This window comes from Cucurbita pepo, chromosome LG01 (genome assembly GCF_002806865.2).
Source record: "Cucurbita pepo subsp. pepo cultivar mu-cu-16 chromosome LG01, ASM280686v2, whole genome shotgun sequence".
In the NCBI taxonomy this organism is placed as follows: Eukaryota; Viridiplantae; Streptophyta; class Magnoliopsida; order Cucurbitales; family Cucurbitaceae; genus Cucurbita; species Cucurbita pepo.
This window is the reverse complement of record NC_036638.1, coordinates 7,559,226-7,697,653: the sequence shown is the minus strand read 5'-3', so window position 1 is coordinate 7,697,653 and position 138,428 is coordinate 7,559,226. Positions and strand designations below refer to the sequence as shown.

The 138,428-nt window shown below is 34.1% G+C and overlaps 21 protein-coding genes, 1 long non-coding RNA gene and 4 other non-coding genes across 38 annotated transcripts in view; 11 read left to right on the top strand and 15 right to left on the bottom strand.

Annotated features, from left to right (window-relative positions):
- LOC111788598 (R3H domain-containing protein 2-like) overlaps positions 1–3,598 on the bottom strand; it is an 8,292-nt gene extending 4,694 nt beyond the window's left edge. For all 4 annotated transcript variants that reach the window (XM_023669000.1, XM_023669018.1, XM_023668994.1 and 1 more), the window contains exons 1-4: positions 3,033–3,598; positions 1,737–2,451; positions 930–1,293; positions 190–581 (exon numbers count right to left, since the gene is read on the bottom strand). In XM_023669000.1, the coding sequence (XP_023524768.1) occupies positions 531–581; positions 930–1,293; positions 1,737–2,451; positions 3,033–3,324 (1,422 nt within the window). In that variant the 5' untranslated portion in view covers positions 3,325–3,598 and the 3' untranslated portion in view covers positions 190–530. The remainder of the gene's footprint in view (positions 1–189; positions 582–929; positions 1,294–1,736; positions 2,452–3,032) is intronic.
- A 1,847-nt stretch (positions 3,599–5,445) lies between these two features.
- LOC111788625 (copper transport protein ATX1-like) lies at positions 5,446–7,823 on the top strand. The gene is made up of 3 exons (XM_023669030.1): positions 5,446–5,588; positions 6,537–6,612; positions 7,408–7,823. The coding sequence occupies exons 1-3, from the start codon at positions 5,580–5,582 to the stop codon at positions 7,569–7,571; spliced, it is 249 nt and encodes an 82-aa protein (XP_023524798.1). The 5' UTR covers positions 5,446–5,579; the 3' UTR covers positions 7,572–7,823.
- A 1,294-nt stretch (positions 7,824–9,117) lies between these two features.
- Positions 9,118–10,683, top strand: LOC111795356 (60S acidic ribosomal protein P2-1-like). Its single transcript, XM_023677725.1, has 3 exons — positions 9,118–9,312; positions 9,997–10,226; positions 10,486–10,683. Exons 1-3 carry the CDS (start codon positions 9,225–9,227, stop codon positions 10,510–10,512), a joined length of 345 nt encoding a protein of 114 aa, XP_023533493.1. The 5' UTR covers positions 9,118–9,224; the 3' UTR covers positions 10,513–10,683.
- A 434-nt stretch (positions 10,684–11,117) lies between these two features.
- On the bottom strand, positions 11,118–15,274 carry LOC111795340 (neutral/alkaline invertase 3, chloroplastic-like). The gene is made up of 7 exons (XM_023677699.1): positions 15,011–15,274; positions 13,552–14,342; positions 13,273–13,438; positions 12,971–13,182; positions 12,262–12,755; positions 12,123–12,171; positions 11,118–11,799 (listed from the first exon to the last, which is right to left on the bottom strand). Exons 2-7 carry the CDS (start codon positions 14,233–14,235, stop codon positions 11,473–11,475), a joined length of 1,932 nt encoding a protein of 643 aa, XP_023533467.1. The 5' UTR covers positions 14,236–14,342; positions 15,011–15,274; the 3' UTR covers positions 11,118–11,472.
- Positions 15,275–17,397: 2,123 nt separating this feature from the next.
- On the bottom strand, positions 17,398–22,478 carry LOC111795350 (cell division control protein 2 homolog A-like). The gene is made up of 9 exons (XM_023677711.1): positions 22,313–22,478; positions 21,859–21,907; positions 21,567–21,751; positions 20,814–20,934; positions 20,121–20,294; positions 18,924–19,087; positions 18,247–18,334; positions 18,097–18,150; positions 17,398–17,726 (listed from the first exon to the last, which is right to left on the bottom strand). Exons 2-9 carry the CDS (start codon positions 21,865–21,867, stop codon positions 17,637–17,639), a joined length of 885 nt encoding a protein of 294 aa, XP_023533479.1. The 5' UTR covers positions 21,868–21,907; positions 22,313–22,478; the 3' UTR covers positions 17,398–17,636.
- Positions 22,479–25,337: 2,859 nt separating this feature from the next.
- Positions 25,338–27,352, bottom strand: LOC111808432 (beta-D-glucosyl crocetin beta-1,6-glucosyltransferase-like). The gene is made up of 2 exons (XM_023694400.1): positions 26,675–27,352; positions 25,338–26,024 (listed from the first exon to the last, which is right to left on the bottom strand). Exons 1-2 carry the CDS (start codon positions 27,350–27,352, stop codon positions 25,338–25,340), a joined length of 1,365 nt encoding a protein of 454 aa, XP_023550168.1.
- A 418-nt stretch (positions 27,353–27,770) lies between these two features.
- On the top strand, positions 27,771–27,844 carry TRNAT-AGU. The gene has a single exon. It is a non-coding gene; the product is annotated as a tRNA-Thr (tRNA).
- A 657-nt stretch (positions 27,845–28,501) lies between these two features.
- LOC111805839 (cytochrome P450 77A3-like) lies at positions 28,502–30,200 on the bottom strand. Its single transcript, XM_023691089.1, has one exon. The coding sequence runs from the start codon at positions 30,129–30,131 to the stop codon at positions 28,608–28,610; it is 1,524 nt and encodes a 507-aa protein (XP_023546857.1). The 5' UTR covers positions 30,132–30,200; the 3' UTR covers positions 28,502–28,607.
- Positions 30,201–32,304: 2,104 nt separating this feature from the next.
- Positions 32,305–34,392, bottom strand: LOC111807638 (trihelix transcription factor PTL-like). Its single transcript, XM_023693444.1, has 2 exons — positions 33,850–34,392; positions 32,305–33,058 (listed from the first exon to the last, which is right to left on the bottom strand). The coding sequence occupies exons 1-2, from the start codon at positions 34,305–34,307 to the stop codon at positions 32,422–32,424; spliced, it is 1,095 nt and encodes a 364-aa protein (XP_023549212.1). The 5' UTR covers positions 34,308–34,392; the 3' UTR covers positions 32,305–32,421.
- A 3,321-nt stretch (positions 34,393–37,713) lies between these two features.
- On the top strand, positions 37,714–38,526 carry LOC111807677. The gene has a single exon (XM_023693504.1). It carries the CDS (start codon positions 37,801–37,803, stop codon positions 38,293–38,295), a length of 495 nt encoding a protein of 164 aa, XP_023549272.1. The 5' UTR covers positions 37,714–37,800; the 3' UTR covers positions 38,296–38,526.
- Positions 38,527–42,021: 3,495 nt separating this feature from the next.
- LOC111781605 lies at positions 42,022–52,939 on the top strand. Its single transcript, XR_002813005.1, has 6 exons — positions 42,022–42,352; positions 47,277–47,317; positions 50,843–50,991; positions 51,770–51,923; positions 52,021–52,314; positions 52,857–52,939. It is a non-coding gene; the product is annotated as an uncharacterized LOC111781605 (long non-coding RNA).
- LOC111781585 (transcriptional activator DEMETER-like) lies at positions 47,572–61,744 on the bottom strand. Of its 3 annotated transcripts, XM_023662271.1 has the most exons (21): positions 61,560–61,744; positions 61,010–61,119; positions 60,103–60,290; positions 57,520–59,634; positions 57,105–57,440; positions 56,039–56,129; positions 54,540–55,941; positions 54,357–54,436; positions 54,176–54,260; positions 53,997–54,088; positions 53,856–53,924; positions 53,708–53,744; positions 53,522–53,604; positions 52,800–53,216; positions 52,417–52,453; positions 52,273–52,330; positions 51,945–52,084; positions 51,788–51,853; positions 51,042–51,156; positions 50,896–50,934; positions 47,572–47,958 (listed from the first exon to the last, which is right to left on the bottom strand). In XM_023662271.1, exons 3-21 carry the CDS (start codon positions 60,224–60,226, stop codon positions 47,843–47,845), a joined length of 5,502 nt encoding a protein of 1,833 aa, XP_023518039.1. In that variant the 5' UTR covers positions 60,227–60,290; positions 61,010–61,119; positions 61,560–61,744; the 3' UTR covers positions 47,572–47,842. The 3 variants fall into 3 exon arrangements, with proteins under 3 accessions (XP_023518039.1, XP_023518047.1, XP_023518053.1); XM_023662279.1 differs by lacking the exon at positions 61,010–61,119; XM_023662285.1 differs by lacking the exons at positions 47,572–47,958; positions 50,896–50,934; positions 51,042–51,156; ... (2 more) ...; positions 52,273–52,330; positions 52,417–52,453 and having other exon boundaries at positions 53,046–53,221.
- A 9,084-nt stretch (positions 61,745–70,828) lies between these two features.
- LOC111809315 (GABA transporter 1-like) lies at positions 70,829–74,471 on the top strand. 2 transcript variants are annotated; one of them, XM_023695759.1, is made up of 7 exons: positions 70,831–71,018; positions 71,571–71,801; positions 72,520–72,617; positions 72,727–72,913; positions 72,995–73,125; positions 73,556–73,783; positions 73,905–74,471. In XM_023695759.1, exons 1-7 carry the CDS (start codon positions 70,898–70,900, stop codon positions 74,283–74,285), a joined length of 1,377 nt encoding a protein of 458 aa, XP_023551527.1. In that variant the 5' UTR covers positions 70,831–70,897; the 3' UTR covers positions 74,286–74,471. The 2 variants fall into 2 exon arrangements, with proteins under 2 accessions (XP_023551535.1, XP_023551527.1); XM_023695767.1 differs by lacking the exon at positions 71,571–71,801 and having other exon boundaries at positions 70,829–71,018.
- Positions 74,472–75,973: 1,502 nt separating this feature from the next.
- Positions 75,974–79,477, top strand: LOC111809332 (GABA transporter 1-like). Its single transcript, XM_023695778.1, has 7 exons — positions 75,974–76,168; positions 76,763–76,993; positions 77,078–77,175; positions 77,337–77,523; positions 77,605–77,735; positions 77,892–78,119; positions 79,029–79,477. Exons 1-7 carry the CDS (start codon positions 76,048–76,050, stop codon positions 79,407–79,409), a joined length of 1,377 nt encoding a protein of 458 aa, XP_023551546.1. The 5' UTR covers positions 75,974–76,047; the 3' UTR covers positions 79,410–79,477.
- A 500-nt stretch (positions 79,478–79,977) lies between these two features.
- TRNAR-UCU lies at positions 79,978–80,050 on the bottom strand. The gene has a single exon. It is a non-coding gene; the product is annotated as a tRNA-Arg (tRNA).
- An 81-nt stretch (positions 80,051–80,131) lies between these two features.
- Positions 80,132–80,204, bottom strand: TRNAR-UCU. The gene has a single exon. It is a non-coding gene; the product is annotated as a tRNA-Arg (tRNA).
- A 79-nt stretch (positions 80,205–80,283) lies between these two features.
- Positions 80,284–80,356, bottom strand: TRNAR-UCU. Its single transcript has one exon. It is a non-coding gene; the product is annotated as a tRNA-Arg (tRNA).
- Positions 80,357–81,855: 1,499 nt separating this feature from the next.
- LOC111811149 lies at positions 81,856–82,686 on the top strand. The gene is made up of 2 exons (XM_023697898.1): positions 81,856–82,142; positions 82,450–82,686. Exons 1-2 carry the CDS (start codon positions 81,873–81,875, stop codon positions 82,528–82,530), a joined length of 351 nt encoding a protein of 116 aa, XP_023553666.1. The 5' UTR covers positions 81,856–81,872; the 3' UTR covers positions 82,531–82,686.
- Positions 82,687–82,867: 181 nt separating this feature from the next.
- LOC111786659 (mitochondrial arginine transporter BAC2) lies at positions 82,868–86,993 on the bottom strand. Of its 2 annotated transcripts, XM_023666924.1 has the most exons (7): positions 86,839–86,993; positions 85,908–86,075; positions 85,741–85,825; positions 84,863–84,958; positions 84,121–84,640; positions 83,434–83,569; positions 82,868–83,189 (listed from the first exon to the last, which is right to left on the bottom strand). In XM_023666924.1, exons 2-7 carry the CDS (start codon positions 86,031–86,033, stop codon positions 82,998–83,000), a joined length of 1,155 nt encoding a protein of 384 aa, XP_023522692.1. In that variant the 5' UTR covers positions 86,034–86,075; positions 86,839–86,993; the 3' UTR covers positions 82,868–82,997. The 2 variants fall into 2 exon arrangements, with proteins under 2 accessions (XP_023522692.1, XP_023522755.1); XM_023666987.1 differs by lacking the exons at positions 85,741–85,825; positions 85,908–86,075; positions 86,839–86,993 and adding an exon at positions 85,038–85,172 and having other exon boundaries at positions 84,863–84,965.
- A 1,317-nt stretch (positions 86,994–88,310) lies between these two features.
- On the bottom strand, positions 88,311–93,013 carry LOC111805909 (3-phosphoinositide-dependent protein kinase 1-like). Its single transcript, XM_023691204.1, has 11 exons — positions 92,427–93,013; positions 91,412–91,592; positions 91,203–91,255; positions 90,818–90,919; positions 90,629–90,737; positions 90,461–90,539; positions 89,570–89,735; positions 89,326–89,460; positions 89,069–89,235; positions 88,719–88,941; positions 88,311–88,622 (listed from the first exon to the last, which is right to left on the bottom strand). The coding sequence occupies exons 1-11, from the start codon at positions 92,595–92,597 to the stop codon at positions 88,539–88,541; spliced, it is 1,470 nt and encodes a 489-aa protein (XP_023546972.1). The 5' UTR covers positions 92,598–93,013; the 3' UTR covers positions 88,311–88,538.
- A 1,105-nt stretch (positions 93,014–94,118) lies between these two features.
- LOC111800374 (glycosyltransferase family protein 64 protein C5-like) lies at positions 94,119–99,530 on the bottom strand. The gene is made up of 4 exons (XM_023684036.1): positions 98,818–99,530; positions 98,469–98,591; positions 96,526–96,693; positions 94,119–96,296 (listed from the first exon to the last, which is right to left on the bottom strand). The coding sequence occupies exons 1-4, from the start codon at positions 99,187–99,189 to the stop codon at positions 94,614–94,616; spliced, it is 2,346 nt and encodes a 781-aa protein (XP_023539804.1). The 5' UTR covers positions 99,190–99,530; the 3' UTR covers positions 94,119–94,613.
- Positions 99,531–103,358: 3,828 nt separating this feature from the next.
- On the top strand, positions 103,359–110,146 carry LOC111777875 (phosphoglucan phosphatase DSP4, amyloplastic-like). Its single transcript, XM_023657608.1, has 14 exons — positions 103,359–103,573; positions 103,676–103,745; positions 103,847–103,891; positions 104,377–104,494; positions 104,808–104,884; positions 104,971–105,047; positions 105,222–105,302; positions 105,999–106,131; positions 107,253–107,312; positions 107,994–108,050; positions 108,208–108,303; positions 109,359–109,418; positions 109,571–109,678; positions 109,775–110,146. The coding sequence occupies exons 1-14, from the start codon at positions 103,548–103,550 to the stop codon at positions 109,907–109,909; spliced, it is 1,143 nt and encodes a 380-aa protein (XP_023513376.1). The 5' UTR covers positions 103,359–103,547; the 3' UTR covers positions 109,910–110,146.
- Positions 110,147–110,770: 624 nt separating this feature from the next.
- On the bottom strand, positions 110,771–120,146 carry LOC111809035. Of its 3 annotated transcripts, none has more exons than XM_023695366.1 (15): positions 119,607–120,146; positions 118,297–118,383; positions 117,989–118,089; positions 117,784–117,834; positions 117,021–117,192; positions 116,554–116,871; positions 114,676–114,879; positions 114,094–114,597; positions 113,797–114,003; positions 113,209–113,397; positions 112,644–112,813; positions 112,038–112,193; positions 111,805–111,886; positions 111,068–111,501; positions 110,771–110,972 (listed from the first exon to the last, which is right to left on the bottom strand). In XM_023695366.1, the coding sequence occupies exons 1-14, from the start codon at positions 120,057–120,059 to the stop codon at positions 111,103–111,105; spliced, it is 3,093 nt and encodes a 1,030-aa protein (XP_023551134.1). In that variant the 5' UTR covers positions 120,060–120,146; the 3' UTR covers positions 110,771–110,972; positions 111,068–111,102. The 3 variants fall into 3 exon arrangements, with proteins under 3 accessions (XP_023551134.1, XP_023551126.1, XP_023551142.1); XM_023695358.1 differs by having other exon boundaries at positions 110,771–110,969; XM_023695374.1 differs by having other exon boundaries at positions 110,771–110,966.
- Positions 120,147–126,817: 6,671 nt separating this feature from the next.
- LOC111793625 (cyclin-dependent protein kinase inhibitor SMR1-like) lies at positions 126,818–127,474 on the top strand. Its single transcript, XM_023675591.1, has one exon. The coding sequence runs from the start codon at positions 126,921–126,923 to the stop codon at positions 127,311–127,313; it is 393 nt and encodes a 130-aa protein (XP_023531359.1). The 5' UTR covers positions 126,818–126,920; the 3' UTR covers positions 127,314–127,474.
- Positions 127,475–132,260: 4,786 nt separating this feature from the next.
- Positions 132,261–133,697, top strand: LOC111793616 (non-symbiotic hemoglobin 2). The gene is made up of 4 exons (XM_023675578.1): positions 132,261–132,417; positions 132,512–132,626; positions 133,083–133,199; positions 133,387–133,697. Exons 1-4 carry the CDS (start codon positions 132,323–132,325, stop codon positions 133,513–133,515), a joined length of 456 nt encoding a protein of 151 aa, XP_023531346.1. The 5' UTR covers positions 132,261–132,322; the 3' UTR covers positions 133,516–133,697.
- A 135-nt stretch (positions 133,698–133,832) lies between these two features.
- LOC111793592 overlaps positions 133,833–138,428 on the bottom strand; it is a 4,998-nt gene continuing 402 nt past the window's right edge. Inside the window, exons 2-8 of one of the 4 annotated variants that reach the window (XM_023675555.1) lie at positions 136,899–138,335; positions 136,456–136,574; positions 135,551–136,159; positions 135,155–135,467; positions 134,518–134,686; positions 134,335–134,437; positions 133,833–134,207 (exon numbers count right to left, since the gene is read on the bottom strand). In XM_023675555.1, coding sequence (XP_023531323.1) covers positions 134,090–134,207; positions 134,335–134,437; positions 134,518–134,686; positions 135,155–135,467; positions 135,551–136,159; positions 136,456–136,574; positions 136,899–138,056 — 2,589 coding nt within the window. In that variant the 5' untranslated portion in view covers positions 138,057–138,335 and the 3' untranslated portion in view covers positions 133,833–134,089. The remainder of the gene's footprint in view (positions 134,208–134,334; positions 134,438–134,517; positions 134,687–135,154; positions 135,468–135,550; positions 136,160–136,455; positions 136,575–136,898; positions 138,336–138,428) is intronic. The other 3 variants (XM_023675548.1, XM_023675569.1, XM_023675563.1) reach the window with 3 other exon arrangements.

The window sequence follows — 138,428 nt, the reverse complement described above, 5'->3', positions numbered from 1 at the left end:
AGAAAATGACAATTCTTTGTTAATGCTTACAACTATATGCACAGACAAAAAGCCAACAAATATTACAGAATGACACTTTTTTTACCCCCGTTCTCATTTTATCACGTTTCTTTTAAGTTCAACTTAGAGAGAGTGAGCGGGTTGGGTAGGCAGGGTGGTAGTTAATATAACGTTAAAAGAATCCCATACCTTCGTCCAAGATCTTGCAGGAACATTCCCAGCAGATTGTTGATTCTTCTATTTAACTTTTCATCATTATCAGTGGCAAGAGCAACCTGAACAGCTCAGCCTACTAGCGCAAATTCCAAAGCAATGAGTTTCTTCATCAACCATAAGAGATGCAAGAAGCTCCCAGGAAACTGATGGTGGGAAGAAGCATATCAAGTCCCAGAAAATGTAAATCCTTCTTCTATGCCCACATCAGTTCTTTATGCCTGCCCCCTGCCATTTCAAGTAAATAAATGTGCACTGAAAAGCCCACGATATATTTTAACTACCAGATGGCAGGGAGCAGGCATGGCCCATGCCCCTCACCGGGGCCGTGCTAAACCAAAACCTGCATCTGGTTGCTGTTGGTATTGCTGCAAAATCATAAGATCAGGATCAAAATGGTGTGTGAGTGAAAAAGAACACACTCTGCTACATTGTCTTTAAGTACGCACAAAAGGAAACTTTGCTCGACTAAGTTTCTCTTTAGTTTCCTTTTGTGCGTACTTAAAGACAAACTGCCCTTTTTAGACTTATAACTGCAATCACTTGCAAGAAGATTCGTAGAGTTATACGTCCAGTGGGGTGGTCACTTACAAGCGGTAGGATAGCTACTGATGAAATATCACCAGCACAAATATCCAAGAAAGAGAAGAGCTTTGGAATAAAAAGTTTGTTGCACCAAAAATTCAAATTCAATAAAACAGATGAAAAGTCCAAACCTGTGTAAAAGGTTGATAAGTTTGTTCATGAGGATGGATAAAATGCATTCCAGACTGCTGACCGGGATACTGAGAGGAATGCAGATATACACCAGAAGATGAATGCGCATCGACATTTGGATTAAAAGGTCTAACCATTGCTTCTCGATGACCATACCCCAAACCTGCAGGAGATGATTGGGCATTCCATGGCCCAGGTACGTGGGAAGAGAGTGGTCTAGGCTGACATTCTGAAACAGCCTGTCTATGAGCAGAGCCAAGTTGTGGAAATTCAGTGTTGTAGTTCACTGCAGGAGCATACATGGGCTGCACGGTGTATGGGCCGCCACTGAAGCCAAACCCAGGGTCGAATCTCTGCATATACCTGAAGAAGGATTTTACAACCAGAAATTTGGCTAAATTACTATCCCAACAATAAAAGTCAGGATGCACCTCTGATGTTAAAATTTCTAAATAGGAAAGTCACGCTTGTCAATTAACAGCTTGTTACTTCATCGTCTAGCAGTTGATTCATGACTTGAAAATACCTTACTTTGTGTATCATAAAAAGTTATGTTCTGTAATAAATGTTTGCACACGATTAATCCTCAAAAAAAATTTAGAGAACCCTAACTGTCACCAATTAATAATAAAATGTATTTAATTCAAATTGTTTATCTCAAAAGAAACACGGTAAAGAGGTCAAGAGAGAATAAATGGGAAGCTTTAGATCTATTCAAAAACCTGGTCATCCATCTCCTACCAAAAGAAGCAGACAATTGAAAAAAATTAAGATCAGGCCAAGAAAAAAATGATTGCATTCCGTACCTATCATAGCTCCTGTCATAATCAGGATCCTTGATATCGATCTCACGATCTCTAAAAATGGCTACCCTACTATTTGGTTTGTGCACCTGCCTTATAGGAAGCTCCTTGTCAGTCCTACTTCTACTTATTCTACTGCTACTCGTAGAACAGTCAATCAAGCCCCTACTAAAATTTGCATCAGGAACTCCTGAAATCATCTTCTCCTCAACCTTTGCAGCACCCAAGGAACCACGATAACTATCCTGTAGTCTAGGATCGGCATCTACTTTCACACCTGCATGACTACCTGAATTACTGCTGCAATTGAATATGCGAGCACGAGCTTTATTATACTCCTCCTTCCTTTCTTCCACACTTTTGGAGCCACTTGTTTTCGATGAATTGGCACTGGCATCTTTAGCTACTTGAGACCGTTTCTGTGGCCTCTGTTTGATAGCAACCTTCATGGTACTATTTTCCTCCGTTGGAAGATTTACGGGAATATCTGCAAGGCGGATAGCTGGAAGACGGCATTCAGAAGTCTTACTAACAATAATTTTGGAACCAGATCCATCAGGTAAACCATTGTCCAATAGAACCATGGACTGCAGTGAATAATGTTGGGCAACCCGATGGGCAGCTAGCCGTAAATATGAAGTAGGCAACTGCTGGAACTCTAGTTGTTGTCGAGCAGGATCCCGGATAAATTTCTCAACATCTTGCTCCATGCGCAAAACTAAAGCAATGATAAATATTCAATATCATCCGTCAAGGGGTATAAATCGTAAACACCATGTTTTCAACAATATAAACAGTGCCCATAAATTATGAGTAACAAAACTGACTCCACTTTGATTTGATAGAGATGGAGTATAATTATAAATGGAATTGGAAAGCGCAGACCAACCAGAGGAATGAAATTCATCTAAATCTAAGAGCCTTTCCCAAAACCATTTTCCTTTAAATAGCCCCCTTGTCTTTCTGCTCATTGTCACCCCAGATGAAAGCTTATAGTGCATTAAGCCACAAAATCTATCCCTTTTATCAAAGCACCCAAGATATTCCAGCTCAATGAAGCAGCTACCTGGCCATAGATTTTCTGACATTAAATTACTTAATTCTATATGTGGCTTGAAACCATTTTAGATTCCTAATTTAACTTGTCATAGTTGGTCTTTGACACTAAAACACATTCTATTTTTCTTTCTAAGCATAGGTTCCACAGTATTGATTTTCCACAAAATTCGAGATGGCCGTATCCTGCAACTTTTCACCGAAAGCAATCCATAATACAGGAAAGCTAAATAAACGACTTACTTGATAGACGCTCCCGAGGGTTATGCAAAGCCTCGAGAAGGAACTGATCAACCTGATTGACAACATCCTCGGGAACCCTCTCGATGGTAGAAGAAACCGAGGAGGGAAGAGAGGGAAATGAAGCGGATGAAAAATGAGAAGCTGGAGCAGCATCGTCAAAAGAGTTATCCAATGATTTGGAATTCTTCGTAGGAGACGAAGAGGGGAGCATCAATCGGCTCATGGCCTCGTCCAAATTCGCGACCTCCCATGACTCCGGTGCTCCGAGATCCTCAACCGCAGAGCCCTCCATGGGGAGACGAAAGAGGAGAACACTAAAGTCCTGCCACAAAGTGAGTCATGAAATATCAGAGAATAAAGGCCCCCAAACAGGAGATCGAGGTAGCAGGCGAATTTCGGGATCGGAATTGCATTTAGAGATTAGGGTTTCGACTTTCGACCACCGTGACGGAGGCGGAAGAAGAAAAATCAGAAGAGAGTGTAGAGAGAATTTGGCGACGGGTACGATTCGCTTTGATGATGAAAAGGTTGAATGGTTTCAGACCATGTCAAAGGTTGCGTGCCTGCGACGCGCACGATATCCTCTCGCATCTTTTTTTATTTGTTTGTGTGTGCGAACTGCGCGAAGTCTCAAGTGTTGGGCCTCATGGATCCAATATTCAGAAGGGTTGGCCTTAGGGGCTTCATTATATGTTCCCCTTGAAAAAGTTATCAAAATTATTCAATTAATAGATAATAAATATAAACACCCTCCGTGTCAAACGGGTTACCACCTCGCCAGTGTCTGATTCTGATATCATTTGCAACAGTCCAAGCTCACTGTTACCGCCTAGTGTCTACTTCTTATACTATTTGTAATCATCTAAGTTTACTGTTACCTTCCAGTGTCGGACTCTAATACCATAGGTAACAATTCAAATTATGCTCTCAAATATATGTTCACCTAATTATACGTTTGTTCCGGTGATTGATGGTTACATATAGGGACCGGACTAATTACAATAGAATAGACTAGAGAAAGAAAATCAAATCATCAAGTTTTTTTTTTTTTTTTTTTTTTTTTTTTTTTTTTTTTTTTTTTTTTTTTNTTTTTTTTTTTTTTTTTTTTTTTTTTTTTTGTAATTGTTATTTTAGCTATCACATTGGTTTCATTCGCCATAACATTAAAGTAAATAGGGTCCCATGCCAAAGAAAAAATATTAATTAATGATTGATTAAGTTTCCACCTAAAAGTCTCCCTTCTTTCTGAATTTTGATTACTAAATTTATAATTATCTAAATAATTTAAAACTAGTTTAATATATTTATTTAATTTATTATAACAAATAGAAAACATACAATAAATTGAAATGTAAATAAATTTTGAGATATTTACCATCGTCTCAACGGTCGATAACTCGTAGCGTGACGGTCGATAACTCATTTCCACGCTACTACTATTGAACCAAATAGAATATAAAACCACATGTTGTTCAATCTGTAAATCGAAGGAATGCATTGAACCATGTAATATATTTGACTTTAATATATATATATATATATATATATATATATATTNTGACATCCCTCCGGCATGACAAAACTTCTACGATGAAATAAACAAATTATTTGAAATATTTTGAAGTTAAATCTAATTATTATTATTTATTATAAATTTTCTAATTATTTATTCACGTATTCACATGAGTCGCACGAAAAACTAAAAACACATTGAAAGGAAGGACTAAATATTTAAACATTCCATCTATTATTAAATTTTTAAGTTATTGTGTGTTTGATTATATATGTTTTAAAATATTTATGGAGGATTAAAAAAAGATTCCTTATTAATTTTTTTGGGTAGAGTTTGGTAAAGAATTTAAAGTGGAGAGGAAAGGTAAATTTAAATTTTTTTTGAGAGTCAAAGTGGTTTGGTAAATTTCCACCTTTGTCTTGTTGAATTAAAATTAATATAAATTATAATATTATTATTTTTAAAATAATCTATTTTGATAAAATATTATAATTTTAATTAGGTCGATGATTTTTGAATTGTGAAAAGAAACAAAGAAAATCAATGATTTTTACAAAATTTTAAATTTATAATATAATTAAATTTTGCTTTTATTAAATGACGTGGAAAAGAATTGTGTTAGAGAGTATACCCAAGTATAATTAAAAAAAAATTGTACCAGAGTTGAGTTTTAATTATACTTGTGGCAATAAATTTCAAAATTAATACTCTTTAAAAATTGGTTAAAATAATAATAATAATTATTATTAATATAAAATAATAAAAGTCATGGACATGGTTGGGCGGATATCATTATTATTGGAGGATGTGAAATGACGAAAGGGCCCTTGATTGGTAGTTTAAATCGGAAAGTTATCCTGTTAGGAATCGGCCTTTTATAATTATTATAAATTTCGGTTGACCCGACCCATTAGACAGAGTCTATTAAAGCCCCGTGAAAGCCCGGCAAAACCCAGTAGCGCAGAGATCGGCGAGGGCGAATTTTCGATTGCATTTTCGTTCGTTTCTCTTCTGAATTTCTGTAATCTGTAACGATGTCTCAGGTACGCTACGAATCTATGGGTTATTTGTTCGTGTATCCGATTGTTGAAGATTCATTTCCATTTTTCATCCTTATCTTTTGTTTTTGTTTTTCTCTCTCCGTTTCTCGTATGATTTGGAGATCGAAGATACGCAAGCTTTTTCTTTTTGAAATTCAAATCTGCAGCTCGGAGGACGAATCGTTTGTTTCGATTGAATTATAAGGATTTTTTTTGAAAATTTTTCAATCGATAACTTATCGGATGTTTTTATGCGCAAAAAGAAATCGTAAAAGCCACAGTGATGAAAAAACTGCTCGCGCGAGTGTTGATATCTTGCATAAATTGTACTTATTTCGCGATTCGGACTTGCACATGCTCAAGTCTTCTAGCATTTTGACTTTTTTCTTTTCATCTACTTCCCTGAGGATTTATGCATTTGGTTTTTCATTTAATGTGAATCTGACACGAGTGAGGGAAATCACTGTAACCGAGCCAATGAGATCTACTTCTGAGAGAGCTCCATAGAAGTATTTCGTTAGTATCGCATATTGATTTATTGGTTAGCAATTGGTCAATCAATCACAAAGGAAGCTTTACGTTGATCATATATTGATAATTTGTTTGGCCATTGATGAATGTTTTCCCGATTAACCAAATTAGAACGTTCTGCTCTATTTTGTGCGTTTTTTTTTTTAATTTTTAATCTATGTTAATTTTGGAAGCTGGAGTTGTTGAAAAACAGGGAGAATATTTATGGATATAACTCATGGATACAAGTCCCATTAGATAGACTTGGATGAGTAAATTTCTGTTTTGGAATTGGATAAAAGACCGTTGATATTAAGTACTCTTGTCCTGTTAAGTGCTAACTATTTCTTGGTATCAGGCAGTCCGTATTCCACTCTTCTCTTCTAGCTGAGTTCTTCGATCCCTATTAATAAACACAGTTTGGAATTTGTTTTTGTGCAGACTACTGTCCTCAAGGTTGCTATGTCATGTCAGGGCTGTGTTGGAGCCGTCAAAAGGGTCTTGGGGAAACTGGAAGGTTTGTTATTCCTTTGCTAAATTTTAGTTGTCTCATGATGTGCTGTGCTCTTGTTTGATGTGTAATCTATGTATTGAAGCATGAGGGTCGAGTTTTGGAGTTCGATATTGCATGTTTCAACATTTTGTACTCTGTAGAACGGTAACAAGTTCTGGATTAAGAGTAATACTTAGCTGCAAAATTGGCTGTAACCATTTTTCTTGTAATCCAGTCCAGCCATAGTGGAAAAAATAAGCTTAAAAAAAAATCAAATTTGCTAGAACGTTCTCCCGCAACAATCAGAGTTTGACTTAGACAAGTTCATGATATTCAGAGCGAAGGGACATTGCTTACAACTCAAAAGGACGGTGAAATATGTTAGTTTACTTGCTTACTTGTTAGAGTCAGGCTTATTCTACTGTATCTCCCCCAGAAAACCCTCGATCTCCAAGCCCCTTGTATAGGTTGGGCAAGTTTGGATGCCCCTACTCCCAACAAGCCACAAGATTGGGATGCAAGAAAAGATTGCAGCCACAACTAGCAGCTAAGGCATTACTCTTTCACTAATATATAGACTTTTGAACGCGTAAACCACTTTTGCATATTGGGAAATGCTGGACATAATATGCTTGATGACCATGCGTCAACTTTTAAAGTGAATACTTGAATGATGCTTGGTGGGTATTAAATCTATCAATATTCCGAAATCGAGTACCCTTTAGTCTAATCTCATAAACCTTTGTTATTACCAATTCAATATGAACCCTCTGAACAAATAACTAGTTCCTACTCAAAGTGCTTGGCTACCATGTTCAGGTGTCGAAACATTTGACATCGACATAGATGCACAAAAGGTGACTGTGAAAGGCAATGTGAGTCGCGATGTAGTTTTCCAAACCGTTTCGAAAACTGGGAAGAAGACTGCCTACTGGGAAGACGACGCCCCAGCAGCATCTGCTCAGACTGTGGCTGCTGCTTAAAATTTACTCCATGGAAATTTGCTGTTCATTGCGTAAGGTCTTTGCTTCCTGAAGCTAATAATGTTGTAATAGTACGTGAACTTGGCAATTTAGTCTTGTAATATTTTTATTGGAGCGTCTTTTGCATGACCTTCTACCTTAAAACTTATCTTTATTCTACAGATACGTTTTTGTTTTGCCCCAATTGTTTGTTCATTTTGACCTTTGCTTTTGAGATGATTGATGATTTAATGAAGAATGCCTTCCATGGCTTCTTGTTGTTGAATTCTTTGGTTTGTTGATTGTTTATGAGCAATTCTAGCAAGGAGGCTCGCCTGACTTGCACGTGCTTCAACGATGTATTTACCTATTTGAAAATGAGGTAATTAGGAATGAGACAGCCTGGGATGAGGTGACTTTCGATTTGCGTTATATTTGTATATACCACGTTACACAAACTCGTGCCTAAAAGTCTACCATGTATTTCATGTCACAATTGCACTTTCTCAAGATGTTTGCAAACAATCGTGCAACATTCACCCTCACTACTAAGTGAGTCATCAATTCAAATTCGACGACGTATACTCAAACATTTGGTCCCATTTTGAGAAGAAGGATTACAAACTGAGGTAGAGAGATTTTCAGAAAAGACTTGGATAAACTAGAAAAAATTGATGACTAGTGGTATTCCCTTAGTACATTATGAAGTATCATCTTATCGTACGTTACAAGACATTTCAAGTCTACCGAGCGTAGACATGATTTTACCGAAAATTCATACCCCTAAAAAAATACAATAAAAAAACTATGCATCATGAAAACAATGAAAGAAAGTGATAAAGTAGTACAATATGATGGATTTGACATGCAACACACCTCGAACTAACAGGACTATGACATTTTGCATTCTTGTTCGAGATTTAGGGATATCAATTAGAATTTGAGACAAATTTTAGACAAATTCAAATATTGGTATCTAAGAGGACTTTTGAGTTCCATAAATTTAATTAAAATTATATATAATTTAAATTGAGGATGACTATTGAAATGAATTTTAAGTGATTATAAAAGCATTTAAAATATTTAGAATTGATTCCAAATAAATTTTAAAATTGAAAATTTACATTTAAAAAAAAATAAATAAATAAAATAATAATAATAATAATAATATTACTTTTCATTGACAACAATTTTTTCAACCTTAGTTTTTCATATCTATAAATTAGACATCGAAATAAGAGATTAATTTATATTTTTGTATTACATCATACAAAAAAATATTTATTAAAAAAAAAATGTCATTGATGTTAATATAAATACTAAACATTTTAACTTATTTAAAAAATATAAAAATATTTAAAATTTTGCCATAAATTTCTCTCTTTCAGAAAATTAAAAGATTAAAACAAAAATATATAGACGAGGGTGGAAGTAATGGGTTGGGCTTGATGGGCTACTTAAATTAGGCCCAGATTCAATCCTGTCGGCCCAAAACATTGATAGTTGCGCAATCTTCTCGCCCAGGTGCTTCCAAATTCTCGAAACTGAAAGAATTAGAAACCCTACCTCTCTCGCCGCTATATAACATAATTTGAAGCCATCGACTTCATTTACGGAACCCTAACTGAACTCTCTCATTTTCCTTCTCCTGATTCCGATTGGCTCCTGCTAAGGATGAAAATCGTAGCTGCTTATTTGCTCGCCGTTTTGGGAGGCAATGCCAGCCCTTCTGCTAAGGATTTGAAGGATATTCTTGGATCTGGTAAAATCCGCATCTCGCTCTTTCCCCGCTTGTTTATTTTTTCGATTCATCGTTAAGGTTTGAAGGAATTTTTGGTTCGATTTTAGATTTATAGGATTGTTTTGTTATTTAGGTTATTGTTCTTTGATTTGCTTCGTTTCAATTCTTATGTCAAGCTATGGAGTTTCGCTTTTGATGGTTTGCGGTAGCTATTGTAGTTTGTTCTCTCTTCTTTTGAGCTGTTCGGCTTCAAATTTTATTAAATGATTATCGTTTTTTTTTGGAGTTAATACGTATTTGATTACTGATTGTCTTCATTATTGTCGTGCTTTAGCGTGCTTTCTTGTAATAATCAATTCATGCTTGAGAAACAATAGGAAGAATGGCTGTTATCTGTGGCTGGATATGATTATATTCTAATTATATGTAATTTGTATCTATCCTACATTTTCTCGATTGTCTAAGAGAATAGAGCAATTATACTGAAGACTGATTCTTAGGTTTAATTTGATATCCTTTTAATTGTTGTTATTTGGAACGCTCTCATTTTCGATGCTTTTTTCTGTTTTGAATCTGCAATTCTTTTCTTCTAATGCAATGTTATGTGTATGAATTCATTTATCGCATTTGCTTTGGATATTGAATTACATGAAAGATTAATATTTCGAATGGTCTCATAATTCTCTTTCCGGAACCATTTTGCAGTTGGAGCGGAAGTTGATGAGGACAAAATCGAGCTTCTGATGTCTAGTGTTAAGGGTAAGGATATTACAGAGCTCATTGCATCCGGAAGAGAAAAGCTAGCATCTGTTCCTTCTGGTGGAGGTGCCGCTGTGGCAGTTGCCGCTGCTGGAGGTGGTGGCGGTGCGGCTGCCCCTGCTGCTGCAGAGTCAAAGAAAGAAGAGAAGGTTGAAGAGAAGGAGGAATCAGACGATGTAAGTTTGTTAAATCTTTATGAAAATGTTGCTTGGAATTGCATGTTAACAGTCGAAATTCTCACATTATTATTAACCAATGAAAGCAATAATCTGACGAAAATATATTCGAGGAAATGCTTAGAGATTCCCCACCTTATGAAACGTTAAATGTTTGCCTGTAAGGCCGAAAAACCTCACAGAACAAACATCTATTCTTTAATTCACCATCTTTATAGTTCATGTAATTTCTTCTAACTCCCTGTTCACTGTTTTGCAGGATATGGGCTTCAGTCTTTTCGATTAAGTATAATGACAAAGTCGAATGTTGTTCAGAGATTCTTCAAGATTTTAGATTGGAATTTTTGTTTTTCACAATGTAGTCTTTTTCCAACATTATCCCTGTGTTATGATGAGCTGAATGTCGAATTTCTTTTCAGTTTATAAATTTAGTCTTAATTTTTTGGATGCTTTAAAACGCCTTTGCTATTATATCGATCACAAGGAATTGCTGCTGCTATGGCATGAATTCGAAAAATTGGAGGCCATTGTGAATTCTCTGTTGCAGTTCCCTCTCCAACAACTAAAGATCATTTTCACAATTAATCAAAAGAAGATTGATACACTTCGGGTGGTGGGGTGTCTTCTCGAGTTCTTTTGGTTCTTCACAAGGAGAAACAGGAAGGACTAATGGTGGATGATGCCAAAATAAAGGGTAAATTTTCTACCCTATCTTTAGCTAATAAATCCTAAGCTCTAAAATAAATCAATTAACTACCCTTATCTTTAGGTTTACTAGTCGTAGATACCATTTAAAATGTCAAAATCTCTGATGGGTTTGGTTCTTTATTTCTTCACGAACTTAGAAAATTGGTCCTTGGTCAAGTCATCTTACTTGACCTATTCAAACAATTGATACACCATACAAGATTTATTTTAATTATTGATATAAATTTACATTATGGTTCTACAGATTCCACCCACAAGGAGGGATATAACAAAGCATCGTTAGTCGGACAAAGTTAAATATGTGTATCTATAATATATATGTGAATAAGGCTGCATAAACTCGACTTACCCACTCAATAAATGGTAGCTAACAAATACGCCACAACTGCCTATATGAAGTATCCAATTTCAATACGTTTAGAGCATAAATTTGGGGAGTAGCAGCCAGCCAGCCAACCCCTTGGCTCCCAACTCCAGATGCACCCACTTCAAAGTAGTGGCTTAATATATAACACCAAGCTTTGTTCTGGGCAACAACCTAAACTATGTAAGTCGGATTTGAGCTTTTCTGACCGCGCTTTCTTTTCGGGCTGGCACTGATCATACAAGAGAAGGCATTGACAAGATCCGAGTCCTCTTCAGTTGTTAACATCTTCGCCTTACTCGGCTCGGCAAGCAGGAGCTTGCTCACGAGGTATCCTGCAATTGACCATGTTTGATATAGGCGTGCTTGTTTTCCAATGAACCGTCCTTTCCTCGTGTCGTAATATTCAGGCCACTTGTCTTTAGCCAGACGACGTTCGGCAATCTCAATGGCTCTTGCTGCAATTTCTGGTCTGTTCATCTTTATGCATGCAACTGTGAGCTGAGAAGGGTAAGATCACACACTTCAACATTGTATTTGACATAAATGTATCCATATTATATATGCTTTTGTTGTCAAGGAGAGTTTCAAATAGAGGAATACAAAATTTGTGCCAAAGCTTGAATAGATTGTTTAACAAAATGATTGTTATAGAGAACAAAGCGAACTACCCATATAGAAACTGATAACGTGCTTCTAAACCTCAAATTCTAATGGAATTTTGCTTGTATTTAAGGGTCTAAAGTATTGTTTAATTACCTCACCAAGAACAACACTTCCATATAAAGCATAATGGTAAGATCAGAAATTCGAGAGTAACATACCTGCCACAACAATGTCGGCCACGAACCTGCATTGTGGTACGACCACGGCCTGCATTAACAGAAATCAATATCGATATCAAGAAAACAGGGACAAATTTTTCGTTAATGAGTATCAAAAGTATCAAGTCGAGTAAATTACGTGTTCTTGGGATCACTGCCGGTGATAATCTGCCATTCCTGACCTTCAAGAGCAGGGTAACAAATCTTGAATGGCATGTCTGCAACTAAATCCCCCCATTTGGATTCAATGAGATCCAAAATGGCGTGAGACTGGCTTGTTGTAGTAAGACTACTTACTACGGACCACAAATTTCCCAGAGAAAAGAATCGGAAATCCATGTGAGCTGGTTGCAAATTTCCAATTAGATAACCTCCTTTATCAGGCATCCATTCCACCAACCACGAAGGAATTTGATCTGGGTAGATGTTGAATTTGTTGACTGCATCGTATGAATACTCTTCTGTCTTGTAACGATAAATCTCATTTAGTTTTCTCAAATCAACCCAATAATACTCTCTGATATGAAACGAAAGAGCCACCAAACGATTGTTCAGCGCACGGATAAGATCGGCTGATCCGTCCTCAGGAGTAAGCATCTCTCGTGCACAAAGTAATGCTGAATAAAAAAGTGCCTACATAGGAGGAAAAAATAATAAATCTTTACACTTCTACCATGTAATTTATAGAACACAAACCATGCTACAGATTTATGATCAGTGAAACAAAATCTAAGGCGCATAAAGTAAAAACATCGATTTCATTTGAAAGCTTTTAGAATGCCATGGCAACCATTGAATACATTAAGCAATTAAAAGTGAGAGAGCTGAAGAACTTGGTAGATTCTTACTTGGATTTCAAGAGGGTGGCCATGAATTCCCATACGGCGATCTATCATACAAGGACCATCAGTTACCAATAGAGTAGGGAACATATCAAAGCCATCGGCAAGACACAGCTTCAAGATCATTTTGATCCCAGTTTGGACATCAATTCTCTCTTGAACTGAGGAATCGCCCGAGCATTTTCCATATGCGCGCAATAAAATTATCCACCACAATCCTAATAGAGAGACAGGTGAGTGACCGTTCCGATATAGAAATACAATGGATAAACTTTTCTTCTAAAGGAAATACATGACGGTCAATGTACCTGAATCGACAGGTGCAACACGGCCAATTGCTGCCTCCCCAAAGTCGGGATCCAAAACCTCTTCTGTTGCTGAGTCATCACCATCTAGAGGAACGGTTCGGACCTTGAAACTAGCAGGCATCAATCCTTGACCAGGACTGTGACAGTCCATAGTTTTCTCCCAACTCTATGAAATAACAAATTGCAAGCATTAATCAGAGAAGTAAAAACAATGGAAGGTAACTAAACACGACCTTCATGAGCTAACTGATTGATGAATATATGTACATTTTAGATTACCTGCAACTGAAGCGTGTGGAGGATAAAATTTCGAACGATATCGTACTCTCCCTTCAATAAAAAAGCTATACCAGAAGGTATGAAATCACGTATAAAGACTTGATCATAATTCAGTAAATTAGAGCTAGTCGGGTCCCTTGCAGCAATCGTTCCAATCGGACTGCCACAGTAATAAACAATGGACTCCCGAAGCAAGTCCCACGCCTCATCCTCGATGGACTCAATACTAATCTTATGAAAGGAATCTCCAACTGCTCCATTTGTGCCACTAGAAATTGAACTCTTGGTTTCCTGTTTTGCAAACTGATCATCTTGAAACTCCAAAGCACTTGATCCATTTGGTATGCTGTTGATTGGATGCAGCGTCTCTGTACTGTCCACGAACCACGATCCATTTCCACCTTCTGGAGTCGTACCACCTGCACTTTCTGCTTGTTGGCATCTACAACTATATAACAGACGACGACTACATCTCGTTTTCCCACCAAAGCCTGTCTCTATCCCTCGTAATAGCCTACTCGAACATTTTGACGAATGCCTATTTCTCAGGATCCTTTTCTTCACAAATTTCACTTGCGATTTAAACGAAAATGTGGAGTCGAAATTGTTCGAATGCGGATTTGAACATACTGCACGAGGTATGACTCCTGAAAAGATTTGCAGAGCTGCTTCAGATGCACCCATCTGCGACCAAATTACAGACCCCAAATAATCTGATCTAAATTAAAGTTCGCCCAATGCCGATGTTGGGCTATCAGTTTTTCAGCTTCACTCGACGAACACAAATATATCTGCACATAGAGAGATTGAGCAGATTCATGATTCAATAGAAACATACCAAAGTTTAGATTACAGGACAAATAGAACTCCAAACGACTGAATCGATCTCATCCTAGAAAGCTTATCGTAACATAGCATATATTTCTTTAACTTCCTGCTCCAAGAATAAGGAAAATAGCTGAGCTAATACGAAAACTTAGGGTTAGAAAGTCTAAACGCAACACATCGAACGATTTTTCACTTCCACCGAATCCTAAAACCTATTTATATGAAAAAAAATGCCAACAGGAAACCTGAACTTTTATTCTTGCTTCCTTCGATAAGGTTAGCTAATATCTAGTAAACGATTCACAATCCGTCGATGAAATACCGAGTCTATAATCTGTATACTAAACAAACCACAGCATCTTCGGCAATGGAGATTAGATTCGAACAGCGAGCGAAAGCAAGACAAGAAATGCTATGAACACGGAAAGAATACAAGAATCAAATACAATAACCTCGAAAGTTCTATTATAATCGCCTAAAATTTCTAAACAGAAATCATAGAATTAATCTAATGTAAATTCAAATTCGGCAAACTAGTTAGAAGAAAGTTACGGAACTTCGGAGCCAGATTCGGTGAGTTGCGCAGAGAGTTAATTGAGCAAAATCATCGAAGACAGAAGTAGCAACTCACCGAGTTTTACGATGAAATAACTTTCTCCGCTCAGAGAGGAAAATGATTGCAAATACGAGCAGTTTTCCGGAGCATTCGTGAAAGAAGAAGAAGAAGAAGAAGAAGAAGAAGAACACGAATACGATCAGTGATTCACAATCTTAACCCCACCAAATATAAAACATGTTTTCCAAATCCGTCAAGTGGACGGAAGAAGCAAAAATCTTCCAGTATTCTTACGGAAACTTTTTTCTCCTCTCTCCTTGTCCACAACTCCCATGATTTTTCATTTCCAACGCCCTGATTTTTAGAATAATTTTTTCCTTCAATTTCAAGAAAAAACAATAAAAATACAGCTGATAGACCAACAACAATGGCTTTGCTTTCTGCTTGACTCTAATACCATGTTAGGAATCACAGACCTCCACAATGGTATGATATTGTCTATTTTGAGCATAAACTCTCGTGACTTTGTTTTGGGCTTCCCAAAAGTTCTCACCAATAGAGAGAGTATAGAGAGAGTATTCTTTGATTATAAACTTTTGATCAATTCGTTTGAAATTTGAACAAAAAAAAAAAAAATTGAATGCCAAATTTCACCATAAAAAGATTCTATTTTATTTTATGTTCATAAAAATATAGATCCATTAGTTCAAATATTTCTCCCTTAGGACCTACCGACCGCCTCTAATGAGGCACCTATGATTGCTATTAAGATAGTCCCAATACTTCCATTTTTATCATCTAAAGGTGGACCTCGCTATTCATACCGGTGAATTTCGATATAATGTGCTTAAGGACGAGGTGGGTATTGAGACTATTATTCGTGACCAAAATAGAGAAACTATGATGGCGATGGAGCATTACCACTCCATGATTGGATATGTTGAGCTTGCTACCATGCCACTAAGTAAAGAGCTCATCCCCTCTGAGGCCTTTGGTTTGATAAAATCCATGAGTAAAGATCGACTATGTCGGTAGGTGACCAAAATCTGGCTCGAAAATTATCTAGTACAAGTAACTCTTATCCTACTTTACAATTCTTTTCATCACTAACGTTCTTGTTTGTTTTAAGTTTTCTAGGCTTACAAAAGTCAAAATATTTCTCTAAAGGTTAAAAACAAAGAAGAAAAACCATTTGCCAACTTTTTTGCATCGAATTTAATGTATAATTGAGATTTGAACTCTAATTTTAAGGTAAAAAGTATTAATACATGTCAATTATCATTAAAATTAAAGAACACTTATACATGCAAAATGATCCTATGATCCTGTGACTTACCAATCAAGTAAAAATCAACCATTTTGAGTAGTGTCAGTTGGCGTAGACTTGTGTCATTCACCATCCAAAGATAGCATAAACTTATATGAAACCAATAGTTTGTTGGATGTATTTGCTTTACAAACTATAAAACCACATATGAACATATAGCAAGCACATATTCGCACAAAATCATAATTTTTCACTTCCTAAATCTTAAACTTAATATAATAATTTTAATATAATAATTTTGAGACAAATATCAGGAAGAAAGAAATCATTGAATCAATGATTAGATTGAAAAAAATCTCATTATTGAGTATTATAATGTCCTTTTATGAGAATATTAAAATATTGCTAAGTAAAATTAACGGTTGGAGTACAAAATAAAAGAAGGGAAATATGATTCTAACATCAAGTTTGATGTAATTAAAATTTTAGGTTGACCATAATTGACCATTAGTTATGGTTCAACCAAAAATAATTGCATTTGTTTCAAATCATAACAAATTTTACATTTTTATAGAATTATGATGGTTAGTTTTGCGTACCAAATACTCACACATGGCCGAAGCTTTACCACTTATTGCCAACAAAAAGGCTGTACAGAAGTTTGACCGCAGGCTTATCCAATTACTCCCCCCTGCACCCTACGCCCCTCAGTTTCACCTGAGGAACACTTTTTTTTAACTAATTCTATCAACACAATCATCTTTCTAATAAGAGTCGGCTTGAAATGACTTACGTAACACCATCAAGTATGCATATTTTCAAAAGACGAGAAATAAAATAAAACACAATCGAATGACTCTAAACCTCTCATGCATAAACACTCATCCAATAATCAAAAGAATTTTGCGTGGATAACACTTAAAAGAATCGAATTCTGCAAAGCCATAACTCATTAAAAGCTGGAAATTCAACCATACAAGCAAAGAAACAGATTGCAAAGCCCTTATAGTCCTCAAGTCTGGAGGCAAAGATTGAAATAAATATGGTTTTCAAACACAGCTTATCCATTCCAGGGGTAAAACTTTGGGTAAAGGATAGCTAGGAGGGTTACAAGCAGAATCAAGAATTCTCACATATATGCGTGTATTTATATATATATATATATATATTGGCGCCAAGAAATGAAAGAGAGAAGTATGGTTGGGAAAGCCAATGTTCTGTTGAAAGCCAAATTAACAAAACCTGATCTAAGTTTCAAGAATCAGAAGGGAAAGAAAATGATAAAATCACTAATAAGCAGACAGCACACTCATTATATATTTATATATTTTTTTCCTTTTTTTTTTTTTTTTAAATCACGCAATTAAAACCCATAAAAGGCTACACAATAGAGGAGCTATATAGACACTCTCCTTAGGAGGATTGGAAGAAGAATCAGGGAACAAACCCAACATCTTTGAAGTATTCATGCTCAAGGGCACTCCTGGCGGTGACTCTTTTGGTGGGATCCAAGCACAGCATTTTCTGGAACATGATGTCAACTATTTCAACTCCGAGATATAGCAAATATCTTAACTATTACATGCAATTAGTTTTTATAGATTATAATCTCCTGGGTAGAAACCAAGAATTGCTCATTTCTAATAGAAATAATGTGAAGTAAAAGACATGAAAGGCTCATAAGAAGAAAGGGAAATAAAAACGAGAATTAGTTGGCCAAACATATCAAAGTGGGAGGGCCGGGTGAAGCAAAGAAAGCATTGATTCCTAACACTTGTTGATCCATATCACGTGACATCATCATAAATGAAGATTTAAACGAGAAGGAAATGAAACAAAAAACAATTTGGTATTACCAACTTTTTCAGACTCCAATGAAAAATGATATACTTACAGAGAGAAGATCAATGCCAGCGGCTTCAAGATTAGGAACTACAGAAGCCAAGTCCTGTGCAAGTAGAGAATGCGTGAAGTCAAGCTTGTAACCAAGGAATATAGCAAACCGGACAGGGAAATTGGTATGGAATTCAATTCAATCACTCACCTTTGGAGGCCACTTGGGGAAAGCAGATTTAAAATCAGGCAAAGATGTAACACCAGGCCACGTATCTTCATTTGGAGTTCCCAGAACTCTTTGTATCCCCATACAAAGAGGTTTGTTGAAAGCATGAATATGTTAGTATAGACAGACATAGACATGGAAGAGAAACATGGCTTTATGTGCTACCCTAATCATACTATTGAAAACAACTCCGAACCCAATCAGTCCACTTTTAGGGCCGAACTCCACCAATTTGAATTTATAGAAACATATACTTATATACTATCCATCATTGCACAAACATATAAAGCCGCAGCAGCCAGATGAACCGGGTTTTGTTGCCTTTATTTTTTCACATTCTTAAATCCATCTCCCTCCGAGGAAAAGGGAAATCAATAGAAAAGAAAAGAAAGGAAAATCCAGCCGCCAAGAAAATAGGGGGAAACTCCTCCTCCAGTGGACTAGAGAGATTTCATTGGAAAACCACCAACCCCTATTAAACTCATAGAATATATAAGTCCTGCATAGGTGATTACCATGGAGAGATTTCGGTGGACTCCCTATTGTGAGACCAACAAAATAGCAGGCTAATGTATAATCAATCTAAATTTGGGAAGTTAACTGAACTAAATCTTCGCAAGGAGTAGAGGACAGGACAGATGCACAATAAAGCTACTTACCTAAATATCTTAAACAGTTCATCAATCTCAGAGTCTCCAGGGAATAATGGCCGCTGGTTAACCATCTCAGCAAATATACAACCCACTGACCACACATCCACAGGGGTGGAGTAATGTCGGGAACCAAGTAATATTTCTGGTGCTCTGTACCAAAGGGTCACCACCTAGATAGATCCTCCAATTATTATCAACTTAAGAACACAACAATATAATAGGATGATACATCAAAGAAAAATGTCGTAGACAAATTGAATTATTAGAATACTTTATAAAAAGAAAATAATAAAATTTGGGGCCTAAACTAACAGAACTATAGATGCATTCAAAAAAGGGAAACATACATTTTCCAAGTCTTAGTAGAGTTTGGTGTCAGGAAGAAAGTCCACAACCTATTTGGGAACATTCTACTTTCAGCAACTGCAAAGAAACCTATTGAGGTTTTTCTTTCGACTTCTTTTTGGGAGGGTAAGAAAATCAACAGCTTTATTTTGCCATTAAATTCTTTTAACCAGGTAATCCTCATTTTCTCACTAACAAGATGATGAAAAGCGAAACAAACTAAAGCATCAAAATGCTCAATGTGACATAGTCACAGGCGAGAATCTGAACCCCGGAGATCATGGCCTCAAGCACACATGCAATTCTCTTTCAAATATGGAAAAATATCTGAATCCAATTAGGTTTTTTAGCTTCTTTAAATTTTACGCTATGACGCCCATCACTCTTGATCAAAAGCTCACTTAACAACTTTTTAAAAAATTTAGATTATGGTATGGCGTTTTCATTCTTCTGGTTAATACATAGGCAGAGAATGTTGCTTCATGATTCGAAGGTTTTCTTCTATAGATGTCTGAAGCCAAAGCTAATCACTTCTGCCAATGTTGTCATCAGATGGAAAATTAGCCCTAGAAACTTACCTAGCCAGTTTCCATATGGCTCCCGCCTACATCCATTTAATGAAATTCTCCTCATTAATTATGATTATCTGAAAGTACAACCAACTGCACATCATATTAGTGCTCCAAATTATGTTTCCAGTACATTTTTCTGAAATAAATCACATCACAATGTCTACATTTGAGCGAAAGTCAGAAAAGGGAGCCAAGGATACAAATTCAATATTCCATTAAGCAATCATGGAATAGAATAAAATCGCAATATAAAAATTGATAAGATAATCATCCAGTGTTTTCATACCTCATGCGTGAATGTTCTAACAGGAATACCAAATGCTCTTGCCAGTCCAAAGTCAGCAAGCTTCAGGGCATTGGTACGACGATCTATCAGTAGATTTTGGGGTTTTAGATCTCGATGAAGAACTCTATGTGAATGACAATATGCAATGCCACGAAGAATTTGGTAAAGAAACATCTGCATGAGATAAGTGGAACAAAATTCTTCATTAGAGACCCTTACTGCACCATTATATTTGTTAAACCAAGAGTTAGAACAAGATCAAAGGAAAATCTCAGGAAATGAAAGACGGAAACAAAATAAAGCTGAAGAAATAAGCATCATGCTGAATTGGTACGAAAAAAAATATAACATCAAACCTATTCATAATATCAGTTAGAAAAGAGAGGGTATTGCAGATATTAAAATGGAATAACATGATCAACCTTGACATAGTTTTAAGTTGCTTGAAAACCATGAAAATACACATAGTTTTTCCAAGTAACTTTCTTTAATGATTAAGAAATCCTCAAAACTAGGATGTTAGACAAGATGTGCACCTCGTGGAAAATTAAAATATGATTTTCTACATTGAATTACTTATTATATCAATTAACCAACCCACCCTCTAATGTTAAAATATATATGAAAAATAACAAGCAATATTAATTAACATAGAGCGCAAGTAATTACAAATGAAAATAAGCAGCCACTCACTTTCACTTGGCGTGGATCCTTTGCAAATTCAGGAGAGGAGTCCATATGCTTCTTCAAATCCAAATCCAGATACTCAAAAACAAGATACAGGCGCTTCTCACTGTGCACTACATCTTGCAACCTATTGACAGTAAACCAATTGAAGACAACCTTGTTACACATATATAAAGGCATCATAGATGGAAATGATTCAGTTCAAAGGTCGAATTGATTATACACAGTAACCAGAAGGCAGAGTGCAAGTGCAACTTTCACCAGTGTGATAGACCAGAGAAAAGGTACATCATGCCCATATTTATTAGTCTGATTGCAAACTATTGAAGAAAACGTAATAAGTCGTATGCATAGTTTTAATTACATATATCTCAGGATTAACTACATGATAGCAATAACGGAAGAAATGTTGCCTTTGATATATTATATCTCAACCTCCCATAATAAATAAGTTACATATAGTTCACCCCATCTCCGCAAATTGAACATGCAGTTTCTACATTACGCTCCCAATCGAAGCTAAAACTAACAGTGGCAGATGGCATTTTATTGCAACGTTGTCTTTCAACACAACAGTTTTCCAATAAAAAGAAAGGCTGCTTTAAAACTAAAACTAAATTGAAAAAAAAAAAAAAAAAACCTCATACATTGAGTAGATTGAAGAAGTATGTTATTACTTGCCCTTAAGATTGGAGTAGGGAAAAAATTAGACAACCGTTATGAGTTGAATGGGGGTAGATAATTAACAATGATACGTACCTTACAATGTTGCCATGCTGCATTTCCTTCAACAGTGAAATTTCACGAATGGCTGTGCTTGGCACTCCCTCATCTTCCTGCTCCAAGCGGATCTTCTTCAGAGCAATAGTCTCATTTGTGACGCGATCGCGTGCTTTGTAAACCACACCATAAGTTCCTTCTCCAATCTTCTCAACTTTCTCATACTACGAAGCCAAACACATCGCGAATAAGAGGAACGATATTGCGGAATGAAAAAGGGATAACGAATCAGAAAAACAAGCATTTCAACATCCAAAAAATCATCGCCAACCTGCTCCATCGATTCTAAGAACAGTGTCGAAGTTCTCAAAGCTTAAATCCTACAAACACCATGACAAAGGACGATGTAGATTTAGTGCAATACAGACCATAAAACATATAAATAATAAAATGGTGATAAGAAAGCGGGAACACCACTGAGAAGGCGCAGAAAACAGATTCGCACAGTTCAAGGACTGGATCCGCATAGAAATGGAGTCAACTCAGTCATAGTAGACTCGGTTGAACTCACTTGGACCACATTGGAAGTAAGCATTTCGAAAACGAAGTTTAACATCGGAATTTCTCCAATCAACCATTCATTTTCACTTCATTCCTATATCATCTTTCATTTCTTGGAATTCCAATGGCCGATGGATGAAAAGGCGATGTACAGCAAAAGAATCTACGAACCAAATTTAAAAAGGAATAACAAAAACAGATTGAATGAAAAGCATGAAACAAACCTGCTTGAATCAAAGCCGAACCCGTGGGAAGCGGGGACGGTGTCGAAGCGAAGCGAGGAACTGTAAAAATGGCGCCGCAGACGAAAAAAGAAGAGGAGGATGAAGAGGAGGAGGGGAAGGAAGGAGAATGGGTATCTATGTAATTTCACCTTGGCTGAGCTTTTTTTTTTTATCGTCTACGATTAATTTTCGATATTGAATTGTAATGCTTTCATGGTTTCAAATATTATAAATAAAATAAATTTCTATTTTGGTTGTTGTTTAACTAAAGAATTATAAAATAATTTATAATTTTTTTCAAAGACAAAATCTAGTTTATTTCTTATAACTTGAAATTTATAGTATATTAGCTATTTTTATTGATGGCAAGGGTATATTTGTAATTAAGGGGAAGACTTAATATTATAGTTTTAAATATATGAAAATTTTGACCTAGGACTCTTGAATCGGGGTTGTCCACAATGGTATGATATGGAACATGACTCTCCACAATGGTATGATATTGTCCACTTATAAACCCATGATCATTTCCTAAATTAGCCGATGTGGGACTTCCATCATCCAACACCTTTCCTAGAACAAAGTGCGTCGAGGCTCGACTCCTTTGGAATGTTAGTCAAAAACTCATTTCAATGGAGTTAGTATTCTTCACTTATAAACTCATAATCATTCTCTAAATTAGCCGATGTGGGACTTCCATCATCCAACACCTCGTATCCCTTGGGTTGAGGCATGCATTTAGCATACCTCGCATAACAAAGTATGAGCCGATGGTTGACCTCAAGAGAATATGTCCCAATGGTCGATAAACACATGTACGAGTCAAGGTGCTTCATTGGGTGTTTTTCTCATTGCATAAAGTGGGTCAGCTTGCTCAATCAAAGCCTTTGAGTTGAACCTTTTATCCACCGTAAGCTTTTAAATTGACATTCCAACATGTATTTTTAGTCTCTTCCCTACTTCGAGTATGTTTTCTCTTAATCAAACTTGACAATAATGCCTTCGACCCATAAATTAATGGTTAAGCGTTGACCTCGGCCTCGACTCGGGCACTTGGGTATTGTTTGGACAATGAATTGTAATCGGTTGAATCTACTTTGTGTTGTTATGTGATTTTGTCATTGGTTTTTGCATACTTTCGTATCGAGGGTTAATTTCTCATTAGGTTTCGAATCATGGAAATTTCTCACACCCACTTCTTTTTACACAATGTACTCGTTCATACCAAAAATTAATTTTTACCCACTCTTAGGTTATGGAGATCTAATTTGTGCATGCCCTCCACCATCATGACCGATCATATATTAGGTCATATGAGCTAAATCCTAGTCCATCGCACTAACTCGTGTCTCTAGCACTACAGTTTCTCTTTGGCAACCCTTACACTTGAGATCGAGGATGATTTTTTCTCTTCCTGTAAGTTGATCAGCGAGTTCTACTTATCTAATACTTCAAGTAGACAAGCCAAACTCCGATCCATTCCACTCACCTTCTTTTCCAAGGCTTCAATTTATTCGTCAAGCCGACCTCCTTTCAGCCAAAGTCGGAAGTTTGGTTGGAGTCATCCTCGTATAGGTTCATGTTAGTCATTTTTTGAGAATTTATTGTGTGGGTCTCGAGCATAAGGATGTGTTTATATGGAGAGTCTAATCAAAGACATCTAAATAGAGATTTGAGGGTCGGACTGAGTTGTCCCTCAAATCTATTAGATCAAGACATGCATTTAACATAACCGAATTCAAACCTATGAAATTTGATCTTTACTCCAAATTTTGATCTTCTCTATACCTATTTAAGTCATGGAGTGTAATTAAAGCTTAGATTTGTTTAATCTCAATTAAACAATTTAGCAAAAGCTTAAAATAAAAACTAAAATAAATATAAGAGTTTTAATTTTTAGAATAACAAATAAGATATGATAAACCTTTTAAGCACCCAAAAAAAATATATTTATTTATATATCAAATTCAAATAAAATTTATAATTTAATAAATTATTTAAATTAAAAACATTATATTAAAAGGAGCTGCAACAGGTGCAGCCTCAGCCAACCAGAGAAGCAGCTTCCATTCAACTCGTGTCTCGTGGTCTGAATAATGCTCGAGAGTCGAGGTGGTGGGCTGGACCAGATAGTGCGGACCAGATAGTGCCAGATCAGCCCAGACCAGAAATGATAGTGCCAGATCAGCCCAGATTTTAGCCTGTTAGGCCCACTTTTTTCAGCTTTCTTGGTCGCTTTGATGTCGAGGGAATTTTCGCAGGTTTTCTATTTTCTATTATTTATTAAATTTTAAAATAAATAATAATAATAATAAAGTCCTTTGATGTCGAGGGAATTTTCGCAGGTTTTAAATTTTAAAATAAATAATAATAATAATAAAATAACGTAATAAATAATAATAATATAAAATAGAGTAAGTCAAGTGAACAACTAATGTTTGACTTCAGTAAATTTATTTTTGACATTTATCTTTTTTTTTTTTAGACTATTTATATATATATATATATATATATATATTAGCAAATTAAACATATTTATTTGATTAAATTATAAATTTAATTTTTATCTATTTAATAAATTTTAAAATTTACAATTTTTATACTGTATACTAACATGAATTTAAAATTTCGCATACAATAAATCATTTATCCATATCATATTAATATTTCACGTAATAAATTATTTATCCATGTCATATTAATATTATTAATATTTCACGTCAAATTTTAAATTTCGCGTCCAAGAAATCATTTATCCATATCATATTAATATTTCACGTATTATATTAATTTAAATTTATAAGATTATTAACTCAATTTCATATAATATTAGCTTTTTATTAAAAAAAAAAATTAATAGGCATTCCAAATTTATTAACACAAAACCGAATATTTAAAAAAAAAAAAAAACCATCAATTTAAATTCATAGATTTATTAGATATCTATTATTATTGACTATATATAAATTCTTATTATTGACTATATATAAATTCGAGATATAGTTATATTGTGTCAGCTTCGTTATCATTCTTGAATCTCGACCCACCTTTCCTTAATCGGTTCGGAGAGGCTATAAAATTCACGAACCACTACATCAACAATCCCTCCTTCCCTCTTCCTCAAAGCCTCACCAATCTCCCTCGCTTTCCCTCTCAAAGCCTCACCAATCTCCTCAAACACCACTTCTTTAATAGCCTTCGCCACTCCTTCTCTCTTAACATTCCCTTCATCGTCCCTTTCGGCCTCCACGCACACACCAGCCAAGTTAGCCACCTTGGCGTGCCAAGGCTGGTCGAGTTGCATCGGTAAGGCCACAATGGGCACCCCGAACATCACGCTCTCGACCACAGAGTTCCACCCGCAATGGCACACGAACGCACCAACGCTCGAATGGTTTAGTATTTCCAACTGCGGCGCCCATCCCTCCATGATCAGCCCTCTGTCTCCTACTCGCTTCATATAGCCTTCCGGTAACGCCTCTTCGATTGTGAGGCTCTCACCCTTTGGAAACCTTATGACCCATATGAAATTCACGTGGCTTTGCTCTAGACCGTGGGCTAGCTCTTCCCTGTCTTGGTTCGTCAGGTAGTACTCGCTTCCAAACGAAACGTAGACCGTCGATTTTGGGCTCTTCTTGTCGAGCCATTTGAGAATTTCGGGTTTCTCGCCGTTTGGCTTGATTTGTGGAACCATTGGAGCAATTGGAAGAATCTGTAAAGGAGATATGAATCGGAAGATGTTAAGGATCGTTGGAAGAGAGTCCATATTGACTAACTTAGAAAATAATTATAGATTTATAAGTAAATAATATAACTTCAATCGCGAATAAGAGCTTATGCTCAAAATGGATAACATCATACATTGTATAGAGCTGTAATTCCTAACATGTTATCAAACCCATACTTTTTAACTTAATTCAGTCAATAATTTTAAGGATTATTGGAGTGAGTCGTATCTTGGTTAATTTAATGGAAAATTATGGGTTTATAAGAAATACTATTTCCATTGTGATGAGCCTTTTGGGAAGCCAAAAGTAAAGCAAAGAGAGCTTAGGCTTGGAGGGGACAATATCATACTATTTTTGAGAGTCGCCTAACAAATAGAGTTCCTAGAAGGTGTAGTCAAAAGTGACTGTGTAGAACAAATGATCTATTTTGTTCGAGGACTTCCGTTGAATCTTGATTAAGAGGAGGTTGTTTAAGGGTTCCATAGGCCTTATAGAGGCCTCCGGCTCTCAAATCTATGAGATTAAAATCATGTTTTAACTTAATCATGTCAATAGAGTCCTCCAAAGTGTAGTTAGAAGTGACTCGAACAAATTAGTCCAATCTCAATTAGGAAGCAAAAGAGAATGAACGAACCTTTTTGTTGAAGGAGGAAGCAAGAAAGTCGATATATTTCCCTTCAAATTCGGGGGAAGTATTAACTAAAACCACATCGGAAGACATTCTCAAACACTTGAAAACCCGCAAGGCCCAATCTCGGCCCACTTCATCAGAAACCTTCCGTCCCCTCTTCGAGCTCCAATGCCCACTAAAATCGATCTCCGGAAATGGAAATTCCCGACCGGAGTTACAAAACGCGTGCACCAAACGCGTGAGAACCGCCACGCCAGTGACTACAAAGTTAACCACGGGAACATTCCTCGCCGCCGCCGCCTGAACCGCCCAGGGCTGGAACAAGTCGGAAACGAGAAGGTCTGGCTCGAGCCGGTCCAAGAGTAGCTCGAAATCTTTGGCCGCCATGTCGAAGGCCTTCATTAAAGTGGGCTCGAGGTGCAAGGGGATGCCTTTGGTGGTGTGCATGTGGGGGGGCAGGTCGGGGAGGGATGGGAGGTGGAGTTCGACGAGTTCAATAGAGTGGGTTCGGGCGAGGTTTGGGTCTATGGCTTGGAGGTTTACATGGGTGGAACATACGTAAATCTGGAAGATGGTTCGGTGTTTTGCGAGCCTTTTGGCTAGCTCGAAGAATGGGGTTATGTGACCGTGGGCTAGCCACGGGAGCATGAGGATTTTGATGGCTTGTTTCTGGGCGGCCATGGCGGTTTTGGATGTGGAATGGCTGCGGGTCTCTTAAACTCGCCCTTGAAAATAACCAAAACGTGGAAAACGTGGCGCTTTTGTAAGCTTGATTTATAGTTGCACGTGTTTTGTGCTTTCTTTTTTTTCTCCCTATTTTTAGGAGCATTTTTTTAGTTTAGATATTATTCAGGTTTGAATATTTTTAATGGTTAAGATTTTAAAGTAAATAAAAGAATACTCGGGTCCTATTATGGGTATTTATCAATCATAATTAAATTTATGAAAAAAAATTAATATAATTTTTTTTTTTTTTTTGTAAAATTGATATCTCGATATTTTAAACTTCAATTATAAACAAAATTAGTAGCAAATTTTTAAGAAGATTTAAAGAATTTCTATTTATAATATATTTTATTAGTACTTCCAAGTCAAACAGGCTCTCGTAGCTCAGTTGGTTAGAGCACCCGTTTAGTAAGCGGGAGGTCTTGAGTTCGACTCTCAACGAGAGCATTTGTTCTCCTCTGAGTACATTTTTGCGCTTTAAAATATTAATTCCCTGTTTTGAACTCTTGCTTTCTTTTATCAAATCCTAAATTACATAGTAGAAACAAAAAATAATTTTAATAATTGAAACTACGAATTTTAGAATTTTATACACAAGCTTATGAATTAATTGGGTAAATGTATGTATTGATAAATTTTAGTGAGACACCTTCTTCATTTCCTAAAATTAATTTGATCATTTAGTGAATAATTCTCAATATAAATACTATTTAATTATAGCACACCTACTCAACACCCATTTCAGGGAACTATTCACGTGACCATACTTTATTAAAAATCCATAAAATTAACACATTTATTGAAGATCATTAATCTAGTCTCCTTTTCTGTTGGGTTTGATGTGCTCATTTAATTAAAACCTTACATTAATTTTATCATTATTTTATTTATATTCTTTTTGAAATAATATGAAATATGAAAATTAAGTTGCATATGATATTGACCAAATTAATAAGGTGCATTTATTTTTTATAGGTTAATCCTATAAACTTCAAGGTTAAAAGTGTTTTACATGGAATAATCATCGTAAAATTTACCTCTTCTGATAAGATGGGGCTCGGAAATGAACTAAGGTGGATAATTAAATTCTTATATATATATATATATATATTTTTTATGTCAGTTATAATAAGATATTGTAAAATATTTTTTAAAAATAAGATAATTTTTTTTTCTTATAGAGAGATTTACGAGGAAGCCCGGTTTGAGTTTAAACCCTGGGTTTAATGGTAGCCCGAAGAGGATTCTTCATGACGACGGTGAACTCCATCTTCCATGAAAAGTCGACGGAGCTCGCCGCCGGATAGGCGGTCCATTCAAACTCCTGAAGCATTCTAGCAAGCATTAAGTGAATGTGGACGGTGCCCATTCCCAACCCCGGGCAGATCCGCCGCCCTACGCCGAACGGCATCATTCTGACGCCAGTGACGCCGGTTATATCAGCTTCTTCCTCGCCGGAGGAAAATCTTTCCGGTTCGAACTTCTCCGGATTCTTCCACAGCTTCGGATCCTTTCCGATGGCCGGTAAGAAGAATTCCACGTTGGTGTCCTTTGGGATGTCGTATCCTCCCAGTTTCGCCGGCGCCGTCACGGAGTGCGTCAGAGTAAAGAACGTCGGAGGATGTTTCCGCAGCACTTCTTTCACTACCGATTGTAAATAAACCATTTTCTCTAAATCATTTTCTTCAACTTTTTTCTCACCAACCGTCGCTCTAATTTCTTCTAGAACCTTCCTCTGGACTCCCGGATTCTCTATCAATTCCGCCATCCCCCACTCTATCGCCGTCGCCGTCGTGTCGGTTCCGCCGTTCAAAAACTCCGAACAGAGTGTCACCAATTCCTCATCCGTCGCCGCTGCTCTGCCTCCGTTGGAATCGAATTTCAAATCGAAAAGCGTGTCGAGGTATGAAAACGACGTCGCAGCGCCATCGGACGCCGGATTTTCCAGCGCTCGCCGCCGCCGATTAATTAACCCAACGACGAATTTAACTTGTTGTTTTCGAACGAAATTCGCTCGATTTTTTTCTTTTGAAAAAAACGGGGTTAAAATCGGGAGATAATCGTCGATTCTTGGCTCGAGAGTAATCAATACGGATTTGAGAATCTCGTCCATTTTCACCACCGCTTCTTCTTCCATTTCGATTCCGAAACACATTGTTAACAGAATACAAAACACCGCAAAACGCGCGTTTTTCGACACCAAAACGACGCCGTTATTAGCCTCTGCTTCGTCTCGTAACCGTTTCATGAATTTTTCCATTGCCTTTTCCCTCACTCCACGAAACTCCTTTACCTTGCCGGGACTGAGCATATTCTCCACCATGTTGCGGCGGAGGGACCGCCATATAGGGCCGTAAACCGCCGCATTGACGGAAAATTTGTTGCTGCTGAATATTGTCCGGGTAGGATTTTCTCTGGGCCGGTCAGCAAAAACTGCCCCCTTTTTAATTAGAGCCTCGTGAACGAGGTTCGAATCGCTAAGTACAACCATTGTTCTCGTTCCCATTTTGAGGGTAAAAATTGGGCCGTAGATTCGGCGTTGATCTTCGATGTATTCGAAGAAGGGTTTTCTGGACCGGGCGACTTGGAATAGGTTGCCGACGAGGGGCCAACCGGGCGGACCGGGGGGGAGTTTGAGACGGTTTGTTTTGGGTTTTCTGGTGAGGAAGAAGATTAAACCGGAGAGGCAAAAGGCAATGAGGGACAGAGTGGATGAAGAGAAGAAGGAAGCCATTGCGATGTGGGATGTGAAAGAGGGAGTGGAATTATGGTTTAAAAATAAGTGGGAAAAATCGTTGGTATAAAATGAGACAAAAGCATGAAATTCCCGGTAGGGGTTTAATAAATGCTTTGCGGGGGTGGGGGAGAAAGGTCAAAGTTGGCATTTAAATATACCTGTCCATTTTACCCTGCCGGGACCCGTCCCGAACGGGAAAGAGATTTACCTCCAACCCGACCTATAGGTCCGTCAACATAAAGCGAGAAATTTAACTTGAACACCCAACATGCTGCACAATTGAAAGTAAGCTATTATACCAAATCACCTGTTGTCCATCGGGGACCGAGTGGTAAGACCATGATAGGTGCACGAATGACAGCTCACATCTCCAAACGTCACACATCTGACTCCTACCTACCGTCAACTCCAAAAACATCCAGCTAAGGTAAGAAACTTTGTGTCGTGATTGCTCCATTCTGTTGCAGTCTCATAAACTAAACTTTAGGGTGTTAGACAAACACGACTCTCCACAATGGTATGATATTGTCCACTTTGAGTATAAGCTCTTATGGCTTTCTTTTGTGCTCCCCAAAAGACCTCATTCCAATAGAAGTAGTATTCCTCACTTTCTAAACTCATGATCATTCCCTAAATTAGCTGATGTGGGACTTCCATCATTCAACCGGGGGATGGGAAGGAAGTGAAAAATATATATTTTTTTATTAGATAGGTAGGGTCGATAGAGTATGATATTTTTTAAAATTATATTAATGTTGCGTTTGTTTATGAAATATATCGATTTATTAAAAAAAATAAATATAATAAATATTAGTATAATAGTTTTTTTTTTAGATCATTTATATTCATATTTTAAAAATAGATTCACAATTAAATTATATTAAAATTGCCAATGTGTTATAATGATTCAAAATAGATTCACAATTAAATTATATTAAAGTTTTAAATAGTAAGTTACTATATGTTTTATAAATTTATTAATAATATAATATAATTGTGATAAAACATATCGAACAAAATTTAATAATATAGATTAGATGCCACCAAAATAAGAATTTTATAAGCGGAATATTTTGAAATAGACGCACCTAAATTAGCTAAACCATTAATGCTAAATTACTTATACAAAGCCAACCCCACCTAAAAATGCTCGCAAAATTTGAAGGCAAGAAATGACCATTTACTCACATGCATGATACGTGGCAGTGGAATAAAGCTATATATTTTATTAAAATAAATATTAAAAAAAGACATGTAATTTATTAAACTAGATAAATATATTAATTTGTAACAATAATATCAAAGCCCAAATAAGCCCACTTGCTGGGCTCTTTCGGATTTTTTTTTTTTATTTTTTTTTTAGTATTTTTATGGGCTAAATAATTTTTTAATAGTCCAGCTTGAAAAGCTATAAATCTCTAAATTAATTTTAGACTAAATTATTTTGATGTAATTATGTTATTTTTTTATATTATTCATCAAACAAAATAATTAAAACTACGGTTACTTACAAAGAATATGATAAGATAATTCTAGTTCTCAGCCCAACGATTCAAGCTTATTGGAGCAAAAGTTATTGAATAATAAAAAAAAACACTTCTTTATACAAGATTTGAAACCTTGTTCTAAATTGAGTCGCTTTTTAATCGAACTTGATATAGACTTGATTGAATCACTCGTGTGCAATCTAACACAAGAGTGACTTGGAACTTATAAATAATAAGAATGATGCCCTATTGTGAAAGTCTCAACTTGAAAGCTCAATTTCATTTATCGAAGTCTCTCAATTTACTGTACTAATTTGTGGGCATTTATATTATATTCAAAAACTTTATCTTGTCAAGTGACCACTAATGGTAAGTTACTCCCTACTACCCTTCAAATGTCTATAAGTTATATAGACATTTTGACAATAACTTCCGGCCGTTCAACCTCCACTTCAATCATGCAATATTTGATAGTTATTTTTAGATTGCATAATACCCATTTGAAACATTTGAAACATGGTGATCATTATCAGAAGATACGTCTTTGTACTACCTGTCTCGTTTCATTATTTTTCGTTTTTGGGAATACCAATATTTAATCTGTTTGTGTCGAGAACGACACATAAGCTACCCGACATCCTAAGGCATTAGTGTATAAATAAGTCATTTTTTTTTATTAAAAATACATCAGAAAAATGCTTCTATTGAAAAAAATAAATTATTCAATGATTTTATAGTTTTAGAAATTGTAAATATAGTTTTTGATGCATAATTTAACTAGGATTGCATCGCTCCAATCATTATCCTTTACCAGAAAATTTGTTGATAATCTCCATGAAAGCAGCTTCTCGAGTTCGAACCGAGGCTCTCTCCCTCGCACAAAACTCAAGCATTTCACGGTCAAACCTAGCCACCTCTTTCTTCCTCCATTCTTCCTCTTTAACAATTCTCTCCTTTTCACCATCTTCAACGCTCGCTATAATCTTCTCCATCCAATTCTCCTGCACTTCCATTAATCTCCTCACCTTCGAATCCACCATTCTCTCTACCTCCTCTCTCCACCCCACACCCTCCCCTTTCGACATGTCGTCTTCTCTCCCTTTCTCCACCCTCCTATGATTCATCATAAACGCTATGGCCGACAGGTCGTCGTCGTGGTAGTTCCCCGACGACGACGTTTCGAAATCAGACGACATCGAAAAGCTTTGGCTTATTCCGCCCGCTTCTACGGGATTCTCTCCACCGGTAATGGGGGATGATAATTGGTGGTTACCGTCGCCGTAAATGGCTTCGAGTTGCCGGAAGAATCTGTAGTGCTTCCCGTCGTGCCTCCCCGTTTTACCTTCCTTTGTTTTCTTGTAGTATTTGTATAAATTGTCGAACTTCTCTTTGCATTTTCTCCCGCTTCTTTTGTACCCGTATTCCTCCGCCATCATCCTGTAATGAAATAAGCATCACATTAACACTCTACTGTGGAGAGTCGTGTTCGTCTCTCCACAATGGTATGATATTGTCCACTTTGAGCATAAACTCTAGTAGCTTTGCTTTGGGCTTTCCCAAAATGCCTCAAACCAATAATGGAGATAATATTCTTTTATTATAAACCCACGATCATTCCCTAAGTTAGCCGACGTGGGACTTTCATCATACAACACTTTTATTATAAACTCATGATCATTCCTTAAGTTAGCCGACGTGGGACTTTCATCATACCCATGATCATTCCCTAAGTTAGCCGGTGTGGGACTTTCATCATCTAACACCTCCTCTTAATCGAGACTCGACTCATTTTTATCCATGATCATTCCCTAAATTAGCCGATGTGGGACTTTCATCATCCAACACCTCCCCTCGAAAGTCTCGACTCCTTTTTCTTTTGGAGTCCTTTGTTCGATATTTGAGTATTTACCAATCTATGGTACGACTAAGCTTAAAGCATGACTCTGATATCATGTTAGACGAACACAACTCTTCACAATGGTATGATATTGTCAACTTTGAGCACAAGCTCGGGTGGCTCTGCTTTTGTCTTACCCAACAGGCCTCAATCGAGATAGTATTCCTTTGTTATAATCTCATGATCATTTCCTAAATTAGCGGAGATTTTTATCATCCAAATACATCTGACCACCAATATTAATTTTATACAAAAATATTTAAAAAAATCAAGAAGGATTGAAATTTTGAGTTTTAATTAGAATTTAATATGAATATAATAATAAATATACCTAGAAACCTGATCCCAAAGAGGACCTTTCTGATTACTCTCTTTAAACTTGGGATCAAGACGAGATCTGATCTCAAGAAGAGTGAGAGTTTCCTGTCTTGGCCATCTACTGTTAGCTCCATTACTTACCCCAACGGCGTCGTTTCCATAGGGACGCCATTCACCATCCACGGCCTTATTCCGCCGAGAAAATGGAGCGGACGATGCGGCGCCACCGCCGCCTGCAGTTGTTGTGGAGTTATCGGAACAGCCAAAGTGAAGCTGCCCGTTGGGAAAAGTAGCGGGATCGGCTAGGACGAGCGGGATAGGCTGGAACTTGGGTGGTGGCGGTGGAGAGAAGCCACGTATCAGGTGAGTGTGGTGGTGGAAGAAGGAGTCTAGGGTTTGTGCGGTGGCCGGAAAGTTGGGTTCGTTGGCCATGAGGTGGCGGAGATCTGGGTGTGTGTGTTTGTCGGACATAGGTGTTTTGAGAGGGCTTGATGGGTTTGCGAGTTAGTGGAAGGTGGTTGGTGAAAAATGAGCCTTTAGGCTAAGGAGACAGGATCCGAGTCTTCCGCAACTTAATTTTATTATAGAGAAAGGGGCTTTGTAATCTACTAACCCAATCAGTTTTTGACACGTGTAAAACATTATATTACAATGATAAATTCACCTTGTGGTAAATTTAATTAATATATATATATATATATACGGTTAGCTGCACTTGCAGCTAAATACGATAGTTTAGCTAAAATTATGTCATCCTTCATCATCCCAATATTTGTCATAGTTTAGCTAAATTCATGCCCTTTCTATTTTAACTATTGTAATCATCAAATTTGTATTTTTAAACTTGGGACGGAATCGTTTAAATTAAAATTATATATTTTTTATTGATTAAGTTTAGGTTAAATTAATAAAAATATTCTTGAATTTGGCAAATTTATAAAAAAATATCCATAATTTTGAAGGAAGTCTCAAAAATATCACTAAACTTTTAAAAAATAAAATAAAATAAAATAATAATTATAATTATAAAAAAAAAAAAAAAAAAAAAAAAACTCTTTAAGCTTTTTTTTAGAGGTTAAAAAAGTATCACTTAACCTAAGGGCACTAATATTATTTTTTAAAAATTTAATGTATCTTAAAAAAAAAAAAACAAACAAACATTCAAAATATTTTTAAATTTATTTTAAAAAGTTGAATGAATTTTTATTTTTAAATTAAGTATATTTTTTAAACATTATTAAAATTTTAAGGTATTTTAGAAAGAAGATATTAACATTTACACTTTTATAACATTTTTAAAAATTTCAGCCACAAATTTATTATACTTGTATTGAATAAATAATTTAGATCATAGTAAAACTCCTTAAATTATAGTCCATATAATACAACAAATATAATTTAACCTTTTTATTTGTCAATAAACAGAAACACTGAATCTCTTTTCAGAATTAAAAAAAATATAAAATAAACAAGACACTCAAAGGGAGAGTTTATTTATTTATTTTTTTTGCCTTAAAAATAAATTAAAGAAATATATGATGTAAATTTGGGTTCTAATAAAAGATAAAAACTCCCAAAATTGACTTTAATTTCCTACACATCACTGAAGCCTGTAATTTTCTTTTTTACCCATGGGGTAACTCAGAAGTTGTCTGGGGGCTGGTTCTTTTACCTCCCTTAATAAAATAAATAAATAAAATTCTTGATAATTTTAGTGATAATATGACTTCTTTTAAAACAGAGATTATTTATTTATTTAGTGGGCTTGAGATTGGAAGGAAAAGGAGCGTGATTCAATTAATAATCATTAACGCAATTATATATATATATATATATATATATATATATATATATATATATATATATATATTTAATGTCACTGTCACCTTTATTTTCATCCAGAAAATGGGAATTTTTGGGAAGCTAAAATTAACACGCGCACGTGTTTATGTTATACACACATACATACATATATATATATTTTTTTTGTTAAATAATATTTATATAATTATTAAAAATCAAAATATAAACAGAAAATAAATACTTAAAATTTTGTTTCAGACATGGACTACTTTTTCAGTTACAAAAACACTCATCTTATTTTGTACGATATTTTCGATACCGTATAGAAGTAAGACTTACATTTATAAAAAAGGAAGCAAGTGGGCAATTGCCGTTACCGAGATCCATTTCTATTCTCATCGCGTAAAAACAATTTAGTTGCTCTTCCACCTATCAGGTCTAATGACTAGTGACTTACACCAGAGGTTGCGTGTGACTGACTACGTGCCATGTCATCAACTAATTTATCTCACATTTAAAACACAAAACACAATAAAACAAAAAAGGGAAGGAAATTATTATTTTAATATCGACAAATTTTAAATGATTTATATCCATAAACATTGCGCAAGTGGCGTGCATAAGAAATACAAAGATTAAATTAAATATAATTTGATATAAAATTTGAAATTAATTTGGTTATGATTAAAACGGGGATTATGTATTAATCGTATAATTTGGATGATTACATATATAATTTATGAATAAAGATTAGGTAAAAAGGTGAGTTGATTTAGCATAATTTTTTTTCTTGGCTTTAAGGGATAAAAAGAAGAGAAGGAAGAAAATAAAATAATTTTGTCGGGGGAGGTGGGTTTTGTCTTTGCCTAAAAGGGAATGTGGCGCCCAGTTCTCTCAACCTCTCTATTCGCACAGCTGTACATCACAGGCAGGCACCCCACAGGAAGCCATGTACGGACGGACCGACGGCGATGGGTCCGCAGTGAAAAATAGCGAAGGAGAGATCGAAGACCGCAGAAAAACTTACCGCTGCGTACCTTTTCATCCCATCATTGGATAATCTCCCACTCCGTTAAATTGAGAGAGAAAATTTACTGTTCACACTACATTAATAAAAATATCATTTAAATGATTTTTTTTTCTCAAAAATACATTTTAAACTCAAATTTTTTTTAAAATCTGAAAATTAATCTTATCTAAAAAAATTTTTTTTAAAAAAAAAAAACCTTTAATTTTATAAAAAAAAAAAAACTTAAACTCTTTATATGAATTTAAATAATACTCATAATTTTTTAAAAGTAATAACTTTTAACAATTTTAAGGATAATCTATGAGATGTTAATGATGATTTTTTTGAATTTTTTTTTATAAATATAAAAGGTGTTAATGATATTTTTAAAATTTTATAAGTATTTTTTAAATATAGCATTGTAAAAATATTTTTAACGTTATTAATGAAACTTTTTTTTTTCTTTAATGTTTAAGGGGGTTAGATGATGAAAATCCCACGATATGATCATCGGTTTATAAATAAATAATAGTCTCTCCATTAGTCTGACACCTTTTGGAAGCCCAAAGCATATCTATGAAAGTTTATGCTCAAAGTGGACAATATCATACCATTGTGGAGAGTCGTGTTCATCTAACATGGTATCAGAGCCATACCCTAAACTTAGTCATGTCAATAGATTGGTAAATCCTCAAATGTCGAATAAAGGACTCCAAAAGAAAAAGGAGTCAAGCCTCCTCGAAGACAGTAAAATATGACTAAGACTCTAAAGGAGTTGAGTCTCGATTAAGGGGAGACGTGCTTTGTTCGAGGGGAGGTGTTGGATGATGAAAGTCCCACATTGGCTAATTTAGGGAATGATCATAGGTTTATAAACAACGTATGGTCCTCCATTGGTCACGTCATCTTTTTTTAATTTTAAGGATATTTATTAAATACTATTAAAATTAGATAATTTAGATGGGTGATTTTTAAACAAGGAAAAAAATATTTTTAAAAAGCCCGGATCCAACCCGAACTTGGATTCGAACCCGACAATGACACGGAACGGAACGAGCCCCCTGCATTGCTTCCCTCGGCCGAAAAAACATGGATACCGCGAACCGCTGCAGATTCAGGGAACCTTTCAAACAAAATTGAAGCAAAATCAAGATGACAATGTTAGGGTTTCTTACTATCCCATACCAATGGAAGATTTCCCCATCTCTCTCTTCATCTTCATCACCTTTTTCCCTCTCAACGAGATCTTCCCTCTCCTTTCCACTCTTCAAATTCCCTCTCCATTACTCGGAATCTCAAATTCCTGGTAAACGCAAAAGATTCACGGCGTTGGCGAGTAATAACGACAATGGATTGGGCGGGAATATCAAGGAGAGAGAAGGAGAAAGAAATGGAGCGAAGGGCTCCAATGGCGGCGATGACTTGAGGAAAGAACGAGGGCCGGTTTTCAATATCAAATGGGCTGAACTCTTAATCGATCCGGATCCTGATAACATCTTGGCCGTGGCGTTGACTGGCTTGCTTGCTTGGGCAAGTGTTCAGGTTTTGTGGCAGCTATTCTTCATCTCTTTGGCTATTTTAGTGGCTGCTCTTAAGTACTCTTTTATTGCTGCGCTTCTTATTTTCATTCTAATTACATTACTATAGAAGAACAACAACATCATTCTTGTATAGTTCCTTCCCTTTTATGGCTGATTATTATTAAGAGAAGGTTAAATTGCAAAGATAGCAGGTTTCTGTCACGTCCTGGTTTTTGAATTGTTAATTTAAGCACTCAGTAGCCCATTTCTTGAATGTCCAAAGCCAAGTCCGCCCATCCTAAAACAGCCCTTGTAATGAACTTTACTGAGTTATGAGCAGCCATTTTAGTCTGGGTTTCCAATGTATCAATCTACCTTGTTTAATTCCTGTTGAAGCTTGTACTCGAAGGTAGGTGCAGGGTGGATGATAGGAGAAATAGCAGTATAGGAATAAATGATCCACAGTTTCCTTATTTTCATTGCAATGGCAATGCTAATTTGTTGAAGCATTAAGTTTGGAAAGATGAATCGATTCTTCTCATTCGTGTCGAGGCATCCAACGGATTAACTCTGGATGGATGTTTAGCTTGATAAATTTCAGAGATGTCTTGCATCCAAAGAAGTAGATACACAAAAATTTCGAGTAGCTCATTAGGTAAGCGGATCTTTCACCTCAATCGGTACGATATCCTATCAGGACGAGGGACTGGACTGATATGAGGATTGTTCACTAGCCTTACCTCCTTAGGAACCAAAAGAACTTGATATAAACAATTCATGTCTTGCATGGTATTCTTATAGAGGAGCTTCTAATGCAACAATCTACGGGTTTTTATGTTAGTTATAAGTATAACCAGACTCCTTAGTTTGTCAATCAAACGGCTTATCTGTTGTCCAAAGCAATCTTCAAGATTGCTGCTTTCTTGCAATAGGTTGGATGTTTAAGCTTGGGGATCGATCAATCTCTTAGACTTAGCTTGGTGTTGTCTGTTGTGTGCTATATATGTGGATGATAGCATAGTAGTTGGAGATTTTCACCGTGAAATGAAATTGTGTAACAGCTCAAGTCCACCGTTAGTAGATATTATCCATTTTGACCTGTTATGTATCGCCGTCAGCCTCACGGTTTTAAAACGCATTTGCTAAGGAGAGGTTTTCACACCCATATAAGGAATGTTTTGTTCTCCTCTCCAACCGATGTGGGATCTCACAATCCACCCTCTTTGGGGGCCCAACGTCCTCACTGGCACATCGCTCGGTGTCTGACTCTAAGACCATTTATAATAGCCAAAGCCCACCGCTAATAGATATTGTCCACTTTGTCCTGTTATGTATCGCTATCAGCCTCACGGTTTGAAAACGTGTCGGCTAGAGAGAGGTTTCCACACCTTTATAAAAAATGTTTCGTTCTTCTCTCCAACTGACGTGGGATCTCACAAGTTATCTCTTATTGCTTGAGGATGGATGATCTCTCTACTTTTGCCTTGAAAGAAGAATGGGGCGTTCCATGTTATTTTTGGAAAGTGTTGTGTTGTATTTTTGGAATAGAATATACATTCCTATGGGAGTCTGCTTTGGGACGTTACAGTATGCTGAAGGTTGGGTTTTATCATTCAGGCGTATCATTAAGTATTCTCCCTTTGTTAGTTGAACAAACCATCATGGATTGGTCTAGTGGTCAATAAGTGCCGTATAAATAATAAATGGTTTAGAGGGAATGCGTTCAGTCACTTACCTTAGATGATCGATTCCTATGAGAATAGTCTAGGTGCATGCAAGTTAGCCCGATCGTATTTTTGTGTCTATAGTGGTTATGCATTGGGTCAGGCTGCAAAGCAGCATCCTATGTCATGTTCGAGGCTGCATATAGTTATCATAGCCTTGCAAACGTACTTCTTTATCAGGAGAATTAGGAGTACGCATCGACTTTGTGGCACGGTTCTGCCTAACTTTGTGCAAAACCGAATTCTTGTAGCTCTTCAAAATCCTATTTGCTATCTACTTTGTGTCAAAAACAAGATGCTGGTTGTCCTCAATCTCCCTAATAGATGTGTTAAACTCGTTAACATATGATATAATCCACATTAATTGCTTTTTTTATGACGCCGGCAAGTTGTATTATGCCAACTTAAAATGGTAGCGGGAGTACTAAAAGATAAAAATAAAATAAAATGAGAGATGTGCGAGTACGGTAGTCATTGTTTAGGTGTCATGCATTTAACATTGAACTGACATCTTGACTAATTCCCTATATGTGTCCTCAAATCAAAATTGGAATTGTGTACTCATATTTGCAGTTTAATCACAATGCCACGTGCTAAATTGTATTTATTCATTTAGTTTCCACTAACTTAACTAAATTCACCGTATAAATATTCATCAATCTTTAATATTTATTTTAATGTTCAAAAAAATGCTTTTTAATTTTCAAAATGTTCAAAAAAAAAAAAAAAAAAAAAAAAAAAAACCCAAAATATTTTAAAATTTTCAAAAGTTCCATTAATACTTTAATTTTTTTTTTTTTTTTGAAAAACTTAGAAAACGACTTTCAATTTTTAAAAAACAGTAAAAATAATTTTATCATTTTCAAATTTATATTAAAAAAGAGAGTCTATAAAATGTCAATAGACGGTTTCTCCTTATGTTAACGTTAAAAACTTTTTGAATTTTTTTATATAAATATTAAGAGTGTTAATGATACCTTTTAAACATAATTTTAATGGTAAGTTTAAAAAATGTTAATGGGTATTAATAAATTTTTTTGAAATTCAATAATATTTAAAATATTATTAAAAGTTTATGATTATTTTTTAAACAAAGTATTAACAATTGTATCGGATAGAGTATTTTAAGACTTTCCAAAATTAATAACAGGATATTTTTGGACTTTTTAAACAATATTATTAGATTTTTTTAAAAAAATATCTTTATATTTTATTTTTATAGTACTCTGTGCTTTATAGTTAGAATTGTGGTGAAAAAATGCGAATACAAGCTATGATGCAGTTGAAAGACATATTTATGATGGTCAGTTAAAATCTTCAAATCTTCTTATTTCAACAAAGTAAACTAAATACAGATTTTTTAGTAAATAAATAACTTGCATTGAACAAAATAACTTTATGAAATGTTATTTACTGTGTTTGGAATACTCTTCTTCAAATCATTTGTTTGTTATTAATTGCATTTTAAATAAATGCTTATCTAATTGATCGCTTAAAAACAATTTAATTTTGGATTTGAAAAAAATTTCATTTAAATGTGATTATTGAATTACCATAAATTCGTTTTAATGGATTGTTTTTCTGACAATCACATCATATACGCTATGTCGCGAGTATCTCAACACGAAATTATTATACTTATCAAGTGCTCGGTTTTCTAGCGTGCTTAGACATGCACTACCGATTAGTAATACTATTCTAGAAGACAAGCTTTAACAATCCCGTTGAGGACGGTTGGTGAGGAGTCTCACATCAATTAATTAAAGAGATGATCATGAGTTTATAAATAAAAAAATATATCTCAATTGGTACGAAACATTTTGAAAAAAGAAAAAAAAAGAAATAAAATATTAAATATGTAGATATTTCTAAAAATAGAAAGATACGACCTATTCTTTGAGTTGGTTGGTTATACTTAAAATCAAACAATTAAGTTCACCGTGTTTGCAACTTAAAATATTTAATGATGCAAAAAAAAAAAAAAATATTTATTTTAAAATAGGTTATTCATGAAAAAAAAAAAAGATGATTAAGCTCAAATTATTTTGGATGATTTAGTTTAGTTTCATATATTAATATATATTATTATTCTTCTTTTTATTTTTTAAAAAATTTGTTGTGTCTCACATCCCGGATTTCAAGCAAGAAAAGCGATTTTGTCCTGGGATTTTGTTTTCCCCACGTTTCACCGAAAAGGCATGCACCCCGCGCGCTTAAATATAGTTCGGAGGGAACTCGTAAAGACAAAGAGGCGCGAGACTCGTCCCTCGAAAGCAGCTCTCCATATTTAGAAACTTATCGGTTCTCGCCATACCTGTTTCTTCTTTCCTTCCTTCCTTCCTTCCTTCCTTCATTCATTCATCACCTGTCTCCGTCTCTCTGGATTCTTCATCGCCAAACGCTTGGACCTTCGTCGATGTTGCTTTTGGATTCTTATGATTCAAGCCGGATCATTCACAGGTGCGCTTTAACTTTTTTGATTTCTTTCTATTCAATCGGAACTTGTGATGTGATTGAAAAACCCTAGGTTTTCGTGATTTATTCTCCTCTGTTTGGCATGCTTATCTTTGTTCCTTTGGTTTTCCGGAATCTTTTCACTTGTATCCGGAGATTTCGTGGTTGTAGAAGCTGTATGTTAGTGTCCGTACGATCTGCCATAAGATGACGAAATATAAGAGAGAGAGGGAGAGAGGGAGAAACGTTTTGTTCTGTTTTTCTTTCTGGCGTAGTTTTTCTTCGTTTTCTTGAAGGTGTTATTGGATTATTTAGTTTTAATCTCTTCTGGAGGCGTGTTTTAGTTAATCTGGTTGTTATGGACGATCGAGACAAGGCGTGAATTTACTTCTTGCTGTAGAAAGTGTTTTGTGAGTGTACTGTTTGCTATATGGCTACGGATGTTGATGTTGTGTGCGAAAATTTGACAAATGCTGTTAATTGTCAATTGAAGAAGGTTAGAATTTCTGAATCTTGTTGAGAGGATATCATCGACAGAGGGTATTGAATAATTTTGATGTAAAATGATTGTTTAATGTTTTGAGTACAAAAGTACTCGAGATTAAGCAAAGTTTATTGTTTTTTTTGTCTGTTACCTGTGTTTGTTGTCGTTTAAAATTTGTTTAACTTCTATCTATGTGAACTTGAGATTTTAACTTAAATTAGTAGAGATATACTGATATACCAAAGATCTGGCTGATTTTAGTATTTGATCGTGGTTTTAATCGTGTGGAGAACGTGATAATCTTTTGTAAATTTAAAATGTTTTTGGAGAATTTTTACAACACTGTCATCTAATTAAGTCTTAAAATTTTACCACTTTGAAATCAGAATTATAATTGACTTTTTTGTCAGATTAATTCATGGAATAATTTTGATTATAAAGATGTGATTGGTTAATTAATTGTCGAGCATGCACATACATCTTCATCTTGTCTCAATAACGAAAATCACACGTGAGATGTATCCAGTAAAATCCATACAGACACATTTCTCCTCAATTCATGTACAAAAATAACATTTATGAACTTGTTATTTATCTTTTACCTTTATGAACTTGCTATTTATCTTTTACCTGTTTATCGTTGTTGTTATCATTTTTGTTATCATTTTGAACATCAGTTAATTTTATGGATGTCTTATTAGGATTTTTTGATGTATATGATTACTTTCTGTTATGATTGGGCTCTTGAGACCTTGTGTTATTATCCTTTTGATTAATTTTATGGATGTCTCATTAGGATTTTTTTGATGTATATGATTGCTTTCTGTTATGATTGGGCTCTTGAGAAGCTTGTATTGTAATCCAGAATGGTTGCTATATTATCATTTTTACTAATTGAACCTGAGTTATTTTCATGGATGTCTTATTACAATTCTTTTTTGATGTATATGATGTGTTTTCTGTTATACTGGGGTATCGAGCTTGTGCATGTCTTGTCTTATTAGATTTCTTTTTGATGTATGTATATGATGTGTTTTCTGTTATACTGGGGTATCGAGCTTGTGCATGCTTGTCTTATTAGATTTCTTTTTGATGTATATGATGGGTTTCTATTATGGTTGGGCTCTTGTATGCACCTGCCTTGTCTTAATGTATTTAACTTCAATAGATTTTTTTTTTGCTACCATATAATTAAACAACATCAAGAATATATACTGGNAGTTTTCTGGAAAATCGCAGAGATGAGAAGAAGAAGACGAACGACGGAGGGACGCGAGTTAGGAAAGGAGAGGGTCGGCGACCCGAACCCGCATCTGCCACACGTCAGCATGGGAAAATTCGTAGGAACCCACGTGCGTCCAGATTCGAACACACGCCCTACCTCTCAGTGGACCAGTCAGGCCTCGTCACGTGGCGACACACCAGCGCGCGACTTCATCCCCTCAGCACGTCTGTACGCACGCGTGTCTGTGCACGTGAGGCGAGTGAGACTTATTTTTATCCCGATTTTTATACTGATCTAAGTCTAACTTGATTTAGGACCTATCAGCAAACTTTCAAGAGTTTTGGGCTCTTAATTAGTCGAAAAGTAATCTTCAAAGGGCACGCTTCATTCCTGTAAGTAACCACATGGATCAAGGAAGTAATACTTGTAGGGTGCGCTTGGTTTTGAATGCATGCTAGAGCAAATTATCCATGTGTGGCTAGATCTAATGATCCTCTGTACTTATGGAATTAAAAATATATATGTTGGACTTGCTGCCTTGATGAGATTTCGTACTCGATGTTGGTATGCTTGCTGGTCTATCTTACTATTGCTTTTATCTGTTCATACTATGTTGTCAGACGGGAGAGTTTGTGTATCTGCGCTCCGGGTGTTGATGGATGTTACCGCCCCGCTGAGCTTGTACGATTGTTGTGTATCTGCGCTCCTGTTGTCGATGGATGTTACCGCCCCATTGAGCTTGTATGATTGAATGGGATAGGAGAATATTAAGAGCTACCATATAATTAAACAACATCAAGATTAAACAACATCAAGAATATATACTGGAGTAATAAGTATTGGGACAGGAGAATATTAAGAATATATAGTTCGTTAGAAGTTATTTTATGTCATCACTTGTAATGAAAGATTTATTGTTTTACGTTTATAAAATAATTAAACAACTTTACCTATCTAAAATAACATGGATTGAGATACTTCCTCAGAATACGCTAGCTTATTTAATTGGATATGGTTTTGGCTGGTGAGATTTGTGATAAACTACCTTGTAATTTGTTTTCGTTGATGATCTCTGACTTGCATGATAGCAGTCTGTATATCTTGATAATGTTTGCTTCCGTAGATATGTCTGAATTGCATGAAACTGTATAATGTTTGCAATAGATAACTCTCTTTCCTCTCAAATACTATCTTATCCGGTCCGGCCTGAAAATGATCGAATTCTGATTGTTTAAAATTCTCTATTAACTCTTATAATCTTTAAATAAATAGTTGCCTCTTATACTTGATTTGTAAAGATAACTTTTGAGATAGGAGGACTGAACAATTGTTATTCAAACTGCTAGCAAACAAATTGATGTAAGCAAGCTATGTTATGGAGATATATTACACTAGCAACTAGCAGACACAGGTTGAAGAGCTATAGAATATCTTGTCTGGAGTGGATCGTATTATGACATTATATGTGTGTTTGTGCGGTATATTATATTATTGTATTTTTTACAATACAGTAATATGTAGTTTTGGGAATCATTATTGTTTTTCTCTTTTTCTTTTTCAATTTTTTTCTTTTTCTTTCTGGTTTTTTTATGAGAAACAGAGAACAAAACATATTCAGTTTAAATTCTCATTTATTATTGACCAGCATACCTTTTGATTGCTTTTTCACCACTTTCAATTATGTTAGAGTTCCTCAACTTCAACTACTCCGATCAATCTGTTGACTAGATGTTTTTAAATGGGACTTTATTTGCCTCTTCAGTATGCATTATCTTACTCTGGTGCCACTCTATTGTTAGAGTTGCTCAACTTCAACTGATTGACTAAATGTTGTTAGAGTTGCTCAACTTCAACTGATTGCCTAAATGTTTTTAGATGGGACTTTATTTGCCTATTCACTCTACATTATCTCTTACTCTGATGACTGAGGAGGCACTTTATTTGCCTATTCACTCTGCATTATCTCTTACTCTCATGATTGCGACTTTGCCTCCTCAGTCTGCATGTTTTTAGATGGGACTTTATTTGCCTCCTCTGCATTATCTTACTCTGACTGGGGCATGTTTTTAGATGGGATGTTTTTAGATGTGACTTTATTTGCCTCCTCCCTCTGCATTATCTTACTCTACTCTGGTGACTGGGGCATGTTTTTAGATGGGACTTTATTTGCCTCCTTATTCTCCATTATCTTACCCTGTGACTGGGACTCTATTTGCCTCCTCACTGCATTATCTTACTCTGGTGACGACTCTATTTGCCTCCTCACTCTGCATTATCTTACTCTGGTAAATGGTACTTTATTTGCCTCCTCACTCTGCATTATCTTACTCATGTTTTTAGATGGGACTTTATTTGCCTCCCATTGTCTTTTTTATGTTATACTTTCTCAACTCTTGTGCTCTCCCATTGTCTTTTTTATGTTATACTTTCTCAACTCTTGTGCTTAAAATGTTTTAGATGAGATTTTATTTGCATACTCACCTCGTCATATCTTTCCACATTTTGAATCTTTGATCATAGATTTGTGATTATCAACTATTTGAGGTTTCATATACGGTAAAATAGCTGTTTATGCAAATAGCCTGGTTTGAATGTCTTCTGATCATGGATTTTTATGTTATAGTTTCTCAACTCGTTGTGCTTAAATGTTTTAGATGAGATTTTATTTGCATACTCAATTTTTCCACATTCGCATATCTTTCCACCTTTTCCATTGGCATACCTTTCCACCTTTTGAATCTTTGATCAGAGATTTCATATTTTGTAACGAAGTAGCTGTCTATGCAAATAGCTTCCTGGTTTCCTAGTTTGAATGTCATGTCAAATGTGTGTCTGCATTATTTGCTTTGCTCAGTAGCTGTCTGTGCAAATAGCTTCCTGGTTTGAAATGTCAAGTGCCTAGGTCTGTCAAGTGCGTACTGGTTTGCATAGTTTCTTGGTTTGAATGTCATGTCAAATGTGTCTGCATTATTTGCTTTGCTCAGTAGCTGTCTGTGCAAATAGCTTCGTGGTTTGAATGTCAAGTGTGTGTCTGCATTGGTTTGTCAAGTGCGTACTTGTTAGCTTCCTGGTTTGAATGTCAAGTGCCTAGGTTTGTCAAGTGTGTACTGGTTTGAATCTCAAGTGTGTGTCTTGCATTGGTTCATTTTATTTTCAATTTCAAATTGTGGAAGTTTTCTGATTATCCCTGTTCCATAGTTGACCTTTTCTCTTACTTGCAGGCTTGCAGCTTTCGGCAGGGCGCACTTGATCCATTTGTGAGGTACACACAAATGACTTGCAAGTTTGTTTCATTGTTATTGCTTTAGCGTTTACATTTTTATCATATCTGAATTCATGCCGTCACTAAAATCTTTTCATGCAAAATCATGCTGGGTACCTTTTCCACTGACTTATATTGATCTGGCATTCATTTTTCTCTGTAACAGATGCAATTTTAAACTTTTCACCATTCATATACTGAGTAAGCACAAAAAAGTTAGAACTTACTAAAAGAGAAATTAGACGCAGGCAACATTTGAAGAATCGGCTCTGTTTCGAGCATGAATTGAGAATAATCATAAGAATATCGGTAGGGCAGAGACTACATCTCACTTATGGATTCTAAAATTTCAATTTGGTAATTTTTTCCTTTCCCGCTTGGCGAACATGCAGTGATTGCATTGCACGTTAGACCAAGAATAATTAAAAATCTAGAACAATAGGTTAGTCGAAAATCTTCTTTAGCAGTCAGTAATCCTTTCTGTTGCTCTTGCTCTTACCTTCTGCCTTCTGCATAAAAAGTTCGCTATTCTCTATGTCCATTTTTCACCTTGGCTAGCTTGCTTGCTGGAAAGTGCAATCTAGCAATCAGAGGTCGTGGTGCCCGGGTTTTCTGATCAAATCCTCTGACACAAACAAAGCCTGCAACATTACTCACAATTTAGCTTTTGCACAGACACACAAATGGGAATATAATTTGAGGCTCAATCATCTTTGATAGTGTTACACAACCACAACATACTAAGATAAGATTCTACTTAAATGCAAATTAGGAAAATTAGATATTTAATGTACCCTAATCTAGTCATAATCATCTTTGATTGTTCTTGCATACTGTCTATTACTATTATGCCATCGCTGTGAATTATTACTGTCTATTACTATTATACCATATTTCCCTTGGGATATCTGTTTGTTGTTTATATAGGACACTAAATCCTATAAGCTAGAAGATTTTATTCACTCATGTTTTCTGATCATGTTATGAGGGCATATAAAAAAACTCACTGAAGCTCTTAAATACAACATTTGGCTGTATAATTTTGGGGGGGTATTATTCCTGATGAGATGGTGATAGAGCTCAGATAAAGAAACATTTCAGAGTTCTTTGAAATCATGATAAGGATGAGAAATTGAAGGTAAATTTAATGGGGACCAGGCTGAGGAAATTACTATTATGAGATGAGTTGTGGTCAGGCAAGCCTTAGTTCTTTTCTATAACTCTACCCAAACTGGAATCCTAACCATCTCCATTTTATTAATAGCCATTTAGTCTGGCAAACTCATTGATTGCTGCTGATATGTTCGTTCCTAATTATAGACCTAAAGTTAATGTATCTCTGAAATGCATCTCGTCTTTTGAGGGTGGCTTAAAATAGCAGTTGGATAACCAATCAAAACATGAATTTTTTTTTTTCCCAGTACACTCTCCTTTGGTAAAAATCCCTTAGATTAGAGAGCCAAATCTTTTCCCAACTTAGACCTAGTGAAGAACCACTTTCAGGTAGAGCCCATGAATGTATGAGCAAGAAACTCTAATCTCTCAACTTGCGAGACAAAGAAGGTAGTTTTGGTACAATTTTTTAATCCCAATCTTTTGTTCTCTTTGCAACATTTTTGTGTCCTTTTTTGAATCCATATGGTCTCATTCTAACTTGGAGAATTACACACCAAACTTTTCTCCTATTGTAGTTGGAACATACCCTCACCCTGACATTTGCCGGTGAGACTAGCCCATCAATTCGTGGATTTGTTCCACGTAGTTAAGCATACACTGTTACTTCATGACATCATTCTCCTTAGTTTGGCTAATTTTTTTTCGTTATACCTCAGCTTAAAAGTAAGAGTTACCAGAACTATTTTCACTCTTCACAGGAATTGGTAATTTTTTTCCCTTATCCCTCCACTCTTCACAGGAACTAGCAAGTTTATTGTGACACAAACGGTATACTACTATCATATTAATATCCATATCATCAAATATTAACTTAGGAGAATACATCGCTATATCTCTATAATTGTAAGGTTATAATATGTAAGGATTTCTATTTGTTTTCTATAAGTTTGCTAAACTCTATTTTTAGGTGCTTTGTGTTTTCAGTCCATGCAAAATAATAATAATAATAATAATAATAATAATCAAGAAAAAAGAAGACAGGTCTTTTTAAAAAAAAAAACAAAGCAGATAGCATCTTCCTTTATTTCTTGCTTTTTTTTTTTTTTTTTAAATTAAAAAATAAAGCTCCTTATTTTAACAAAGTAGTATCTTGTCTGGTTTATAAGTTGAATTGTTAGATGTCTTCTACAGGGTGAAAGAGGGTAACCTCTGTCTCTCCGTCCTTCGATCTTTGTTCAAGCAAAAAACTTCATTTACTTCTTGTAGGGATTTAGTTTTCTACGGTTAATTTCTACAATTTATTTCCCATTATACTATATATATATATATATATAATACATAATTGTTTTGAACTTGTTTCCAGTTGAGTAGAAAAATAGTTTTTTTTATTTTATTTATTATTTTTTTTTTGGTAAGCTAAATGGACCTCTAGTAGAAAAGTTTTATGATAAAACACCAGCAAAACCCTTTTCTTGAATTTTAAAAATAAAATTTAAAATTTAATGTGTATATTTCACCTTAATTACGTCATCTTGAAAGAAATGACAAGCTTTACATATAAAAATATGCTTTTCTTAAACAAATTAGTTAATTATAGAAGGTTATGTTTTACATGTATATCCTAGTGTTAAAGAAGTATGGTTGGATTATTTTTTCAGTTTATTTTTTTAATATATTAATTCAAATCTACAGTGTCACCCAAACATTTCAAGAACTTAAAAACATAATTATGTTGAGCTCTCCGTTGAAACAATGCGCTAATGTCAAATATGTTTGAAATGATTATGTATGACTAATAGTTGGCAGAACTATTAGTATCTATGATACAAAAAGTTTTTTTTTTCATAGATATTTTTTAATAGTAAGTTTGTCACATAAATTTTAAAACCTATAAAATTATTTTAATGTATATAGGTTAAATACACGATGTAAGTAAGGATAGGTAAAACGTTAGTTTTTTTTCTTTCAAATTGCTAATAGCCAAAATACATATCGGAATAATTGTTATATTTAAAACGTATATAAAAGTTGAATTGTTGGTCTATATATTATAAGAAACGGATAAGATCTTGAAATCATCGCTATATGGTCCAAATAATAACCATTTTATTTTTTAAAAAATATAGTCAGTAAATACTTGTTCTTCTCAATTTTTTTGGCAACCGGTTAATACAAGAAATAGAAGAGATTAGAGCTTAGTAGAAAAAGTTGGTGTTAGCTTTTGGGTGAGGAAGTCGCGATAAATAATAATACTATTTAAAAAATTATAATTTGGAACTAATGACCTTATCATTCAATTCCAACTGAAACCTCTAAATTTCATTGGGTAATTTTCTTTTTTAGTTTCTAACTTTTTAGTATAAATATATAATAACTAACTATTTTTACGTTGTGTTATCTTGTGACTAGGTATAAAACGTAGGCCATCATGCAAGAAATTTGTAAAGGAAGGAAATACGTACCTCTCCAAAAGCATTGCTGAATCTCTTCCGTCACAAGGCCTAGTTCCATGAAATGGATACATCAGTGATTTTTCATGGTTGGAAGTGCGGTTTTAAGTATGATCTTCTTTGTTTAAAGCATAATCTAGAATTTTGCGCATGCTTACCCTTGAATATTGATGATACTGATGTTCCGAAGTAGACGGTTCGTCTAGGTAAGTTCCATAGCCATGTTCTTGGAACATCAATCGGTTTCATACTGGATTCATGATCTGCGAACATCTGCGAGTTTGAAATGGCATGTTATTGAAGTATTTTGTTGGCATGTTGGCTATAAATTAGAAACAAAAGGAAACATACAAATTTTACTAATTACTAACGTTTCGTTGTTATTTTTATGTTTTCTTTTCTAATGGATATGTTTGATAATGCATTTTTTTTTTCTGTTTCTCATAAATACTTTTCTAATTTTTCTCTCTAAAAAATTTCCAAAATTCTATCAAAACGTTTATCCTTTTCCCCCACTAATATTTTATTTCCTTCTTACTTTTATTTCAATTCTAATATATATATCACTAAAAAATTTAATATTTTTCCAAACTTCTTTTTACAATTTATCACAAACTTATCTCTAACATATATATATATATATATATATATATATCTAATTTTTTTTTCTCTATAAAAATTATTTATTTATTTCTGGATTATTATTCTCTTATTTCAGTAACAGTTATCCTTACATCTATTACTTGTTAAAAGCATAAGGATTTCAAATTTAATCAGCAATTCTCGGATTTCAAATCAAATTTAATTAAATTTAAATCATAATTGTCCAACTTGATAACGTTATAGATTTTCTAACGACTATTTATTTCTCTGCCAATGATGATAGGTGTTAGACAGGACTTACCTCGTTTACTTGAAAATATGTTCCATTGAGTGGAAAACTCCCTCGCATTGCGGTTCTGCAAGGCACCTGTAATTTTGCAATAGGGAGGTGCAGAAAGTTTAAGGGACTAATAGCCTTTCATCGTATTGAATTCAAGGTAATGTTACTTGTACTTTACCAGTAGCGTTCCTCTAACTGTTTGAGAATTAGCTTCTCTTCTACTATTGCATGTGAAACATGTTTTCTCGTTGCAGAGCCTGTCTGGGTCTTGAGATCCACAACTTTGTTCTGGTGGTTGAATCGAGTCTGCTGTTTCACCTGGAGATTTAAGGAAAAAATTAAAATAGTTCCTCTTTCTGGTTAAAACAGTTATTTTCCATGAAACATGAATTTTTTTGATGATTTGCCCCCACTCCCTCTAGGTTAACAAAATGGAAAAGGGGAAAGGAGGGAGGCAGATAAAAGGAACAGAAAATCATTGCTTTATAGAACTGACTACTGCTTACCAGGAGTCCATATTGCTAGAAGATATGGGCTTGGATCATCAGGTTCTCGTCTATCCATCTGTATGTTCAAATAACCAATTGTTATTATATATTCAAAGTCAGTACGTTACTTTTGCTTGTATCAAAATAAAATGGAAATTTTACCTCTCTTAAGAGAGGATGTGAATCTGGAAGTTCATACCTGCATTTAGATAAAGAAGTGAGTTATAGAGTGCATTACATAGTTTCAAGTGCATACAAAAGAAAAAACAGTCCAACAACTTCAAGACGGGACTCCAATTCAAAAGGAATCTTTCTGACTCGTAACTACAAAAAAATACAGGGGTATTCTTTAGCATATATTAACACGGGTGAGCTTTTTTTTCCTGAAGGTTTACGGACATCAATGAAACTTCCGAAAATAAAGGGGTATTTTTGAAATAAGTAATAAGATTAAGGGTATTTTCTATAATTGAGCCGTTAATTGTTTTAATTCGTTGTCTTCTTTCTTTATATTAAGAAAATGAAAAACGAGAAAAAGAACTTACACTTGATGCTCTGTCCGTAGCCTGCTCACATTCTTCAATTTTGGCGTTGGGATATAGGCAGCTTCTGGGTTCAATGCAACTAAAGCTCTAGACATATCACCCTCTGGGATGTAGTTCTGCAAAGTTGTTTTGAACTCTTCCATGCTGAGTTTGATGGTAGGAATTTCATCAGGATCCTCGTAGAACAAATCTTCAATGTCACTTTCAGTCATCTCGTTGGGCTCGGGTTCTGGTGTCGCTGGTACTTCAACTATTGGCTCACACTTGCTGGTTTCCAAGGTATTTTCTGTATATGTGCTTTCAGGAGGAAGAATTGGCAAATGACTCGTGACTATAGGTGGCTGTTTCTCTGTGGAGATGGGATTGGTTGAAGCCACTATGCCCTTTTCATCCGGTGCTGGCAGAGCAAGTCGGGCACTGCACTAAATACAGTTTGGGTTTTAGTTCAGAGTTGAAAAGGTAAGTAAATAGACAAACGAGTGGACAATATATTTATGAACGAAATTTATTGCATTGGACTTTCATGCTATACAAGAAATTCCTCTTGCCCTTTTGCTGTTCCCTTTGGTATTATGTGATATCAGTATGTCAATATACCTAGATTAGTCTGTAGTTCTATTTGATTACTCGACCGGATACCAAATTATATGGAAAGCCAGTTTCCGATGGTGTCAGTATAGACAAGATCGCCAACACATGCAATTCGAAAGAAATTGACAAACCTTGCAAAAGCACTTGCGAAGTGTTTGCACTCTCCTCTCATAGGACATGCATTGCAATTTGGCTTGCTTTTTGTGCAGAACACCTGATGTCACAATTAGGAATGACAAGTTGCATTTAAAGTCAGTCTACAAACATAACGACAGTGATATATGGAAGGGTGTGAAAAATTGGACACTACGACTCACCTTTCCGAATGTAATTAATTGGTAGTGTAGTTCATACCTGTGGAATAGACATTTGGTCAGGTTATAGCTTTGATTGAATTCAAAAGAATTTGAGTTCAATCTATTGCTTAGTCATCAAACACGAATAATGAATGTTTTGAGAGGTTACAGTGTTCGTTGATCAAGTTTGCATAATCTTGGCCATAGATATTTTTGAATGGTCTCCAGCACTGGATACCTACAAAAAGAATGGAGGTTACAAGTTTTTGATTACCGAAAACTGACCATTCATCAGTCGAGTGTTACTTACAGTTCTAGAAGGTGTAATTGTAGTGACTCGGGTAGCGGTTGAAGAGGAACCCATCCAAGCCGAACAGCTATTCTTCCAACATTTGTGTCAACCTAGTTAGAGAGCCATGTAAGATGATATTAGAAGCCCCTCTATAAAGCTTTTAAAAAAACGATTGGTTTGTCTGTGAGAAATCATACAGGGAAAGCAAGATGATGAAGTGTTAATAGACGAACACACTCTACACTTTTCAAACCCAATCCTCGTACACTCAGTAGATAATCCCTGCAGCAGGTATACATCTTTTTAATATTATATAACTATAAATCAAATAAGTAAATCAGTTAAAGATGCTAGAATTGATAAATTTTAATATCGTACTTTGCTTGGTCTGGGGGAACATCTCTTAACCATTCAAGATCAATGCTCCCATGATCTGTTACCAGACGATTCAAAAACTCCTGCAACATTATTTTATGATGCAAAGAGTAGTCGTTACTGCTTGGTATAATTGCTGGTCTAAGTAAAAGTTGGCCTTTAAAGACTTCAATTGGTTGCACGTACCTTAATTCGTTCAGCTAGCATGTTGTTCATTCCTCGTTCCTTGATAGCACTAGAAATTTCTTGAACGTTGGCTAGTCTGATTGCTTCATAGTCTATTGAATCCATGGCATCCTTGCCCTTTTCTTTTATTTGTCCATTGGCTTCCACCTGCTTTCTCAAACTATCCCAATCAATTGCACTATTTTTCTCACTATTGACCTTTCTTCTTTTTGCTTTTGAAGGGCTAATATTTCCCTCATTATCTGCCTGAGATAGAGAATGGGCCTCGTTATTTGAAAAGTTTATCAAATTGCCCTTTCCGGGTAGCAACTTTTCTGTGTGAGCATGCACATGTACGACATTTGAGAGGGCACTTTTCTTCGCTGGTGTATCTAATTCTGGGGGAGGATTGCTAACTGACGCACTTTCTAATGGGGAAGTGTTGTTCCTCTCACATGGTTTATAATTGTCATGAAGACTATACTCGCAACGAGATGTCAATTGAATACCATTACCCTGCCGGTGCACTGAGTGCTCACTGACAGACTCGCTATGCTCCATCCTGGTTGTTTCTTGTGTTCTTGCTGGCCTATTCTCTTCAGCACTGATTTTATCCGAACTTCGGTCAGGATCCTCGGTGTTTAAGCTATGGCAAGTCGTGTTCTTTTCTGTAGAGCATCCAGATATTATCGATGGTCCTGAAGATATGCTCTCTTCACTGAATGCTTCACGGCCTTCAACCTCCAATACCCCGCAGTCGGAGGTCATGCGCAACTGATTGTTTGAAGGAGCATCTGGCAGTTTTTTTTGTTGGTTTTCAATATTTACAAGGAAATTAAACAAGGAATGGCCGCTGAGATTGTCAATCTCATTCCATTCTGATGTTAGTGAATCCTGTTTTCCATCTGGTAATTGCCAGTGCTTATGTTCTGAGACTTCATCAAAAACTGAAGTTCTATTCTTGTCACTGAAGGGTTTTTCAATCACGGTGGTCGTTTCCGTTTGTTTGATATCTGTGAAATTTGAATAATGGGTGCTGTTAGAATTGTTACTTACAATGGGTTCTTCTGCCTCTGAGTTGGATCCAGAGCATGATCTGGCCCCTGCAGTACCTTGTGTGATTGTGGAGTCGAAGGAACCTTGTGAGGATATGACTTCTTCCTCCACAATTTGACCTCCCCGCTCTGTGAAAAAGTTTTCAGTCCCCGAATTTACTCTGTGATTTTGATGGATAATTGAAGTCTGGGGCATCTCAAAGCTTGGCACGGATAGTTCCTGACCATCCCATCTTATAGAATCTGCCGGATACTGTAGACAAGTTGCTAACTCGTTGGCCACTATGCTTGTTTCAACTTCATCCGGAGTTCTAAAGTTGCTGGTAGATTTTACAGGGAATCGTGCAGCTAGCGACATGAAAGCAGAGCTGTAAAGAAAGATGAAAAATAGTGATCCACTTGTTTATAATTTTGCTTCAAAGATAATCTTGATCTAGAGTTCTAACCGAAATGATAAGCCTATACCTTGAAAGATGATCCGAAACATTCTGGGTTAGGAAAACTCCTATAACTGAATCAACAACTGATCCTTTCCATCGTGAGAATCTTCTATCTCCTGCAAAGAGCCCAAGAGAATTTCGATATATATACCACAAATATACAAGACAATTTTATTTATCTCCTGCAAAACGTGTTAACTTGGAACTGCAAAACTTTTGGCTGCTTAAGATACAATTAAATTGATTTTCTGGCTAAGTAACCATAGCTAAGTTATAATCGATATATATTTTTTCCTTTGAAGTCATAAATCTCTATACCTCTACTTAGTTTATTAAAAAATAAAATAAAACTAGAATATGTATCTCATCTAGTTTAGACAAATACATTTAACTAAAAGTTAGAGGTTTCAAGTTCCTTCCCATATATTTTTTATCAGTATTATTTTGCATATTTATTACACATCTTCGGATCATTTCAAAATGCTCATTTTCCATTTTATTTTCTGTACAAGAGAATTAAATCTTTTATTAAACATACATATACAAATAAATTAATCTTTTTTTTAATGAATTCTAATTCCTGTTCATTAATCGAGTAAACAAAATTTTAATTGTAATTCATGTGAACTTATGGAAGTAAAACGTGGAAATGATGAAATATTTAAATATATAGAAAAATTGAACAAAATTGATTGACACTAACATTCAAAATTTAAAGATTTGTTTAGACACAAAAATTTAAAGTTTAAAAACTTATTTATACAAAAGTGAAAGTTTTGAGATATTCTAGACATTTTTAAAAGTCATAACCAAATAGATATCTGAAAAATTTATAGACATTCTAATTTAACCCAAAAATAAAAATTAAGTAAAGACTTGGTAAAACCATTTTGGTTTTGGCCTTTTTATTTTGAACTGCAGATTATGTTCAAAGAAAAACAAGGAACGATTTGAGATTTGTTAACCAGCCTTTTGTAGTTTTCGTTTTGGTTTTCTTTATCTGACATTTTAATCAATAGAAATTTTCAAGTAAAGGAACCAGTGTTCTATCCGGGATTCAAGGAATTTGATAGGAAGATTAAGAAATGAACCTTGCACAAGATGCATCCTTGCAATGAATGAATCAGCTCGACCACGGAAAACTTTCCGTTCTTCTTCCCACCATTTCTCCTTGTCTTTCTCATGGTTTTCAATGCCCTCGATTCCTTCCTTGCCCATTAATAAATTCCATATTCTCTCCGTCTCTGGATCAAGGTCAACTCTAGGTCGTGCCTTACGTTTCCTTAAATATTCAGACTCCACATATGGAACTACTGCACCATTTCCATTATATGGAACAATAGCATTTTGCTCCGTCCTGGTGGCTCCTTCATCGTCTTTAAGACTGAGACTCTTCAATTTGCGTGTGATCTCATATTCTAGTAGACCTACACCAATGTCAAGAGGCTATAATTAGTACTTCACGGCAAGATCGAATTCCTCATCTGAAGAGTTAAATGTACTTACTTGTTGTTTTAGCGGAGAATTGCTGCATGCCAAACGAATAGCCTTGTTTCTGTACATTTGTTGCTAGCGAACCTGATATCATGGGTTGGCAGGCTTGCCTTACTGTCAGTATACTATTATTAGGTTGTCTGCATGCATACCATTGTTCTGGGGCTTTCGGATGAGGAAATGGTTGGAGCATGTTACATTTGTCACGAATAATCAAAGAGCGATGGCTGTTAACCGTATTCAACCCAGAGGTCTCGCACATCCTATTTATTTCTGGGTGCAGATTGTGAGAGACTTGTCGCCTTTGAAAATTGTTTCCATGGACGACTGAGTGAATATGCCCGTCACCAATAATTTCTTTAGTCCAACTACTTTGTCTGTCTGTGATTTGGTTACTTCTAATATGATAACCATTTAGCATGGCCTGCTTCATTTCTGCAGTAAAACCAACTGAAATGGTAGGACTGCAACCTGTTGTATTGAGGTGCCTTGAGCAATCCTCATTTGGTTGGATAGTAGAATATCTGTTATGGAGGGTTGAGTAGAGTCCAGACTCAAATTTCTTCCCAGGAATTTCTAAGGAACCTACGTTTGTACTGCTGCCTAGTCTGTGGAACTCACCCGTTTGAAGCGCCTCTTGACACAACACTGAAGAGTCCAGTGAAGTAATCGAGCACAACTGTGTGGGCTGAGCCGTAAGCGGGCAGCCTCTCTTTGATCCCCTCGCTTCATTAATATTAGACTGATGATTTGGAACTGTTTGAGAATATGCTGAGTTCATCCCCATCATCTCCTTATAATAAGTATTTCTTTTAGCTGTAGTTGCAAATTTCTCCATTTCTTCTGCACGGATGTTTTGCTCGACAGGTGTGTATCCATTGCTGAATCCGGTTTGATATTGATATCCTTTTCCCTGATCTAAAATTCTTAGAACATTGAACAAACTTTCTGCTTTGTTGTATCCTGAACTGTTTAATGGGCTCTCAGCTGCCTCCCTTTCGGATTGTGATATGTGAGAGGTCATCATGTGATTCATACGAGCAATGTAACTCTGTATTGAAGGTTGCACACTTTCAGCCACCAGTGTTCCCAGCCGATGATTGTCTTGAACATCTGGACTTGTTCCACAGATACCATTACTTTGAGTGCTGAAGCCTGGAACGTTTGATCTCGTAATGAAGCAAGAGTTCCCCATGTTCTCTTGCATATCCTTCTCATTTCGTTCCTTTTCCTGCTCCTCATCTCCAGTTTTTTCCATCTCAAAATTTATTACTCTCCGGCAGGATTTTGTTTTAGCTTCAGGGTTCGAATCTTTAATCTCCATAATATTCTCAGGTGGAGTAACAGCTTCTTTGATGTTCTTCCTCCTTACATACTTTCTCTTTCCTGATGGGGTTTCCTTGGAAATCTTTGGTGTAACCGGCTTAGGAGACTTTTTGGGTTTTCCTTCCTTTATAACCTTGGGCCTATGTTTTCTACGCTTTGGTGTCTTCTGCTCTGTTGTCTTGTGATCAATTACTTGATCGCTGCCCTTCTCCGCTTCATTCGTTGGTTCAGAAATGCCCGCAGATAATGTATCCGTGAGATCTTTCAAGAGTTCATCATGTCGCTTCTGAGTTGCTTCATCTAGTGGAACTGTGACAAAATTCTCCTGTGTTTCCTCGTAAAGGCTTAAATTTTCATCTAATGGAAGATTAAGTAAATCAGTAAAGCTTTCTCCAGAGAATACCATGGGCGTATGCTGTCTTCTTTTGGGGGGTCTCTGTTCTGGTGTCTTGTTGAGATCAATTTCTAGATCTCTCTGCTTCCCAAAGTCTTTCGTTCCTTTGAATGGAGTAGAATTGCCAACACACGATGATTCCACAATGCTTTGTAGAAGTTCGTCACAGGGTTGACGAGGTGCTTCAGCTTGAAACATTCTGATGAAGTCGTCCTCGCCATCTTTCCTGAAACTTGAACTTTCATCTCTTACTAAAAAAGATGATGTGGCGATGTGATCATATGCAAAATTTTCCAGATGCGATGAGACGGGCGGTGTATGGGCTGAGTTCATAAAAATCGACATTTGGTTGCCTTGTGTCATCGATACTGGGTTGTTATGATTGGGTTGGTACATCGGGAGTCCATCTGGAAGATTCACAGAACACAATTTCATTGCTCATCAATTGTGAAATAAGAAACAACCGAAAAGAAATATATGCATGGCAACATGTAATAGCCAAATACAGCAAAAATTTAACTATACCCAATGCAATGGTTCAGCCAAATACAGCAAGAACTTAACTACACCCAATGCAATGGTTCAGCCAAATACAGCAAGAACTTTCATTTGGTTATGGAAAAGGATAAGAGTAAGTCTGTCTAACGCAACGAACAAGATCACCATTTTCTTTGACAACATATTATGTGACTAACGCTATCCTGGAGCAATTCTTTACATCGTATCATTAGCAATCAAGTTTTCTCGAGTGTGCGTGTGTGATTATAAATAGAATCATTGAGATAGGGAAACTCTTACTTGAAAACATCAATTTGTAATTTTCTGAATGTATCAATATTAATAAAAATAATTACAGAGATAATTCGTGGACTTACATGTGCGTACATGTTGCGCGTAGCTATCGTTACTGGAAGGTCTTGAACCTGAATAAAGATTTTGGTTTCTAAGCAATAAATTGCCCGCATAGAAATCCCCGCTGCTGTTATACTGAGAATTCATGTTCAATTCTTTCAACGCATACAACGAACATTTAAGGCAATTCTCCAAATTGTGTCCGACCAAGCTGCAAAAACAAACGCATAAATTTCATCATGTTAAGGTATAATAGCAGAAAACGAAAATTACAAATCTTACATGGATAAAAATGAGAGCGATGAAACACATTCTAAAGAAACTTGAACTGAAACATAAGTATAACTCATAAGTCGACTGTTAAATTCAATCTTGTAGTGGTAGATCACGTTTCCTCCATTGTTATGTAGAAATGCAATATCAAAAAGTAGATGAAAAGATTGAAGTGGAAACTTTGCCCAACTCCAAAAAAAACATTAAGTAAATAAAATAAAAGAACAGCTCAATAATGTTGATCTTCTAAGCCAGTTTACTACTGCAGTCATTGAGAGAGAATCTAAATTATTCGAATAAGTTTATATCGCAGATTTGTCCAAGCTCCTTGGCACGTTAAAGTTACACTTGAAAAATTGAAATTCTGAACGAATTTGTTTAAAACTGGAAGAGAGGAAAATTCTACGGTTAACTTTCACTTAAACAAGCTAGCATTTAAGAACGTTCAGCATTAATATTTTTAACCGCACTTTGAATAATGCCATAGATGATAAATTCACAAGAAATTAGAAATCAAATAACAGTGAAGATATCCCGAAGAACAATCCTCTGGATACAGATAGCAATGACAGAACAATTTTATGCATTATAAAAACGGAGCACAAGATGAGAACTCCATAAGAAATTCATTTCAATGTCTAATAAGTTAGAAATTACCGAATGACCAAGACAATACACTCAGAGTCGAGAGAACGATTCAATTAGAAATGTGCACCATAAAATTTGTCCAGTTCCGCTTCAATTCCTTCGAATTTTGCGATTATATTCTGTACATAGTCAAATTCACAAGATTAATCCCCTGAAATACGTCGGAGTGAGCTCTGGATCAACCTCCTCCAGAGCATCTACTTCGATTATTTCTAAAGAAATGGAAATTGTAAATGACATAACAAATCTAGTTCGATAAAACATCAACTCATTTGGCAGGCAGTGGTCAAAGTACATACCAATGGCTCAAATGCTCNAAAAAAAAAAAAAAAAAAAAAAAAAAAAAAAAAAAAAAAAAAAAAAAAAAAAAAACAGGAAAAATAGATGAACATCGGAGAATTACAGAAATTAGCCCAGCTTCGACCGAATCAACCAAGCAGATAACAGAAATGTACAGTACAAAATAATGAGGCCTCAATTTGAGCCCTAATTTTCGATATTCTTGTGTCCATTAGCACAGGAGATGAGAGTGAGTCAATCAAAGATGAATTCGAATTACCTGTTTCGCCAATATCCTCACCGATCCAATGCTTGTTATTTTGCAATTAGCTCCTCTAAGCTACTCCGAATGAGTTTCTTGGTCGATCAAATGCCAAATGCTGATGGAAAGAGAAAGGGAGGAGAGACTTACGTTGTTAGCTTGAGTTCCAGGAGAGAGAGAGAGAGAGAGAGAAAGATAGAGATGGACCAGGGACGTTTAATTAAAAATAAGAAAAAGAAAAATACTTCACTTCTGATTCGGTCCTTGGAGTCAGCGTTACCGGCTTTCTCTTGGCTCTGGCGCTGAACCGGTACTTTTTCGGTTCGAACCGGTCTGTTGTAATGTACGGAAATTCTTTTAACGAGTATTGGCACAGATATCCACTCATTTCCGGTTGTAGTCAATGAACCGTCAATTTATTCGGTTCGATCTAATCGAATCAAATTAAATAATATAATAAAATACTATGTTCAGTAAATTTAAACGGGTGAATCGAAAAATTCATTTCTATTAAATTTGGAATAATAATTGTTAGCCTGCCTTATATTTCATGCCTGATTTTAATTAATAAAAAAATAATTATACATGGTAACAAAAATTAAACTTGATAAGGAAAAAAACTAATAAATAAATTACAACAAATAAAAAAAGATGATTTGCTCATTATTAACTTTAAAATTTTAATAAATTTAAAATACAATAATAATTCACGTTCAATATTAATCAATAAAACCAACTTATTTGAAGAATTTATATTATTGGTCCAACTATTAAAGGATAAAACTAAAAATTATTAGTCAGTTAAGTTTAAATACGGTTTTATCAATTTTGACACGGTAGGTTTTTTCGACCTTCAATTTTGTCTGTTTTACCCGCTCCAACAATTAGTACGATTTCAAACATCGGTGTTAGATCGCTCATATCCCAACAATCGGTTCCATTGTCAAACTTATTTTTCATGAATCAGCATATGAATTTGGATGCGAACCCGGTTGAGACAATTCGTTAATACATGAATAATAAATTTGAAGTCTGTTGAAGCATAGCTTAATTATCTTGGCGTTCCTATTTCATTAATTTAGATATCATAGTTGAACAACATGATTTACTAGAAAAATTCGATTTGAACACTGATTTTATTTTTCACATAGTCATATACTTAACTTCAACGATTAAAATCTATATTAATCGATCGGCTTATACCTTATTAACATGTTTTAGAAGTCAATATTAACATAGACCAATGGTTAAAAATTCATACACTCGTCCTAATTATAAATTCTATTTTTAATGTTTTAGATATATTTTTAAAACTCGAAAAAAAATATTTAATATCAAAGTTAGAAAACAATAAATAATGATGAAATGGGAGGGCGACAATGGGTGATGAAGAGAAGGGACATAAAATAATAATATTAATAATAATAATAAAGTAATAAAAACTTGGGTAAAAAATAAACTTTATCTTTATTTACGCGTACTAAAATGGTCCCAAGAAAAAGCAAATTCTTAGCGGCCAGTTTTAACATGATTTCCACATGCTTTGTTCCTCAACGTATGGGGTGGGGATTCGGTGCGGACAAAACCACAATTACGACTTTCGTTTAAAGTCCATCATGTGATTGATGATGCTTTGTCATTGATTCATCCTAAAAATACGTCACATCCTCTTGCCAAATTGAATTATTTCTATATATATTATATATATATAAAAAAATTATTTATAAGGTTTTTTTTTTAAAAAGAATATTATAGTTTAGAGTTAAAATTATGTACTATCCATTAATATTATTATCCCTTTCCAAATTGGCTTCAAATAAATATGTTTTTATAAATTTTTAGTAAATGAATATAAATTTTTAGTAAATGAAAAAAATTATATTTAGTTTCTTTGTTGAAAAATGGAACCATTTTTTAATATGTATAGATCAAAATATAATATAATACTAAATAAAATTTTAATAAGTAAAAAATTTATATTTAAATTGAGATAAGAATTGGCTTAAAATATTATCCCATTAATTTTTATTTATTTATTAGAGAGATATTAACTTTTAAAATGTTAAGCATAATAATATTATTATTTTGTTTTATTTAATATATATTAAAAATTAATCTTTAATCCTTCCTAATATATTAATAACTCGGAGAAAATAAAAATATAGATAATTTTTTAGTAGGGAAGTAAACTTGTCTAAGTGTCTGTACTTTTTCGGTCAAAAAGTGTGATTTTATTGACATTTTTCTATTTAAATGCGGTATAAACTTTTATGAACTTTTTGACTTAGATATGTAAAGAATATCTTTTCGTTCGTATAGAAAAATAATTGATATTGACATTTTCATTATATTATATTATATTTAATATATTCAACCAATACCTCCTACCAATATAATAATAAAAAAAATGATATAATATAATATAAAAAAACTAAAATGAAATGGCTTTGAACTTTCAATTTTAATAATAATATTTAAATATATTTAATTTAATATTTTAATTGTTGAAATTTTATTATTATTAAAATATTTTTTAATAATATAAAATATATATACTTCACAAATATATATCACCAAAAGGTTAAAAATGTATAAACTTGAAGAAAGATTTAAAAAAATTAAAACGAAAATGAAGATTAAATTATATATACCTCACACAAAAATTGGGGCACGAAATCATTAGACAAATCTTATTTTATATCTTATTCATTGGTTAAAATATTTATCCTCTTATCAAAATTCTCCTTCCATGTTTATTTGGTTTAAAAATTGTTTAAAAATTATTTCGATACTATGCATATGTATATATATTTCCATTTTGTTATATCGACCAATAATATGAACAACTCAACATCTCTAATATTCATAAATGAGAACGATGTATTGATTCTAATTTCTATTTATTAATTTTTATGTAACGATCTAAACAAATATTTAGATAAATCATGGTTTTGTAACATTATAAAATATTAAAAATAACATTATATTCTAAATAAAGGATAAACTCAAGCGAATATAAATTAAATTAAAAAATGGGATAGAAATATAACTGACATTTTTCTAAAAACTTTCCTAAACCTGGATTATTTATTTATTTGTGCACATGCTAAATTATCCTGTCTTCAAATAGGTTTTTTTTAAAGAGTGCCGTTTCATAGATTTTTTTTTTTTTTTTTTTTTTTTTTTTAGAAATCCTCCTCTTCCACGACTTCTACCTGCTAAATGAATATTTTCTCTTTCGTTGTTTTCGTTGTTGTTTGTCTCCTTCACTTGTAGTGCCTTTTTTTATATGNATTTTTTATATGGTTTATTCTTATTCTTTTTTAGATGTAACTATACTTGGATATACTTATTATTGGAGTCAAAATAGAATTTTCACTTTGTTATATTATAAATAATATAATTTTATATCAAAAATAGTTTCGATTAAGGTAATTTATATTTAGAGAGTTGTTAAATGATAATTTGGTCCGAACCGTTAATATATGACAATACAATTTAAGCTAAAAGAATTAATATCAATTAACCTCAATCCCAACATGTCGAATATAAATACAATTAACATCAATTTGATCAATATCCATAAAAAAAATTAGACTAGCCATCCGTTTTTAAATTAAAATCCAAAGATAAATTAAAAAAAAAAAAATTAGAGTAAGCTTACTTCAATAAAACATGTTTTTTATTATTTAAAAACAGATCAGAAATTTTGAAAATAAAAATTTGTTTAAAAAGCTAAATATCTCATTCACCAATTAAAAAAATGATATATTTATGAAGAAATTAATGTTAAAATATAGAAATTTCAATTTAATTATTTATTGGTTTTGTAGAAGGGAATATGTTAATTACCTCTCTAATAAAAAAAACCAAATATAATTAAAAATATTTAATCCACACAATTTTTTTAGATTGGGTGGGACCAATAATTATTTAATATTAGATCAAATTAACAAAATATCTATAAATTTTATATCTTTATCTAAATAATAATAATAATAATAACTCTAAATTTTTAAAAACAATCCTTAAATTTAATTTTTCTACCTAACTTGTTTAAAAAATATTCTTCAATTTTCAATGGAATATTTTCAATAAAAATACTATTAAGATCTTGAATTTTTAATAAAAATACCATTAAATTAAAAAAAAAAAATTGATTAATATCTTTCAACTTAAAAAAAAAGTTTAAAAACTAATTTTACTATTATCCTTTAAAAATACTCATGTAATTTTAAAAATAGTATCAACACTTTTAACTTTGAGAATAAAAATAGTTTAAACACTTCATAGATTATCAACAACTTTTAGAATAAAAATAGTTTAAACACTTCATAGATTATCTCCAACTTTTTTATTTTTTAAGAAAGAAAAAAAGACAAACTAAAACTAACTTGAAATTAAATAATTATTAAAAAAACTTGGTTAAAACAAATATATATCCAAACTTTTCAAAAGAAAGAAAAAAAAGTTTTGAAATTAATTTAAAAAGAAAATTAAGAATCCTTTGATAATTACAAAGCTCAACGTTGGGTGGGGTGCAAGGTTCTAAACCAGTAATATTAAAATGATTGGTGGTCTAATCAGGGCGGGTTTGGTCACTTTATTTAATTATTATTTTTAAATTCTTATTTCATTATTATCTTTTTCATCCATTTTCATAACTAGTTCAAAAAGCCAATAAAGAGCAACTAAAAAATAGGTTTGAAATATTATGAATTTAGAATAGCTTATTTGTTGCCGAAACATAAATAATTGAAGGGTTATTAATGTCAAGAAATAATTTTAAACTATATAAAAATGGGAGGAAAGTTTAAATTTAATCCATTTTAATTTTTATACTCTTAAAATATTTATTTTTTATATTTGTATTTTGATATTTTGTTTAATTAATATCTTTATCTCTATATACTTTCTCCTAATTCAAAATTAATTCTTACACATAAAAATCAATTTAGAGTTAATTATTAAAACTTCAAATTAATAATTATATTAAATTACATCATTTTTATTTGAAATTATAGAAGTCATGTAACTTAGGAAACTTGCCATAGCAATATTTTATTTAATTTTATTTCTATATATATTTTTGTTGTAATTTTTTTTTTTATAATAATGGTTTTATTGAGTTTATAAAAATAAATCGTTAACCATACTTTTCCCTCCCAGCCCAACCAGATACGAGCAGCCCAATACTAGGCCCATTATATAAAACCGGAGCAGCCAAGTGCCCGTGAAGCCAATTAGTTGAATAGGCTCTCGTGGATTTATTTAGTAAAAGCAATTTCAAATAAATTTCAAATTTTAATGAAAATTTTCAAAGCTTCATGATATAAATTGAAATGATTACTTTGTACCTAGCAGGACAGCAATATTGAGAGAGCAGCTCATATGACTTATAAATGTTTAATCCCCAAATGTCCTATTTGAGTTTTTTTTGTTAGACTTCCTCTCGTCTTTAAAACGCTTTTGTTACGGAAAAGTTTTCATACCTTATAAAGAATGTTTCGTTCCCATATCCAATAGATTGTGGGATCTCAAAATTCACCATTGTTCGAGGCCTAGCATCTTCGTTGACACACCGTCCAATGTCAACCCCCTTGAAGGATTAGCGTCCTAGCTGGCACATCGTAAGGTGTTTTGCTCTAATATAGTAGTGCTGGATTATGAGATCCCACATTGATGGGAGAGAGGAACGAAATATTCCTTAAAAAAATATGCAAATCTCTCCCTACCAGACACGTTTCAAAATCGTGAGGCTGACAATAATATGTAACAGGCTGAAGGGAACAATATCTACTAGGGGTGGGCATGAGATGTTACAAATGATATTAGAGCCAGACATCGAATGATGTGTCAGTGAGAAGGCTGAGCCTCGAAGGGGGTGGATTGGAGGGTCTCACATCGATAGAAGGAGGGAATGAGTGTCAGCGAGTTCGCTGAGCCCCAAGAAGAGTGAATTGTTAGATCTCAAATCGGTTGGAGAGAAGAATAACATTGTTTATAGGGGTGTGGAAACCTCTGTATACCAAAAATGTTTTAAAAACTTTGAGAGAAAGCCCATATAGGAGTGGGCTTGGGCCATAACATAAACATAGTCAAGTATGATCAAGAGTATGAAAATGGTGATGAAAGTGCCATTATTGTGCTGTTTCATGAGTATAAAGCTGCCTTATTTTCAATAATTGGTACCCAGCACCTCGATCGTTGATTCGTGTACGCAAACAATGTTATTCGAGATTCATCTACAGTGTAACTTAACTGTGAGATCCCACATCATAGTAGACGCGTTTTAAACCATAGAAATGACCATAGATAATGAATCAAAGCATAGTAAGCGGAAGTTGGCACAACAGTTTCTAAACATAATGGAACCAATTGTAGAATCGTTTAGATCGTAGAATTTTGATATTGTTTGAGAACATATTTTATTTTTAAGAACAAAAATTTAGTACAAAAAACGGGGATGCTTACTTTTCGTTACTCTAAAACAATCTAGAATCACTTGAAAGAAGTGATGGAAGATACTTCCCAATCCACAAGCTTTGGATTAAAAGGTTCCTTTCCTTTTTTTGTCTATTTAATTTAGAAAAATGTTTAATAAGATCGAATATTTAATAAATTAAAATAATTTTACTTTTAATAAATTTAAAAAAATTCGAAAGTTAAAAGAATCAATCCAGCTCAAACATATTATAAAAATAATAATGAATCTGATGAGCTAAAAAATATATATATATATATATATATTATTATTATTATTATTTTTTTTTTTAAAAAGAAAAATTACAACGTCAAACACGTCTTTCAAGTTTGAACTGGTTGAGCCAAACTCCAAAATAGCATTCAATAGCCCTTCAAGTCTAAACTCGTACCCCACAGCAGACCCACCATATTCTGACCTCACATTTCAACACAATTTTCAAAGGAATCCCCTAAAATTCTCTCTTTTTTTATTTTATTTTATTGTCCCCTCCCCTTTTGGTTGAAATTGATGGGGGATAATAAATAAAGAATCCGCCCATATTTTATGGTTTTATTATTATTCATAAACATCTAATTACCATCCAATTTTAAAAATATTTTAATGTTATTTTGGAAAGTTCAAGAGTATTTTTTAAAAAATGTATTTTTTATTTTTTATAAATTTAAAGGTGTTTTTTTATGTCTTTTTTAAGTTTAGGGTGTTTTTTGAAAATTAAATGGTATTTTTAAATAATTTCCAAAGTTAAAAAGATACTTTTTGAAACTAGACTAAACATGTTTTTTTTAGTATTAATGATTTTTATTAAAAAAATAATTATGAATGTATTTTTTAAAAATTTAGAATAATTTAGAAATATTTTTTAAATAAAGGAGAAAGTTTAAGAATAGTTAAATAATTTAATCACATATTTTTATGATCCCGTGACAAGAAGAATTAGGTTATGGGCAAAAAGATGGGAGCATTATGAAATGAACTCAATTATTTATCTTGAAATATAGGTCAATTTAATAATTACTTATATAATTTTAAATTTATTTCGTACATGCAATNAAAAAAAAAAAAAAAAAAAAAAAAAAAAATCTCCCGACCACGTTCTTAATTTCTCTTACGTCTGGGCCACTGACTTCACTACTGTCTTATCTTAATTAGAAACGGTTAGAGATGGGAACTGTGGCACCAACCACCGGCGACGAGAAAGCGTTACGATTTTCCGGATATTTTGCTCGGAATTATTGTTTTCCGGTGATCGGAAAACCGGCCTGTAATTTCGAAACCGGAAAGGAAGAAAAGGATTACCACTTTTCCGTTACAGTTGTCTCTTATCCATTTGCTCTGATTCCCATTTCTCGGCGTTGAATGAATAATTATTTTAGGAATATAAAAAATGTAGGACCCACCATTTGTCTAATGAATTTTATTTATTTTATTTATTCTATTCCTTATTCGGTTAACAAATTCTTTTATTTATTATTTTTTTAATATATATATACCAATTGCCTCTCTCAATCTCTCAACTTGTTTCTATTATTTTGATTTTAGGTTCTCTCACACTATCATTTAAAATAAATAAATAAAAGAATAATAGCCTTTTAATTTATTTTTTAAAAATAAAATAATGATATTAAGGCAACAAAAATAACAGACTCTTCTATCTTTATAATATAGTATAATATTTATCTATTTTGAGGTGACTTTACTTTTAATTTCATACAAATCATCTCGAGTCATGACAATTAACCTAAACTCGATTCCATATAAATTTTATTTGATTTATTTTTTTTTTCTCTTTTTAAATCCAATTCTTAATGCTTTCCAAGTTTATAACAAAGTTTTTTTTTAAAAAAAATAAAAAATAAAAAGGGTAGACTACAGATTAGCATAAAAAATTGTCAACGCTACCTAAAATTTGTGCCCTACTTTCTCAGGTCGTGTCATTATTTAGAAGATAAAGAGTGGGACTGTTTGGTTGGTNTATATATATATATATATATTATTATTATTATTATTTTTTTTTTTAAAAAGAAAAATTACAACGTCAAACACGTCTTTCAAGTTTGAACTGGTTGAGCCAAACTCCAAAATAGCATTCAATAGCCCTTCAAGTCTAAACTCGTACCCCACAGCAGACCCACCATATTCTGACCTCACATTTCAACACAATTTTCAAAGGAATCCCCTAAAATTCTCTCTTTTTTTATTTTATTTTATTGTCCCCTCCCCTTTTGGTTGAAATTGATGGGGGATAATAAATAAAGAATCCGCCCATATTTTATGGTTTTATTATTATTCATAAACATCTAATTACCATCCAATTTTAAAAATATTTTAATGTTATTTTGGAAAGTTCAAGAGTATTTTTTAAAAAATGTATTTTTTATTTTTTATAAATTNGTAACTATATGCTATCTTATCATAATTTAACATGTTATCCTTTTATCCATGATATAACGTGTTTGATTCTTGTCCATAATATTAACAAATTCTTGTTTAATAAGATTGGTATGAATTTAATATAATTTAATTAATATACTAAAAATCTAATTTAACTAATTATAAGTAACAAGTAAATAGTAATAGTCAACGAATTATGATTAATTTAAATTAAAATTTACATTTTGTTAAAAAATAAGTTTAATAAATTCTTATGAATTAAATTAAATTAAACATAATTACTTTTAAAAAAATCAGTGGTAATAAATGAATAATTATGTTAATTTTTATTTTATTGATTTAAAAATATAACTTTTGGAAGGGTATCAAATAAAGGGAACTAAATATCCTTTTGAAAACGGTTTTATATTTCCTCTCCCTGCCAAACCTCATTCTCCCCATCCAAACGAGCCCTTGAGAGTAAGAGAAAAAGAGAGAAATGGGAGCGAAAACGCCGACCTCTGTAGATACAATGGCGAAGGAGAAAGAGAACGGTGACGGTCAAGTTCAGGTGACGGTGGACCTCGATGCCGGAGCTCTGTTTGTACTTAAATCCCGAGGTTAGAGTTTCTTTTTTCTGTTCAATTTTTGTTTTTCGGTGATCGGAAAACTTGCCGGAATTTGAGAATCCATATTTTACGGCGACGGTACGGTCACTATTGGCCTCAACATCGGCGACTTTTCTTCCCTTCTCTGTTACCTCAAAGACTTTTATTATTAATTTTTTTCTTGAAAAGAAATCTTGTCTGTAAGATAATAACTTTTAAAATAATATTATTTTAAATGTTTTAATTTTGTAAACGTGTATTTTATTGACTAATTAAAAGGATTAATGAATTAATTAATATTCTACCATTGTTGAGATCCATAATTTTTAATATATTAGTCAATTAAATAAAGTTAAATTCAGTATATTAATTAGCGTGACATATCACCAATAGTTAAAGTAAAGGATTAAAAGTCGTTAATTTCATGTAATTTTTATGTATTGTGGTTCAATATTCAAAAAATATATATATATATATATATATATTCTTTTTTCATGAGAAATTAAAAATGAGTAATTATTAATAATTTGATGATATATTACTGTTTGGTGATATGGATGATAGGATCATGGTGGCATTGTGGGTACCACTTGACGACATCCATAGTGGCACCATCGCTACTAAGCCTTCCCTTTGCGTTCAAGATGCTAGGTTGGGTTGGCGGAAGTGTAGGCCTTGCTTTTTGTGGTTTAGTCACTTTCTATGCCTACCATCTCCTATCGCTCGTTTTAGAGCACCACGCTATGAATGGTTCTCGTTTACTTAGGTTTCGGGATATGGCTACTAATATTCTCGGTAACGTCCTTTTCTTTTTGTTAACTAAACAACAAATTTTTAACAAATTATACGTTTTTTTAGGTTTGAAGGTTCAACGACTAATATCTCTAATAATTGTACTAAAGATACGTTCAAGAGTCAGTGATTATAATTTGACATCGATATTCATTTTGGTCCCTCTAGTTTCAAGTTTGGTTCGTTTTAATCCATATGTTTTATGGATAACGTTCATTTTGGTCTCTATATATTTTTAAAAATGATTATTTTAATTCGTCTTAAAATTTTTAAATAATAAAAATTATCATGTTTATGGGAACAAAAATAAACATCGTAAAAATATATAAATTTAAAATTTTCTTTTTATTATAAAAATCCGAAAGACTTTGACTTTTATTTATTTATTTATTTTTATTTATTTTTGGATCATGAACTATGCAATGACCCACTTCAAAACTATTTTTTTGTTTTATATTCTTTAGATTTTCACCTTTAATAAATAAACAAAAATTTAAAAACTAAATTTTTTAGTTTTCAAAATTTGACTTTTAAGGATAGAAAATTAAAGTAAAAAAATTAAGTAATGTTAATAAATTTAATTTTAAAAAAGTAATTGATTATTAAATGATGGGTAATTAATTCAAAGTAGTACACATAATTATTATTTCATAAAAAGATTAATTACTGAAGAAAATAATAATAATAATAATAATAATTCATTGTTACTGTGAGATGGCAGGACCCAAATGGGGCACTTTCTATGTGGGCCCAATTCAATTTGGGGTGTGTTATGGTTCTGTTGTTGCTGGAATTCTTATTGGCGGTCAAAACATGAAGGTGATATTTTACCATTATATTATTACCAAAAGGTTAATTTGTCCAAGTTATTAATCCAGTAAAAATATAATCTTTTTAATTATTAATTATTAATTATTTTTTTTGGCAGTATATTTATGTGCTCTCAAATCCAGAAGGGACAATGAAATTATACCAATTTATAATAATATTTGGATCATTAATTCTGATTTTGGCTCAAATTCCATCTTTCCATTCTCTAAGGCATATCAACCTTCTCTCCCTCACTCTCTCCCTTGCTTACAGTGCCTGTGTGACAGTTGCTTCTTTAATACTAGGTAAAGAAGGTTATATATGTACTTTCACACTAATTTCCTTTTTAGTTTGTGGAATTACCTTTTAATCCTTCCCATCCACAGGTTATTCCAAGAATGCACCTCCCAAAGACTACTCCGTTCAAGGGTCCGCAGTCGGCCAGCTATTTAATGCCTTCAATGGCATTTCAGTCATTGCAACTTCTTACGCATGTGGAATGGTTCCCGAAATACAGGTACAAATTTGAAATTTGTCCCTACACACACGAATAGTGTTGTAAATTTTGTCTTAAATACGGAGAGAAACGAAACATGTGGCAACAAAAATTTACTAGCAGTGAGTTTGGGTTGTTACAAAATGGTATTAGAACCAGACACCGAACAATGTGACAACAAAAATGCTAAGCCCCTAAGGGAGTAGACACGAGGCGGGGTACTAACAAAGACCCTAAAAGAAAGTGGATTGAAAATCTTACGTTGATTGGAGAAAGGAACGAGTGTTAACGAAGATACTGACCTCAAATGGGGTGAATTGTGAGATTTCACATCAGTTGGGAAGGAGAACGTTAATTCTTCATCTTATTTTAATGATATATTTTTACCGAAAATTAGTAGTTTAAAATTAAAATTAAAACTTATGGGAAATTTATTGATGAACTTTTGCAGGCAACGTTAGTAGCGCCATTGAAAGGCAAGATGTTCAAAGGGCTATGTCTTTGTTACGCAGTGATAGCAGCCACCTTTCTGAGCGTAGGCATTTCAGGGTATTGGGCCTTTGGAAATGAGGCCAAGGGAACAGTTCTTACTAATTTCATGGGCCAAAATCAGTTGCCCTCTTGGCTTCTCATCATGACCAATGCCTTTTGCCTCGTGCAAGTCTCAGCCGTCACCGGCGTAAGATCCCATCCTTTCAAACTCCCAAAATTTTAAATCCAATGAAATCGTAAACTTTAAATAAAAAATTCGAGCTCGAACACGTGACGTATTAATTGTATTTGATTCTTTATTTGTGTAGGTTTACTTACAACCCACGAACGAATTATTCGAGAAGAAATTAGCAGACCCAACCAAAAAACAATTTTCGACTCGTAACATTGTGCCGAGGTTGATATCACGGTCGTTAACGGTGATCATTGCCACCATATTTTCATCCATGTTGCCTTTCTTTGGGGATCTAATGGGACTAATTGGAGCATTAGGGTTCATTCCTCTCGACTTCATCATGCCAATGGTTTTCTACAATGCGACTTTCAAGCCTTCGAAGAGAACCTTTATTTTTTGGATAAACAGTGTGATTGTGGCGATTTCATCAGTACTTGCTGCAATTGGAGGTGTTGCAGCCATTCGACAAATCGTTTTGGATGCTAAAGAATATCGTTTATTTGCTAATGTGTGACCTAAATATCACTGGTAGTCACTTATAGCAAATGTTATTAAAAAAATAAGTGTACGTTGTCATGTTTTAATATAATATCGCTTTTTAAAATTGAGTTTTTAATTCAATTAAGTATGAAAGATACTATTGTTATGGACGACGGTACTTATTTATCTATGGAAGAATTGATGAAATTTGTAATGAAAATTATGTCTTATGAGTGTTATGTTGTTAGACACTATTAATTGTGGCTAAGTGAATCCGCTAATTTAAGATAATTATATTATGAAAATCTCTAATCTCGACAGTTGTGATATAACATTTATATTTATCCCTACATTTTTAATATAGAAATTGAGACACCGAAATTAAAAGTTTAACCTGCCTATTGATAGGTGGTAGTACATTAGAGGAGACATAAAGCCTAACACGGTTGCTTTGTAAGATTTCGGTAAGTATTTTGAGCGCATACTTTTTGCTTTAATAGAGAAAGAGCTTGACATTTCACTCTTTGTTGTGGGTTGTCACGGATTGGCAAGCCATACGGGAAGTCCACCCAGTGCCGCTACCCACTTCTACTAAGGCTGAGTTTAACAGGAGCAAGAGACTTGGTGACAACAACGAGAATGAAATATTATTTAACCGTGAAAATGCCATACACCTATCAGAATCGAAACAAACCAATTACCAGATCCACATATCATCGCCGGCATAACCATAAAAAAGATCATTAAAAAAGCATGAGTCGTTATTAAAACATTATAAAGCTGATGATTCCCATCAAAATCTCTCTAAGTAAGGGACATTCCTATTAAAATTCAAACTTTTTATTTTTTAATACTTACTTGCTTTTAAAATAAATTTCGTATATTTCAATTAATATTATGTATGACGTTGTGTATGTGTTTGTAATTGTAAATGTGTATTTTTATATTCCCAATGAGGTGGGCATTGAAAAAAGTTGATTGAGAATAAATCCAAAATAGATTTCAAGGTTCTTATCAAGTTGCAGCCCACCGCAGGGTACGCGATGCAGTCAAGTTCGGAGCACTTTTTATTTTATTTTATATTCAGACATGTGGCCATTGTGCCGTCTTCACCCATCTTTCAACGACTCCTCCAATGCCTAAAATATCTCCTTCACGTGGATGTCAAAATTTGTGAATAAAAATATTATAAAAACTAATAATTAAGTTAATGTTTATAAAATATATGAGAAATATGGATTAAATTTTTATATCATACCATATAAATAAATATTTTAATAGTTAGTGTACGTCACTATCATATTAATAATTGTGACGTTCAGGATTATTAGGAGAAGTAGTCTTACACGGGTTTTGAATTTATAAATAAAGAATATCATCTTAATTGAAGATTAAAAAGAAAAATTATGAAAACTTATGCTTAAAGTAAACACTATCGTATATATTTAAGTAATCAATTATTGATTTAATTACTAATTTATTATTTTTATTGATATTACTACTACGTGAATATTACGACTCTCTTAAATTAATTTTTTTTTTTTTTTTTTTGTAAAAGGCTTATTAGTTTTAAAATTTTAAAAGCTTAAAAAAGGGCCAAATTTATAATTTTAGGAATCTTTTTGAAGAAAGAAAAGAAAAGAAAAGAGTAGGGACAAGAGAGTACAATTTTATAAAGTAGAAAACTTTAAACATCGTGTCATTATTAAGAAGATGATGAGGGGCACTGTTTTGTTGGGGGGATGCCATAGTTCGAGTCTCGAGAGACTTAAAAGTAAGAGAAAAAGAGAGAGAAAATGGGAACTGAGGCACGGATCTCCGGCGATGCTGTGGCGAGAGAGAAAGAGAACGGCGGCGCTCATGTCCAGTCCACGGCGGAGCTTGACGCCGGAGCTCTGTTCGTGCTTAAATCCCGAGGTTAGCGTTTGTTTGTTTGTTAGTTTCTTCTCGACCTATTTTCTTTTGGACGAAATCCCACTCCAGCTAATTTTGGGAATGAGGCCGAAGCCTAAAACAAAGTTATGAGAGCTCTCGTGTTCGTTTAACAAACATGATATCAGAGTCATGCTCTAAATCTAAATGTCGGACAAAGTATTGTGAGCCTCGAAGAGGACAAGTATTACAATTGTGGAGAGTTGTGTTCGTTTAACATGATATCAAAGTCATGCCCTAAATTTAAATGTCGGACAAAGTATTGTAAGCCTCAAAGACATAGTCAAAAAGTGACTAAAGTATCAAAGAAAGGGTATACTTTGTTCTAGATTTAGGAAATGATCATGCGTTTATAATCAAAGAAACAGAAACAAAAAACGTGAATTACCAAACCCTTCTCAAAAACTATAAACAAAAATTACATGAAATCACAAAGTTTCTATTTTAAAAAAAATATTATTTATAAAAGATAAGTTATCTAATAAATCATTAAATTTTTATTTATTATCCAAAAAAATATTTTTATTAATAATTATAATTTGATGATATATTTTTTTGTGTTGGTGATATGGATGATAGGATCATGGTTGCATTGTGGGTATCACTTGACAACATCCATAGTGGCTCCGGCGCTACTAAGCCTTCCTTTTGCGCTGAGTGTGCTTGGTTGGGTTGGAGGAATTATAAGCCTTCTTGCTTGTGGTTTCCTCACTTTCTATTCCTACAATCTCTTATCCATCGTCTTAGAGCATCACGCTATGCGTGGTACTCGTCTACTCAGATTTCGGGATATGGCTACTTTTATTCTCGGTACATCCTCTCCTTTTCATTATCTTCAAAATTTCGTATATTATGAATTCAATTTTCGGTAGATTCTTAAATTTTCAATTGAAGGACCGAAGTGGGGCACGTACTTCGTGGGCCCAATTCAATTTGGCGTGTGTTATGGTGCTGTTGTTTCTGGAATCGTCCTCGGTGGTCAAAACCTTAAGGTGAGATTTTTTCATTATATATTACCAAATTTCTTTTATGTATGAAATTATTTATGGATAATAAAATGAGAATTAAGTCAATTTATTGACTTCTTAAGTGTATTTTATTATTCAAATTAATTATGGGTTTAAATGAAAAATTATTAATTTTGTTTTGGCAGTATATTTATGTGGTCTCAAATCCAGAAGGGACAATGAAATTATACCAATTTATAATAATATTTGGAGCATTAATTCTGTTATTGGCTCAAGTTCCATCGTTCCATTCTCTAAGGCACATCAACCTTCTCTCTCTTGTTCTCTCTCTAGCTTACAGTGCCTGTGTAACAGCTGCTTCTTTACATCTAGGTAAAGAAGGTTATTTATGTAATTTCACACTGATTTTCTTCTTAGCTTGTGAAATTACCTTTAAGGACTTCCCATCCACAGGTTATTCCAAGAATACCCCTGCACGAAACTACTCTCTTGAAGGGTCTGAAGTCAGCCAGTTATTTAATGCCTTCAATGGGATTTCAATTATTGCAACTACGTATGCGTGTGGGATTCTTCCAGAAATACAGGTATATGTTATTTTAAATTAGCTTATAAAGAATATATATATATATATATATATATATTAACATATTTTCAGTATTTAAAAAATAAATAAAATTTAAAGAAAATAAAAAAAAATATATATATAAATTTTAATGGAATTAATTGGTGGAGTATTGCAGGCAACTTTAGCAGCTCCAGTGAAAGGGAAGATGTTCAAAGGGCTATGCCTTTGCTATACAGTGATAGCAGTCACCTTCTTCAGCGTAGCAATTTCAGGGTATTGGGCTTTTGGAAATGAGGCTGAGGGAACCATTCTTACTAATTTCATGGGCCATAATCTGTTGCACTCTTGGTTCCTCGTCATGACCAATGCCTTCTGCCTCTTGCAAATCTCAGCTGTCACCAGCGTAAGATCCTATCTTATATCTAATACAAATTTTTAGATGTAACGTTCTAAGCTCATCGCTAGTCGATATTGTCTTATTTGGACCTTTTCTTTTGTGTTTTCTCTCAAGGTTTTTAAAATGTGTATGTTAGGGAGATGTTTGCACACCCTTATATAAAATTATTTGTTCACCTCAATAACCGATGTGTGATCTCACAATCTACCCCCTTCGAGTCTAGGGTTCTTGTTGACACACCGACTGTCTCGTGTCTACCCTTTTTCGAGGTTTAGCCTCCTCATTGGCATATCGTTCGATGTCTGGCTCTAATACTATTTGTAACCTCCTTAACCTACCGTTAGCAGATATTGTCCTCTTTTGAGCTTTTCCATTCGGGCACCCGTCAAAGTTTTTAAAACACGTAGGTTAGAGAGAGGTTTCTATACCCTTATAAAGAATTATTTGTTCACCTCAACAACCAATGTGGGATCTCACAATCTACCTCCTTCGATGTCCAGTGTCCTCGCTGGCACTCGTTCCATTCTCCAATCGACGTGGGATCCCCCAATCTACCCAGTTTCTTGTTGACACACTGTCTCATGTCTACCCCCTTCGGGGTTCAACCTCCTTGCTAGTATATTGCCTGGTGTCTGGCTCTAATACTATTTGTAACCTCCCAACCCATCGCTAATAGATATTGTCCTCTTTGAGCTTTTCCCTCTGGGCTCCCCTCAAGGTTTTTAAAACGCGTCTGTTAGGGAAAGGTTACACACCCTTGTACAGTAATGCTTCATTCTCCTCCTTAACTGGTGTGAGATCTCACAATGTAATTAAGACATAGTCTTATATCTGAATTAGGTCGTATAATATTTGGTATGCATACAAAGAATCTGACTACTTTGTGACCTGTTATTTGATTGTTGATTTGGATAGGTTTATTTACAACCAACGAATGAAGCATTTGAGAAGAAATTTGCAGATCCAACTAAAAGTCAATTTTCGATTCGTAACATGGCACCGAGGTTGATATCACGATCGTTGTCGGTCATCATTGCCACCATATTTGCAGCCATGTTGCCTTTCTTTGGGGATCTAATGGCACTAATTGGAGCATTGGGGTTCGTTCCTCTTGACTTCATCATGCCGATGTTTTTCTACAATGTGACTTTCAAGCCTTCAAAGGGTGGATATATTTTTTGGATAAACACTTTGATTGTGGGAGTTTCATCCGTACTGGTTGTAGTTGGCGGTGTTGCATCCATTCGACAAATCGTGTTGGATGCCCAGGCTTATCGTTTATTTGCTAACTTGTGAACCAAATATCCGTGACTATATTAAATATTAAATCCAATAAACTTTTAATATTTTCTCTTCGGTTCTAAGGGCTGAGAGATTAACTATCTGATCCCTAAATAGCATGTGTTAGAACTAGTGAAGTTATATATATAATTTTAATTTTACAATTAAAATTATAAGGAAGGATCACAACTTACTAATCTAATTAAATAATTCTTCAATAAATTTTTTTTAAGTTGACTTTAATTTTGAATACTGTTATTATTATAAATATTGAATTTTTTTTAAACTTTGGGACTTTGATTAGAATCTTGAAACTTAGAGACTAAATATAAATATAGCCCCAAAATCTAATTTACTATATTTTGTTATTTATTTTTTGTATTTTATAGAAAAATTAAAAAAGAATTAAAATAAGAATAAATTTAAAGGTTATTTAATTATGCATTTTTATTATTAAGGGAACAAAATAGAATTCTTGTAGTAAATACTTATCATGTAAAAACTAAAGATCAACTACTCAATACTGTAAAAACTGTATAAAAAAGTCCTAAAAAACGTAACAAAAAATAGAAAGAATAAAGAACACGCCCAGTGGGACTCGAACCCACAATCGCCTGATTAGAAGTCAGACGCCTTATCCATTAGGCCATGGGCGCTTACTTTTGAACCCAATTGAATACTATAAAAACTAATAAAAAAAACTCTTTGAAAACGGAAAAAATAGAAATGTACACATGCACGCCCAGTGGGATTCGAACCCACAATCGCCTGATTAGAAGTCAGACGCCTTATCCATTAGGCCATGGGCGCTTGCCTTTTAAAACTAAAGATTAAACTTTCAATACTGTAAAGACTATATAAAAAGTAGTAAGAAATAACTACAAGAATGCACGCCCAGTGGGATTCGAACCCACAATCGCCTGATTAGAAGTCAGACGCCTTATCCATTAGGCCATGGGCGCCTGATTGTCATGTCATACATGGTTAGTTAATTAATTAGTACTTATACAATTATGCCTCTAATTTAATTTCAACTTTTCACACCTTTCCATTGTCCTAATTTCAAAAAATTAATTTTATTAATGTAATATTAATCTTTACATTTAAATAAGTTTTATGCACATGTGAAATGTATGCATTAAATTTCTTTCGATGGGATATGACTTTTCTTTTAAATATTCATTTAAGAGAAATTCGAACTTTTGACCTCTTAATCGAAAATATTTATATTTTCCTAAATTTATATTTTTAAATTTAGTTATTTATTTTTCAAATTTGCTATATAAAATTTTACTATCACTCCACTAAAGGGAGATTTGAACTTCAAAATTTAAGTTTTTTTTTTTAACCTTTTAATCCAAATTCAAGTTTTTTTACCTTTTAATCGAAATTCACCTTTGAATTGAAATTCAAACATTTTACCTTCTAATCTAGAGCAGATTATTTGTTAAGAAAGGGTAAATTCCTTCCCCTTGATACTTGTCCACAAAAACACATTCTTCCAAATTGGGAAAAGGATAGATTCATTCCATCCGAGAATTTTTTTTTCCCAAAGTTGTCCAAAAACACGTTATTTTTTCATACGTATTTAAAAGTTGTCCAAAAACATGTTATTTTTTCATATGTACTTAAATAATTAAATAATTACACCTTAAACTATTCCGCTCAGATCATAAAAGTTATGTTAGGATAAAAATTGAGTTAGATTAGATTTTTTTTCATTTGATTTGGATTGAATTTTTCAAAATCTTAACAATTTGGTTCAATTTGCATGTTAACATTTTCTGGTGGGTGAATCTGACCCCTCCTAAATTTATGTTATAATCCAACCCAACTCTATCTACGTTTGAAAAGGTTAAGATTTTTTAAAATGTTTATAACAGTTATATGTTTGCTTATTTTTCTAAATAATTAAAAAAAAAATCAACAACCAACTCATACAAAATTTTGAATTAATTTAAAATAGAATTAAGATTATTAATTGATACAATTATAAATATAAATGAGTAAATTGAAGCATTTGTTCTATATTCAAATAAATTATAATTTAACTATTCTCGCTTCTATCGTAAAACTTGGGATGTGTTAGACGAACTGACTCTCTACATGATATTGTCTACTTTTAACATAAGTTTGGTTTTGTTTTGGGCTTCTCCAGAAGGCTTCAAACGAATGAAGTTAGTATTTCTCACTTATAAACCCACTTTCATCCAACCGGATGGTTCAAATGATCCTAGAATCGGATAGACCTAAACTATTAGTAGTATAGAAGAAGCAGAGAGAATGGGTTGTAGTTTAAAATTGGAGTAATTTAAAAGAATGGTATTTGGCGTTGTATGAACAGTTGGTAGCCAAGCATCGTATTGGCGGTAGAAAGAAGCAAGTGAAAAGAGAGAGGAAAAGAGCGTAGCAGTGAAATTTTGAAATGGCGTATTACTTTCCATCTCAAAACACAGGAACCCTCACCTTTCAAAACCCATGCGCCCAAATTTTCACAACTCCAAACCAAATTTCTTCTTCCCAGACATGGTTGACAACAGAGACATTGTTCCTACAGACCCTAAAGTGACCTGGTCCTGGTCAAGAAATCTCAACAAATTAGGGGACAACCAACAACAAACTTCACCACTGCCACCTCAGAAACCTAACCTCGTCACTCTTCCGGGATCGCAAGTGCCTCCTCCTCCGCCGTTGACGGCTGAGTGCAAGCGCCCTGGCAAGTTTTCGCATCCGGCAATCCGGTGGCCGGTATGATTCCTTCTCCATTTTCTTGATGTGCTTCGTTTTTTCAATTCTATTCAACTTCTAACTAAACTATTTTTTATTTATAGTCCACCACATATGGGTCCCTAAACAACCTTAAAAATTCAAATATATTTAAATATTTTTTAATAAATAGTATTATCTCATATATGGTTAGTAATGGGCTGTTGGGTAGCTAATTTATTTATCCAGCTGATGTGGGCCAATCACCTGCTGCCACGTGGTAAGATATTGAATTATTATAAAAAGGAAAAACAATTATTTTGATGTATTTCATTTCATGTCTTTTCAGTTATATGCTTTGGGAGGATTCCTTATTGCGAGGTGGGCTTTGAAAAAATGGAAATCTGGGGAGGACGAAGGCAAAAACTAATATTAAAAACCATATTTTCGGCGCCCAAGAAGTAGCCTTCGAAATGCTGTGTGAGCCGAGGAATTAGGCTTCAAATAAAATTATTTAAATTACTATGATCATTGTAATAATTACAGTAATTAAAAATTTCCAAATTGATTACAATTATGTGGAAAACACCTTCCAACTTTTGAATTAAAATAATAATAATAATAATAATAATCATAAGGAAAGCGCTTAAATAATATAAATAAATTTTTGATTGAACAGTCGATAATATTGCAACTTTTGAAAAAATAATGAAAAAATAACAAGAGTACAATTATATATATATATTAACGAAGTAAAATGCATGACAGAGCTTTAAAAATGTAATAAATTAGCGAAACAAAATGTGTGTATAGAACAAGAAATTTATTCTCCATGGCCTTGAAAATACTCCCTTTTTCTAACTCATTCTAAGTAATATCCATGCAAATAATAATACATCATTTCAACAAATGATCAAGAATCAAATAGTAACCTCCAACCATAAAAAATGACCCTAAACCACAACGAGCCATTCGTAATCCTATGCCACGAAACAGGAGACTCCGATCTGCAGGATGAATCCCCGTAGTTCTCTCAAATCTATTACCCGGTCGATGCCATTTGAGAAACTTTCTCTCCATGGCGACGTACTGCAACAAAAGAACCATGATCAAACACTCATTTCCAGGCAAGTCGAGAAATGTTGAAGGGATGATGCATCGACAGTGAGCGATGTGAGAAAACGAAATATTTTGCACTAAAGGACTTCTAAACTTTGAAACTTTCATAAACATTTCAAAACTACCATTGGAGTAAAAACCTTTTATCGATAGACAAGACTATCACAACGAGTGTACTAACTGCACCGAACTCGTCCATGAATGATTTTCGTACCTTGGGCAGCACGGTGCATAGTGACCGACTATTGGCAGTATCGAAACCATGAGACACAGCTGCAGCAACTGCACCGGAAACTCCAGCTGCAAGACTAACCGAAAACGGAGACAGTGGGCCTACTTCAGCATTTGACCTGGAAGAAGAGATTGACAAGACAAATTGTTCGTCATCTCAATCCAATGAAAGGAGACAATAAAAATTTACAATAATCTTTAATATAAATGAAGCTACAATAGCCAGACTATTATATCAACTAGTTACATCTAGATTTCAACAACCATACATAGGCTATTATTCTCAAACTGTAGTTCAAGAAACTATGGACAGCGGTCTAAATCCATAATTGTGTTCTTGATATCAAATAGAAACCGTAACGGCCCTAGCCCACAGCTAGCAGATATTGTGTTCTTTGGGTTTTCCCTTTCGGGTTTCCTCTCAAGGTTTTTAAAATGCGTCTGCTAGGGAGAGGTTTCCACACCCTTATAAAGAATGTTTCGTTCTCCTCTCCAACCAATGCAGGATCTCACAATCCACCCCCCTTCAGGACCCAACGTCCTTGCTGGCACTTGTTCCTTCTCCAATCGATATGGGATCTCACAGAAACTCTTTGGTTCAAAGTGAAAAATTGAAATGGAAACGAGTTAGGCATAACTTCAAGGGCAGTCTAGTATCAAAGCATGGAACCTGGGTGGTGGATCCATCTCGATGCTCTTCCAAATTAGCATAGATCGGTGCAGAAATTGCCAGGTCGAGAAAAATACACCGCTGAAGATGGAATCCCTCGCGATCCCAGATCGTAGACCTCTCCAAAATGCCTGCCATCCTTCCAGTGATATGATATCTGATGGCCTATGCACATTGCTAACTGCAGGTGGCCTCCCGGACCCCGTCATCATCCATGGATACTCTTGTAAGGCACCTTTTATATTTTGGTGCTTGGTTGTTAGGGTGGATAAAAGACCAACTGAATGGTTTAAGGCTTTCAGATCCAGTGTATAGCCATGAAGAAACCTTGACATAGAAGGTGCAAGAGCTCTTTCTTGTCCAACGAGAGAAACTCGGCTTGGTAATCGAATAGCAGAGGTCACCTGAGCACGAAGTTTAACAAGCTCAAATGGCGAGCATATCAATGATTCTGCTGCACCAGCCATAAGTCCACCCAGAAGAGCCTCGGACACATGCACGTAATCATCTTCACGACCATCTGCCATGTATGCACTAACGACCATCACAAAAACAAAATTTATTGATAGTAGATTCGAATTGAAATCAGCGCGACGAAAAATGAATATCGCAGTTTCCCGTATTTGCAGATTTTGTTTATCAATAATAAGATAAACAAAATTTCAAAATCGAGCTCCTAAACCAAATAGTCTGTCAAATAATATCGCATTTCGTTAAATAATAAGATAGGATATGTGATTACCTTTATAATAGGCTGTCACAATTTCATATACTCCAAATCGAGCTCCTAAACCAAATAGTCTCCCAAAGGCCAACCATCCAAATCCACTGTACAGACCTGCAATCTTCAGTCAGTGAGAAATTAAGCTCTATATAATATGATCCAAGTAACACATTTTCGAGAAGCAGACAATTACCATGTTGAATAAAGCAACATATTGAGTTCAACAATATGACGGGGATTCAAATCTCAACCAAAGATGTAACAGTCCAAACCCACTGCAAACAGATATTGTCCGCTTTGGCCCGTTACGTATCACCGTCAGCCTCACGGCGTCTGCTAGGGAGAGTTTTCCACACCCTTATAAGGAATATTTCGTTCCCCTCTCCAACCGATGTGGGATCTCACAATCCACCCCTCTTGGGGACCTAGCGCCCTTGCTGGCACACCATCTAGTGTCTGGCTCTGATACCATTTGTAATAGTCCAAGCCCACCGCTAGCAGATATTGTCCGCTTTGGCCCGTTACATATCACCGTCAGCCTCACGACATCTGCTAGGGAGAGGTTTCCACACCCTTACAAGGAATGTTTCGTTCCCCTCTCCAACCAATGTGAGATCTCACAATCCACCCTTCTTGGGGACCTAGCGTCCTCACTGGCACACCGTCCAGTGTCTGGCTCTGATACCATTTGTAACAGTCCAAGCCCACCGCTAGCAAATATTGTCTTCTTTAGACTTTCCCTTTCGGGCTTTCTTTCAAAGTTTTTAAAACGCGTTTGTTAGGGAGAGATTTCCACACCCTTATAAAGAATGCTTCGTTCTCCTCTCCAACTAATGTGGGATCTCACACAAGAGGTCGAGAGTATTATAATAATCCAAGAAAAATTAAAGAATCACCTGAATTTCCTGAAAAGGATTGAATTCTATGTAGAGCCTGAGTTGTCGTCAACTGTTTACCAGATCCTAAAGGATCAGAACCAACCTATTGTAGAGCAAAGAATTACATCAACTCATATAGATATATTTTCAAGACAGAAAATATTCACAGCAGCAAGATATTAAACCTGGATAAGGGTTTTAATAGTGTCAAGAGGGTAAGTAAGAGCTGTGCTTAGTGTCACTGAGCCAGCAGCAGCAACTGCATGGGTTGCGAAGATTTGGTTCTTCAAAAACTCATCCATTTTAAGCATGCTAGCAGATAAATGGCCTCTACTCCGCTCATTCAATTATCACTACAAGAAATGGTATCAAAATTACATATCAATTGGGCAAGAATGAAATAATGATCAAGATCGAAGACTAAAACACATAATCTAGGAACGAAAAAACCGCAAATCTATTGAAATTTCCGATCATAAACGCTTTAGATAACCATTTAGTTTTTTAAAATTAAGCCTATAAATGATATTTCCATGGATTTCTTTGATTCACTATCTACTTCTTGGAGGTGTTTTTAAAATCCAAATTAGGTTTTGAAAACAAAAACAAAAATCGTTTTTAAGAATCTGTTTTTGTTTCTGAAATTGACTAAGAGTTAGAATCTGATGAGAAAACAAACACAATTTTCAAATTTCAAGAGCTAAAAAACCAAATGGTTATCACAATTTTCAAGTATTCGGGAGACTCAATTAAAAGTTTTTAGCTGTTGTGAGAGCAATGGGAAACTGAATATTTGTATCACTTCTTTTTCTGTTGTTTGCAAAATTTCTCCTACCTCCCACACTTCAGTATGTAAATTTACTTGAATCAATTCAAAAAATTTCCAGGAATGAAGAACCCTCATTCAGTTAACAAAGATTCAACAAAAAAAAAAAAAAAGGAAGGATAAAAGGAAATCTATCGTGTTTAATCAAGGCATTTGATACTTCAGTTTCATCCGCCCTAGAAATGAAGAACGACAAGGAAACCAATTTTGCATAACAAGAAATTCGCAGAAAAAACACAGAGAATCAGAACGCCATAAATATATATGCGTATATAGAACATCAAAAGTACCTTTTCAATGAGAAATTTGGCAGCGATTACAATGAATAGCGAGTGCAGTGGAAGTGTGAAGGGCTCCGGCGAAGCGGGAAGCAGAGAGCAGAAGAGAGAGCCGTCGCAGAGAGAGAACCAGAGGCTCTTTTAGGGAACTTACGAAATGGGTTCGATTTGGTTTAACAGATTATCCGAACCGACCGACTCCGTTCGGTTTATTCATTTTCAGCACACCGGTAAAAAACAGTTGTATTGAACGGATATTAAGTTAATTAATAAAAATATACCTAAAACTCAGTGCATTTTTTAAAAATATTATTAAATTTTCAAAAATTTCAAAGAAGTCTTAAAAAAAAAACCCTTAATAATACATATATTATTTAGATATGCACAAAATCAAAATATTTTACGCATTTAATTATATTAAAAATTAAAAGTTATCTATTAATTTTTTTGAAATTGTTTTTTTTTTTTTTAAATATATGTGTATTCCCTGCTGACTGGACCTTAGGCCCAACTCTTGCTTTTTTGCTTGTTCGATAGATTTTGTATCCAGTATAGAGGTAAAACATTATGTCCCTAAATAAAAGAAATTCTATCCCCATATAACTGGACCTTAGGCCCAACTCTTGCTTTCTCGCTTGCTCGATAGATTTTGTATCCAGCAGGTAAAACGCTAAAGAAAAAAAATTCTATCCCCATATAATTGTAAAAGTTTGTAAGACATTTTTCTTAATTCTTAATTAAGATCTTTTTCTTAATTCTTAATTAAGGTTGCTCGATAGATTTTGTATCCAGCATAGGTAAAATAGATTTTGTATTCAGTATAGGGGCAAAACATTATGTTTAACTGTAAAAGTTTATGTAAAAGTTCCTAAGACCTTTTTCTTAATTCTTAATTAAGGTAGCTTATCAGAGTTAGCTCTTAATTAAGGTAGCTTATCAAAGTTAGCTCTAGCGGCCTCTACCGGTAAAAGTTTCTTTTTCTTAATTCTTAATTAAGGTAGCTTGTAAAAGTTCCTGTTCGTACCTCTACCTGTAAAAGTTCATTTTTCTTAATTCTTAATTAAGGTATTTTAAAGTTCGTAGGCAAGTTCCTTTTTCTTAATTCTTAATTAAGGTAGCTTAAAGTTCGTAGGCCTCTACCTGTGTAAAAGTAATTAAGGTAGCTTAAAGTTCGTAGGCCTCTACCTGTAAAAGTTCCTGTTCGTACCTCTACCTGTGTAAAAGTTTTCTTAATTCTTAATTAAGGTAGCTTATCAGAATTAGCTCTAGCGGCCTCTGCCGGGACCTAAGCAACCTCTATTCTGGTCTGCATTTCTATATATATATAATACCTTAATAATACATATATTATTAGAAATGCACAAAATGTTTTACACTTCTCATTATATTGAAAAATGAAAAGTTACCTATTAATTTTTTTAAAAGAATACTTTTAAAATACAAAGATTAAATAAACACTAAATTTAGGAAAAGAATTCATATAATAGTAAATTTCATTGATGAGTGATAAGTTTCTTGAATACATGTATTAATTGCAGGCCATATTATAAAGACTCCAAAGATAAGACTCTTCTTTCCCTTCCAGCTTTTCTTTTGGGGTTGATGCAGGGTGGGTGGGATTACCTCATATTTTCTTCCACTAATTTTTTTTTTTTTTTTTTTACTCTTTAAAATAAACTCTTCCAAAGAATGCGTCACCGAACACGAACGATTCACCGATTCTGAAGCCCCTCGATCGCCTTCTTCCACTGCCATGCTCGCTGTTTCGCGTCCTCAAAAGAGGCAATCTTTTTTGGCTGAAGAATGAACAGTTTGAGAAACAAAACAACAGAATATGATAGATCTAATAAAGTTATTTAGAAAAAAGAAGGCATGGAGTTCATATGGCATACTGTGCAGATCTTGAAATTTGAAGGACTGGTCACTTGAATGTTGAGATCATTAGGATTGTCAGACCAAATGATATTCCCCTTCACAATAAGCTTTGAAGGATCAACATAAATCAACTTTGGTTTGTTGGTGAGGATGAGCTGAACCTTTTTGCTTGATAGCTTTTGAATTTTTTTCACCATTGAGATCATAAGAACAGATTCTCCAGGATCAAGGAATTGTTGCCTGTTATATAAGTTGAAAAATTAACTAGTATAGCCATAAAAGAGACCGATATCGTCGCGAAATCAGATCTAAGACATCTTCTCGAGCAAACATAATATATAATGAATGTCACGAAGAAAACAAATACCATTTTGAATCGAAGGAGTCTATCGATGCAAGTCGAGTAATATGATTTGATCCTTCGGAAGTTGATGCAGAACCAGCATTCCCATCGTTTTGTCTCGATGCACCGTCACCAATATGTGAAGGATTCCAAGAGGACTCGGAGCCATCGTCGGTCTCATTTGAATTGGTCTACATAATGAAAAGCGAGATAATGTAGTTGACAAGAACGCTAGGATCAAATAACTGACATAGGGCAATTTGGATATCAAGCAACAGTACCGTAGCTTCTAAGGCAAGCCTGGGAGGGGTTTGTGTTCTTATGTTCTTCCAATCAACCCCCTCAAAGAAGGGATGATTCTTGAGGGATGCATAGCCCTCAGCTCCGGCACCCGGTCTCTTGATCGGATCTAAATCCTGGAACGGATCGAAGACGAGTTAAGGCCAAACTTATGCATAGAGCATAAGATAAATATTTTGATCAAGTCTGAAAGTGCTAAAATATTATGCATTGTAGCATACATACCAATAGGTGGTCGATGAGATCCCTGGCTTGCTCCGAAAAATAGCTCGGGAATTTTATATCTCGTGCTACAATTTTTTGGAAAATAAGCCACTCACTTGCATCCTTAAAAGGAGAAGTCCCCGACAGCATCTGGTACACGGTGCACCCGAGCGCCCAAAGGTCATTTCTGTTTCCAAATCCAAAAAACCCATTATGTTATATGGAGTGTAGAATAAAATGAATCGATAGAATTAGCGAACACGAACATAAGGACCAATAAAATCTCCCGACTTTCAAGACTCAAAAAGACGGAAATATTACTCAATGAGACCATCACATAGCGACTGCCCCTCTCTAAACCCTTGGTTACACGGCGAAACCATGATTTTTTTTGTTTCTCTCTCCTACATTCAATTGTATAAAACTGTAACAGCCCAAGCCCACCGCTAGCAAATATTGTTCGCTTTGGCTCGTTACGTATCGCCGTCAACTCCACGGTTTTAAAACATCTGTTAGAGAAAGGTTTCCACGTCCCTATAAAGAATGTTTCATTCTTCTCTCCAACTGATGTGAAATTTCACAATCCACCCCCCTTGGGAATCCAGTGTGCTCGTTGGTGCACCGTCTGATGTCTGGCTCTGATACCATTTGTAATAGCCCAAGCCCATTGCTAGTAGATATTGTCCGCTTTGGCCAGTTACGTATCTCCGCCAACCTCGTCAACCTCACATTTTAAAACGCGTATGCGAGGAAGGAGTTTCCACATTCTTATAAAGAATGTTTCATTCCCCTCTCCAACTGACGTGGAATTTCACAAAAACCATCTGCTAGACTACTGGTCAAATAATTTCTCCAACAACATTAGTGTAAAGTAATATCGTTATGAGCAGGTAAGTAAGATGAACTTGTTACCCAAAAGTTGCAGGGGAAGAATTAAGGACTTCTGGAGGAACATATGCAGCAGTGCCCACAAATGTACAAGCTTTATCATCTACATATAAAAATTGGTGCAACACGCGTCAAAATGCGTCGAATAAGATTCAAGTATATTTTTTGGCAGCGATATGAACTGAAACAAACCCGATGCTGCATTTGGAAGAACCGTAATTCGGCTATCGACCATCGGCTTTACACTCCCAAAATCAGCTATTTTGATATGTCCATCAGAAGTAAGTAGCAAGTTTTCAGGCTAGCAAAGAAAAGTTATTTAGTTTTATGTGCCACAGATCCACAATAATGCAGCAGATAGAGATCTAAAAAAGGAAAAACCTTGATATCTCGGTGTATCAATCCCATGTTGTGTATGTATTCGAGGGCATCGACCACTTCGGCCGTATAAAACCGAGCTTCTTCCTCTGACAGACGACCTTTCTGTTGATAATTACTCGAGGTTTAGAACGAAAAAAACGAATATGTCAACAAACATATACATTTGCCATAAACTGATTTTGCACTTCAAAATATCAGAATTGCAAAACTCGAACTTCTAAACGTAAGAATATGCATAGAATAATCAAATTATCTACTTAACTCAATTTTAACGTTTACACACACAAGAAATAGCATAATTTAGAAACATATTCTGTGGGGATTTATAAACTTCACGAGGGATCACCATACGAGCGAGAGAAGAACGAACGTTTAATCAACTTACCCTAGTTATCTGATCAAAAAGTTCTCCGCCTTCACAAGACTCCAATGCCATGTCTTGACATCAAAATCAAGAAACGAGTATTAGTAAGAAAACAAGATGGATATCAGAAAACCGTGCAAATAAATAAGAGCATAGCAACTTTTGACGAAGCAGACGAAACAATATGGAATATAAGAACATTCACATAAAAACGGTAAATCGATACATACACAAAGAAAAAGTATCCTGAAAGGTAAAAAATAGTCTGACAACACCAGGATGATCCAACTGATCAAGAACAATTCTTTCCAACTTCACATAAGCAGTTTTATTTTCTTTGGTGATGAATTTTTTGTCCATTATCTTCAATGCATATACAGTTCCTGTGTCCTTCTTCTTCGCCCTTACAACCTGGTCAGAATATTTCAAAGATACAGATAATGATTATAATGAAACCAATCAGCTAAATATACTAAAATCATTTTTAATCTTTTAAAATTCCAAATTTAAAGTTCTTCCGTTGGCTGTATCATTCACGCTCCGTTTGATAACTATTTAGTTTTTTCTACGCCATTTCTTTTCTAACTATACAAACAAAAACAAGTTTTTGAAATCAATTTTTGTAGTTTTTAAAACTTGGCTTGGTTTTTGAGCACTTCGAATACGTAGATAACTAAACAAAGAAATTAATAGGTAGAAGTAGCGTTTATAAGCTTAATTTTCGAAAGCTAAAAACGAAATGATCATCAAACATGGTCTAAATTGTTGTTTTGTTTTTATATATTTGAACACATGGGCATGCTACTAGAAAGAAATAGATTTCGTTAATGAGGATATGAAACGATTCCGTTGATTAGCGGGTCGAGTTTCATTTGTCAAGTAGCATTCGGGCAAGATCGAGACGAAAAAGGAGAGAAAGGAAGAAGGTAAACACAACAAATGCTCCAATTTATATGAATTTAAGGGATTCTAGTTCCATTTTAACCCCATTTATTAACACGACCTTGAATAATGGAATAACCTACGAGTCTGGATAAAAGAAAATGGATCCTTGTTCATAAGATTTAGAATCGGAACAGGAAATTTAATCACATTCTATAATAATATCTACAGATTCTAACCTCGATACTCAAATTATCACAGAACCAACAAAATGCCATTAATGGAATCATATGAACAGAACAGAACAGAACAAAACAAGACTATAATTATAAAAAGAAAATTAAAAAAATTCAGAGGAAATACCTTGGAATATGAACCAACTCCATATATCTTCCCCAATTCAAAATCCTGGATTGTAAAATTCTCCTGAGGAGCACGAAAGGAAAAGCTCTTGGATCTCGGAACATTGGCGCCATTAGAACCGTTGCCCTGAATCATCAACTTAGCATCAAAATCCTTCTCCATTGCCAACATCGCTATCTGCAAAGCCCCTTCCCCTACATTAATCTCACCCAAGCTCTGTTCTTGGGCACGGAGCCAAGACGGTGAACAGCAAGAACAAGAACAAACGAGAAAGCAGAGGTTCGATCAGAATCCTTTTGGCTTTTTATCCTCGTTTTAGAGGTGCAATAATATGGAAAGCCGTGAATGAAAACCAGCTTTTTTAGCTTTGTAACCAAAATTCAAAACCCTAGAAAGTTAGGATGAAATTGGGGAAAATGGAGGAGGAGAGAAGGTGGAGGAAATTTTCATGGAAGAGAGAAAGGGGAGAGATGTGGGGATTAGAGAGAAGACAGGAGGAGAGAGAGAGATAGGTTGAAGCACATGGGATTGGATGATGGAGAGATCAACCTTCTATTTTTTCCCCCGCCTTCTGTTTCTCTCTCCCCATGCTCCTAAACTTGGAGGGCATTGAAAGTTTGGGTTTGGGTTCAACATAAATTTTAAATTTTAAATTTTAAATTTTTTTAATAATTTATTAGATAAAATATATATATATCATATATTTTGTAAATTTTGATAACTCAAAGATAAAAATCTTGAAATTTAGATGTAATTTAAACTATAAAATAAATCAGTTTAAATTTTTAATTAAAATTATATTTAAAAAATAGTTATTTGCCATTTTAGTCCCTTAACTAATTTAAGTATTTATTTAGTTTATACGAAATTTTGAAATTATAAATTTAGTATTTAAATTTTTAAATTTCTTAAAAATCACTAATAAATATAAAATTGCAAAATTTTAGGTACTTATTTAACACAAGAAATTAAATTTTCAAATTTTCAAAATATTAAATTTAAACCAGTAATTTAACATAATTACAACAAAAAAAAAATTAAAATTTTGAAAGTTTTGAATTTTCAAGTATTTATGTTTTTGTTATCCAGACTTTGAATTTCAAATATACGAAAAATCTATCGTATTTATACTATTCAATTTTCAAGGTTTTAAATTTCTTTTAATTTAAAAAATGAAATTTAAAAAATGCAAAAAATTTATTAAATACAAAATTAAAAATGAGTACACAGACTCATTAGACACTTTCCCGACTCAAACTTTTAATTTAAGCACGATAGGAGGACAAGATATGAAAATAATTCAAAGTCTGTGGGCCACAAGTACCCATAAAAGGTCGGCCCCATGTTGGAAGATATTGGAAGATAGTCACGAGACCTTTTGAAAAAACCAAAAGTAAAGTCATATGTTTTAAGTGGATAATATCATACAATTATTGAGGGTCTCGATTCTCTACGGTGGGTCTCGATTATATATATATATATATATATATATATATATATATATAAAAGACTGTAAAGTTGTTTTGGGGGCTGGGGGCTCACATCAAAAGCAATGGAATTATCAATCTCACCACTTTCCCTATTCAACCCATTTCCAACTTTTACTTTACAGTCAAACATATCAAATATCAATCAAAAAGATAATCATCACATTAAACACACATTAAACACATTAATTAATGGATTAAACTATGAACTAAATAGATATAAGGTTTAATATAAAAACTACCAAAAATAATGTATGCAAAGAGAGATAGATCAAGAGCTGGTTGATGAATCAAACAATACATTCATTAATTGGACAGCTACACACTAGTTTCACTATATGCCTACCCAGAAAAGTGGAATTATAATTCAGAGCTTTCCTTTGCTTACCCCTTTACCTTTTTGTAAGTAACACAGTCCTTCAAATGAAACTACAACAACAGGTTATGGAATACCCGAGCGTTCGAACTCGCTGATCTGCGAGCCATCAGGGTGGCGAGTTGACGAACGGCCATATTTCTTGCACACGGGAAGTGGAATCGGTTTTCGGAACAGGCAAAACAAACCACGACAAAGCAATGTACATCTCACTGACTGAAAACTATAGATATCTAAACTCCCCAACTAAATTCACAAGGGGGAGGAGTTTCGTTCGACATTGGAAGTTCACTAAAATCGACTCGGGAGAACCTCTTTCGGTCGTTATAAATCCCAGCCATCTTTGCGCCCGTTGAATCCCCATTTCCGATCTGCCAAATTCCCGTACAACTCGGAGAACTTATTGAGACAGTCGCTTCTAAGCTGATAGTGAACTTGGGTATTTTTGCTGATAGCGGCACCGGAGAACTTCGACGTGTCAATTGCCCAAGCGGGTCTCACGTATTCTACTGTTTGTGATGAGCTTGCATTGGCATACAGAAAATTCAATAAGACATCTTCACAATTAAAGAACTTTTCGACCAAATCCCTGCCTGGCCTGGCAGCTGCACTCCAGTACCTTTGGAAAGCTAGTTGGCTATCAATGAAAGCTGCCCCTGTAAGAATCATATTGTATCCTTTATGAGTTCGGGCGTATTTCTCAGCTCGGTATTGCAAAGGACTTCCATTAACAAGTCGGGGATAGAAGCCCACGATGCGATCGGGGTGTTGACGCCATACCCTAAAACCTCGCTCAACATCGTCACAAGTCATCATTATGTCATCGTCAAGCTCCAAAACAGCTCGAGTTTTTATTAAAGGATCCAACTTAAACCGATTATTAAGCGAGTTCTTTTCTTCGATTCTGATTCTCACAGGCACAACTGAATCCAAATCACTCATTTTCGGAGGTGTTCCCTTGTTCCACACCACAACGATCTCTCGAACAGATGAGCATCTTGAATAATGTTTCACATACATTTTTAAATTCCAAAGACGAGCGTCGTAAGTCATCGTGAGTAACGTGAACTGCGAGTAGTGGTTTTTAAGCGGGTAAGCTTCTTCGGCACCGTTGCCCCCGTATATATATTTCACAGCAGTACACATCAGTGCAACTCCCAAAACAAATAAAATAGCAAGAACGAGTCTACCAGTGCAAGTATTAGATTTTACCCAACTTCGAAGGATTGAAGGTGCTCTGTTCACTCGGCTGCAAAATCGCCTCACTTTCGAAGAAAATAAATTCGACTTTTCCCATGTTAAGATCGCATCGCTTCTCTTCCCCGAAGTATAAATGCACCAATTAAGAGGAACAATACAGTTCACTGCTCCAAGTAACACACCGAGTAACACGACAAGAACAGCAACGACGACAAATGAAGCACAACCAAGAAGTAATCGAAGAACTGAATCACCCGAAGGTACTCGATCTCCATCCATCACCCCAATCCATTTACCAGAACTAAGCTGCTGAGCATCAACATGGTGATAGCGAATACCATTCCAAGCATTACGACCCTTGACAGGTTCTACCAAGCCCAACGGAACTTCTACTTCCTTGTATCTATCTTTTGTAAGAACGTCGATCCTGAAAACATGAACTTTCTTGCCATAAGTTTCACCACAATCTTGACCAAATCGATAAAGGCTACCCTCATGAACAAACGGCCTGCCTCCATTACGAGCACCAAAGCTTTTATCGACATTATAGATAGGGTTCCTCTTATGAGGCTTCCAAGGACCAAGGGGCGAGTTACTATACCATATCGCCAAATGCCCATTTTTTTTGGTACCGAGCCCTCTATGATCTGACCCGAAAAGCCAGTACATACCATTGTGGTTGATGATGACTGAATCGACAAGGGGCTTCTTGAGGATAATTCTATCCAGTTCCCACTTCAAAGGAAAATTAACCGCCCGATAAAGGCGAACTTCCCCTTTCTGACTGCTTTCCGGCATCATGTATATCTGCAAGAAATAATAGACGAACTATCAAATTTTTGGAAGCGATTCAATCAAATAAACACTGTAGATCTAGTGCATAGACAATTTATCGATATCTTCATCCACATTCCTGTAAAATTGAGACCTCGACATTGCCATGCTAAGCCGTGGTTATATGTAAAAGAAAGACCGTCTTTAGCAATGATTATACACCCAAAAAAATTATAAATAAAGAAAAAACAAAATCTCTTACCTCACCGTCATGTTCAAATACATACGGAAAAGAGAGATGCCATTTCTCGTCCAAAGCAACACCTAGTAGCTGCCATGTTGCTCCATTATCCACGCTCTTCGCAACACCTATATCTCCTTGTAACGAGACCGAGTTCTTGGTTTCATAAAATAAGTAAATAATATCACCCTGCCAATATAATTAAGCATCGGTTATGTTCATTGTCGTACACACTATAATTGATGACAAGATAAATTTATTCGTGAAAAGGGTAAACACGCTCGTAAGAAGGCACAGTGTATTGATACATATGTTTTCAATCTAATATATAAATTTGAATTCACGTCTTAAATTTTCTATTAAATACAATTTGAAATTTTAACCACAAAGTCTAAAAAAGGTACATATAAAAGTGTAAGGATCCTAAAAAAAACATTTCGAAGTGTAAAGGCCACCACAAAATAAGGGTCAAAGGTCGGGGACTAATATTACTGGACACTAACCAACTTGAACCTAGCTTGACCGATTAAGATATGAACTCTCAACTGAAAGGTCAAGATGTTGAACCAAAGTTTGAGCCCAACTAAAAACAGTTCGGTAATAAGAAGTAGCCATAATAGCTACATCCAGAGTCGCCCGACCTAACTGATATCACACGGTCATTTCCTAATAACATTTATGACTTTTATAGTATATTTCTGTCTCTCAATTCTCTTTTATTTTGACACGATGGAACTTCGTTTATCACGATTGGGGACTCATCATTCCACAGCTACATCATCATTCCGGACTATCATTGAGAATAAATGAAAGACTACACGAACATACAAAAAGAAAAACCCACAAAAAAAGAGCAAACTACAAGAAAGGGCTCCGGGATCCGAACAAGCGAAGTAAAACTAAAAACTTATTGTCTGATAAAAAAAAAAACCCGCTCTTTATAATACATAAAAGTCATTATTTCATCTATTTATAATACTTAAAAAACTTATTACCATCTACATCGTCTTACACGAAATGTTAAGAAAATAAAACATAGGCTGGTCTGCAGAAAGCTATGCCCAGGATTGGCATTAAATTTGGCCTTTGAACAACTTTGTAGCATTCCCATGAATACCTATGAATATTAAACAACCCACTCAAAGACGGTGAGCCTTCCCGTCCGCTCGAAAGAACCTCTAAGGTGCAATTTTATCAAACAATTACAGACCAACACAGGACCAAAACCAAAAGGCTGATTATTTGTTGAGTTCAACAATAAGGGGAGGTGAGGGATTCAAACATGACCTCTTGGTTAAAGACACGTGTCTCAATTAATTGAGCTATGCTTATATCGACAAAACCAAAAGGCTGACGGTTATGAAGTTTCGCGATAGGTTTCTGCATTATATTCTTCATTTTCTCGACAAAACCAAATCTATTGTCTCACAACAATTCAAAAGCCCACTCGGCTTCATGAACGAACTGCTAATCAATTCTATAGTAATGTATGTATCCCTAAGATTACAGGGCAAGAAAACAATCACAAAAAGAGCTAAGAAATGCACGTTCCCCTCGTTCTTTCGCCATCAAATCCAAACGCACACCACCACTACTACAACACACATTAAATCCTGAACCCCGTAATGATTTCGAGATTCGAACTTACGATGTATTGTAATGGCTAAATTTCAGCCAGCCAAATGAGACAACAAGGTACAAACCGATTCAGCCGTTCCTCTCTTTATTTCAACAACGATTTCTCATACGTGCTGTTTGAAGTTGTTTACTGACCAATTATTTTTTCAAAAACATAATCAAGTAAAAAAAAAGTGCTGTCGTGAACTTCATTCTATTACGGGGAAACAATCTTAAAGTTGCAGAACAATCAAATAACCATAGAATTGCGTGAATCACAACAAAAAGTTGCAGCATAAAGAAGGTTTTGAATTCTTCAGCCGCCAAAAAAGGCAATGAAGAGTTACCTGAACAAACAGAAATGGGTCAGCAACAAAATTACTAGGAAAGCCAGCATTAGAAACTGAAGCACAAGTGATAACAGGATTAGCAACTGGCCAGGCAGCACTTTCATTCCTCCATACATTAGCCTGCACTCAATTAAAACCTCGCTTAGCTAAAATCAAAAGGATGATCAAGAATCCATCTGATATGCAGAAATTCCAAGAGTGTTCAACAATAAGAAGCAATAAAATAACCATTTCACATCAAGACATGCATAGAAACTCTTAGAAAACAAAGGAAAATACACAAAATAATCCAAAAAAAAAAAAAGGAAGAACATGAAGAATTGGATGATTGTTGAGATGAACTCACAATTTCGATGGGTTTAAGAGAGAAAGGAGAATCGCCGTAAAATACCCCAATAGACCAAGAACCCTCACTGTCTTCTTGACATCCAAGCGATGAAACGCCGCCGATCGTACGAACATACTGAGGTGTAAAAGTTAACCAAGCGTAAAGTGTAGCAACCGATCCAAACAAAACGAAGCATCCGAAGAAGAAGACGGACCCTGAAGAGACCAGTCTGAGGTGTCTCTGTTGCCACTTCCATCCACAACCGCAGCTGCTAGTGGAACCATTTGCGCCGCCGCCAACTCCGCCGCCAACTGTACCCAAAGCACCACTGCCCATAACGGAATTATTCGCCGCTCCACTTCCACCAGCCCCAATTGGACTCGAACCCATCTCGAGATGAGTCAAAGGGACCTCTCCGTCGACGGTGAGATCTCACACCGCCGCCACATCGCCGGAACAACGACGGAGAACACTCAACGGCATTTAGACAACACAAAATCCCTCGGTTTTTTGTTTGATCTCGTCCTCCCGCTCGGATTTGTTCGAACTGCAGTTTGGGTTTTTGGCGGAGTCAACGAAAACAAGCGGTGGTCCCTTTCGTGAATGGAAGAATGGCGAGTTCGCAAATAGGGAATGAGGAAATTATTGAACAAATATATTTTGGTTTTTTTTCCTCAACAAATAAAATGGGGCGAGAGACGAATGAGTGATATTTCGCAAGTGGTGGTTTGCTATTGATTCGGTGGAAAGTTTTGTACAAAATACATGATAAAATATGAATTAATATACCAAATTTACTTGAAATTAAAATTTTATGGAGCTATTAAATAATTAGTTAAGTTAAAAAGAACCAAATTTACTTGAAATTAAAATTTATAATTTACAATTTAAACTCATATAAAAATACTCTAGAATTTGAGGTATATTTTAATTGAAATTAATAGTTGATAGAGTGATACTATTTACAGCTGTATAAATTATATAATCTCATTATTATAATTTATGTCATATAAAAATTTGTTATTTAAATTTGTTATTTAATGTCATATTAATCTAAATAAAATAACTAACACAGTTTCTATCTTATTTTAGTAAGAAAGCTTTCAAGTAGTATTATTTTATAACTGGTTTCAAGCTTGAATAGTAGAAATTAAAATTTTCAATATTAACATTAAAAAATATTTTTTTTTACAAAAAAATAAATTAGTAATAATTTTATATTAAAAAAAATTAGTATTAAGCTAAAAATAGATTTATAGTTCTAAGTTAGATGAAAAATAAATTTATAAATTATAAATTTAAATTCTCCCAATTTACTTCATAATATAATTACAGAAATTGTACAATTATGAATTAAGGTACAATTTACATGCTCGATAAGTTTTGTGAAATAAACTTTAATGTGTTGATTTGATTGAGGAAAATTCATAATTTGAATTTTAGTTTTTAAAATTAAATATAAATTCCCTTCAAAAGCAAGCCGTGGAATGGATGCTTTGTTGGAAAATTCAAATCATAATCGCTTGTCCCTTTTATTTATTTTGTTCCAAATTTAATTAATTATATATACACTTTATTTCATTTTAATATCTTCAAGTATATTATTTTCATTGTTTAATTTTATTAAAATAAAAAAGATAATAGTAAGTGAAAATAATCACCAAAATTATTTTTAAAAATAAAATATTAAAAAATATAAAATAAGAAAGAAAATACAAATGTTGAAAATTATTTATTATTTTCAGCCGTCAAAGTCATTATTATTGCGACATTTGCAAGTGGTTTTTCTGGTAAAGTGTTGCTTAGTCAGAAATTGTAGCAATTAAAATATTATTATCTAAAATGGCTCAAAGTATTGCTTAAATATGATTTATTTGACACCCAAAACAATTTTATGCTAGAAAATTAAGCAAATTAAAATGATTTTAAAAATTTGATGCTTCCTTTTATGAAAAAATAATAGGCTCTCGCGTCACGTATCGTACATTTTGTAAGTTGTAACTTTTTTTTNTTTTTTTTTTTTTTTTTTTTTTTTTTTTTTTTTTTTTTTTTTTTTTTTTTTTTTTTGTTAATTATTGATATATTAATTAATATAATTTATATTAAGTATAAAATACATGATAAAATATGAATTAATATACCTGATATCAATTAATTAATTAATTGTTTATTAGTTAGTTAAGGGAAGCTTCCGTCCCACATTTCAAACTTTAAAAAATGATATTCGAATCGGTAAGTCTGGTATTCATATATTTTTATTTTTTAGTTGAAATTGATTGATGACGATGCTTTTACACGCACTCCGAAAGGAAAGGATAAGGTAGCCTACGTTGACTTGACTTGAACTCCAGTCGGTCAATTTTGGCCGTCTCGCCTTCTTTAGTTGATATGTTGGTCGACACGCCATCCTTTCTTTGATGATCGTCGAGGAAATGAAAATTACTAATTTTTAAAAGAATTATAAGTATTTTTAAAATAAAGAAAGGAATTTCGAGATATTTTCTATATTATTGTATTTTATTTTTAAAGAACAACACTATGAAATGGCAAGGGATCGATTGATTACGACAAATTGCAATAAATAAGCTTTTGTCACTTTCACATGGCGGGAGCGTGTCTTTGTCGTGATTAGGGCGGCTGGAAATTTGAAATCCAACGGCTGGAATTTGATTTGGTTCGGTTTTGTCCCGTTTCCGTTGTATTTGCGGTGGCAGATTCAAAGAAAAAGCTCACCACGTCACGTGACAGCGGAAGATTCAAAGATTAAAGCCGAAAAAGGAACCAAAACAGCTGCAACTCCAACTTGTGTTCCAAATATATATATATATATATATATATCCACAAATAAGATTAAGAAAATCTCTGCCATTTATATATATAAATATATATCCACATTATTTTTTAAAAGAATTTGTGTTTTTGTTAAAAAAAAAAAAACAAACAAAAATTAATTATTGCCTTCTTGTAAAGTTGATAGGTTTTAATCCTAAGCTTAAAAAATATTATAGTTTTTATGACTAAGTTTCTAATTAAATATTATTTAAAAAATAAATAAATTTATAATTATAAAAGTTAAGATAATTGTCTTTACTACGAGAGATTTTTATTCCATAATTAATGTTTAATTTTATTTGCACTAAATACCCACAATATTTTTCGGTAGGATACAATACGTTTTTGCTTCGTGGCAGTTAATTAGTGTTTAGGACGTGATAACTACGATGTCTTGTTGGCGCTAACTCAATTCATATAAAAGAGATTTGATTCTTTTCGAGGCGATAATAGTTCAAAATGTGACTTTTTTTTTTTCAATTATTAGTTTTTTTTTTTTTTTTAATTTGTTAATTTAAAACTCTTTCCTAAGGAGATCATCCTTTATTTTTCTTTGCTTCTTTCATTTTGTTGGGTGGATGGTTTTTTTTAAATATTATTCTTAATCAAAATTAAAATATATTATTATATGTTTTAATAAGTTTAACTACACTCGAGAGATTCAAGTAAATAGAAAATAGTTTGAGATTTAACTATTTTTTTAAATAATTTATTACTAACAGCGTGGACGTTTCATGGGCCTCCACATGGGCTTTTTCGCTTGCTCTTATTTTTTCAAATAGGCCCAATGGGCTTCTCGAATATGCATAATATATTTTTATTAGAGATTTTTAAAACACGACCGAGATTTTTTCGAGACAATACCACTTATTTTTTATAGATGAAAGTCTCACATCGACTAATTTAGAGAATGATAAATGAATTTAGAATCAAATAATTCTATCTCTATTAATTTGACGCATTTTGAGAAGTACAAAGCAAAACCATGACAGCTTACACTCTCATAATGGACAATATTATAGCATTATGGAGAGAGGACAATATCATAGAATTGCATTGTGGAGAGAGTCGTGTTCATCGATATTCCTTTGTCATCTCTATTTGTATGTGACGATTCATGGTTTTGTCGAATTTTTAGGGGGTGATTTAAATTTTTGGATTTTGTTAGATTAAGACTTTGTCGATCCAATTCTATTTTCAAATTCGAGATAACTTCAAATAAATTGACTATTTAAATATTTAAAAATGTATTTATTTTTTAAAATAAAATAGAAATTCATTTATTTATTTAAGACTACGATATTAAGAGATATAGAGATAAAAAGTGATGAAGTTTTTAGAGTTCGATAAATAATAATAATAATAAAAAGAATTAAGAGGATTGATAAATAATAATAAGAATAAAAGAATTAATAGGGCACTGAAGAAGTGAAAAGTAAAAAAAGAACGAGTGTTAGGTGAAGTAGTGATTTTTGTTTATATACTATGGTAATGACGTACATATATTTTATTAGAAATATTAATTAAAATTTAAGAGTTATTTAAAATAAATTCCAAACGATTTACCTAGAATTAAAAAAAGAAAAAGAAGAGGAAAAAGAAAGAGAAACAAAAGCAATTTTTAAAATAGAAAGGTATTTTAATTTAATTAAAAAAAGAAAAAGTAACAAGAAAACCGAATGCATATAAATTGCCATTTTAATTTCAACAGGCTATAAATATCATCTCAAAAGATCTCAGTTAAGGGAAGAATATCAATCACGGGAAGGCACATCCTCTGAGATTCACAGGAACGTGATCGAGAGTGTGCTGTGAAAGTACGTTAAAGTGAACCAAGGCATCGATCGAAGTCCGTCTGTGTAAGAGAGCTCTGCCAATTTGCTTCATCGCGCAGCGGAGAACGATCGCGATTCGTCATGAACTGTCTTCAAAACCTTTCAATGTCTGTTCTGAAGTGAAATAATCATCTACTTCCGATTCCTTCTGGTTCCATTAATTTCATTAAAATCTTTTCTTACAGTCTTATTTTCTCTCCGAGTTTCAGATCATCATCTTTGCCGTTCCAGAGCTTCAAATGCCGACAGAGAAAGCCTGAATTCCAGCTCCGGAATCTGGTACTCCGTTCGCGCCACATTATAATTTTTCAGTTTATATATTCAGCCTCTCTGTGTTCTTTGTGTATCGAACGGTAAACAGATCGTTTCGCTTGATACAGGTGATAAGGAACTTTGCGGATCTACACCGACGTTTTACCGTGAAGGTAGCTACTCAGAACTTGTGATTATAAGAATTTATAAACGATTGTTTTAATACGATCGATTTGTTAGTTTCACGTGAGTGATTGTTTTCTTCAATCAATTTTCTGATTGAATTTTAGCTCCGTTTGAGGCGTAGTAGAATTGTGAATTTTTATATATTGCTATCGTATCTCAATTTTGGAAGTGTGGCAAGTCTTACAGCAAATATGTCTGTTCATTCATCTGTAAACGATTGTTTAAATATGATCGATTTGTTAGTTTCACGTGAGTGATTGTTTTCTTCAATCAGTTTTCTGATCGAAATTTTAGCTCTGTTTGAGGCGTAGTACAATCGTGAATTTTTATATATTGCTATCATATCTCAATTTCGGAAGTGTAGCAAGTCTTACAGCAAATATGTCTGTTCATTCATCTGTAGTTTTGGTTGTTTTACGTCACTGGTCTCTATAAACAATAAATATTTGAAATCATGACTTGTTGTCTATAGGCAGTATCTGGCTCTACATCAAGTGCCGAAATGAGTGGAGCTGAAGTTGATGATCCCGAGGCAGAGGAGGAAAAATCTGAAATATATAGCCATAACATGACAGAAGCTATGGGGGCTGGTAAGAGCCATGATCCTACGACTCCACTTTGAACTGGAAAATACCTGGCTACTGTGAACATTTCATAAATAAATTTATTCAGATTCCAGACATGTTTAATTCGAAAGTAACTCAAAATTTATTACCACTTGAGAGAAAAAATTGATTTTCTATTATGTGCTGCTTCAAATTTGAATTCAGTGGTGAATGTTTGCTGCTAATTGATCAAATATGCCAGTGTTTTTGTGACCATGAAGCTAGAGCTTAGAGTGCATGTTGCTAAGTCCTTATTCTTTAATTGTCTAATCTGATTCCTTTTGCTTTTATGATATAGTATTGACATATAGACATGAGCTGGGAATGAACTACAACTTCATTCGTCCAGATTTAATTGTAGGATCGTGCCTACAGGTGATAATTGTTTTTGACATTTTTCATCTGGTACATTTTTATGCTCTAACTCCCTTACAATTTCATTCTAATCCTACTTATATCAGACTCCAGAGGATGTTGACAAGCTTCGCAGCATTGGAGTAAAAACAATTTTCTGCTTGCAGCAAGACCCTGATTTGGAGTATCCAAATTTCATTTCTGTAAATATTTTCCTAAATGTTTCACTTTAAAAAAGTTCATTGAAATTATTTTTTTTCTTCTAAATAATTACTATTTGAGAAATTCCAATATTCCACAAAAGTATATTTTCATCAATAAAGTCAAAACTGCTGAATTCCTTCACTGCGTTGGAAAGATATTTTGGGGTTGACATTGGTGCTATAATAGCATATACAAAGACGTTTGATGATATTGAACATTTGCGAGCTCAGATAAGGTTAGTAGGTGGTTGTTATCTTGACCTATAATGTTCTGTGCTTTGACGGAAAGCTATAAATCTGTAAAGCACATGACTGCAATTTTGAGCTCTTGCAAGAGGAATTACTAGAGCTGATGCAACATTATGTTGATAAAGCATTTGAAAAAGTTGAGTATAGCAACAGGCAGTTATATTTATATATTTGGAGACTACAAAATTTTTGTTTGATCATTTGAACTATAGATTAATTATTTTCAATTTTTTTCGCTAACATGTTAGTGGATACAGATTTTCATATACTTTTCTGTTCCCTCATTTACCACCATAGACCTATACAATCTAAAGTATTTCTTGCTTCATCCTTGATCTCCTCTGTTAAGCAATTTCTAGCGTAGGTTTCCAATTAACTTATCTCAAAGTCCAAATCATTTCCTCATCTAGCCTGAAAAATTCTCATACATCCTTTCATCGACCTCTCGGTCTGGCTTGAACTTTATCTTAATTAATTGAAAGAAATATTAAATTCGGATCTACTTAGTACACTTGTGGAGAATTCATATCTTTAATGACTCAGTGTTTGAACCGTTTCTACCTTATTTATTATGCCAATCAAATTTATTCATACACTCAACCTCATGCAAACAAGAGAATTATATTTTTAATTATGTGAGGATTTTGCTTTCTACAACAGCCAACTAAGGTTTGATGCAACAGGGATTTTGATGCATTCGACCTACGGCTAAGGTTACCAGCTGTTGTAAGTAAATTGCATAAAGCCATAAACCGAAATGGTGGAGTGGCTTACATACATTGCACTGCTGGACTTGGAAGAGCTCCTGCTGTTGCGGTATGCGCATAAGCTTGCTTGTAGAAATAAATTGCACTGCTGTACAAATTATTTGTTTGGAATATTATGATTTTAATTGAGCATAATAGGGCACGAAAAATAGAATCTCTCCTGAAAAAGGTTGTCTTGGTTTTGTGTGCTGTTTCATACCCTGCTCCATTTAAGTTTTTTTGTATTGATAAACGTAATTGTGCAGTTATTTTTGTCCTTACTTTTTATTGATTTCTTCAGCCCCCATTTTGTCCGTCTCCTTCTTCATCATGTTAATATTTTGGCTATTGTCTGATATTACAACAAATTTTCTTTTAATTCCTAAGGATGTATTCTGCTGGGTAACTGGATACATGCCTTAAGGCTTGAAATAAATTTCTGTGCTTTTGTTTGAGATGTTTGAGATTCAGCTCCAGTTAGAGTGTTAATCTTTGGTTGATAGTTCTTAAACAACATCCAATGCACTTTTTTCTGTTCCCTTTATTTTCATCAAAAAATAATTGTAAGGTTAATGTAGGATTATGAACAGTGATCACATCTGCTCCAACAGTTTTAGTTTTGTGTACTAAGTACATTTGTTTTCTTTGCTTTGCCAACTATTGTTTTTTTTACGATGATGAAAAATTAAGTTCAGATTAATATCCAAAATATTACAAGCAAATATTTCTGAGGTTGCTGTCATATGAAAACGGTTATGAACATCACATTTTAATCTGAATGTCCATGTAAAGTTAGGATTGTGAATCTGTTCATGTTGAAATGTATTTGGAATGTATTTGTATTTGTAGTTGTATGTTAAGGTAGGATTGCAAGTTGAGTAATTGTAATTTTTACAATACTTGATAGAGATTATTATCCTGCCTTACAAAATAAACAACTGTAACCTTGTATATGGAAATTATTTTTGGCCATATTAATGAAGTCCAGTAGCATTACAAATATCCATGTACTCTTACCCCCAGAGGAATTTGAGATCCTATGGGTTCTTGAGAATTTCAATTTTTCATGACCATTCAGTGGATTTTTTAAAACCTTATATCCATCTTAGTTCATTTCTAGCACAATCTTAATTATTGATAATTATGTTGATTAACTTCTTACCAACTTTTAAAATATCTTATGAACTACAGATGGCATACATGTTCTGGGTTCAAGGCTACACACTCAATGAGGCTTTAGAATTACTGCTGGTAATATCCATTATACTCATTTAGTGCAGCAGTATGAAAATCTTCTATTGGTTTGATTTACTCTGCGTGTTCCTATTATTATCTATTTGAATTGGAAAAATAGGACTCCAGAAATATTCTTTACATTATTAAAAAAAAAAAAAAATCAGAAAAGCCGAGTTCTGACTGAGAAAATTGAATGATTACAAAAAGTGTCTAGAAAGCACCTACCAAAAGGAGCCAAATAAAATCTGAACTAAATTATACAACTCTACTTTAGTTTGGAGTTGATAAATCTTTTTGGTTAACCATTGCACTAACCGAAGTGTCAACTAGTTTCTTGACTTGTAATCGTAGCTTCAACATGGGATGTTCCAAAAAAAAGACTTTTCTTTTTAAAGTTCTAATTTTTTAATATTGTACTATATAGTTAACAAATAATATTTGTAGCATTCTAATCCCAAATACTTCGGCTGTCCTTTTTCGTTGTCGTCCTCAGCATATCTTTTATAGTGTGAAGCGAAAACATTCTCCCATTTAAAGTATGGGTCCAACAGTCATTCTCATACTTTACTGAGTAGTGAATGCAATAGCTTATTAAATCAGTCATGATTTGTGACGTAGATTGTTGGGTGGAAAAGTACTGATATAAATTATCGGCTTCTAATGTTGCTGAATGTGCTTTGATTTGCTTTCTTGCAGAGCAAACGCTCATGCTTCCCAAAAATAGATGCTATTAAAAGTGCAACGGCCGATATTGTAAGTATTTATATTTTATGGTTTATTTGAATAACAGTTTTGGTCCCTTTTATTTTTATCCCCAAATCTGAAGTTGCATTGTTTGTTTAGTTGAGCTCAATGGGTTATTGCTTATAATGTGGTACAAAAGTGATTAACCGCTATATTTTACTTGAAGCTTTCAGGATTTAAAAACAAGCCTGTCACTTTATCATGGGAGAATCACCAATGCTCAACTGTAGAAGTATCTGGGCTTGATATTGGATGGGGCCAGGTAACAATTTTCTCTCTTTCTTCCCTTGCCATCCTCTTGATGCCTTATTAATTCCTTGAATGTTGATTTAGTTTTAGAAAACGGTGCACGTGTTACATATGTCCTATTCTTTAGTAGATTCCTCTTGATGCCTTATTAATTCCTTGAATGTTGATTTAGTTTTAGAAAACGGTGCACGTGTAACATATGTCCTATTCTTTAGTAGATTAGTAGATATTTTGATGCCTTAAACAATGTTTAGAAACTACCGACCCTTCACAATGGTATGATATCGTCCACTTTGAGCATAAGCTCTCGCGGCTTTACTTTTGGTTTTTCAAAAGACCTCGTACCAAGGGTGATGGTGTTCCTTATAAACCTACGGTCTTCCCCGTAATTAGTGAATTAGTGAATGTGAGACTACTTTCAATAATTTTGGACAAACATTCCCTAACTAGTAGGCATTTATGGCAGTAATAACTGCATCCCTGAGTAGGCATTTATGGCAGTAATAACTGCATCCCTGAGTAGGCATTTATGGCAGTAATAACTACATGTAACACTGAGAAGTCCTTTGAAGCTTGATGGGACTTCTAAATTTTACATTTTGATCCTTTCACTCTAGATAAGATAGAAATAACATGGCTGGTTTTAAACGAGAGTTTTTCCTTTCCTGCCGTTGGTGAATGGTAGTTCAGAAGCTGTCTATATCCTAGAAAGAATTTGGACATTTTTACCTGCGGATGGTGTAACATTGTGGAGTTATTTTGATAACTTGGTTCATGGTTGTGACTTATTACTCAAATTCAGTTTTTCCTTTAGTTATATTATTATATAAGCTTCATCTATGTTCTAAATTCTAATGTACTCTAGATCATGATATTTGTAAGTGTATGTTTAGGAATGGATGGTGTTAGAATGTTGATTGTGGCTGAACGATTCAGTATCTCGTGTATATTGCTCGATTTCGCAATCTAATTAGTTACGATAAGAAATATTTAGTGTATTCTCGATGAATTTTAGAATTATCAACAAATTTTACAAGTTAGATATTGTATGGACTTTTTTCTCTCCAGAGAATTCCATTAAAATTCGACAAGGAACGAGGTGCATGGATTCTCAATAAGGAACTGCCGGTATGACAATTATAATCAACCATTTCAATGTTGCATAAATTTTAAATTCTAATTAGATTATTTTTGCACATCAAATGTGAGTATGGAGATTTGAATCCTGACCTCGTGAATTTAAGAATTATGGCCGAATTTGTTTGATTTGGATTCAACAGGAAGGACGATACGAATACAAGTACATTATTGATGGTGTATGGACATGCAACGAAAACGAGCCGGTCACTCCACCCAACAAAGATGGCCACGTCAACAATTTCATTGAAGTACGATTTTAGATTATTCAATTTTATAAATAAAAAATTCGAACTTAAATTTTCCTCAGTAAAAAAAAAAATGTTATTTTTTTGTTGTTTGTTTAGGTGGTTGAAGATGAGGATCCAGGTAGTGATAGAACCATTCTTCGGGCAAGATTAACCGGAGATGAACCAGAACTCACGACCGAAGAAAGAAGCAAAATAATACAATTTCTAGAAGATTGCCCAGATGAAAATTGAATGAAGGTATGTTGCATGGCAAACGCTATCTAAGAAGATTGCGTTAATATTTTATTATGAGAATGTCATAAAGAAATATAATGCATGCAGTCTACTATAATAATAGTAGAGTAGTGTCAATAACGACCAAAAATGGATTTAGTACTGTTCCACTATCACTATGATTCGTCTCACAACATTAAGAATCATGTTATAAGACTTTACGGAAATAATATTTTATTAATGTTCTCTGGTTTTTCTTTCAAATTTCCATACTTTTATTTTGATCTCTAGATGTTCAATTGGTAAATTGGCTTAAAATATAATTTAATTTTCCTTATTTTTTATAGATCATTTAATAGTGTTATTTTACATTTTTTTTTCACTCTTTATCAAGTTGCTAATAATTTTAAAGCATGCAAAACAAGCTTTTAAAAGGCACCCTATAATTCCCTCCAACCTAATTTTTCTTACTCAGATCACTCCAAAAACAAAAATAACAAGAGTGTTTTTACCTATGACAATCTATAAAAATATTTCATCCTTATTTTCTGCACTTGGCTTCGTTAGTCTTCCTCAACATTAATTTTTATTTTTAATTCTTTTTAAACACTCAGCTTATTAGATTATTCCTTTACGTTAATATATTATAGACACAAGAAATGTATTTTATAATGTAGTAATTTTTTTCCAAAGATGTATTTTAATAAACACTCCTAAAAATTAACACTAATTCACTACATTTACTAAAATATAATTTAAGTTTTTTAATAATATATACGGAACAAACAAAAAAACTTAGTGAGATTTTTTACCTATGCGCCGTACGAACGAATTTTTTAAGATATGTAGTGAATAGAGACTCTAGATGTGTATCCCTCATTTCGTCAATTTCGCTAAGTTCTAAATTGAATGCAAAAAATGTTGATTACAGATATTATATACATCATCTAATTGCTAATTGCTAGACTCCACGTATTATGGAAAAGAGGTTGAAAGAAAGTGACGTACTTGAATTGACGATAGTCTTCTGTACTCGTAAAGCATCATCACCATTTCGATCTATCTTATCTACAATCTGCTGCTAACCGTTTGAAAGAAGAGAACCAAATATCTAGTCAATAAGAAAATCCCAATTTTCGATGAGAAGACAAAAATAAATAAATGAGTTAAACTTACCATTTGCTGCAAATAGACTATTAGTTTGTTGTCAGCTATTTTCCAAGTGGTTTTTGCTTGTGTTCATGATTACGGCGGTTGCCTGATTTTTTATGTCGGGGTTTTGTCCTCTTTTCAACTTTGTGCCTGTGCCTGTGCCTTTCTTTGCTTTTCCTTGCATACATCCCTTCCCAGAATACGTCTCCTGTTAATGGCCATAACCATTTGGTTCTCGGGTGATCGCCATCATCGGCAGCTTCGGCCAAGTCTGCATCCATGGCTTTCAATAATGTGATGTTGAAGAATTTGGACCACATGAAGTCCTGACGTTCTTCAAGGGGATGCTGCTCCACTAGCGAGCCTGAACGTGGGGTTAAATAAACCATTCTCCGCCCACTGTGGTACGCCCACACGTTTATCAGGATATCCAACAGCCGGCAATAACACTGCCTTCTCTGCCCATCAAAAACAGAAGACTAAAAAATTTTAAGAACCTAATAAAAAATCTTAAAGTGCATTTAGGAGAAACACTTAATAAATTTTCTTTTGCGGTGCTGATGTAATAAGTGTTTTATTTAAAATATATTTTTAGAAGGCATTTCAAACACATATTGGGAGTGGTTTTGGGACCATTTAATTAGTGTTTTTCCCAAAAATTTTGAAGTATTTAGGGAAGAATTGCGTTAACTCGAACATTATAAAGAAATTAATTTCACCATAGAAGTAATCTCCTCAAGGGAGAGAAGTAGGATATTTACCTCCAGTCCAGTGGAAGCCAGCAAACACTTGCTGCTATTGTCAAGCTTTCTGTTCACGGCATCTACGGAATCAACAAACATCCTGCAGCTCACATACGAAAATTTCAGTCACTATTCAAGCCAAAATTACATCCACAGTGGTGAGGGAGGAAATTTTGAAGAAGAACAAAAAAATAGAGGGAATGTGCGAAATAAATGGGGTTCTACTTCTGATATATATATAATGTGCTTACCGGGAAAACATTATGAACTCCACAAATGTAGGGGTTGGCATCACCCAGCTATGCAGATAAGACCAGAGACCGCCATCATTAGGCATTGGAGGAAGAGCTTCCGAATGTGATGGATGTAGTCCATACATCTGCCTAAAGGCATCTTTAAACGTAGAACTGGATGGATGTAATTTTAAGTGAGAACATGTTCAAATTGCATCTGTTTAATGTAAAATTCTAATGTATTATACTTTAGTTCTTCATTTCGTATTTGATGTTAATTAGTGATGATAAAGTTGGTTAACACGCACGACTTGGAAGTTGATGCAGAATCAATTAAACTCTCTCTATATTTCCAATCATAAAATACGAAGTACTGGGTCAACTTTCAATTAATATCAAAAGACTAAAGGGATGCATTCGTTAATGTCAATAGATTATCCATTTATGCCAATTGGAATGATGCTTTTGTTGTAAGCTCCTCTGATTTCTTTGGAATTCTTCTTTTTAAACCTTTCATACCCTTTAATGAGAATTATTTGTTTTTAAAAAAACAATGGAAGACTTGACCTATGAACATGGAACAACTAACTTATCATACAAGAATATGTTGAATGACTGATATACCTGCAATGTCCCCGATTGAAGATGTCACATGTGTGCCAAAAAGGACCATCAGCGCTGTCCGTGACTTCAGAATCCACGTCCATGTACGCCCAAAAGTAAATAACTTCCCCTCTAGTATTATTCTGAATTGCTTCTTCCAAGACCTTTCCAGCCTTTTTAGATAATGACTCCTGCTTTTTAACAGAAGAGGCTGATTACGAATCAGAGGAATAGAAGTAAATAAATAAATACATTAAAAAAAATCTACTTAGCAGCATAGATATATTATAGCATAGAGCTTAAAACCCGTTCATTACACCTGGAGGCCAGTGGTTTAATAAAGCCTAAGATTGTTACATAAGAAGATATAGTCTCAAAATCTTTGACTACCAGATTCCAGATGGTTATGAAAATCTTTCATTTGCAAACCAAATAGATTGGGCGGCCGTTAAGAAAAGGGGGTAAAGGTATTCCTTGTCTAAACTAGAACCTCCAAAAATTTCTATCCACCATTTACATTTCTCTTGAAGCCTTACAGCCTAATAGTACAACTAAGCAAGAAAGAATGTTAGCAAGTACGGATTACCTTCCTACCGTCAGCTTGCCACGATTGGAAACCAATCCAAGGTCTTCTGTGAATTGTATCAATCTCATTTGCAACAGCAAACATTCCTCCCATCTCACAAAGAATGTCCTGATAGAATCTGTCTTCCAAAAGAGGAAGACGCTTGGGAGCATTGACATCATCTGATTCCAACCTCAGTGCTCTCGAAGACTGTAGGGTACAATGTAAATTACAAGCAATAAAGAATGTAAAATGAGTATCTTGGAAGCAAGGAATACATCCACATTTAAGAATAACAAGTTCAAAAAGTTAAAAAATGGGCCAAGATCGAGTTTAATGTTTGACACCATAAAATTCACAAGTTTTAAATTCAACAATCTAGTTGATGTTTTTTTAAGGAAGCGATGGCTGGATATGTAGCAAAACTATCTTCTCTTATACATGTTTAACATTCAAGACTGAGGATCTAGCAAGAGTGCACGATTGATGGACTAAAATCTTACTTGCATTTTCGAATGAATGACACAGAAGATAATAACAAAGAAAAGTGAGACAAAATAAAACAAACAGAAAAATATCAGCAGATAGTTTTGGATGGAAGAAGCTCACAAGACTAAGTCCACGAAACATAGAACCATGATGCAAAAATGACCAAGCTCCAGGTCCGCTGTATATCTCATAAATGCATACTGCTTGCCCTGCCCTTTCGAGATCTTCCTCGTCATTCTCATTTTCAAGCTTCATCTTTTCGGACTTCCGTGCGCTACGATATATTTTTTCCCATGAACCTAATATTCTTTCTGTTCTTTCTTGAAGCTACATAACAAATCACATATGGCCTCGCTCTCAGGAAAGTGAGTGACATAAAAATTGCAGACAAGCCATAATGGAAAAATAACAACATACCTCCTCCATTTCCACTCTGTCATATTCTTCAGTACGATCTATTTCCCCGATAATATCCCAATCTTGTTGAGTTGGGATATCATGCACCAAAATCTCCTTTCTAGGACTGGAGATGTTCAAGGGACTAACAAGGTCAGAGAACTCCTCTTCGAGTTTAATCACCACACTAGATTTCTTTTTAACATTCTTATCGCGTTGCTCATTGGAAGATCCCTGTATTATTTCCTTCCAAAAGAGATCCCATTCCCACGCTGCTTCTGGAAGCTGGGTAATGGAACCTGGCAGTATAACGTCTGATGGGAAATTGAGGACTTCCTCCAACAGATTTGCATATCCAGTAATGCACTCTAAAGCAAGAAGATTTTTGGCAAGTAATTTTCCAGATGAAGCAAGATTGTTAGCAATTCTAGCGAGCCTTCCATCAAAACAAAGATTAGAGAGAGCTCTTATCAAAGCATCTGAACTAAATTTAGTAACAAGTAATCCATGGACCCCCCCAACAACCTGCATGTTTCAAGACACTATTATTATATTTTTTCCTTTCTAGTGGAGGAAGAGGGGAGAGAAGTAGAATGAACTCACATATTGGTTAATAATGGGCATATCAGGTGCCACTATTGGGACTCCAAAGGTCATCGCCCGAATGAGCAAGGGAGGAAAATCTTGTACATTTTGGGAAGATTCATAAAGAACAATATCGGCCACGTACAAAATACCATTTACGTCTTGATCAAAGCTATAATGGCTTAAATAACCACGAGGAAGTCTTAAACGTGAAGCAGTTTCCTACATAAGTTGAACGATTAATCATTAATCCAAAGAAATACTGCAGAAAAAGTACTTATCTAGAGTCAGACCATATGCATAAGAAAAAGTACAAATAGAAACATTCGCCATTCATCCTTATCTAGAGTCAGACAAGTGCAACACTTGGTCTCGTTTAAAAGTATGCAGAAAATAAATCAAGAAAAGAAACAAGGTGGTGCATCCACCGACCGTTCCAACTCATACACAGCAGTCTTATCTTAAAGGTATTCATGTATTCATTGCATATAACAAGACAACGCCATTCTTTTGTACCTAGCCTACGTCCTGTCCACTTACTTTCTTCATTAGCAAAGTTTGGAAAACCAAAGATTACAAGTGACACCTATACCATTATTAGAATGTTCAAGCCCCTATAGACAAGGAATTTAAAACCCCGATAGTTAAGGCAGATCCTTGTACCATTCTTAGATCCCTATCATTAAAGCATATAAGTGACATACATGGAGAATGGAACCAGGAATCCACAGAAACTCCGAACTCCAAAAATCAACCTTCCCATTTCCACTACTTTCTAATCATATTAAACACAAAAATAATATTTTATGACTTCACCTTGTTTGATGTGTCGTTCATTTCCAGTCACTGTGAAATCAAATTACAAGAAAGTTGTAGTGGCCATACGATACAGAAGAAGTGATCCAAAAGTTTACTGCCTTTTTCTAAAGCTAGCATGTTGTTCTCAAACTTACTCAGTCTCAGATATTTCATGCAAGTATCAGCTGCTAATTACATGGGTAGTAGTATTTTATTTTAAGACCATCTTCTGTATCCTCCTATCTCAATAGCATTTATTCTCACTAGATATAAGCGTTGTCTTGCTATAGTATAAGAAACTTTACATGATACATCTAAACCAAACAAGGCCAAAGGAAAGGATCAAACTCCACAACAAGAATTAATAAAAGCTATTGTCAAACCCTCCTTCCTCTTCAATTCTAAATTTAAAAAAACGAACTATTATGCTATGAAGATGCAAGATTCTTCGGTTAAGTGACGGACCCATCCATTGGACGTCACAACTCCCAACCACCTAAGCAAGGGCAGGATAAACATCCTTTCTTTCAGCCATTTGAGATAATTGAGGAGGCAAAAAACATACATACGGCATATATCCACATAGACACTTGCCAAGCCAGAACTAACTCAATCCCCATCATGAATATAAATTTGAAGTTGGTTTTCTCCAAATGCTCATCCCATATGCTATTTGGAACTATCAGTCCATTACCATTATAATCATAATTTCTTAAGGTAATCTAATTCTTCCGCTTCAAGTTACATTCACCTTATAAATTTTCACTTAAGAAATATTGCAACAACTAAAACAGAAAATTTGTGGATTCAATTATTCATAGGATTTCTCTGTCGAGCTTAGTACAAAAATCGTACAGAGGTGAAGAACTTTGATTTAAATTTCCCAGCAAGAGTTGGAACAGAAGAAGATAAAATCCCATTTGCTAGTTATACTAAAATTTTAGGAAAATAAAACCTACTTCAATTCAATCAATATTTTCTCAATTTCACATATCCAATAATTACACACTATATAATTTGAGAAGGAGAAAGTAGCATTACGAGGCAAATTGGCACGCAAATAAAGCTAAAAATGTGACAAGCATAACAAAAGACTACCTGCAGAGCATCATTGCATCCGTCGGAGGAATTACCATACAAGAAAACAAATTTAAACGACCCTCTAGGATTCTTCCTCCTTGCAAATTCTGTTAGTAGAGGTCCCATGCGATACAATGCCGCAGCATATTCCGGTGATAGCTCATTATAGAAGGAATTTCCAACCACAAGAACTACGAAATCTTCTATACCAAATCCAAGTTTCTCTCCTAATTTAAACTTGAAGTGAGAGCTCTTATAAATTTCAGCAGTCCAAACGTCCACTGGTGATCCGTGGATCACATGAAAGTTTCCAGTGTCAAGCGCACTATATAGCATCTGATATAAAAGGAAATAAAAGATGAGCAGTTTCTAAGAGAAACGTCAATGTCTTTTTTACTTTTTTTATGGAAAGAAAAAGGTCAAAGTTGAGGCTAACCATGCGTCTAAAAGCCACATAATATAAACAGCCAAGTTCACGAACTTACAGGAAGAGCAAAATTGGGAAACACAATAACACTAGCTCTGCTAAAAGTACTTCTCCAATGAGAAACAAGATTCTCCCAGCCCTTGTCCTTGTACATTTTAAGACGCTTGGCTAGGATATCATCCTGAATGATCCATATAAGTGGTATTGAACAAAAAGGTTCCTGCATAATGCTGCATACATGAAAACTCATTAGTTATATACCATGAAAAGGGGAAAAAAGTCTCAAATCTCTTCACATCAACCGTACTAAAGGAAAGGTCCCTCCAATCATTCACCAGGAAAATGCATTTAGATATTCATAATTCTGTATCAACATTCTCCAAACAAATTTGCTATCATTAATACTATAGTAGTCTAATTTCAACATCTTCCAGAAAAATGCAATTCTCATTGCATCAGTTTTTACAATTTGAAATAAAAGAAAAAAATATTAACAAGATAACTGTGTTCGTAAACATTAATAGTAAGAAGTTCATAACGTGCAAGGTTAACTGTATTTCTTTTACTTCACTGTATTTTAAATTGGAGGATTCCTTATTCTCCTATTTCGTAATTATCTTTACATATTAATATAATATTTTGTTAAAAAAGTGAAAAATAGAGTAAATATAATTATTCCACATTATTTAAAAAGTTTTCTGAAGTTGAGCAGTGATTATTTTCACCTACAAGCAGATAAAACATATGACTTACCGTGGCCTCAGACTCCAGAAAACTCCATCACTAACATTTTTTAAAAGATATAGTATCAATAAACCAACCTTGTAATAGCCTCCTTCCCTTCAAAAGAATCGACGATAATGCCTTCAAAACTGCAATGACAAAAGTTAACCATTCATGCAGTTCTGACTACTAACAGAGATCATTTTGTGCTCATACAGATAGGAAACAAGAACGGCATTAGTCTACTTTTATGTACGAATGCACAACCGATGTATGCGTGTGTATAGATATATATGCACTTACAGTAACCAATTGATCTGGCCAAACTGCTTTGGGCTTAAAAGGACAACCCGACCAAGTTTCAGCCACATTTGACGTGCTTCTCCATTGCCAACTGCAAAAATCTGAGCCTCTTCCATAAGAATATAATCATTTAAAAACTAACCAATAATATTACCCTTCAAGCATGAAGGTTTCAACGACACATCAATGCCCGATCTCACAGAATATGCCTAGAAAACCATGCATCGTGTGACTTCTTACACGGCTATTTCAGCAAATAAAAATCAATTATGCAATACGAGTAACAAAAGCAATGTCAAAGACCTCACCTCAAACACATATCCAAGCTCCCTCATGTTCTTCATTACAGTAATTAAGAACAAGGATAGTGAATCTTTCTCCATGTTTCTCAATATCTGATAATTTAGGCAACAAAAAAATTAGGAATAGTTTGTTCGTTTATAAAANGGGGGGGGGGGGGGGGGGGGGGGGGGGGGGGGATGTGGCTGCTCAAATAGCCGTGCATTTTAGGACTCTCGTACATTATCGAGTCTACACATGATGATACAACATTCACTAACACATTGTTATGTGCATCACGGCATATATAAACATGTAAAAGCTAGTAATAAGAGTTGCTGAGTATTAATACAACAAATTCTCAAAAGTAACCAAGATTCTGCATCGAAAAGAATGGAGTTTAACTTTAGAACTCAGAGTGACAGGAAAATTGGTAGTGGCTACTAAGCTCTAAAGCCAAGAATATTCGGTCACTATGACAGAATCTTACGGATCGTGAAAACTTAATAATGATCGCTGTAGGGAAAGCAATTAACCATCAGCATGAAGTCGACAGTGAAAAATTATTCAAGAGCAATACACTATGATATCCCGTCAGCTTACAATATTTCTTAGACGCCAAAACATGCTAATACCAAATTGATGATATTATTGGCATATGATCACAGTAGGTATAGTGGAGTAGGCTCATATCGGAATCCACTGTTCATTTCCATCAACTGTATCTATCTTGCCATTCGAAGTTCTTCCCCTAAAGTTTTTTCATCCCTAAAAGGTCTAAAGTAATGACTATAGATTCATAAAACATGATTTCATTTTTTACACAACTTTCCTGCCAAAAAAAACGTGATATAATATTTTTATCAGTAAAAATACAGTGTATACTCGTCTGTAGTTTTACAGTGACGCATAATCACTACCTCGAAAAGATACACGTTATTTTTCTTTAGGTGGTCGTAACTCCGGGCTTAGTCACTTCAAAAATCAAGACCATCCGTAATGCCATGGAGCTCAATCTAAAGTTGCTTGGAAGTTTTAAAACAGTGTGCACTGTACATTAGTCGTGTGAACGTTCAACTTCTGGTTGCTGACCTCTAGAGAGAAAGCAGGTGTTGCACTAATTCGTATAAACAATTTATTTCAGAAAGCGAAAAAACTAATCAACGCAATCTATTATTGCGCACCAGTGAAAATGGTTTGAGTTCATCTTCTAAGGCAGAAAGGCATTGAAATGGATGTTTGATGACGTAACTTAACTCATTGTCAGATAAGTTCGTTCGAGTGGCTAATTAAACCATAACTCGAGAAAGTAAGAACGAATAGAAACTTAACCACTCACCAGAGCAAGCCTCGGTTTCCGGAAACCAACATGATCCTCCGAGTGCAATCGATCAACCTCATTACCTTCAATAAACTTCCGAGGAATCCTCTGCGGCACGAACTTAAGTGTCCTCCCGGGCTTCAACTCTGCCTCACGCGGCCAAGCTTTCTTGCTCCTTTTCAAGAACACCGAAGTCATCGAACTCTCCAGAAACAACTGAAACATGAACATCGTGAACAAAACGAAGAACGCCAAAACGATGAACGATCTCCTTCTGAACGGAAACCACCCGTAGCGATCGCGCCGGTCGAGGTTTGATCGAAAACGGCAGACAGAGCGATCCGAGGACACATTGTCTTGCTCCTGATGCTGCTTGAGATTGCGCCTCGAAAGAGAGCGTTCTTTGGACGATAAGAAACCGAGATCACAAGCGCCGTCGTCAACAACCGGTGGAGATGAGTCCGGCACCATAAAGAATATTGTACGAAATCTTCTTCTCGATAAAAATGGCGGGAACCTATACTGGTTAGAGATGAGGAGAGTAGGAAGTTGAAGCTTGATTTTTAGAGGGAAAAGAGAGCGAGAGTAGAGCACCAAGTGGAGGGAAAGTGATTCGTTTCTTGTTTTCTTTTCTAGTTCGTTTTTTCGCCGTTCTGTTTCGCTTTTATACCCGCCTGGTAACCGGGAAAATTTCTGTTTTGAAGTCCAAGAATTTCCCTTCTATCAAAATTAATAAATTAATTAATAAAAAAAAAAAAAAACAGAAATTTCTTTCGTGATCCCCAAGTCCTAATTCAGTTAACGGGATATTCGACGGTTATCGATATTATATATATAATCGTTTTCTGGAAAATGTCTTCGGATTTAAATCTAAAATAAATAAAACAGAAGGAGATTTAATTTATTACTTTTTATTTATATACTCCACTTGTATAGTTTAATTGATAGACGTCTTTTATTATGAAGCTAAAGGCGAACATAACGAGCTAAAGATAGTATTAATTAGTAAAGTGCTTAGATAGTGTGCCAGCTAGAACCATAGGCTTCTAAAGAGTGAATTGTGAGAGGCACTGGGTGGTGTGTTAGAGAGTACGAAGGGCTCCTAAAGAATGGATTGTGAGATTTCACGGGGAGTGTAAAACAAAAGATTCTTGTATGAAAACTTCTCTGTAATAAGCGCGTTTTTTAAAACTGTGAAATTGACAGTGACAGTAATAGCCTAAAGGGGATATACAAATCTTTTCAGGATTTCATACACAAATTTCGTAAGACATATAGATACGTGTTCTCTTGATAACGTGACCCGAAAGGATTTGAAAATGCAATATTTTGAGCATACCCGGTGGGTTCCTTCTCGTGATGCGACAGGAAAAAGGAACGATAACTAACGTCGTATCATCTCTGCGCGCTGAGAAGCACTTTCTATTAACTATTAGGTATTGAATCCAATATGTGAATGACGTGTTCATCGTGTCGTACGAAAATTCGATTTTTTTTATATTTTATTTAAAGCGCAAATTTCGTGGGCTTGAGTTTTCTGACTCTATATGGGCCTTATGTGAAAGTAAGCCCAAAACGAAAATGAACACATTGTTAATTAAGATAGTGTACCACTCACAATTGAATTTACAGTGAATTTTGAAAAATCAAAACTATTTTTTTATTTAAAATTTTAGCTTCTTTTTTTTATTTTGTTTTGTTTTTAAATATTAATAGTTAACGAATAAACTAAATCTATCCTCCCATTTATTAACTATTTGATTTTCTAAGAATTATTTGATTTTCCTATCTCTCCTACTTNTACTGAGATTCTTAACAATGAGTTCAAGAACATGTATGCAATATGAAAATAAATTGTTGTATACTTCTTTTTTTTTTTTTTTTTTTAAGGAATCAAATAATTTTGGTAGGTGTGTGTAAATTCCGAAAGGCCTTTTATTTGAGGGACAGCGACGTTGGAACCACAAATGAAACAGCTTTAATTCGTGTGTGAAATACAGCTGCTAAATAATAAATACAAAAAAACCACATAATTTATTCATATCTTCTTCTTCTTCTTATTATTATTATTATTATTATTATTATTATTATAGAATGCAATAATAAATATTAGAAAAAAAGCTTATTTTTATTTTTATTTTTATTTCCCCTCTTTTTTCTTACGTAAATGGTACCCTAGTATTTAAAATAATTATTTATGTGAGAAAAATACCAAAATTAGAAATATGGTACTACCGAACGTGGGTTGACCCGGAACTAATCTCCAAATAATATAAAAAACAAAACGTGTGGAGCATTATGCAATGAGCTTTGGGAGCTGTGCGTGCGGCGTGGCTGCGCGCGCCGTCGACTTCCATTATTAACTCTCTTAATGCGCATTTGAGTTTTAGCTTAGCCTCCTAAGCCATTGTTTTTAGCCGTCTTTTCTCTGATCCTTCAAATCTTCCGTATCTCAAGGCTTGGTTTATTTTTAGCTTTTTTTTCCTAAAAAGTTATTAAATTATAAATACAAATAATTTAAAGTGACCTAAAAATAACTTGATGATTATAATACACTAAGAAATCTCAAAGGATTTTTTTTAATTAGTTCTCTATAGCCACCTAAAAAAATCTTAAATATTGCCGTTTTATTATAGATTATTAATTTACTTTTCTATCCTTAATAATTACTGGAAACTTTATTATGCTTTAATTAATTATAAAGAATATTTTTATTCACTTGATTAAATTATTCAGTTTATAGTAAATTCTATAATTGATAAATATATATTTTTTATTACGTTCATGTATTTACTCGATACAAGTCCTTAGCAAGATTTGTATGATGCACAGAGAATCTTGTAACCAACATATGGGCCCGTCATATTTAATACAGTGTATATGAAAATTATAATTATTTTCAAATATAAATATTTAAAATTCGTATTTCATAAATTTTTTATTTTTACAGCTTCGTGAAAATATCAGAACTAGGGGAAAAAAAACATCGGGAAACACATGTATTTAACAATGACAATGACATGCTTATATCTTGTCTTAAAAATAAAATAAATAAATAAGTCACCATAAAATAAATAAATTACGTATTATATTTTTATATTTTTATATTTTTTTTAATAAAACATTGAACACTTGTAAATTTATGTGTATTTTTAAATAATTTACATACTCACATACTTTATTTCCTTTTTACATTATCAAATTGTGAAATAAACATTATTTTAATAAATAGATTAAAAAAAAAAGTTTAAAGCCGAATAAAAAATAATAATGTATTTTAAAAATAGTATAGTTGTGAAATGAATTTATGGTCTTAAATAAAAATGTATTAAATGAAATACAACTTACCCCACTTTGGTTTTTTTCATAACCAGACAAAATAAGTCACATTAACTCGACCAAATTAAATCATTGCCAAACAGTTGGAGAAAAAAAAAATTCCCAAATCACCTTAGATCCCACGTTCGTTAGGAAGGAAAACGAACATTCTTTACGAGGGTATGAAAACCTCTCCTTAATTTGAGAGGAAGCCGAAAAGGAAAAGACGGAAGACAATATCTACTAACAATGGACTTTGATTGTTACCGTTTGTATCATGGAAAATAACGTATTTAAGTCTTGAATTTTTGTGAAAATAACCATTTATTCCCGAAAATTTTAAATTTATAATAATTTAATGAGTTTATGAATAATATAAATATCTTAAAGAAAACAAAAAAGGGTGTGTGAGGGAGGTAGAAAAAAAGAGGGAATAAAGCATAAGATAATAATAAGGGAATGATTAATGCTGAAATCCAAGCAGTTGGTACGCTACCAGACACCTCACGTGGAAAGATTCACTTTTGGCAATGAGTTGGAATTTGGTAACCCAATCCCATCCAAAATCCTAATCCAATTTTCACCCCTTTTTTTTCTTCTTTTAACTGTAATAAATAATTAATTATTTATAATTCAACCACCATGGAGAGATCTGGCACGGGTAGCTGGATGGCCTTATTGAGGACTTTACCAAGGTATCCGATGCTTCTATACGCACCGTTTTGGGGTTGGATCTTCGTGATTCAGTTTCATTTCTTGCCGCCGCTACTCCACGCGCCTGCTCTCACTAATTCCAATAAGTCATTATTATTATTATTATTTTCCATTTTTATTTATTTAGTTGTGAGTCAAATTTTCAGCTAGGATTCAATTAAATAAATTATTTTCACAATTAAAAAATTAAGAATAATATGATTATAAAAAGGGAGGGAACAATTAAAATGTTGTCTGGATCGATGTTCTCATGCATCCAAGTGCAGGAACACAAATTCAAAAGATTAAAAAAAGGAGTAATATTAAATATGTAATAATAATAATATTATTAATATTAATTTAGGAATTGCCACGTCAATTCATGCGATGATTAAGAAACATTATAGTGGGTTTGAACGGCAGGTTCCTTCTTTAGCATGTGCAATCATATGAACATGTTATAAAAGTGAGTGTGGGTTACACGCGCTATTGAGCGCGTGTGAGGGGTAAAGTGTGGGTTTGGCCTTAACGAACTCCACTGCAGCAGTGTCCACATGTGTATGTCCAAAAAGCAAGAGAGCCCACGATGGCCAGATCGGGCATGGCTATTAATTAACCTGATTGCCCCAATCTTAACACGATCCGTCGAAATGGGTACTTTTACTTCTCTTCTACGCTCGACACGTGTCTTCCACGTCAACTCTGTGTGAAATTCCTCTCATGTTAAATCAAGTAATTAGAGCCTAAAATTACATTAATTAATATATCACTCTACTCTCCNTTTTTTTTTTTTTTTTTTTTTTTTTTTTTTTTTTTGGCTTTATTTGGTGTAGTTTCAATAAATATTAGATTTATTTAGTTATTTTTTCTAAAAATAATTTTTATTTTTTATTACCTTTCTAGCTTGAAACTTATTATTATAGTTTAAACCCATTTCCATAATAAATAAATAAAAAATAAAAAATCATTGACCAAATGAATTAATTGTAATTTTATTTAAGCTATTTACCACTAAAATTGAACAACACCAAAAATACAAAAATACAAAAATCATAATAATGTTTTAACCTTCAAATCATAGTTTTATATTGAGGTTTGTATTCTATTACATTAAATATAATTATAGTTTCATCCTAATAATTTTTTAATATATAATATATATATATAAAGTTTGGATGTGGTGTCTAATAAAATTCATAATTTTAAATTATATGTTTCGTATATTTTATTAAATTTTAGTCAACTGTCGCATAAATTAAAAAAATTTTCAGAAGAAGATTTATTAATCACAAAATTAAAATTTTAAAAATCTATTAAAATATATAGGTAAATAATTAATTTTAATTTTAATTTTACATAAAAAAATAATTTTATTTATATGCTTACATTATCGGTTTAAAAGTAACTTAAAAAATTAGATTTTCAAATCTATACTTTTACGTTATTTAAATTTGGAATGACAAAAATAAATATGAATATCAAATTATAATAAATTTGTGAAAGTTTAAAAAGAAGAATGAAAATAGGTTTTAAATTATTGTTTTTTATTACAGTAGCATATTAATAAATACTAGTTAAACTTATTTAGCATAAAGGATAAAATTACGAAATTGCAGTTTTAGGTGAAAAATATAGGTTTACTTTAAATAATTAAAACATAGAATGATGTAAATAGCAATATATCTCATCTTTATACATCAAATCATCGAAACAAACACAATTAATGATACAAAAATGGCATCATAAGCTTGGTATAAATGAATTTATTTGGCTGTCACAAATAAATGTAATAAATTCGAAATATGAAAAGACTTGAATGCCCCTAAGACTATCCTCCCATTTTCAAGTTAGACCGGGCTTTTAATACACAAAATTAGCAACTAAATGGCAAAATTTGTTTGATAATTCAAAATATTAGCGATGCAAGTTTCATGAAATTAAACTTACGTGTTTACAGTTTAAACAGCCTTAAATGCCCCTAATTGTTATTAATATTTTTAAAATCTTGATTAAAACTTCACATATAACTCCCGGCCCGTTATGTTGTCAGGTTCACGATTTTAAAACATTATTTTCATTTCCAACCGATATGGGATTTCACAATCTATCCCCTTTAGGGATCAACGGTTCTTGCTGATATCATTTGCAATAATTCAAGCTAATCACTAGCAGATATTGTCCATTTTTGCTCGTTACGTATAATCATCAGCCGCACGATTTTAAAACTCGTCTGGTAGGAAGAGGTTTTCACAACTTTATAAGAAATGTTTTATTCCCCTATCCAATCGATGTGAGATCTCACAATCCATCCCATATAGGGTCAGCGTCCTCACTGGCACACCGCTCTATGTCTGGCTATGATACAATTTGTAACATATAAAGTTCACCGTTGGCAGATATTGTCCACTTTGGTCCATTACATATCGCCGTCAGCTGCACGGTTTTAAAACGCGTCTATTTGAGAGGTTTCGTAACCTTATAAGAAATGCTTCATTCCCGTCTACTATCAACATGGGATCTCGCTAGCAAATATTGTTTGTTTTTGCTCGTTAGATTTTAAAACTCTTCTGTTAGGAAGAGATTTCCACAACCTTATAAGAAATGCTTCATTCCCCTATCTAATCAATGTGAAAACTCACAATCCATCCCATTTAGGGCCCAACATCCTCGTTGGAACACCGCTCGATGTCTAGCTCTAATACCATTTGTAATAAACAAAGTTCACCACTAGTAGATATTGTCCGCTTTAACCCATTACATATCGCCCTCAGCTGCACGGTTTTAAAACGTGTCTGTTTGGAAGATGTTTCGTAATCTTATAAGAAATGCTTCATTCCCCTCTACCATCAACGTGGGATCTCACAACTGAACAATATAAAAATGTATTTAATACATATCGAGCTAATCTATAATTTAGCGTGAAAAAAGGTTAATTTTTAATTGGGAAGATATTGCATGAGAATGGAAAGGTTTGTAAATATTATTTTGGAGTAGTAATAAACTCATAGTCTTTTCCCCCTTTGCTTGTAGGAACAGAGGAATAAAGACTCTCTCTCTCTCTCTCTTAATTATCTTCAAATGCACGCCATTCTTAAGACTCTTTTTTTTTTTTTTTTTTNTTTTTTTTTTTTTTTTTTTTTTTTTTCTTTCTATTTTCTAAAAATAAATAAATAAATAAATATTAATTTTTCTACCCACATAAATACTCGCTCCCCTCAAGCCCAAACAAACATTATTCTTCGTTTTCCACCCAAATCCCTCTCCCTCTCTCTCTCTCTCTTTTATTGTTATATTTAATCGTACCATCCCGAAGCTCTCGAAATGTCTACAGACCTCGATCTCCGACGGACTTTGTTGGAAGTCGTCCGCCGTCCGGCGATCAAGCTTCAAATTCCACGGCCGTTGTCATCAATGGCAGCCGATCACGGCGGTGTGATAATTCAGAAAGAGAGAAATGATAAAATCGACGGCGGCGCTGAAGAATTATGCTGCCGCACGCCGACATCAGCAGAGAACAAGATTCCAGTGGTGCTACAATGTCCGCCGGCGCCGCGGAAACGGAAGAGACCTCCGACTTGTAGAAGAAGACTAATCGAGCTTGAATTCGTGGAGATCGTGAGTAGAGAAGAGATCGAACCGTATTTTACTTCGAGTTTCGATCACGAAAACAGAGTAAAAAAATCCGCTAAAATAAGCTTCTGCGAGTGTAAATGATCAGTAATTTCTCCAATCGCCATTGTTAATTAGCTTCTTCTTCTTCTTTTTCTTCCTCTAATTCATTTCTTTCTTCAATTAATGTAAAATTCTCTCTGAATGCTAATGTAAAACGAATTATCACACGTTACGTTCAATGTATGTAAGACGATTTTAGTTTCCGCTTAAAATTCAGATCCGAATTCGATCAAAAACTACAATTAATTAATATTTCACAATTTCAGAAAATTGAATTTGTTCGTTTATCATTGGATCTCTCTTGAGTTTTTAGGTGCGATAAGGGAAAGAGAAACGGCGTGAAGACAGAAGAGAAGATGAGAAAGCGAAAGGGCATTTTCTGGTTGTTACGTAATTTCAAGATAAGAAGATAGTGGCTGATCTGTCTAATTTATATTAAATAATTATGAGTTATATCTCAAAATTAATTAATTAAATGTTTATTAATTACTTAAACTAATATTGCTTACATCACCGAAATTGTTACCCGTTCCAACACCTTCACTCGAACAAAGTACGCCTCCGGTTCCACATTTAAAAATTCTATTGACATGTCTAATTTAGAACATGACTCTGATAGCATGTTAGATGAACACGACTCTCTATATAATATTGTCTACTTTTAGCTCTCATGATTTTGTTTTACTTATCTCAAAATATAGTATTCTTTAATTATAAATTTATGATCATTCCTTAAATTAGTTTTTGTTAGAGTAGTACGTAATTTATTTTTAATTATGGAATTTCCTACCGAGTCAGCAACTAATAATAATAATAATAAATAATAATATATAATTTTTTAAAAAATTTATTTTACTTTACGTATATTGTTTCTCTTTCATATCTCTTAGATAGTGAGATCCCATCTAGAGGATCTGGTGGAAGAGTAAAAAGAGAGGCAGCTTGCATGCAATAAGGTCTTCGGGCAATGGAAGAGAGTGCCAAATTACGAAAATATCCTTGTTCAGTTTCAATTTTAACTTTTTTTAGTTAATTTTTGCTAAATATTAATAAGTATTTTATAATTATTTATTGCTTCTAAAACATCCCTTCTTACCCAAAGGACAACGTAAATTCCTTTTTCTTTAATTTTAAAATCAAAATTGTTTAGAATAGTTAAAATGACAGCGGGCGAGAGGGAACTGTTCAAGCAAGAAATAATTTATGTACCAAATTACCTTTCTACCCTTTTTTTTTTTCTTCTTTTCTAATTGAAATTGAGTGGATAATTAGAGAACACGATATATTCGTGTTTTCTTTTTCAATTTCAATCACAAGAAATTGAACGAAAAAAACCAAACAGAACAAAAAGGACAGCATGCTCGTCTTGTTACGTGTCACAATTACATTTACTCGTCTTCGATACTTAAATTTTTTAAATATCGACAAAAAGAAAAAAAAAATTAATATAAAAGATCTTCCAAGAAAACAAAGTAAAAAATTTGAAACAGATATATGACTATCACGAAATTAACGATCAATCATTCGTTGAGTCAAAGAGAGTAAGCAATTCACTTCACAACACATAAGACTAAATTATTGGGTTGATTGACGAGTTAACGATGATATCAAAATTAGGCGTCGTGAATTCGAACTCCAACATTGCTCTATCCTTTCCGATTAATATTATTTTCACGTGTTTGTTAATTTAATTTTTTTATTAAAAATAAAATAATATTTTGGAAATTGGGCAAAGAAATTCCATATGTAACATACAAGCTTGGGTATAATAATTATATATGAAAGGAATGATTAAAAATTGAAAAAAAGGGTTTGAGGAATGTTCAGTCAATAGCTTCATTTTGACGTGTGATAACTTGGAGAGGATAATGAGTTACAGAGTAAATGAAGAACAATTTGACTCAAATAGTAAACAAATTGTTCCATAAATTACGGCCCCATTCTTTTTAACTTATCATAAAAATTTTGGTCGAAAATTATGACATAAAACAGTATAGAATTAGGTAACGATTGAAAATTTCATTTTAGGTAAGAATTTGATCATTCCATGTTTTAATTTTCGTTAAAAATTTTAAAGATTTTTACTTCAATTTAAAGACATGTTGTAGAATTTATATATATATAAATATATTTAAATGGTAATATTTATTATAGATATTTTAATTTTCCTTTTAATTAATGTGCTTGTTTGAAAAGGTACTAGTAATGGTAATAAACTGTTTGGTAAAGAGTTACGCTATCGCCATGCAAAATTGTGATGTTCAAGTGATTCTGAAGGCAGCCTCGCCAATGAGAATTTTATGTGTTTTTTTCGCACAAAAAGGACAGATTGGAGGATTATTTTTCTGTTTATTTTTATTTTTATTTTTATTTTTATTTTTATTTTTATTTTTATTTTTATTTTTATTTTTATTTTTATTTTTATTTTTGTCTCTCTTTTTCATTATTTGTTTGGATTCTAAATAACTCTCTCTCTTTATCATTACCTTCAATAATTTAATATTGAAGTAATGACAAAACTATAGGCCCAAATTTTATGGAAAATGTTCCAATATTATTCCAAATCACAAAATTTCAAACAAATTGTTATTTTACTCTTTTTTTTAATTTAGTAAAATATTCTTTTTATTCAATTTTTTTTACGTACACTAGAAATTATAGCGAGGATAAAAGTCCCACATCGGCTAATTTAGGGAATGATTATGGGTTTATAATAAATGAATACTCTCTACTTGGTATGAGCTATTTTAGAAAAATCCAAAGCAAAGTCACGAGATCTTATACCATTGTAGAAAGTCGTGTTCTTCCCAATCTAATACGATTAATAAGAAAACAAATTGGAAAAGTAAGAATGAGATGAATCAAAGATGTAAACATGGGGCAAAAAAAGTGGTCTAAAACGTGATGTTAAAGCTTGTTAATAATGTCAGCAAAACCCTATCTTTTTACTTATTTATGATCCGATCCAAAGCAAAAATAAATAAATAATATTAATTATTCCTTTTTTTTTTTCTTGTTAATCTTCCTCGTTACGTATGTTTATATTTTAAAAAAGCTTAATTTGTTGAGGAAGGAACTGAAAACCAAGCTGGAAAACAAAATGACAAAAGGAAAAAAAAAAAACAGATGAATCTCTGTGTTTTTCCGGTTCTTCTTTCTCGATTTTTATTATTTATTATTTATTATAATTTGTTTTGGTCTTCTCTGCCATTTCAATCATTTCCTCCTTTGGTCTATTATAACTTTTTTTTTTTTTTTTTTTTTTTTTGGGCAACGACACTCTTCCACTTGCCTATGTAGGCACTGAAACTTTAACAGTGTAGCAACACTTGACGGATAAATTTAAATAGAATTGTTGTTTTGTGCACCCTTACCCGACAATAATAAGATTTGATGAAGCAACCATTATTCATACCCGACAATAATAAGATTTGATGAAGCAACCATTATTGAAGTGGATAAGTTATTTGTGATTACACTCATTTAACCACCATTAGGTTAGTCATGAAAATCATCTTAATGATTAATGATTTAGAAGTGAAGTTAAATATACTGTGACTTCCTAGATTCCTTCCTATGTTGTCATGTTGGAATTAAGGTTGTCATGTTGGAATTATTTTATTGGAATTAAGGTTGGGATTATTTGATCTCAGGGTTACTTTATAATTGTTGTATTTTTTTTTAAATAATTGCTGTCATAAGTAATTTTATTGGTAAATTTTAATTTTAAAATCAGAAAAAACATGTTATAATGTTAGGTTGTGATTTTGTTAATAGTGACTTATTTTATATTGATGTTAATATTTATTTGATAAGAGTTTAATTAAAAGAGAAAAAAAAAAATAATTGAATCAATCAAAACTTTGAAATGTTTCTTTAACTAGTAATTATCTATAATGCATTAATATAAAAAGATACTTTGATTTATATATATATATATATATATTATTGAAAATTAAAATTCGTTAAAAAATAATATTCAGTATAATTTATATAATCATATTATTAAATTGTTACATAAGGATAATGAGGGCTGTGATAATTTAGCCCACTAGGCGAGTGGGCTAAGGCCCAAAAAAATGGGCCTCATTTCTACCATAATTCGGGCCCATTTCCTAAAAACAAAAATTTTAAAAATTAACTAAATTCAATTAATCCATTCTATTTTCGCAATTTAATGTTATTTTATTTTATTTAAGGGATTTTTAATTGAACCAGTTCGTTGAATCATTTGGTCTAAAATATTTATATAAACCATTGAGTACTCAAATTTGCTTTTGATTCTCAAGTCAAAATGTTGATGACTAATAAATACGTGTACGCAAAATTATGTGAAATAAATACTTGAAATTTTAAAAATCATAATAATAAATTTAGATGTTCATTCAATTTTAGAATCGGTCCAATAAATCTTTAAATTTTAAAAATATTTGTTAAATAATTTATTTAATATAAAAAAAATTGTATGCAGTTGAATTTGGAGCATATGTAGATATCTTAATTACTTGAGTTATTTATTTGGTTAGTACGATTATCGAATTCTTTTTATAATTAACACGATTATCAAAATAGACTCATGATTAGCACGATTACCTAAAAATAAAGAAGTGCACTACCATAACATCAATTATGACGTGCTGTCAAATTAGAGCATAAATAATGTATTAGATGATGGTGTTGACTGTATGATACGATGTCGTGTCATACAGATAGGATATGATATATTAATTGAATATGAAAAAAATTATTCATCGGGACTGATAGATTAATAGAGGACAAAAATTTAAATATTGTCTTTATCTTAGCTTTCATTTGTAGCCAGACATATGGAATAATTACAAAAATAAATAAATAAATAAATAAGCCCCATAATCCTTGGGATTTTCCCAATTAATCCTGATTTTGTCACGTGAACTGTTTTTTTTATAAAAAAAAAATTAAAATTTAAACTATTTTTTAATTAAAAAAAAAAGATTATAAAATAAGAGTGATGAAAAGTTGGAAATTGGAGAGCACCTTATCCTTGAGAATTTGTAGAGATAGAAAGAGAAATGGAATTCACAGAGAAGGAAGAAGGTTTGGTGAAGGAATCATGGGATGTTTTGAACAAGGATTTGCCTCTCTACAGCCTTCATTTCTTTACTCAGTAAGTATTTTACCTTTTTATTTATTTATTTATTTATTTTTATATATTTTTCCCCAATAAATGGTGTTTATTATTTTTACTGTAATAATGGAAGGATATTGGAGATAGCTCCAGCAGCAAAGGGCATGTTTTCTTTCTTAAGGGATTCTGAACAGATTCCTCAGAACAATCCTAAGCTTAAGGCTCATGCACTCAAGGTCTTCAAGATGGTGAGTTTTATNTTTTTTTTTTTTTTTTTTTTTTTTTTTTTTTTTTTTTTTTTTTTTTTTTTTTTTTTTTTTTTTTTTTTTTTTTTGTGCACAAATTCATTAGACGAAAATTGAGATTTAGAACGATGTGGGTGTGTGAGTTGGAATGAAATTTTGGACTCGTAATTCTAATAGATTTCTACTCGAAAGTTAATGTTCGGGTGGAACTCATTTTTCAGATCTAGTTAGTAAAGTTAAAACATAATTTGACAAACGGAGGTTTAAGTTCGGCCTCGTAACTCCAAAATCCAAAATGTAAGCTCTAACTCAACCAAATGGTTGGATATAAGATGATTAATGTTGAAACCACTAAATTACATTTTTGGTGATGAAATCATAATGATGCGAACATTTGAAGTGAGTTGAAATGTTGTTGGATTGTAAACTAAAAGGAAAAAAAAAATGAAAAAATTGCAGACATGTGAAGCAGCCATTCAGCTGCGAGAGAAGGGGGAAGTGGTGGTCTCTGAGACTACCCTACAATATTTGGGCTCTGTCCACCTTCGTAATGGAGTCATTGATCCACATTTTGAGGTAACCTTTCAAATCACATAATTTTTTAATTTTGTATAATTCCTTTTAAAAAATGGGTCACTCAAAATCGAAATTTAAAAGTTTAAGGACTTATTAAATAATTATTTAAAGTTTAGGAACCGAACAACTCTAATTTCAATAATTGAGTGGTGACTGAATCTAAAAAATGTAATGGCGAGGCATTCAGGTGGTGAAAGATGCATTACTGCGAACGGTGAAGAAAGGAATGGGAGAGCAATGGAGCGAGGAAATGGGCAACGCCTGGACCCGGGCTTACGACCAATTGGCTTCAGCAATCAAAGCTGAAATGAAATAATAATAATAGTAAAGACTATTTCAGCTGAGTTTTGAATTTGCTTTATTTGTTTTGGCGATATTGGCAATGAGGCTCAAAACTCATAATCTTATGTCTTTTTAATTATACTTACTGCCATTTCATTCCATTCGAATTGTCATATTTGAACTGTTGATTGCATATCTTAGTTCGTTAAAATTTAACTTCTTGTTCACAAATTTGAACTCGATCTCAGAGGAAAGAGTTTCATATAATTTTCATGAGTATTTTAACGCTACGAGCATTAGGCGAGTACTGGGATGGAAGCATTGGGAACTAATAAATTGAAACGAAAAGAATTTTCAGACTTACATTTGCTTTTATTTACGTAAAAAAAATGATGAATCGATCATGCAATGTGGCATTCCAATTATACAGCGCAAGATAATAATGTTACATATATAATCAGAGAACAACAAAGAGGCACCTACCGGACGCTGCTAAATCTCACGGCTTCACCATCTGTGTTATAAGAAATAAAGGACTTACCAACATGGCTACCTCCCTCCAATCGGATTGAAGGAGCTCCACACCTAACTGAATTACCTGTTTCTTTCTACAATATCGAGTATGCCCGGATGACTTCGGCGATCGGTGCTCGACACAGTGGGCACTTGCCACCACCTCGGACCAACTCATTGGCACATTTTGAACAAGTACACATATGTCCGCATCTGCAGTAAGAATTCCATTTAACAGTTGGTATATTCAGTCTATTCCGCATAATTTAATTGGTTAAGATATATATTACCAGCTCAGACGTAAGAGATTAGAATTAAAATTAAGAGACTGAAGGCATACCTGTAGAGGAGAGAGTCGATGTGGCTATCACAGCAGACGCAACACGTCCCCTTCCTCACGTGACACCATTTAGAACCATCTTCTGATGTCTCAGTGGCTAGACCTACATTGGGAGGCAATTCGTGTTGAGGCGTTTCTCTTCAACATACAAGAACAATAGGTTGCATTAAAATGTAAACTGACCTTTTTCACCAGCAGATCTGTTTAATGCTGCAGAGACTTCTTGTCTAACAGATCGCTGCAACTCTAGCTGCATATCCATGCAAGCCTCCAACATTCTCTGCATGTGAGTCATGCCATGTTGAAGCCTTGCCATGTCTGCTCTCAGATCGTTTATAATCTCCCATTCCTGCTAAAATCAGTAACAAATCGTTTATAATCTGTATTCTGAAATAAACAGCTTCAAGGCAGGGAAGTTTCACAAACGAATATCAGATTTGGTAGAAGAACAATGCTTCTCGGTTAAAGATCAACTGGAAGCAATTTATTTGGATAAGAGATAAACTGGAAGAAACTAAAATGAGACTTGGCTAGTGGATTTGGTTTGGGTATTCTCTTGCAAGCTTTGCGACCCTTGAAGCTCACTTAGAGTAGAGTACTAGTTCAATAAAGCTTCAACTATTTCTTCACCTAGTAAGAGTGTGTGTGTTTGTGTGCTGAGAGAGAGAAAGTACTTCCAAGATCAATTTTCTACAGTTTCCTGGGTCATTGAATAAATGAACTCCCTCCCCCATAACAAATAGAGCCATGTTAGCTTCCTTTATAGAGACATTGCCAAATCTAAATCCAGGATAAGAATTAAAAAGAAGCAGCAGCTCACCATTTCTGAACGATTCATGGTATGACGAGACCAGCTGGTATGATGCAGGTCATGGTGCCAGAGTGGTTGAGGTGGAGGAACTGGTGGAGATGGAAGCACCAGAGAGGGTCTATTTACAGCATCATTTTGTACGTCACTCTGTTCAACCCTCTGTTGGTCCTGATCCTGTGGTGGAGAAGTAGGAGCTGGTGAAGGCAAAGTTCTATGCAAATCCCAATCTATGGGAGCACGACCTTGCCTATCCACATATGATTGTATTAATTGGTCCAAACTTTCACGGAAACCACTACGAAGAAGGTTAGAAACACTTCTCCTACAAAAAAGATAAACAATAAATGCATAAATACGTCTATGCCTGCAAATATGAATAATAACAATTATGAGAATGATTACCACCTGCTTAAGAGTTCTCTAAGTTCCATACTATAGACGTTATCGTCATCAGGTGGGTGAAACCTGTTGGACCGTCGCACTGGAACCGACCGACGATTTCTAAAAGGAGCAGAGGGCCCCTCCGACCAATTTCCAGCAGCCTCTCGAGTGCCTCTCTCATGCCAAACTGCAGCAGGTTCAGGTGGATGAACTTCTCTTCTTTCTGCATTTCCCTGTGTACTGGGTGGTGACCAATCATTAGATGAATTCGCCTGCCAATTTGCTGTCACATCCTCAGCATTATCATCTCTCCACTCAGTGAGTGGGCCAAAAGTTGTCCGTTGCCAGTTTCTTCTACCATCCTCAGAAATTTGTTCGTGCCAGTCCCCATCTTGATTCATATTCTCTATCTCTGAGTTGCTTTCCATGTTTTCAATTTGATCAGGCAACCGATTGGATTCAGCTACCTGACTCTCAGGCTGTGATTGTACATATTCTTGCTGGACGTTCTGTGAACCATTCGTTCGACCTCGATCATTTCTAGAATCATTCATGTCACTGTTAGTTGCATTATCAGATTGGTTGTCTGCTTGACCACGAACAATATTTTCCAATCTAGAGCGGAATCCCTCCCTGAGTGATATATATATATACACACACATAATAACTATATCATTTCCCAAATAATAATAATAATCTTGAAAAACTTAGCATGAATCATAAATCAGAAAACGAAAATCTGGAAATGTGAAAGTCCTTTTGACATGATTCAAGGCTCACAGGATATTTCAGAAAAAATAACTGAGATTAAAAATATATTACTAAACACAGAAGATGACAATGCTTAGAATACACATAAATACCTATTTTCACAATCTATAGTAAACACAAAAGAAAACGAAATGAATCATCCTCACGACACAACATACCTTAAACCAGAAACAGTATGTCGCTGCTGTAACTGAACTAATTCACTTGCTGCCATAGAAGGAGGCCGCTCCTCTTCAACAGTTCTTTCATTTCTCAAAAATCTACCTCGAAGTAATGACTGGGGAAATATAAAGGATTAGTGCTCATATAATAGCTGTGAGTGCAAATAGAATCTAATGGAACAATGAGATGTGGAAGAGATAAATATAAAGCATAACTAAAAATGATCACCAAGATTGTGATATAATTGAAATACCCACATTTGGGGTCGCTCCCAAGTCTTAAAGGGCTTCACATTCAAATGAAGCAGGGTGCAGAATAATTTAACAGTCAAACTCATAAATGCAAACTCAAAATCCAATCAATTTTAGTTTTAACCATAAGTGAACTAGGACATTGAAAGGTAGAATAAACAAAACAACATTCACACTTGGCAGCTGACCTGGATTCGGTTGCGATGGGCAAAGTCAGAAACAGCTCGATGCTCCAAAAGCCCTTGAAGTTCACCCTGTCTTTCCCTTTCTATTCTTACAAGTAAATCAAGTACTGCTTGTCTTCCTCGCAACCTTAACAAGTCTCTGCGAATGTGTTCATTTTGGCCTTCATCCTGGTCAGCAACCAATTCATCACGGCCTCTATCAACTCGAGCACCACGTCCAGTCCCTCGATCTTCTCTCCTTTCACCACGACTTCCTCTTTGTTGACTGGTCATTTGCACCCATTCCCTAACAATCCTAACTCGCTCACGTTCTGTTTCCCCAAGCCATTCAGCTCTGGATCTTGTGCTCCTCTCAGAAACATTAGGTGGTGGATCAGTAATTCCACTCTCCATCCATCCCCGTACTATTTGCCTCACTCTCTCCCTCTCAACTTCGCCAAGATCAGGAGATTGCTCTCTGGTAGAACCATTGTTTTCATTCCTCACATGCTGCGGTGCAATTTGATCGTGATTCCATGCCCCAAAATCATTTTCACTCTCACTTGCATCAACCACGCTTCCCTGATTCTCACTCTCCCGACTATCAGACATATTTGTACTGGACATAGTGGTAGAAGAATCAACACTTGTTTGCTGCCTCAACCTTTCCCTCACCCTCCCACGAGCCCGATTTATCATATGGTCATCCTCCAGCTCCCTCCACATCTGTAATATTGCCGAAGCTTGTGTGCATGGAGTCTCAACGGCAGTCTGCTGTCTTGAAGTTGGAGATTGGGACTCCCTTAAAAAGGATGAATCAAGCGTTGAAACGGTATGCAATCTTGCAAGTGCCATCAACTCAGATTCACGATTTCTCCTCTCAATTGTCGTTATCATTTCCTGTGCCTGCCGAGCAGCCCAGCGGCTCAAAATTCGAGAGTGACGACGGCGTGCAGCTGAAGACTCAGCTAAATCATCACCCTCAAGATCAGATCGCCTTCTCCTCCGTAGAAGCTGGTCACCTTCTTCTTCCTCTACTTCTTGATTGGCAGCAGAACTACACGACGCAAATGGAATACATTCATCCAGATGCCCGCGCATTAACTCCTCAAGTCCACGCTCTAATTCCACTCGAGCATCACTAGAATCAGGCTTCTGTTGTAGCGATTGAAAATCCGTCATACTCTGCGATCTCTTACCCTAATGCCAGCATCTGGCACAAAACAACGCCCCAAACAAAACCTTCGACCTTTTATCAACAATAACAATACCATTAACCCTTATCCCTTCCTCCCAGAACTAAAAAAATCACACGTTTGAATTACTCCACAACACAAACCATCCGTAACAATATTTTCGAACCCAATAAAGGTATAACATCTAAACAATGGAATTGAAACCCAAAGGGCTCCACAACAAACCACCTGATAAAAATAGAATCCGAAGAATCAATCATCAAAACTGAAATTGAAACGAAGATCCGACGAGAACATTGCACACCCAGGAGTAAATTAGATCAGTTTGAAATCACGAACAGTCAAATAAGAAAGAAAA

Coding starts and splice junctions, on each gene's coding strand:
- LOC111807677 (XM_023693504.1), top strand. CDS start 37,801: ATGACAATGTTAGGGTTTCTTACTATCCCATACCAATGGAAGATTTCC.
- LOC111786659 (XM_023666924.1), bottom strand. CDS start 86,033: ATGCTTAAAATGGATGAGTTTTTGAAGAACCAAATCTTCGCAACCCAT. Junction 85,826..85,907: donor CTATTAAAACCCTTATCCAG/GTTTAATATCTT, acceptor GCTCTACAATAG/GTTGGTTCTGATCCTTTAGG. Junction 83,570..84,120: donor GAGATGGATCCACCACCCAG/GTTCCATGCTTT, acceptor CTCTTCTTCCAG/GTCAAATGCTGAAGTAGGCC.
- LOC111777875 (XM_023657608.1), top strand. CDS start 103,548: ATGAACTGTCTTCAAAACCTTTCAAT. Junction 106,132..107,252: donor GAAGAGCTCCTGCTGTTGCG/GTATGCGCATAA, acceptor TATGAACTACAG/ATGGCATACATGTTCTGGGT. Junction 107,313..107,993: donor AGGCTTTAGAATTACTGCTG/GTAATATCCATT, acceptor GCTTTCTTGCAG/AGCAAACGCTCATGCTTCCC.
- LOC111809332 (XM_023695778.1), top strand. CDS start 76,048: ATGGGAACTGAGGCACGGATCTCCGGCGATGCTGTGGCGAGAGAGAAA. Junction 77,176..77,336: donor TCGGTGGTCAAAACCTTAAG/GTGAGATTTTTT, acceptor TTGTTTTGGCAG/TATATTTATGTGGTCTCAAA. Junction 77,736..77,891: donor GGATTCTTCCAGAAATACAG/GTATATGTTATT, acceptor GGAGTATTGCAG/GCAACTTTAGCAGCTCCAGT.
- LOC111795340 (XM_023677699.1), bottom strand. CDS start 14,235: ATGGGTGCATCTGAAGCAGCTCTGCAAATCTTTTCAGGAGTCATACCT. Junction 13,183..13,272: donor TGTTGCACCTGTCGATTCAG/GTACATTGACCG, acceptor TCTCTCTATTAG/GATTGTGGTGGATAATTTTA. Junction 12,756..12,970: donor GCCACCCTCTTGAAATCCAA/GTAAGAATCTAC, acceptor CCTCCTATGTAG/GCACTTTTTTATTCAGCATT.
- LOC111808432 (XM_023694400.1), bottom strand. CDS start 27,352: ATGGCCGCCCAGAAACAAGCCATCAAAATCCTCATGCTCCCGTGGCTA. Junction 26,025..26,674: donor CTTCCTCCTTCAACAAAAAG/GTTCGTTCATTC, acceptor TCTCCTTTACAG/ATTCTTCCAATTGCTCCAAT.
- LOC111788625 (XM_023669030.1), top strand. Junction 6,613..7,407: donor GGTCTTGGGGAAACTGGAAG/GTTTGTTATTCC, acceptor TACCATGTTCAG/GTGTCGAAACATTTGACATC.
- LOC111809035 (XM_023695366.1), bottom strand. CDS start 120,059: ATGGTGCCGGACTCATCTCCACCGGTTGTTGACGACGGCGCTTGTGAT. Junction 114,598..114,675: donor TGCCCATTATTAACCAATAT/GTGAGTTCATTC, acceptor TGAAACATGCAG/GTTGTTGGGGGGGTCCATGG. Junction 113,398..113,796: donor TGTTTCGTGGACTTAGTCTT/GTGAGCTTCTTC, acceptor TGTACCCTACAG/TCTTCGAGAGCACTGAGGTT.
- LOC111811149 (XM_023697898.1), top strand. CDS start 81,873: ATGCGCCCAAATTTTCACAACTCCAAACCAAATTTCTTCTTCCCAGAC. Junction 82,143..82,449: donor ATCCGGCAATCCGGTGGCCG/GTATGATTCCTT, acceptor ATGTCTTTTCAG/TTATATGCTTTGGGAGGATT.
- LOC111793616 (XM_023675578.1), top strand. CDS start 132,323: ATGGAATTCACAGAGAAGGAAGAAGGTTTGGTGAAGGAATCATGGGAT. Junction 132,418..132,511: donor AGCCTTCATTTCTTTACTCA/GTAAGTATTTTA, acceptor TAATAATGGAAG/GATATTGGAGATAGCTCCAG. Junction 133,200..133,386: donor TCATTGATCCACATTTTGAG/GTAACCTTTCAA, acceptor CGAGGCATTCAG/GTGGTGAAAGATGCATTACT.
- LOC111795356 (XM_023677725.1), top strand. CDS start 9,225: ATGAAAATCGTAGCTGCTTATTTGCTCGCCGTTTTGGGAGGCAATGCC. Junction 9,313..9,996: donor GAAGGATATTCTTGGATCTG/GTAAAATCCGCA, acceptor ACCATTTTGCAG/TTGGAGCGGAAGTTGATGAG. Junction 10,227..10,485: donor AGAAGGAGGAATCAGACGAT/GTAAGTTTGTTA, acceptor ACTGTTTTGCAG/GATATGGGCTTCAGTCTTTT.
- LOC111793625 (XM_023675591.1), top strand. CDS start 126,921: ATGTCTACAGACCTCGATCTCCGACGGACTTTGTTGGAAGTCGTCCGC.
- LOC111807638 (XM_023693444.1), bottom strand. CDS start 34,307: ATGTCCGACAAACACACACACCCAGATCTCCGCCACCTCATGGCCAAC. Junction 33,059..33,849: donor CTTTGGGATCAGGTTTCTAG/GTATATTTATTA, acceptor ATTTCATTACAG/GATGATGGCGGAGGAATACG.
- LOC111809315 (XM_023695759.1), top strand. CDS start 70,898: ATGGGAGCGAAAACGCCGACCTCTGTAGATACAATGGCGAAGGAGAAA. Junction 71,019..71,570: donor GTTTGTACTTAAATCCCGAG/GTTAGAGTTTCT, acceptor TATGGATGATAG/GATCATGGTGGCATTGTGGG. Junction 72,618..72,726: donor TTGGCGGTCAAAACATGAAG/GTGATATTTTAC, acceptor TTTTTTTGGCAG/TATATTTATGTGCTCTCAAA.
- LOC111805839 (XM_023691089.1), bottom strand. CDS start 30,131: ATGGCTTCCTTCTTCTCTTCATCCACTCTGTCCCTCATTGCCTTTTGC.
- LOC111800374 (XM_023684036.1), bottom strand. CDS start 99,189: ATGGGTTCGAGTCCAATTGGGGCTGGTGGAAGTGGAGCGGCGAATAAT. Junction 98,592..98,817: donor CTCTTAAACCCATCGAAATT/GTGAGTTCATCT, acceptor AATTGAGTGCAG/GCTAATGTATGGAGGAATGA. Junction 96,694..98,468: donor ACCCATTTCTGTTTGTTCAG/GTAACTCTTCAT, acceptor TTATATTGGCAG/GGTGATATTATTTACTTATT.
- LOC111781585 (XM_023662271.1), bottom strand. CDS start 60,226: ATGAATTCTCAGTATAACAGCAGCGGGGATTTCTATGCGGGCAATTTA. Junction 57,441..57,519: donor ATTCTCCGCTAAAACAACAA/GTAAGTACATTT, acceptor ACATTGGTGTAG/GTCTACTAGAATATGAGATC. Junction 53,925..53,996: donor CAATTACACCTTCTAGAACT/GTAAGTAACACT, acceptor TTCTTTTTGTAG/GTATCCAGTGCTGGAGACCA.
- LOC111805909 (XM_023691204.1), bottom strand. CDS start 92,597: ATGTTGGCAATGGAGAAGGATTTTGATGCTAAGTTGATGATTCAGGGC. Junction 90,920..91,202: donor TTTTTGATCAGATAACTAGG/GTAAGTTGATTA, acceptor AATTATCAACAG/AAAGGTCGTCTGTCAGAGGA. Junction 89,461..89,569: donor ATCTCATCGACCACCTATTG/GTATGTATGCTA, acceptor GATCCGTTCCAG/GATTTAGATCCGATCAAGAG.
- LOC111795350 (XM_023677711.1), bottom strand. Junction 20,295..20,813: donor AGGATCCACGCCAAGTGAAA/GTGAGTGGCTGC, acceptor TATCTCATGCAG/ATGTTTCTTTACCAAATTCT. Junction 19,088..20,120: donor TTAGAACATTCACGCATGAG/GTATGAAAACAC, acceptor GGATCTATCTAG/GTGGTGACCCTTTGGTACAG.